The 144179-nt window shown below is 39.4% G+C and overlaps 2 protein-coding genes across 3 annotated transcripts; one reads left to right on the top strand and one right to left on the bottom strand.

Moving 5' to 3' along the window:
- The first annotated feature begins 26109 nt into the window (after positions 1 to 26109).
- lrrtm4l1 (leucine rich repeat transmembrane neuronal 4 like 1) lies at positions 26110 to 84490 on the top strand. 2 transcript variants are annotated; one of them, XR_011311179.1, is made up of 3 exons: positions 26110 to 26429; positions 46503 to 48196; positions 82814 to 84490. XR_011311179.1 is itself a non-coding variant. In XM_069705122.1 (3 exons), the coding sequence occupies exons 1-3, from the start codon at positions 26426 to 26428 to the stop codon at positions 82877 to 82879; spliced, it is 1701 nt and encodes a 566-aa protein (XP_069561223.1). In that variant the 5' UTR covers positions 26110 to 26425; the 3' UTR covers positions 82880 to 84490. The 2 variants fall into 2 exon arrangements, 1 of the variants encoding a protein (XP_069561223.1); XM_069705122.1 differs by having other exon boundaries at positions 46503 to 48133.
- Positions 84491 to 99387: 14897 nt separating this feature from the next.
- On the bottom strand, positions 99388 to 143509 carry LOC138624710 (probable flavin-containing monoamine oxidase A). The gene is made up of 12 exons (XM_069705106.1): positions 143282 to 143509; positions 143065 to 143152; positions 141383 to 141563; positions 140732 to 140846; positions 138863 to 139020; positions 137391 to 137480; positions 132159 to 132243; positions 120874 to 120974; positions 113821 to 113979; positions 112480 to 112566; positions 109903 to 110003; positions 99388 to 100823 (listed from the first exon to the last, which is right to left on the bottom strand). The coding sequence occupies exons 1-12, from the start codon at positions 143397 to 143399 to the stop codon at positions 100463 to 100465; spliced, it is 1644 nt and encodes a 547-aa protein (XP_069561207.1). The 5' UTR covers positions 143400 to 143509; the 3' UTR covers positions 99388 to 100462.
- Between the last annotated feature and the right edge of the window lie 670 nt (positions 143510 to 144179).

Below are 144179 nucleotides of genomic sequence, written 5' to 3'. Positions count from 1 at the left end.
TACATTACGTGACGGACATAACATTACTTATGTAAAATTCAACCATAACCATGGTAACAACCCTAACACAGGACTTCCATCCCTGGAACTGAATCTTGAACATTATCATAAATTTGAATAATACAAATGGGGTGCATCGAAACATAATTCACAGCAAGCAGTCATTCATGTGAGACTTGACAGTTGCCTGGTGGGAGCTCATGCACTAAATCGGTTGGGTTTATCCACACGTGGGCACACGGTTGAAAACACTGCAGCATTTATTTCCAACATCCCACTCAGAAATGGAATTCCAGAGGTAGCGGCTGTGTTCTATTTAATGACTACCTCGGATATAAATACTACATCCTATTAAGACAAAGGGAACAAAAGCAGAGAGTGGGACTGTAGCCACACTTTGAACCATGTAAACATTCAGCCTATACTTCTATTCTGCTTAACTTTGACAAAGCTGTGATGCTGACACACAGCGGGAGGCTGAGGTGTGGTGATGACGTGGGGGGAACAGTGTGGTTCCTGCTGGCAGACACCGTGGGGACTATTTTGCTTGATTGCAGGCAGGTTTAGACTGTCTTAAGTCGGCAGATTTATTAGGCACTGAAAGTAAAGGTAAGATGCTTTCAAAAAGAATGCTAAAAACAGTATTTATTCATCAATTAACCTCATTAAATGCCCTTAACAGAAAAAAAATGAAATCAACATTTTATCCTCGATATACTTGTGCCAAGTGTCACAACCTGGCTCGTAAAGCCCTGAAAAAGATAGGAGACACATTGTACAAAAACACATGGAGGGTGAAAAACTAGAAAAACAGTAGAATCAGTAGTAGGTGTGCATGATAGATAGATAGATAGATAGATAGATAGATAGATAGATAGATAGATAGATAGATAGATAGATAGATAGATAGATAGATAGATAGATAGATAGATAGATAGATAGACAGATAGACAGACAGACAGACAGACAGACAGACAGACACTTTATTAATCCCCAAGGTGAAATATTTTTTGCTACAGCAGCAGTTATAGATACAGGAAATAAATAAAATAACAGTAAAAAAAATATATAAAAATACACAGTATATACAATAACATAAAATAGAATAATTAAATTAAAACTAACTAAACAATAATGCAAAGTTTTTTTTTTTTTTAATATTTAAACAACCGAGAAAAACAGACAACGGTGTTATTGTTGTGTGATGGATTTAACCAGAGGTGAGTTATTGTACAGTCTTATTGCAGTGGGCAGGAATGATCTCTTGCATCTGTCCTTGTGACAGCGGAGCTGGAGGAATCTTTTAGAGAAAGTGCTCCACTGTCCCTGCAGCAGGTGGTGGAGAGGGTGGACAGGATTATCCAATATGGATAATAGTTTCCTCAGTGTCCTCCTCTCCACCACCTTTTCCAGGCTGTCCAGATTGCAGCCGATGATGGAGCCGGCCTTCTTAACCAGTTTGTTAAGTCTGTTGGTGTCGCCGGCCCCAATACAATGAGTGGTGATAGTGTGTGAGCATTGAGAGATGCATGAAAACAAAGTAAAGTGAAAAACCAAAAAGGAACTAAGGTGACAACACAACCACACAGACACCCAGAAGGCAACAGCCTCCTAGACGGAAGAGAGGGGGAGACCAAAGGAGCAAGAGCATCAGAGAGGAGCAAGAGAGGGAGTCTTGCAGGCAAACAGGCTTTCTTTGATTGAATGGGAGGGAAAGAGCAAGCAGGATGAACCTAGAAAGGGATCAGAAAAGAGCCTTCGTAGCAGCGAAAGCAAACAATCCCGTGCCCCAAAACAAGTAGACAGATAGTAAGGGAAGGGCAGGGGTTGTCACAACCATAGACTGTGTATAAAAATGGAAGTAGCCTTCATGTCTGAAAAGTTAAGCCAAAGTGTAATATCACTGAGGGTCAATAGGGTTTGGCTGAAAAGAACCTGTGGGTCTGATATTCTCAATTAAAAAAACATGCATTTAATTAATTAAATACAAAGTCAATAAATTATTTCACTAATCATTATGGTATATATAAATGGATGAAATCTCTGGGCCCAATTTTATTCCCAGTACAACGCAGACGCTGCGCACTTTCTGGTGCATTCCTATTTTGGTGACGGATTTTCCACACTTGCGTCCAGATGCGCGGGACAGGGGGTGTGTCACTGAAGATGCACCAGTGTATTCAAATTTTGGTTATCAATTTTTAGGTGAACTTGCATCTTATGCCTCCGCCAGCTCTGACAATGTCTAACTCAAAGGCTATTTACGTGGCTGTAGTGGGAAGAGCGCACATGAACAGACCTATCCAAAATCCCACCAGCTGGTTTGCTGGGTGTCCCACATATTAAATTATATTTATATGAGTAATTAAAACCTTATTTTTTTTCATGCAAGATTGCGATTCAGTCAATTATATGAAAAGTTAAGAGGACTTTTGTCTCTTGAATTGGATTTTATTCAGGCAATCAGCATGTGTCATTATGCAGCAGCTGATCACAGCAAAAATTTATAAAAGGCACTGCGGTTAACTACATAATAATTGTAATTAAATTACACTAAAGGGTTTAGTGAACTAGCGAGCCTGCAAGTGACTGCATCATTTACACTCTTCAGCTTGTAACACACAACCTAAAGTTGATGTTAAAAACGCACAAAGAGTTAATTTGGAACAAGGAAGACTTAACTTAAAAACTGAACACTACAGGGAATCCTGTGATTCAGCAATAGCTGTATTTAAGGAAACTTTTCATTTGGTTACATAACACCAAACATTAAAATGTTTAACTTACCCCTGAAAGAAATGCGCCCATGCAAAGCAATATATTTTACAGTTGAAATGATATTTATGTTAAGTGAACCATTCCAAAAGTAATTTTTTTATCACCCCAAAATAAACTATTATCCCATTATAAACAAAAATCTGTATTTAAGTCCCCCTTTAATCACCATAAACAGTCTTTTGTGTCCTTTAAAGTCCAAACAAACGAGGGTGGATCAGTCAGTTTCACACTGCTTTTCTGCAAACAAAATTTACGGGGCGGAGAGACGCTATACCTTTCATGAGTAGGTACTCCAAGTTCCGTCACCTGATCAAAAACAGCGCCTGAGTTACACCTGCTTTTGTGAGCGGTGGTCCGGGTGCATCTAGGATGTTTTACGCAACTGAAATCTGAGCAAGAGCAAACATCAAAGTTCGTGGCAAATAATTGGGAACAGAGAGAGGGAGTAGAGAATCAATTCTGTGCATGGGAGTGGTGGGGAGCAACAATTGTGCTGTTGCAGGCGAGAAACTTTTAAACGTGCTGTGAGCGGGCAGACTGTGATATTACTTCATGTGATTAACTTAAGTGCCATAGCAGCACAGTTCAGACCATTAGCACTGAACATAATACCCAGTACAATAGTGTAATAAGTCAGGGATTCTTAACGGTAAAGGTCAGGCAGAGAGATGCATTCTATTTTAGTGCAAATCCGGTGACACACGCCGCACAACTCCATGATCTGCTATCTATTTGGCTGTAGGACATGCCATTAACATTTCACACAAAATACATAAACAAGAGGGGGCTTACATTAACGCCCAACTCGCTCCAGACAAGTCTCCAGTTTCCTACAGTTTGGATGGCAGTGCCAGTCTGCTTCTTCATTCTTAAGGAACTGACAGTCAGCTGCGTCACAGCGGTCTTAAAGGGAATGAGAGGAGCTAAGGATTGGCTATGATTGAAGTTGGCTGTGACACACTTTCAATTTATGTATTTCGCCTCCTAGACCACTGCGTAGTGCTGTGCCAGAGTTACGCTTGTGCTTGTGTTAACCAAAATACCAAAAAAGTTGGCCACACATATCTGTGCTGGCGCAAAAGTGCGCTGCGCAGGCGAACGAAAATGGGGCCCACAGTGTCTGAAAAGTCAGGCCAAAGTGTAACACCACTGAGGGCCACCAGGGGCTGGCTGACATGAATCTGTGCCTCCAATAGACTTAATCAAAAAATGAAAAAGTCAACTTCTATCATTAAATACAAAGTCAATACCTTTTTGACACTAGTCATTATGGTATATAAAATGGACACAGTCTCATTGTCTGAAAATGGAAGCTACTGAAAAAAAGTAGTAGTGAATGTAAACTGCAATACAACTGGAGGCTGGCTTTAAATTATGGCTCAAAAAAACTCTCATTTATAAATGTCTCACAAAAGTCAATAGTTTTTTAGTTTTTCTTTCAAAAGTCATTATGGTGTCATTCGCTTGATTCCCTCTTTCTGATCAGTGTGGGATCTGGTGGTCCCACTGAAAATATTTACGTAAATAATTAGATAATAAGCCTCAAAAAGCTGATAGTTTGGGGGGGTGCTTGGTTTGACTGACATGCCTGGGTGTATTCAGGTTGCCAGTATAGGTGGTTGGGTATAGTGAGCTCAGGTTCTCAGTTGCATCCACCTAAATTTGGTCACTTCTGGCACCAAAAAACAAGATGGCAACAGCCAAAATGCCAGACTGGAGGTTTGAGAGCGGCAGTTCATAACCCGATGTATTGTTTTCCCCTGGTCAGAATGCTGTTTCATGGTATTTGTAAGGTAGGTTGTTCTTGGAGAACATGTCACAGTCCTGCTGTGGATTAATGTTGTCTCAGTTGCTTCTCGGTTTTTATCTATATGGTTCTTGTCCTTGCTGTGTGTTTTGGATTGTTGTCGTGCAGAACAAATTTAGGAATACGACCCCACCCGGATTGTACTGCATGATGAATAAGAGTTCAACTTTTGCTCAGTACTGTACATTGTGTGAACTAGTTTCCTTCATTCTATACAGTGCATCCGGAAAGTATTCGCAGCGCTTCACTTTTTACACATTTTGTTATGTTACAGCCTTATTCCAAAATGGATTGAGTTATTTTTCTTCCCTCAAAATTCTACACACAATACCCCATAATGTTAACGTGAAAAAACCTCAGAGACAGGATTGTATCGAGGCACAGATCTGGGGAAGGGTACAGACAAATTTCTGCAGCATTGAAGGTCCCAATGAGCACAGTGGCCTCCATCATCCGTAAATGGAAAAAGTTTGGAACCACCAGGACTCTTCCTAGAGTCGGCCGCCCAGCCAAACTGAGCGACCGGGGGAGAAGGGCCTTAGTCAGGGAGGTGACCAAGAACCTGATGGTCAATCTGACAGAGCTCCAGCATTGTTCTGTGAAGAGAGGACAACCTTCCTGAAGGACAACCATCTCTGCAGCACTCCACCAAGCAGCCTGTATGGTAGAGTGGCCAGATGGAAGCCACTCCTCAGTAAAAGACACATGACAGCCCGCCTGGAGTTTGACAAAAGGCACCTGAAGGACTCTCAGACCATGAGAAACTAAATTCTCTGGTCTGATGAAACAAAGATTGAACTCTTTGGCCTGAATGCCAAGCGTCATGTCTGGAGGAAACCAGACACCGCTCATCACCTGGCCAATACCATCTCTACAGTGAAGCATGGTGGTGGCAGCATCATGCTGTGGGGATGTTTTTCAGCAGCAGGAACTGGGAGACTAGTCAGGATCGAGGGAAAGATGAATGCAGCAATGTAAAGAGACATCCTTGATGAAAACCTGCTCCAGAGCGCTCTGGACCTCAGACTGGGGCGAAGGTTCATCTTCCAACAGGACAACGACCCGAAGCACACAGCCAAGATAACAAAGGAATGGCTTCGGGACAACTCTGTGAATGTCTTTGAGAGGCCCAGCCAGAACCCAGGCTTGAACCCAATTGAACATCCCTGGAGAGATCTGAAAATGGCTGTGCACCGACGCTCCCCATCCAACCTGATGGAGCTTGAGAGGTCCTGCAAAGAAGAACGGGAGTTTATAGCATCATACTCAAAAAGACTTGAGGCTGTAATTGTTGCTAAAGGTGCTTCAACAAAGTATTGACCAAAGGCTATGAATACTTATGTATGTGTTATATTTCCATTCTTTATTTTTAATAGATTTGCAAAAATTTTAAACAATCTTTTTTCACTTTGTCATTATGGGGTATTGTGAGGAAAAAAATGAATTGAATCCAATCTGGTATAAGGCTGCAACATAACAAAATGTGGAAAAAGTGAAGTGCTGTGAATACTTTCTGAATGCACTGTATCTACCTACTAAATACATTTGACAAAAAGGACCATGTAGACAACTGACCACTGTGAAGTACATTCGCTACAATAGGAGTGGGGTGATAGTGTGTGGACTCACTACTTCAGCACATTTTTGCTGCTGTTGTTTTTGTTGCCCGTTCCCCTCTATGTGTTCATGACTCTGCATCCTAGCAACCAAACCTGCAGTTTATGCCTTTACTGTACATCATGAGTTGTACACCCACTTAGAGGCAGACTAAACCGAGCAAAATGAGGACCAGACTCAAGTTAAACTCCTTTTGCATGTATGCACTATGATGTGGAACAGTCATCCTGATCCTGTATCAGTTTATTGAAATTGATTTTATGTATTTTGTATTGCTCAACTATGTTTATCAATAAACACACTTTTTAATACAAATAATACAGTGACTAGAAAGCTATTTATATTAATTTCAGACAGACAAAAATAGCCCTTTTTTTGTGTTTATTTATGGCTAAACTACACTCAGACAGTTTGCTACTCGAGAGCCATACAAATGAACATTGACAAATGTTTGTCACATTGAAGACAGGTAGTTTATTCTCTTTTTGTCTCTCCCAGTGTTTCTCTCTGTCTCAGCTCTTTCAAACACACATACACACACAGACACTGAAGATTCTATTAAGATTAACCTGTATGAAATTGTACAAATTGAAAATGTGAAATTTCATCTTCGGCTCCACATAAAGACCACTAAGCTACAGGTTCTGCCGTTATCAGTCTGCTGAAAAGAAAGTCCTTGTTGTTTTTTTTAATCCTCAACAGGAGAAAGAAAATCACAAAGCACTCTGAGGAAAGAACTTTTAACTTATAGTGTTACTATTGATTAGAACATCTAATATGACAAGGTACCAAACATTTCACAGCACATAAGAGTGACAATTACAGTATGTAAATGTGGAATTTATTTAGGTTACACTGATGTTTGACTTGGGTTGGCAAAATCTGCTAATACCACATGGAAACAAATCTGTTAGACTCCTCAGCCTTTGTTCACTGGCAAAGATTAGCAGTCAAAACATTCAGGAAAATACTTCTCATGTTGGTGTTACTTTAGTTTTCATGGTTTAATGAGAGCTGCGCAGCGACAGTAAGAGGCCAAGGTGGACAACACACAAGATGTAATCAAAAGGTTCAGAAACTGTTTATGTTGCTTCCAAACGGAGCGCAGAACAGTAATGCATATGTAGCAGGGGGAGGCAATAACCTTCCTGAGTAAGTATTCCAAGTTAATTAACATCAGCACCTGAGTGACACACGTTTTTGTGACTGGTCAGAAAGCACATATCAAATTTTGTGTCAAATGTTTGGTGAAAAGAAGCAAGTCACAGCGAGCCAAATCTAGTTACGACTTGTGGGGAGTGTTGAGTGTGTTGTTGTAGGCAAGAAACCTGTATTGCAGGTGCATTGTCATAATGTGGAACCCTTAGTGCCATTGTGCCACATATCTGGTTGCGCTGTTGACCCTTACATGCCTTCTTCAGTCTTGGACAATGACATTTTGTCCCTCTGAAATGTAAACGCCACTTAAAACACCTAGCACAGTTCATTGCCTCCTGGCCGTAGGCTTTCTGAAGCATTTCAAGGGTATGTGTTGCTGATATTCTGAGTTTGACACAAATTCGATGTACCGTCTGCTCAAGTCCATGTTGAAATAGCAAATGCACTCATACCAGTGGTCACAAAAATGTGTGTAACAGAAGTTCTGATGTTGACGTAACTTTGAATACTGACAACAAAAAATTGCTTCCAGCTGCTCTGTGGACATTACTCTGCTGCACCTCATAGTAGGTAAAGAAATGATTGGATTTCGATGAGCTTTATTTTAGCAAATAGTGATCCATTTAAACATGCTTCTCCAAAAATGTCCCCTAAAACATTTGTACTACTCCTAGAGAATACTATTAGTATTATTCCTATGGCTGCCTGCAAAAATAATTTTCTGACAAAAAGGGTCTCAGTCGCCCCTAAAATATTTAAAAAAAATAATATATTGGAATATTTTTACAGAAAAGTAAAATTGTGTCCATGTTTGAAAAGAGTTAAAAGTATTCACTATGAAAGAAAGATGAACAATAACTACTGCTCTCACTGATTTCATAAGAGCAGAAAGGTCTTATTATGTTTTGCCAGCAGTCTTTGATCTGACAAGGTTTTCCATCTCTGAGCACAAGGTCTTAACTCTTTAATTTTGTGTTTGGCTTTCATGTTGCTTCTCAGACAATGATGGATGTTTTCATTTTCAAAAATCATCGCTCCCCGACTCACAGAGGTGCTTTATGCAAAGTTCAAAGTTTTGACTGTAATAATCAGATATTTTTCACCTTACTTCACATCACACCATTTGCTGCACTGACACTTTACCATTGTAAATGTGGACAGATTAGGTTGAGTATCTGTTGTTATTCGAATTGAGAATTTTTTTTTGCAGGGGAGCGGAAACCAAGGCACATTTTTAACCAATGTCCACTTTCAGATGTGGGGGAGGGGTTCTTTTTTTTTTTTCTTTTTTTTTTTGTAAATAGCAAAAGCCTCCATCTATCTGTAAATACACATTTAATCCCTCTCATCCTCCTCTTCCCTCTAGGTCCAAACAAACTCTGAGTATGGTGGGTCTTTGGGCAGTGAAATAGATTTTTCTTTGGCTGTACTCTCAACTGTGATAATAAAACTAGTACAATAACTGTGCCTGGTGAAAAATGTGAAAATTTTTACATAAATGAAACTAAATTAATATGTTTCACCTGCTTTGATGAAGCTTTTCCATGCCAGGTAGTATTGTTAGAGTATGTATTGTGTGATGTGGCAGTCAGAGTGGGATCACTAACTAGCATTTAACAAATCTTCTATGGAAGATAACAAAAATTGACTGGCAAGGCACCCGAGGATTCATAAGTGTCCAAAAATTGTATAACCAGGCAAAAGACCATGTGAGCCATCTCGTCTCGTTCTGACTCAAGGAAGCAACCAACCAATCCAACAAACAAAGATACAAGACTATGTCGAATCCTAGTATACAGCTAGGCCAAGTATGAAATGCAAGAGGGCTTTTACTTTGATATGGATAGAGAGAAAAGCATTATTTGATGGACCAGTGGTGTAACTTTATCACTCGGTCAGTCCGTCAGACATTTGCGTTTATAGGCCTAGCCTCGCTTTTGCAAAGTATACAGTCTGAAAATAGTCTCAAATCATAGTAATCACAGTCAAGGGGAGGACACGCTATCGAGTGGATGATGGCTGGACCAAATCCTTGATGATATCAGTACAAGGAAAAGTAACCCCCTGGGGAAAATGCTATTATCCCACATATTTATATGCAAGCTTAAACCAACACTATGCTGTTTAAAAAGTGTGTCTACTAAACCCTGGCCATTCTAGATAATTTTAATGGGTGCTGTAACAACGGTTCATTAACGTATGGAGTGGATATTTTCCTACATCCTTTTGGCATCTTTGCCTGTAGAAATATGTTAACACATCTGTCGCTATCTGACCAGTGATATTTGAGATTCCCCAGGTAGTTCTGAACCATTTCATTGTTATTGCAAGCATGGTGAGCTTACGGTGTGCATTGTTTGTCTTGCCTCTTCTCAACCTGACAATGGTCATGGTGATAGTGGAGATATTGCTCTCTTGTTGATCACCTCAAACAAGCTGAGGTCGCGTACATAAATTCCGATTGCCTTCTGCTAGCTCCTGAGAGGGACATGGCTGTCTGCTGACAAAAGCTGATTCCCTCTAGAACCATCGTAGCAACCTAAGCCAGATACATGAAGCATACCAAAAAAATATTTACCTTGACATCATCTCCGTGACATTTTCTCAACCTATTGGTTGCAGCTACCTTAGCCTCATTGTAAGGCATACTTTCAGCCGACATGACATTTTATCGATTAGTCTTGAAAACGTCTAAAATATCTGAGATGTGGAGGAAACGGAATAAGATAATGATTTATTTTCAAACCTCTTATTTTGCCTGTTTAGTTCTTTAGATCTTTCCATACCAGTATGACGTCTATTCAAACAACTCAGCTCCAAACAGGAGCAAATTGATTCATCAGTTCGACTCCTGCTCTTCTAGCGACGAACAAATATAGCTGATGAATTCAAGGTTCAATCACAAGAACTGTTCCTGTTGTGCAAAAATAGAGCACAGCATACTAATGCACATGGAGCAGAAGGAAGCTATAACTTTCATGTGTATTCCAAGTGACATCAATTGATCAAAGTCACCATGTGTGTCATAAGCATTTTTGCACATGTGCAATCTTACCATGGATCTCAAACTTGAGCAGAGAGCGCACATCCAATTTTTTGTCAAATTATTGGGTAACAGTAAAGAAGTTGCAGGATGTCAGTAGGGGTGTTAAGGTGGGTCGATTGTGTTGTATTGTCCTGTTATTAGTCATTTCCAGAGAGGGGAATCTTTACTTGAGTGACATTTGGAAAATAGAAGGATTGTATACTCTTGTGTACTTTAAAAAAAAAAAAAATTGTAGGTTTTCTAAATAAATTATTATCATGATTTGTTTATTTTTTTGAAAAGTCACTGCCTACATGCTGGTCAAATCTTCCCACTCATATTACAGCTATGGTTATCCACAACACGGGTGAGACACTTTGAGACATCAAGCCATAGTTCTGGTCGTTTGGTCCAAATGTTTTTCCTAATACACCTTAAAATGTCAGCAGAATTAAGTGTTGACAGTCTGACCATGTGGGACGAATTTACAGTGTACATCCCAGACAATGCTAAAGAAAACAGACCATGTTGCGCTCCTGACCTGTCACACCTTGTTTAGTCTTGTACAGTGACGTTCTGCCCCTCTTTAAACGTAAATGACAATCAAACCCCCTTGCCTGGCTTATTTCTTCATTGCCATTGGTTTCCTGAAACATTTCAAAGGTGTTTGTTGGCAATTTACCGCATTTGGAATATAAATTTATGTACACAAGTCCATGGTCGCTTGATGTTGATCAAGTGATGTAACTTGAAATACCTAATCCTGAAAGTTATTACTTCTCCATCTACATCACTGTGCTATGCTCCGTTTGTGTCTCAGAACTTTTTGATCACAGATGGTTCCTTCATCATTAATTTTTTTTTGTATTTATCATGCCCTTCACATCCCACCTGATTCCATAATCAGGGCTCTGCAGTTTTGTTGTTGCCTCTCTCTCCCCGTCCCCAGTCTGTCCATTCCACATGTTGGCAGATGAAGGTATGTCACTTGACTGATGTTTACATAAGACATATAAACTCCTATAGGTCATGGACTTCACTGGGTTATATTGGAAACTCTTCACAGTATGATTTAAAACCTGTGCCACCCTGTCTATGTCCAGGGCCTGACGCCTCTGGACATTTATTTCTAATATCTAAGGGGTTCGGCATGGCAAGTGTTAAAACTGACTTTGACCCTGCACCACATACATCTGGCACACTTTCCAGCCTTTTTTCAGGTCATATGTTTGATAATGCAGTCAAGCAAGTCTTCAAGTACTGTATCCACATTAACCAACCAGGCAGGCAGTTTTCTGGTTTGAGCCAAGACAGCAAAGATGTTCTGTGTTGGGTATGCCTTCCAGCTTCCTTCATGGTCTGGCACCCAGCGAGGGTCTGGTGTTTTTTTTTTTTTTTTTTAACGGCATGTCATCTGCACAGGCCAATTTAGCCATCCGTCAGTGTTCAGATTCCCCTTGGAATTAACTCCTATGTGCTGATCAGCTCCTGTAAGACTTCAGGTCCAAAGTCAACTACCGTGTTTCAGTGGGGTAAAACTTTCAATAGTCAAGGACCGTATTGAATATGTAATTCGGCCTTGAGATAGAAGTTTCTTGTTCTCTATGAAGCAGCTAAATCCCTCTACAGCTTGGTTTGGTCTATTAAACCACCTTAAAAAAAACTGCTTACATACAATATGTACTTGGCTATATGTTGTATTGGATAAATCTGATTAACTTTCTCCAAGAGTTTCCATTTAACATCACTGCAGCTGTTTTACAGGATTTTGTATTTACAAACCAGGCTCATATCTGATACAATTCTAGGGAAGATAAATGTATCAGCCAATATTAATTTTTCATGCAAAATTTTTTTTTTTTTACAAAAATCACCTTAACTTATTTTTTTAAATAATTGTACAATGATATGTGTTGTGTGAGAGATTTATTCAGGAGCACTATAAAAGCTGCACAATTTCCAAAAACAACATCCAATATGTGTTTGGCATCTCTGTAAAAAAAATTGCATGTTCTTTGATACCAATACATCTGTGGTGAGTCAATTGCAGCCAATACACCTTTATATACATATATATATGTATACACATATATACATATATATATACAGTGGGTACGGCAAGTATTCAGACCCCTTTACATTTTTCACTCTTTGTTTCATTGCAGCCATTTGCTAAAATCAAAAAAGTTCATTTTATTTCTCATTAATGTACACTCAGCACCCCATCTTGACAGAAAAAAACAGAAATGTAGAAATGTGTGCAAATTTATTACAAAAGAAAAACTGAAATATCACATGGTCATAAGTATTCAGACCCTTTGCTCAGTATTGAGTAGAAGCACCCTTTTGAGCTAGTACAGCCATGAGTCTTCTTGGGAATGATGCAACAAGCTTTTCACACCTGGATTTGGGGATCCTCTGCCATTCTTCCTTGCAGATCCTCTCCAGTTCCGTCAGGTTGGATGGTGAACGTTGGTGGACAGCCATTTTCAGGTCTCTCCAGAGATGCTCAATTGGGTTTAGGTCAGGGCTCTGGCTGGGCCAGTCAAGAATGGTCACAGAGTTGTTTCGAAGCCACTCCTTTGTTGTTTTAGCTGTGTGCTTAAGGTCATTGTCTTGTTGGAAGGTGAACCTTCCAAGTCCAAAAAAACTTCCACAAGTCTGAGGTCCAGAGCACTCTGGAAGAGGTTTTCTTCCAGGATATCTATGTACTTGGCTGCATTCATCTTTCCTTCAATTGCAACCAGTCGTCCTGTCCCTGCAGCTGAAAAACACCCCCATAGCATGATGCTGCCACCACCATGTTTCACTGTTGGGATTGTATTGGGCAGGTGATGAGCAGCGCCTGGTTTTCTCCACACATACCGCTTAGAATTAACGCCAAAAAGTTCAATCTTGGTCTCATCAGACCAGAGAATCTTATTTCTCATAGTCTGGGAGTCCTTCATGTGTTTTTTGGCAAACTCTATGCGGGCTTTCATATGTCTTACACTGAGGAGAGGCTTCCGTCGGGCCACTCTGCCATAAAGCCCCGACTGGTGGAGGGCTGCAGTGATAGTTGACTTTGTGGAACTTTCTCCCATCTCCCTACTGCATCTCTGGAGCTCAGCCACAGTGATCTTTGGGTTCTTCTTTACCTCTCTCACCAAGGCTCTTCTCCCACGATTGCTCAGTTTGGCTGGACGGCCAGGTCTAGGAAGAGTTCTGGTTGTCCCAAACTTCTTCCATTTAAGGATTATGGAGGCCACTGTGCTCTTAGGAACCTTGAGTGCTGCAGAAATTATTTTGTAACCTTGGCCAGATCTGTGCCTTGCCACAATTCTGTCTCTGAGCTCCTTGGACAGTTCCTTCGACCTCATGATTCTCATTTGCTCTGACATGCACTTATGTCTTATATAGACAGGTGTGTGCCTTTCCTAATCAAGTCCAATCAGTTTAATTAAACACAGCCGGACTCCAATGAAGGAGTAGAACCATCTCAAGGAGGATCAGAAGAAATGGACAGCATGTGAGTTAAATATGAATGTCACAGCAAAGGGTCTGAATACTTATGACCATGTGATATTTCAGTTTTTCTTTTTTAATAAATTTGCACAAATTTCTACATTTCAGTTTTTTTCTGTCAAGATGGGGTGCTGAGTGTACATTAATGAGAAATAAAATGAACATTTTTGATTTTAGCAAATGGCTGCAATGAAACAAAGAGTGAAAAATGTAAAGGGGTCTGAATACTTTCCGTACCCACTGTATATATAAAAGGTATGGTCTAAATTATCCCTATTTTCATGTCCTTTTAGCCCCACTTCACAAGTAGTGTGAAGTTTAAAAAAAACTTGCCCTTGGGATTTTACTAGCCTTCCTATAAAATCATAAGATACATGAATGTTGCACTCGCTCCGCTGCAGGCAAAAAGTATGAAAGTTATTTCATGTGTACAAAACTGATTGCCTGTGTCCTTGCCTAATAAAGTAACAATCAGTGACACCCACCAGGATCCCTGATAACCCGTGGTACAGCTCTGTTAGTCAGTGCCCAGTTAGTGGAGTGTGTTCATCTGCATTACTCTTAATTTTTTAGCTCATGACATCCTCCTTTTCCCTAAGGTGGACAACATCTGCTAGACCATCTGTCACTGTAGCCTCTTGAGAGCTACGTGACTGGTCTGGATAGAGCCCAGTGGCGCAGGCTGTTAAGGGTTACTTGGGTCACGGTCTCATTTCCCTGCAGCCAAACACTGGAACATAATCAGTTTGAGTTCTGTGCAGCTTTCAACCTGATTCCCAGATTCCTAAAGAAATGTTACCTGAGTTTGGAGGTCTCCTCTGGATAAACTTGAGGAATACGTCTTCGAAAGCACGGGTGACTTAGCTGAGAGCCATTTAGATACACACTTTGTCGAGCCCCATTTTCACGTGTATCCATATATTTGTTTTGAGAAACTACACTCAAACTTGTATTTCTTTGTCTTTTGGGGCTCTCAGTATTGTGTATTGATGAAACTTCACTGGATAGAATAATTGGTGCCTTATTATGATAATGTGACCTTATCTGCTTGAATGTTGAATAATTGATATACATGTTAACAATTTATGTCAAATTTTAAAATGCTCCATTTAGTCGAGTTAAGAAACACATGAGGCCTGAAGCTTCAGCTTGTATTTGGAAACAGATTTACAGAAAAATGACAACAATCTGACTTAGCTTTCCAGCAAATTAGACAATACCTGTTTCCAAGCAACTGCATCCCAAATCTTAATTTATTTTTCATTTTTTTCAATTAAACTTTATTTTTCAAATAATTTCTAACATTTATTTTACAGTGTTTAACTCTGTCATTTTTGTTCCCATTTACATGAATCCTTGCTGTTTATTATTCCAGTATATTCAAATTATCATCAAGTATAATCGCTACTGTGTTTGCAGTCAGACAGGGTAAGTTACAGAAATATAAAAATAGTATAATACATCTACATTTGTAAACTTGTGTAAAATTGAATTGGCTGTGGCTAAGACTCATGTTTGGACAATATGAGTTCATGTAACTGTCCCTAAATCCTATCTGTAAATCCATAAAACACAGAAAGTGAAATAAGACAGCGGCCCAGCAGCCAGTACATGCTGTATAATTTTCCCTTGCAAATATCCAATAAGCTTTTACATGAGCTACCACTGGTTTTTGCTGCAGTTCGAGTTTTCTTAACAACTGGTTTCATGATTCATGACATTTTCAGCAGTCAATTGTAACTGCTGGAAGCTGCAACTAATGGCAGTTTAAAGTAATGTAATAAAATTGGTGATTCATTTTTGCCCTTCTTTGTGAATGAACAATAAATGCACTAATCCTTGAGGATTAGTTCAAATTGTTTATTTACTTATACTGTGGAAGCACAATACTATTTTACATATTTGCATTCATTTGTTCTGGTTTGTGTTGTTTAATGTGACTGATGAAAGTCAGAGAATCTATGATTGCCTATGTAGCAGACGCTGCTTACAGTGTACACGTGCACGTTGCTCTGGCAACACCGGAAGTTAACCCTTTAAGTTTCCTCACTTTTATTTTGTATTGTCGAGTATTTTTTTTTCTTTGACATGGTTAAAATACAATTTGCTTGGTGTCATTTTGGGTTAGCAAAGTAAATTCATTGTTATGTTGCCTTGTCATATTCAGGAAGTTCAAAAAGTTGTATTGTAATTCACGTAACGATATGTCCCAGCCGTTTTCTACAGTTTTCTGCACTAGAAAGTGCGAGGCGTCAGGCAAAAAAGCAGACTTTTATGATCCCGTCTGATATTCTACTGCTGGTTTACCAGGCGAACATGGTAATAATTGACAAATTTACCTTGTTAAGTACTTAGATTATCAGGACATTGTGTTCGTGTCTGTTGTTTGAGCCTTTGTGCTTAACGCTGCTCCCATTTATTTCCACGATTTCATGGTGTTCCATGTTACCTCAAATAAAACTTAAATATGGACATCAGTACGAAGCGTGGACTCTTTCATGACCAGAGTAGTAGATTGAGCTGAGAAAAATGGATGGATGAGTAGGTTGATGGATGAAAGAATGGATAGATGGATAGATGGATGGATGGATGAGTAGGTTGATGGATGAACGAATGGATGGATGGATGAGCAGGTTGATAGATGAACAAATGGATGGATGGATGGATGGCTGGATGAGTAGGTTGATGGATGGATGAGTAGGTTGATGGATGAACGAATGAATGAATGAATGGATGGATGGATGAGTAGGTTGATGGATGAACGGATTGATGGATGGATAGATGAGTAGGTTGATGGATGAACAATTGCATAGATGGATGAGTAGGTTGATGGATAAAAGAATGGATGGATGGATGAGCAGGTTGATAGATGAACAAATGGATGGATGGATGAGTCGGTTGATGGATGAATGATTGCATAGATGGATGAGTAGGTTGATGGATGAAAGAATGGATAGATGGATGAATAGTTTGATGGATGAATGAATGGATGGATGGATGGATGGATGGATGGATGGATGGATGGATGGATGGATGGATGAGTAGGTTGATGGATGAATGAATGAATGAATGAATGAATGAATGAATGAATGAATGAATGAATGAATGAATGGATGGATGGATGGATGGATGAGTGGGTTGATGGATGAACGGATGGATAGATGGATGGATGGATGAGTAGGTTGATGGATGAACGAATGAATGGATGGATGGATGAGTAGGTTGATGAACAAATGAATGGATGGATGGATGGATGAATGTATGAGTAGGTTGATGGATGAACGGATTGATGGATGGATAGATGAGTAGGTTGATGGATGAACAATTGCATAGATGGATGAGTAGGTTGATGGATAAAAGAATGGATGGATGGATAGATGAGTAGGTTGATGGATGAATGATTGCATAGATGGATGAATAGGTTGATGGATGGATGAATGAATGAATGGATGGATGGATGAGTAGGTTGATGGATGAATGATTGCATAGATGGATGAATAGGTTGATGGATGGATGAACAGATGGATGGATGGATGGATGGATGGATGAGTTGGTTGATGGATGGATGGATGGATGGATGGATGGATGGATGGATGGATGGATGGATGGATTTATATAGATATTTATATAAAGTATAATCAAACCAAAAATAGAATACAATATAATTTTATATTTAGGTCTAACTGTGCAAATTGAATGTTGCATGAGTCTCTTCTCCCAGTAGAAAGCAAAGTCATTACATATCGTTATTGCAGTGGGCTGAAATGACTTCCTGTAGCAGTCGTTATCACAGAGGAGCTGAAGGAGCCTCCGACTGAACGCACTCTGCTGTCTAACCTCATAGGTTGTGCAGGGGATGTGAAGGGTTCTTGATTATGTTGAGCAGTTTGTGCAACATCCTTCTCTCAACTACCTCGTCGTAGAGCTCCTGAGCAGTTCCCAGCACAGACGCCCTTCAAGGTTGTTCTGTTTCTTAGCATCACTAGCTCTAATTCCCAAATGGGAATTTTCCCAATTTCCAGCCTGAATGCACCAAAACCTCTTTTCATAGACATCATTGCCTGCACTGAACTTCAGACAGAACAACAATGTTGTCCATTTGGACAATTTTTTTACCATCATGCTGCCACCATAAAAGAGAAGAGACATCAGGAGCCTTTCACCACCCACAGAGTCCGTTATTGACAGTAAACTAACTAGCCAGATTTGCAATAAAAACCTATCTAATTCACATCATTAGCATTTCCACTGTGGAGCATAATATCAACTGACACTAGTTCACCATGAACAGATTGTTAGCAGTAGAACATTTTAAATTGGTGAATAAATCTAATCTCAGTCAATAAAAATTTCAACATGAACAAATTATTTTGAATGCACATAAGAGTCACTGGCCAACAATGTTGATCAGGTTGATGATTACCTTATAATTGCAAATTATGTTTGAAAACATGCTATTAGAACTGGCAACCCACAATACCGAATGGCTTAACATTACAAAGAGGCTGACTACGGAAACTGTAATTCATTGAGGATATCTGGTATCGAGCATATAGAAAAGTCAGTGAGGGGCAACGACAGGTTAAAAAGGCTCTTACAAAGAGAATCATTTTGGATTTACACATTAAAAGCAAAGCAATACCCCAGATTGAATGGAGAACTTGATTTGTCTCCATTTTTGTAACTGTGCCTTTGTATGTTGCGCTTTTTTTTTTTTTTTCTTTCTTATCTCTTTTGGAAAACTGCCACTTAATGTTTAAATGTATGTTAAACTAGTAAGATTTTAAGATGTTGATTAATATCTGCATTTGGTTTCTAGTCCGGACATTGTGTTTCCTACCATGTGTCTTTACCTGCTCCGATGTACTGGGTGACAGTTCATTGGTCCGTACTGGTCATGTGACCACTGACCAACACATACAAGGAACAGCCCAAAGGCATATTATTTGTACCTGCCCTGATGAAGACCTTAGAGGCTGAAATGCTTTGGCATGAGTTTTTACGACAATTGAATAGCAATGACTGATTAAAGGCTTTTTAATTAATCACCCTCTTGAGTGCCTCAGATTTCTTCAAGTTTTCAACTCAAACTGTTTGACCCCCAAACTGAAGAGCACCAGACGGACAACAATTCACAGCAGCCCTCCACGCTGACAGTTTTTTGACAGAATTACAAATTATAGTTTTAGAATTAGTTAAAATTATAGAAAACTATCAACACTAAAGCTACCCTTAGGATTTTCAGCAAATTTAACCTTTAAAAGTCAAAATATTTGGTCATGAGTTTATTTTGAAAAACATCTTATATCAGAACAAGGCTGTTTCATAAGATCCGATTCACTCCATATTTAAAATTGCCCTGAAAAATAAATGGGACCCTCAGTTTAACCTTGTGTTTGTGGGTATCTCATTCATTAAGGCATCATTTTACTAAACATCTAAATCAGGAAGCTGTAAAGCAGGTTGAAGGAGAAGCAGCTGGACGTTCAGGGCTTCAGGTGAGGTTTTAAAACGTCACTGCAATTGAGCAGTTATGGATTACCTTCAAATTAGCAATTTCCGTTCTACCACTAAAGGTGGAGGGTGGGTTATTGTGTCTCTATTAATGTTGATACCAGATGTATGGTCTTGCATTAATGTCTAAGGTTGCTAAGCAACCGTTTAAGGCTCCAGCAAAAAAATAACCTGAAGAACAAATTTGTGTCTGTTGTCTGGATAATCCACAGAGGTCTCTGATAACAAGTTTCTAATAGAAGCTGCTGGTGAGTGCTAAGTATGTCACATCATGTCACAGCTAAAGACATTGCTGTGCACAAAGGCTTTTTGGTAACCTGTCTGCATTGGTCTGCATCTTTGAACATTGGCTACCTCATTATGTTTGTGCATAATGTGTTTTTATGTTTTTAAATGTCGTTCACTATATCTTTCTAACTTTATTTTCATGTTCCTTTTTACTTTGTAAAGCATTCCGTGTCTTTGTCTATGAAAAGCGCTAAATGAATCCAATTTATTTACTTACTTTCATATTGTGTAGTTCTGAAGCACTTAAATAATCAATTAATTGATCTACTGACAAAACAATTATATTTGTCTTTTAATCTATCAATCATATGCAAAATTGCCAAATGTTTGAAACTAAGGATTTTTTTATGATTTTTGTTGGTCATCATAAAAAAAATTAAAATTAAAATAAAAAAAAAACTCGGCGCTTGAACACTTCACCTTGGCTAAGTGGCAGTTATTTTTTTCTCATTTTATTGACTAACCTAATTAATGTATATCAAGTGCAATTTTTAACTTGTTTAACAAATCCCGCTGATCATCATTTTAAAAGGGCTGAAAATCAAACCATAATTATGTAAATTACTTAACTATGAAGGCTAAAAGAGAACTGTATTCATTACAGTACAACAAAAAAAACCAAAAACATCCATTGCTGAAGCTGAATGACCTAAAATGTAATTCATTGAATAATTAATTCAACCTAGTGAATGCCATGTTTTGATCTACTTTTTATTTTTTTACTTCAGGCTTTACTTCACTGTCTCACTACTATTTCAGTTATTGATTTCCTATGTGTGTGTGTCAGAAACTAATATGAACTCGCTGTGTTCAATCAAAAGGTGGGAAAGGGGGAATACTTATACACCCAGTAGCAAGTCAACTGGTTGATGAACGCGGGGGCATGTCAGTGATCACGGTGTCTCTGATGGCTGCACAATATCATGAGCTCCTGACTCTCTTATCTCTCCCTCTTGAACAAAAACTCTCTCCCTGTTGTATGTTGGTGGAAGATTGTGAGCCTCAGAACAAGCCTTTGCTTTTTGATTGTGGGGGAACTGACACCAAAAGCTTGTGTGTGATATTTCAGAAAGCTGAAAATTATATGTTATCAAACTCTGCTGTAGCGGAGACAAAAATATATTCAGGTTATGTCACTTAATCCACATTGCTTGCGTTATTTTGTATCCCAATTGATTTTGAATTCAACAAATGAAATTGTGTCTGGACTCTGCATTAAAAATTAAAGTGACACTCATGCTTCAGTTCTTCAGAGTGGCAACTCTCCTGATAATTTTCAGACAGTAATGGCTTACAACAGCCAGAGTGATGTGATAAAGAAAGATGGCTGCCTAGTTGAGACATATAACATTTGTTATTCACAGTACAATATTTTGTTGTCCTAGATATGACAAAAAGTTTTCACCACTGACTTTAACTTTCAACTGGTTCAACAACGGAAACACGGACAGATCCTTATCCTAATCACATCAAAAAACTCAGAGCACCAAATAAATTGCAGAAATCGAATGCCAATTTTAATCCGCAAAGTAAAAAAAACCAAACATACCATGAGAGAAAGCCCTTCTTCTTGCCTTTTTATTTACAACCACTAAGATTTTGTTGAACATTTAAAACGACATGAGGTATTTTATAAGGTACAATATTATACATTATGGGTTGCAACTTCCAAAATTCACAAACATTACCTCACAAAGGGAACGTGTGAGTGCAGCCAATGCCACACAGAGCAATAGAGCATATCCTGTAGCAATATGTAATAATACAATTACACCGGGGGGCACCATTAAAATTTACAAAAATATTCTTCGGCATGTATAAATACATGTCAAGTCATAGAGAAAGTTAAGCTTTGTCAGTTGCACAACAAGAATAAACTGCAATAAGCCATTTTCAAATCCCTCATCATTACAATACTGTTTGATATCACTATTATGAATATACTATTAGGATATGCAAAGACACGAGTCATTTGTTTTTCCTACAAAAATACTCAAGTATGGAGGGAAACACAACAAGATGATATTTCTACTTTAATTTGTGTAAAATGTTCAGATGTGACTAAATACTGGAGATAAAAGCAAACGTCTGTTCAAGGAAATGGATCTTAAGCATAGCAGTCAGTTGCTCAGCCATTATTTTAAATAATGGCTGCAACATTGACATCATATCCATCTCCAAGATGTTTGCTAAATGGAGATGAATGGAAATGTGTGTGACCCTCATTCCTGTGAGCGCCACACACAGTCTCCCTGTTATCAATGTGACAAGTAGCAGAAAAAAGAGAATTCCATTCATCTCCTTTGACTTGGGCATGAAATCCATAGACAGATATGAACATCCATAATACATGAAACCAAAACTATAAGCGTGGCTCAACAAGTCCTCCAAATTAAATATATATTAAATAGCTCATTTGCAACTGCCCTGCATAATGTGTGTGTTTGATTTAGTGCCCCTATTCAGACTTTCTCCCCATGAAAAGCAAGATTACCAATGTTTTAACAAGAAAATGGACAGCAACACGTGTTTGTACTCAAGCAAAAATGTCTTCCAGTTGGCAAGGAAGTAATGACTTTTGTCCATCTGGAGCAGTCGAGCAAATAAAGTAATGCAGTTACACCATATAATACAGAAGACCACTGCAGGAGCAGAAACAAACTGACTTATCAACTTCAAAGCTGAAATGATGAACTTGTTAACAGTTGTCCATTTAAACATTCAACAATAACAGCAGCATCATCATTTGTTTAGAGCCTTTTTACTGCGTTCTGGTGAATGAGGCTGGGTTCAAATATTCACTTACGTGTTCACAAAATCACCAGCAGAACAGGGCATCTGCTATAGATCTTTGTGATTTACAAATTTAAATACATGCCATTTTTGGTCATGAATTTTTTTTTTTAAATATTATAAATAGATAATATAATACAAAATAGAATATACTATAAATATATACAATATTATTCTCTTTTTTTAAACAAAAGTGGTCACGGCCCCTGTCTCCAAAAAGTGAAACCAAAACAGAAGTGCCTTAGCGTGCAATACCACTGAGGGCCACAAGGGGCTGGCACCAAAAAAAATGTACTTGACTGACATGCCTGGGGTACAGTCAGGTTTTCAGTATAGATGAGTGGGCATGGTGTGTTTGGATTTTCAGCAAGCTTCTCCCTATAGGTGTTTTTATGTCTTTATTATGCAAGCAAAAAAAAAAAAAAAGAGTTTTGAGAGCAAATGTCTTGCACTGCAATCAAAAATCAAATAAATATATATGATCTAAGAATACAATTATTGGGATTGCAAATCAATTCTCTCAGTTTCGTGGGTTTTGGGTACAACTCAAGACTTCAAAAATGATAAACAGTTGATAAACCAATGGGCGACGGCAGATGTTTCTAACACTTAGCCACGTACAGCACAAACTAGTGCTCTCCCTTTTCATCCTTCACCCTCCAGCTTACCTTGCTCACCTTACAGTCCTTTCTTCCCTCCTCACTCCCAGCATCAAGGTCTTTTCTGCATTCAAGGAGAAGAAGGAGGGTTCTCCAAAGACCTCCTGATTTATAGCCCCACCTCCTCGTGACTGTGGATCCTCCGAGCAGGCTGCCTCCCTGTGCTTGTTAAATGCATTTTTTGGCTCTTGTCTTCTAGTTTTAACGGACCGAGCTACACAAAATGCCATCGCCAGATTCCATTTTCAGAATAATGTGGAAAAACTCTGTGGAACATGCAGCACAAGCTGAATGTTTTGTAAGCTGTATATGGCATGTGAAGAGCAGAAAGGATGCACCTGGGGGGGATTTGGAGCAGACATGGTTAGCTTGTTAAGGGCATCCAAAAATGAAGAGATGCTGTTGTTAGTATGACTGGTCGAAAGCAAATGACAAGATCTGGCATTCAAAGGAGCTCTGACCCATAAAAGATTACTGTGCTACTGTCAATTTGACCACACAAAGGCTGATATTGCAGCTGTTTTGCCCACAGCGAGAACAAACAGCTAGTTAGTTTGGAAAACACGCTGCTTTGTATCTTGGCTGCTCAGCTTATACCGATCATTTCAGTTCCTCTTGTTCCATATGCATACTGCTTTTAATAATATAATGAAATAAACAGTCAGCTCTCATTAAAGGGCATCAAATACGTTGTCATAGCCGTTGGCGTCAAGAGACATACGCACAAGGTGCCCTTTGGCATCTAAAGCGGGGCTCAGACTACACAATATATTTGTCCTTCATGATGGTAACTGTCAGATAAGGCCATCAAAGTACCCTAAATTATTGCTGTGTCTTTGTTGGGAGACTGGCAACACTACAAGTATGCCCCCGACCAATCATCGTTCACGTCCGTGCGTGAGTTGTTGGGAGGAGGGTCAATAAGTTGTCAATCATGCCTATTACTCACCAGGATGCCGAATTGCTTCGGCTATTTCTAGCCAACATAATCTTTTTGTTTAACTTTATCACGGTACTCTGTTGAGGAAATGTCACAAAGGCAGGGCTCTAGTTACCACAGCTCAACGAACTGTTCATCTGATCGCTGTTCCACCTGACAGCAACACCTGCAGCGTCCCACTTTCTCTTCGCCATGTTTACAATTACACACCAGCGAGCACTCCTATTCATCCTATTGATCGACGTAAAGGAACACATCGTAGGATATGTCTAACCGGGCAGGTAGAACAAAACAAAAAATCGGACATGCTGGACTTTTTGTCGAGGTGTCACGCGTTGTCCCAGATGCTGCATCGCGGTTCTTCAATTATGTAACACTAAGGCCTGTTTGTTGTTCTTAAAATTTGTTGGCAATGACTCATAATTGGGCTAAATTCATGTCTGAGCCAGATTTAAGACATCCGCACAAGGCACATTATGTGTTGTGTACCATGACCAAGCGGGTCCAAAAAGGTCATGTGACAAAACTCCAAAGGAGGTAAGGTCCAAGGAGCGAGGAGGTCGCGGGTGGTTGGGTAGGACAAATCCAGGACTGTCACCCAGGATTGTGGTGTTAAGATACACTAAAGGGCCAAAAGTGAGTGTATGATCTAATTTCAAAACAATAGGTGTTGAGATAATGCAATTATGAGAGTCCCAGTTTTAGATTTCACGATCAATGCAAAGCCTTACTGAAGGCTACGTTTATATTCAGTACTTTCTCACTTTGAACCACATACTTTCAATGTCACACTGTTACAAAACTTTCAGTAAGTCACTAAATATAGTGTGGCAAGCCCAAACGTCAAGTCAAGTCCAGCTGGAGCTATTTCTTATAATGGGCACATTTTTATAATTTATCATCTTTTTTTCCCTCTATCTCTTGTGTCTGAACCATCTATAATACAGTGAGAACCAATTGAAAGACGAAACACCGTCCCAGGAATTAATCACAATATAAAGTGATTCACGAAAGAGGGACTAAATCAAATATTTGAACGTGTTATGGACTGGTGCTTCAACTGAGTATTTTAAATTAGAGAGGAATGACACAGGGCTTTTGTTAGTGCCAAAAGGCGTAATTTGCAATTTCAATAATCATGAAAAAAATCAAAACCGAATTTGGACTTGAAACAAGCCTTTTCTCTCTGGTTGTTGGATATTTTCACGCTCCCTAACAAGACGCAGTTTGAAATGTCCTACTGCCATATTGGTTGTTGTTTTTTTTGTGTGTGTTTTTTTTTAAATTAGCTGGGGAAGCCTTTCCAACAATATCCCTGCTCTAACAAACCCGCTTGCATTGAGCCTTCCCATCTGCAATAATTATGCAACACGAGGTGGGATCAGGCAGGCTACCCACTCATGCTATAATGATGACCACATATATCCCTCAGCATATCCTCCACAACACCTGCATAATAGACTTCTATAGGAAAAGCATGGTAAAACGGGGAGCCAGCTCCTGCCCTGGTGTGTTTATGTTATGGTGATGAAGATGGAGGAAGCAGATCAACAATAAAAACAAAAGCAAAATCTCATATTTGACCAAATCTGCCTGCAACTGTTAAACGCTGCATCAAATGCTTTCTCTCTCTCTCTCTCTCTCTCTCTCTCTCTCTCTTTCTCTCCCTCTTTCTCTCTCTCTCTCTCTCTTTATCCTTTTATTTCTCCCACATGCGCGAGGCAGCACACGCGCGCACACGGTCCTCCCCGCGCAGCCGGGGCGCGCACACGACAACCTGCTTGCCAGTGCGGCGCATACAGGAGCCCCCGACATTCCGAGCAGTGCCCGCGTCCGCCTGTGATCCCTACCTCTCGCCTCTCCCGCTCCGCTGGATGTTTGCGCAGAGGACACCTGCCTCCGCCGGTGACTGTCACCGATCCCCGCGGCGCTCTCCACGGCTTCTTTTCACCCCTTAACTTTTGCTGCTTTGTGACCGTTTTTTGTTTTTCTCTCTCTCTCTTTTTTTTTTTTTTTTTGGCTGAGGGCACCTGTTCCGAGACTGTTGAGGGTGAAAGACCGCTGTAGAGCGAGGCGTTTTTGACTTCCAACTTGGAGCTTGACGACACGGTTATTTCTGACAGCTCAGGAAAGTTGCTCTGCGTCAAGGAGCATGGGCGTAAACTTTCAAATCTTTTTGTAATCGAGAGACAGTTTTTTTTTCCTCTTCTTTAGAATGAAGGCAGGTGAGTCACCCGTGGCGTGAGACGCGCGAAGAGCTCCACGGCTCTCCAGAAAAGGCGACACGGAGGAAGTCGTGATCTGTACGGCGGATTACGGACGGAACGGACCGATGAGACAACATGGGTAAGTAAGTGGAGGGGCTATCTCATTTTTTTTTTTAAAAACCGCCATCTATGAGTGCGTGGAGGTTCAGAAATCTCCCTCAAATGTTTTGCGGCTTATTCGTGCGCAGTAAGGCTGACATCTCCATCACTTTTGTCAGATATTATTCGAAATCTGTATTTAAGGGTTTCCTTCGTGAAGTGGCTTGAAGGCGCTGCGGCCAGAAGTGTTGATGCCTCTGAATATCACGGAGAGGGGGAGACAGTAATTCTCTCACCTTTCTGATGTGGAAGTGATGGAGAGCAAAAATCTAAATCTGTCGCTGTGTCAGTGCGGAACGAGTTGAAGCTCTCAATAGGGGCCCATTATCTGTCCTCGATATTCAAGCTTCAATGACAAGGTTATCCACTCAATCCATACCTGACCTTTAACGACCGAAAATCTCCTCAGATGTGACTGTTTTCTCACGCCCCCCCCCCCCCTCCTACACTCCCCCACCCGACACACACACACACACACACACACACACACACACACACACACACACACACACTCTTCCTTCAAAGCTCTGACATTTTTTGACTTCATCCAATGTCCCCCCCACCCCCCACCCCCTTCTCCTGAAAGCTCTGGGCACCTACAATCTCATCCCACACTGCCTATCACCTCCTCCATTTTAGTGACTGTGGGTGCTCAAAAAAAATTAAAAAAAAAAGCTAAATGTGCCGCTCAGCCTCACAAACCCACACTTCCCTTCACCGTTTCAGGGGCTCTGCGTTTATTTTATTTTTTTATGTTTGGGGTGCTCAGACTGCTCACTGAATATGCGGCGCAACGACGCTGTCACTTTCAAGCTGTGCGGAGCTGCTTCTAATAGAAACCTGCAGGATGTCTCACGTCCTTTTAGTGCAACTTTTGCTGTTGAAAATCTCAGAGACGGACTATTATGCATACCTAGGCGCGCACACGGCACGCACACATGCGCGCCCGGAGTGTATGTGGCGCAGAGAGAGCCGTTTGATTTGTGTCTAATCTCCATCCATGCGATTCAATTTGTTTGTCTTGTTTTCTTACTTGTTGGATTTATTTTGTTTATATTGGTTTGTATTCCCAAATCTGGCGAGAGGCTAACACAGGCTTGGAGGGAGGCGCATCCCACACATCTGTGCAGGATTGTGGCATTTCCCCAAGTAATGAGCAGCTTAGTGCAGCTAATGAGCACATACTATTACAGTTTTAATTATGTCATAGCAATTACTCTAACCCAAAATAAGTGGTTGTATTTGTGAGGATATTCACACTTCTCCCTGAAGCTCCCTCGCATTATGCATTCCATCATCATCCATGCATCTTGTCTCCCGGACTTCAATAATAAAACTTGGTATCAACATGAATAATCATCAACAGCATTAACTATCAACTGATCAGCATAGCATCTCCAGAATAATGTTGAATTGTATTTCTGACTAACCACCAAATAGCTCAGTCTAAGTGTAAATAATGGCCATCACAATTTACTTCAAATGCTTGTTTTGCCCAACTGAGATATTCACAGCATCAAAGTATTTAATTGAAACAGAACACATCTGTAAATTGTCACATTAGAGAAGCTGGAATCACAGAATTGCCTGGCACTTTTGCTTTATTGATGACTTAAATGATGATCAAAATTGCAGGCAACATTTGCTATTGGATGACTAATGTGCTTTCAAAAACAAGCAATGGAGTGAGATTTTTTTAATTGATATGCTCAGTATGTATAAAGTTACTAACAGTAATGGATTTGAATCACCTGTTTGCAGCCTAAGCTGTGGAATTTATATTCATGGCATCTTCCGACAACAACAAAAAACATACAAAAAAGGCCATACATTCGGCTGGACACAAGTAGGGAAAAGTAATGGAGGAGTCACTGTGGACAACAAAGTGGCCTAATGGTCCCCGATCTGACTGAACACGCTGGTCTGCTGTACTTGAACTGCTTAGGCAGGAGCAGCAGGGCCGTTTGGCTCCAATAACACTCCATTTATTCAATAATCCATAATTTTCCTACAGCACAGAGACTAATTAGTAAGATACATTTTTTCTTGAAAAAAATTAAAAGAAGTCACCTGTGGACACCGTTATTCCATCCCACATTTTTTAGATTATAATAGTGCAGATAATTAGAAGATCCAGTGTTGTTTATAGGTCGCCACTGGCACAAAACCGCCAACGTTTCCTGCAGCTCCAACACCATTAATGGAGGCGAGATCTCCTTTCTCAGCTTTGTAAATTCATTATCATAGTAATTCTGCCAAGTTTTAATTAGATCAAATACAGTAAATACCTTTAAGTGAAAGCCGAGATCTCTCAGTCCTACAGATTGAAGCAACATGTTGCTGTAAACTGGTTGGTTTCACTGTGACCGTGCCAAGATAAAAAAGAGAAACTAAATAACCTTGAATAGCTGCAGCTGTAGCTGCTTTTCAAATAGCTGAAGCCATCAATAAGGATTATTCTGTCAGTGTGAGGAATGTTTTCTCATTCTGAGCATGACTGAAAGACCCCGTCAGCCATTTTTTTTCTTTCTTTTTTTCTTCTGCTGAAGTTTAGTAATATTCACTTCACCACTCAGACTATCGAACCGTCATAACACCGCATATCAAATCAGATTCCTTCACTGTAGCTCCCGGTCATCGATTTGAATTTTTTTTTTTGGTCCCTGTTGAGTGTTAGACCGAGTTGAGTGTCTTCAACAACACCTCTTCCAATTCTCTCTTTCTGTTCTATTTCAGTTTGCATTTTTCTTGAAATTCTTGTTTGGCTTCAACTGTGAATGACTTCCCCAAAACAATGTGTCCTGCACATTGAACTCATCTGCTGAAATATGGGCAGACATAAAACTGAGAACAAAGTCTGGCATCAGGTTCTGGAAGCTGAGCTTGCACAAAGAAAAAAAAAAAGCCTCTGCAAGAAGAAACACACCGAAATATATTGTTTTATGTCACCAATGCGCTCTATATCCAGCATTTGGTTGTCATGGTTTTATACAATTGATTATGCTTGCTTTTTAATATTTTTTGGCTGTATGAACTTTATTTGCAAGTCCAACAGCCTGAAGAACAAACAAGATAATGTATTCGTGCCTTCCAAAATGCTAATGACAGAATGTTTTCCGATCTGCTTCTAATTTACATCTTAAATGACTTGTTTAGGATTAGGGATTGATCTCTGACATCGTTGTAACCTTACTTCTTAATACTCCTCAGTAGCAACATTCATTATTTATGATTGTCAGAAAAAAAAATAAAGGGGTTGTGATGTGTTTAAAGCTCATCAAAAACTCTGTTTCAAATTTGGAGCATTTCTTTGTAACTTGAAATATTAATGACTAAATGGGACAATAAAGATTAAAGTTCAGACAAAAATAATTCAAAATTATTATTTATTTAGAGTGTTTGTAAAAACTGCAATGTGCTTTTCATACTGCACTAACCTCGGGTTATGCGGGGACGCTTTCAACCCTTGCACATTCCAGGCTTCAGCCAAGGGCTTGCTGGTTCTGCTCCGGAGCCGTGTTAGTCCCGGGTTTGTGGGGTTGTCTCCTGAAAATCAAATAAACAAAGGTTTAAAACGTTTCCAAGGTGATGCCTTATTCTAGAATTCAACCATTAGTTCCAGACATTTAACCCAGGTCAAGAAGAAGGGTAGTCTCATGTAGCCCTGGGCTCAAGTTACACTGGGTTAAAAATGTGTGACAAGGAGCTAATTGGCCCAGGGCTATTTTTAGCCCGAGGCTAACAGTGTGAAAAGCCCATACATTTCAATAGGATATACACTTGGAGAGAAATGTAACTGGGATTGGATTAAGTTTCTATCAATTTAACACCCCGGTATCATACCAAAGCATGCAATACACTGATCAGTCCACCACAGCATACTGTGTGTGTCACGTTTTGCTACTTGGTTAGGATTAGGGGGGAAAAATGCGCATGCTTAGGTTCAAGAAAACAAAACAAACTTGAACCCTGCTCTCCTGGGTTAAATTCCTGGTTTGATCAATCTAACCCAAACCAGTGTCACGACGAAGCATGTAATACACCCACCAGTCCACTTGAGGGCAGCGTGTCAGTGTCACGCCTTTGCCTAACAAGGTATCAAAAAACATGTGCTCTCGGTAAATGAAAACATGTGGGAAACTATGTGGTTAGGGTAAAAGAAAAAAACACGGCATTTCGGTTAGGGACAAAAAAAAAAAAAATCACCTGGTTGTGGTTAAAAAAAGCAACACGCAACCCAAGCGGTAACCAGCAGTGATGTCACCCATTGGTTTGTGAACGGCCATTGTGAAGCCTCGATTTTGGAATTTGGCCAGCGCCACCTTCCTCGCCCCGAGAGGTTTGGAGCCAGTGGTGACCATATTTGGGCGAGCTGGGTGGGAGCGAGCGGAGGATCTGACTCTAACTGACTGGAAACCCGGCGACACTACGCCTCGCCCAGCGATAGACCTAACCTGACTGCGCCACAGGCCTGTCAATCAAACAGACACGCCCCCCCACCACCCAAAAAAAAAAACACCTGTGTTTTTGAAGTTTATTTTATAATTAATGATGGGATTATTTTCAGATGGATGGCTAGAAAATTGATCTGGAAGACTGAATTTAGCAAATAACACAAAAAAAAACGCATGGAGAAATTTTATGAGTGAAGTTGAATGGCAGTCTATGGAACCGGAGGCTTTTTGGAGCCAACCTCTCGCGGCACCCGCTGGTATTACAGTTTAAGGCACTTCCGCATTGGCCTCATTTTTTCAAAGCCGGAAGCTAAGTCCATATATATTTATATAAAGTCTATAATGTAACCACATAAACCAAACAAGACAAAACAAAAAGGCGTCACATAGACACACTGCCTTCTTGTAAACTGGAGGGTGTACTACATGCTTTGTTACGAAACTGGGTTGTCCAAAGACCCCCAACCTTCTTCCCTCGTGCTTTTATACTTCGTCAAATGTCATCTGTTCCATGACCTTCGTCACATGACTTAGTTCTTCAATCCTGGTCTTACCTGCAAGGTGCCACACCAAGGCGAGGCAAAACATGACACTGACACTGACACTGTACCCTCTAGTGCAGGGGTCTTCAAAGTTTTTCAGGCCAAGGACCCCCAAACTGATAGAGAGATGGAGCAGGGACCCCCTTCTATATATATTGTATACAATTGTGTTTTATATTAAACTGGAGGAGTGCAGGAGGCTTGGAGGGAAAGGTCCAGGCTAGTCTCGCGCTGTGAGTGAACCGATGCCCAGTTTGAGAGAGCTCGTGTGTCGCTGAACGTGTCCATTTCTGATTGAAAGATAACATCTTCTGCCTCCATTTATTCATTCGCTACAATATGTTGGATTCATGTTCATGTGTATTTAAAGACATTTAAATTTGTGGAAAAAAAATAATAGAAATATTGTCTAATCAGCCAAACATTTGACGGACCCCCTGCAGTACCTCCGCAGACTCTCTAGGGGTCGCGGACCCCCTGTTGAAGACCTCTGCTCTAGTGGATGGACAGATGTATTACATGCTTTCTTTCCACCAGAACCTCTGATTTTACCTTACAATATCCACTTGTAGTGACTAGTATATTGCATTAAAACAGAACTTGTGTTAAGTTATGATGAGTTCAGACACAACATGTTTATTTGCTTTAAACTAAAAGCTGAATCTTTCCTTAAATTTAAGCAAGTGGTTATGCTGCCTGCACCACAGACGGCAGTCTGGATTTAACTCCGGTCTCTGGTGTGAAAATTATGCGTCATCACCACCCAAACCATCTGCAATCAGGATGCAGATCATAAATGTGGCCTTTGATTCATTCAAACATAAATGCAGACAGCGATCAACTTGCACCTACACATAACTTGAGAAACAGTTTAGTTGTGCAGAAACATGAATGCTAAAATGCACGGTTGGATTGACAGTAGCCTGGCATGCATAAGCAAACAACACCACACCAACAACTGTGAGCATATTAAGATTTGAATATTGTTGCAGTATATTGGTGCATGAAAGTAGGTGACGTCGCCTTTTTTCATGCAGAGCCTCAGCTACTTAAACACCGGTAAGAGAGCTTAGATAAAAACACATATAGGCCTGCAGAAATCTCCTATATGAAAGAACCTGGGCTATTCTAACTTTGGCTGAGATTAGGACGTTAATCCACGGAGGAGCCCATCACTCAGAGTAAGAAGAAATTAGATTTTCAGGTCCTTTAAACAAATGACCAGTGCCGTCATTTTTTTTCTTGCGAGCGCGACGTCTTTGTATAAAGTATGTAGCCCACTGAAGGGGCATGGAGAAAAGAAAGAAGGTGGATGGGCTTTTATTCTGAAGAAATTGAACCAGAATTTTTTATTTTTTTTCTGTAAGTCAAAAGAAATGGGTTTAAAAAAAAAAAATACATCAAAGAGGTCTTTCATTTTCTGTATGTATAATAAAGAATATTCCTCCACATCATCAGTGCAAAGGGCATGAGATTGAACATGTACAGTTCAGACACTTTAGTTGTTTCTCAAGGTAAAATGAGTAAGTTAAAGCTTATGCAGCATAAATTGCTGAAATGATTCTTATTCACATTGGGACTCACTAATCACTGGCACAAAGTACAGAATTCTGATTCAAAATTAATGTTGATTTTCACAATCTTGGGCTGAAATTACCTTCGGTGCCTCTGATCTTTACTGATTACTAACATACCCGACACACATCAACACACATACACACATTTTAAAACAAAACATAAAACGACTTCTTAAATGTCATCGCATTAAATAGTTCCAGTTGTGCTTTAATCACTTTTAGAGGAAGAAAGCTTTAAGCATTGTATATCTTTATAGCCAATGAATTAAGCTTCTACCAATCTCTGGGGAAGATAAGCAGTACATTAGCTGGATAAAACAGATATTAGATATCAAGCCTAAATATAATCTGTATGCTGTTTCATGACTTTAATTATCTATTTCCTCAGTTTCCAGTCTTTCACAGTGCTTCTTGAGACACAATATCAAGTCAGATCAAAACATAGCCGCTAACAGATAATTCAAGTTTTAATGGGGATACAAAACAAGACCCTAACATCTAAGAACCATATATTCCCAGCTAGTATTTGACATTTTCACACAGTGTGTTTCTCATTTTGGTGATTGTCTACTCTAAAAAAAAAGTGTTGGTGGGCCACACAGACTTGAATATACAGATGTATGTTTATGGATATTCATGAGGTTCAAAGTCTCTCCAATATCAGGCCAACAGCTTGGCTTAGAGCAAACTGCAGGCACCAGACCAGAGTGGGCTGGCTGGAGTTCTTCTCTCAAAAGTCACGTTTCCGAGTGGACTTCCATCCAACATGTCTCATTAGGGCTGCCTTTCCCCACAGCGGGATGCTTTCATGGCCACACAAAACCTGCCGGTGTAAAAATGTTGACATTCAAAATAACCAATTAGCCTTTACAAAGGTCTCCCTCTTTGCAAATATTTTACACTCTTGACAACTAGAATCTGTGGTTACTACAAACAGGCTGTGCTCGGGGGCAACTTTCAAGGAAACAGATTGAGTTCTATCACTTGTTATTTGTCGGGTAGCTTCATTCAAATGCTTCTGAGACATCAGTTAGAGTACGGGTCTAAGTGATTAAATAAGTACCACAGAAATGTTATTTGCTTTTTTTAACTGTTGGTTGGAGAAAACAAAATCATTTTAACACGATACTTTCAGCTCTTGAAAATATGTATTAATAAGATTATAGAGAGTAAACAACTGATTTATTTCTTAAATAAATAGATTAACCAATTGATTATGAAAATAACAAAAAGAAATGCAGCAAGTTGTTTACCTTGACTTAAAATCAAAGGGATGCTTCACTGAGGAAATTACTGACTGAATGAAGGATAATGTCTGTGGATGGATGATTATGAATGTCAGGGGAATCCATGTTTTGTATGGTTAATGTAGTTGACCAGCTATATCTGTGAACATCCTCCATACAGTGTTCTGACTTGACATGAGTGTGCAGCGCCATCACTGGGTTGTATTGATATTATGACCCTATTTCATTTGTGCCCTAACAGGGCATGCACCTACTCATAGAACTGAAGTTATGTCCTTGATTTAGTATATAGTGTTTAGCCTAGTCTAATGTTTGCCCACCACATTCAAAAACAAATTTCTGCTTGACAATTTGGAAGATACTTGTACATGATGTAAAACATAATGCGGCGAATATAAATACAATTTTAGTTATCAGCTAATAATTCATATTTATGTTTAAGCTAGGGGTGTGGCATGTCATATCGTTCACGATAATACGAGTATCATTTTTCAGACAATATAAAAAATGTATATCGTGACCGGGGGCAACTTTCCGACCTCCTGACCTAATGACGTCATACTTTTACGCAGTGGAACTGTATGACATACGTTTGCAGCTTATGGAGCGACAAGCACGGCTAAAAGTCGCTATATTCCAAAACATTTTTGCTGAGTGTAAGTTTAATTGACAGACGCGCTGATTCTCGTCTGTTCGTCTGAGGTGAACAACTAATCTCGTTACGAAATACAAGTGCAAATACAAGCGCAACAAAAGCCCAAAACTACGTTTTTAATGGGCACAACTAAACTAGAAGTAGAATCAGGCCAAAACAGTGGTTTCATTTTGTTTAGATTCAAATTAATATTTGAAAGGATACTGTTATGTTTGTGCTGACAGAAATCTATTAACACTTTTGTTGAAATTGTGTGTATTTAAAATTAATAATTACATATTTTTCTGTATTTTGTCATATCGTCAAGAACATCGTTATTGCAAAAAAAAAAACCCAAGATATAACAATATATTTGTAGCCCTTAACCCCTAATTTAAGCAACCCACACCCTCGATTTAGTCATGATGAAGCCTTCAAACTGAATTTGACAGACTAATTAATGATTTCTTGACATGTGATTATCAGATTATAATAGTCATTCACAATAGCTAAAAAAAAATAACAGTATACACTATGTTATTTATTATATACACTATAGTGTTGTTGTTGTTTTTTTTTATCTTCGTATCAACGTGTGTACCCTGAACTCCCCATATGATCTGTAGCCTTTTTTTGTGTGTTACTCCAAGCTTTTCACAAAACCTGGCCACATTTTTGGAAATCTGAAGAAAATGTCACTGATTACTTTTAAAGTCTTGGCAAACTCAGATTACAAAAGCACAAAATTGGGTGAAAATACTGCTCCAATTAGTAAAACTGCACTCCAGCTGAGATAATGAAACGCTCTGACACATTCATAGCCCCCCCCCACCCACCCGCCTCTGTCGGTCACACAGCAATGTTAGGTTCGTTGCCTCTCTCTCTCTCTCTCTCTCTCTCTCTCTCTCTGTCTCGTTATTTCCCTGTCACACTCTACTGGTAACTTCTTTCAATTTCTTTATTTTTCACTTAAATTGACTTTCCGCTTTCCGTTGCAGCAATCCCTCAGAACCACAGGCTAAGCCTCACCGTTGCTATCTTTGCCTACAGTTTAATCCTAGTGCATTTTTTTCTAGACTGCCAAACAAACATGTGCGTCATTAGGTGTCCAATTATACTGTCCGGTGACTAAAAGGTAATCTACACCTGCCAGCCAATCAGAATTCTCAGTGGCTGTGGTGTTAATGAGAAAAAATAGACACTCATGTCAATAGACATTGCAACCAGGTCCGGCGCGCTGCACTTCCAGTGAGAAGTTGATGCTCGTTACTGGCAGTTGCTCATGGGGATAAATAAGAACTATGGGACATGCTGGTAATTCCATTGATCTAAAGTGTTAATGCTTAGATTTAGTGAATCAATACTCCTAATAATGGCATTAGCTCTTTAAGTAGTACTATTTTACAGCTGTATGCAAAAGTTTGAGCACCCCTGAGTTTAAAAAGCAATATTTAAAAGGAGCCCCAGCAGCAAACGGACACGGGGAAATGAGCCTTTCTTTAAACATTAATGCCCCGGCACTGTGTATTTCATGACCTTTATTAACTCATTAGGACTTAATTGACTCATTAGGACTTGTCAGGCAGGGCACGAATTTTCATTAGTAATTGCCAGCAAACAGATGATACATTTTCTGAATGCACAAACCTTGTAACTCTCAACAACCGGAGGCCGCCATAACTTACCGAGGACCCAAATATGAAGGTAAATGAGGAAAACAAAGCGAGGAAAGGCTACAAAAAAAATATCAAAGGCTCCAGCTCACAATTCCCATTGTGTGAAATGTTAAGGAATGGCAGTTACGGTCAAGACAAGATCTGAGATACAAAATATGCCCTTTCATATAAAACTACATGTCTTCTGGGCAGAAAGGAATAGCAGATCTGCCACCTGATTGCAGAGGAACTGCGGGGAGGCTCAGGAGTTTGAGAAGGGTTGTGCACCATTCAGCTGCACAGCATTGGTACACAAACAGGGTCCTTATCGAAGAGTCACCAGTTTTCATCATCTTTCACTTCCTGTCATACAAGTGCTGTTGAAAAACAGGCTAGTTTTTTCCCTGTGTTTTTTGCTGTGGGAGTTATTCTCTCTCCTTTTCATTTCACCTAAAATCTTACACGCAGTTGTTGCCTTTTTTTTCCTTTCTTTTTTTTAACAAAGGCTCTAGCAGGAGCTGCTCTGCCTGTCTTCATTCCTCTCTTTTACCGTTATGCTTGAGGAGGTCACGGACTCACTAGACCTCAGTTAATACCCCTCCCCCCGCCACACACACACACACACACACACACACACACACACACACACACACACACACACACACACACACACACACACACACACACACACACACACACACACACACACACACACACACACACACAAATCCAGACAGAATAAGTGAGCTAACAAATCTGACTGCTAAATGCATTTAAATTTTAAATGGATACTGCCGGTTAGGCAGTATTTTGCCATTACCGCTGTGATATTAACCAGCGAAGCTCCACTCTGCAGTATATCTCCATCCTGCTGTACAGTACAGTGTGTATTTGCTCCTCCTATCTCTGCATGTTGCTCCATAGCAGTAAAATAAGCTTTTATCATAAATCAGCTGTTTTATACCGTTTCCTGCTTTTGCTGTAAGTCAAAATTACAGCTGACTCCAATTTTCAAATTAATGGGCGTAAAATAATGGGTTTTAAGTGTGTAAAAGGTACTTCATTTCAATATTGTAAAGCCCAGTGTGTCCAATGAATCACCGTTGCATGATGGGCCCCGTGACTGGAAATATGTCACGTACTTCCCACGTGCCCTGAAAGTATTTTTAATTTTATGTGCCTTAAATCTGAGTGAACACACTCAATAATGTAATATATCACGCATGCTGTAGCACCCCAGAGTTTTGCTTGCCTAAGCTCGATCACACATCACACACTTTTAAACCCTTGGCTCCCGTGTCAGAGAGGACGGCAGGTGGGGGGAGGCGGGGGAAGGGGGGAGTGGAGGAAATGAGTCTGGATCTGAAGCTCTAATTTATACATCATATTGTATATAATACTGATTTATCTCCAGACTAAAGGTATAATCTGCTGTGATCAGTCCTGCCCTTGGTCAGACCTCATCTCTTGTCAGCTGTTAATTTTAAGCTTCTCGGATCATCAGAATGCACCATGTATGCAGTTTTAAGGAGGAGGGGAGGGAGAGAGACATATATGCAATCAAACATGGAGTGAATCAAGTCTCATGTCCTCCAAAAGAAAGCACAGATACAATAAATCTTAGAATCTAAAAAGTTGATGTCACTTTTCTGCCAGTCAATAACCTTTAAAAGCTGCCACAGCGAACCCTCCCTTGTAATATGTATAACCTGTGGTACAGTGGGCCATTTAATAAGAAATAGTAGATATATTTTGTTTTCTTGCACACTTTTCATTTCTTTGAAGTGCCCCAGCGCGCGGCCTGAGCGCTGTTGGCCAACCCACTTGGGCACTCTGGGTAATAGCCTTTGCATCAGTGCTCAGAGCACCGTGCATTCAAATGAAATATCAACTTGTCGCACGGCCAAGGAAGACGACAGCTGACTCTGCTGGGCCTGCCAGAACCCACTCTGTCCCGGGGGTGGGGGGAGGGGCAGTCTGCTTTTATGGGACTTCAGAAAGGTTGCCATTGGAACCTGACCTTAGGTGAGGTAATTGGGGAGATGATATATTTTAGGGCATTATGTAATAACTTTGGCTGTTTTGTGCATTTGCGACCCCATTTCAGTTGACGTTTAGTGTCTGCATTCGAGTCTAACTTCTGCAAACTACTTCTAGTCGGGGAGTAAGAGGAGCCCCGGGGAAACTGGAGCACAGAACCTGTTCTCTAATTGATATTTATTGTCTGCAATTGCATTTTTTATCACAAGGAAATTGTGTGGTCGTTGCAAATTAGTTGTGGCACACAATAAAAGAAACCGCAATCTGCTCCAGTTTACTTCAAGTTACAATTATACATCTTGCACTTCACTAAGAGCAACATTCGACTGGCTGCAGAGCAGTGCAATACACAGTTATACCAACAATAATTACAAATAGGGCTATCACCATCATTATTTTTTTGTTGATGATACAAATAATGAATGGTTTAATTGTCTTATTATGCCTCTATTATACGCCTCTATCATAGTCGAAGTCTTAAACACAGCAGAAGGGGCACAATGTGGAACAAGAACATATTGTAATGTAAATATGACGTTTCTGCTATTTTTATTCAAATGAAGGGAAATGATTCCATCAATTTAGCAAAATGAGGGCAATCAGGCCTAATTACAACATAAATCAGTTTTGAAAATCAAGGTTTAGGTGTGGCAAAAAACACTCTATAAACCTAAACCAAATAAAAGCAGGGTTAATTGCGGGACAGGATTTTGATTTTGTTTGTTTTCTGATAAAAATGTACGGCATATTTTTGTTAGTTTTAATCACCAAAAACTAGAAAGACATTGCTAGTCTAGTTTTAATCATCGAAACATTTGAACAACTTCATGAACTGTTTGTTTCTCTGCCCTCTGAGCAGTATGAGGCTCGAGCTTTCATCATCTTCATCCAGTTCATTTCTTACAGTTACTGTAAGTGTCATTGTCATTTAACACAAGGTCAGTAGTAGAGGCGCTGTTTACTTGTCACACACAGTGTTCATGTCACTCTGCCCTGCGTACAAAAGACTGACTCTCTTCACTAAAGCTACCAGCTCTCTGCACTGCGGATCAGCAAATCAGCAAATCTAGAGGAAGGTGTAGGTGGCTGACTGCAGACAATAATCCAGGAACTAACTCATTCCTTCTGAATGCAACACAAAAAGTGGTCAATTTACAGTAATGTTACAACCCCAGCACTATAAATAGGACCTATTGTGCTTTTCCATATTTTCCTTCATATATATAATGTATAAAAAATAAAAAATAAAAAAATGATTACAAGTGGCCAAAAGTTCAAGACATGAAGTAAATGTATGTAAAAGTAATTCCTTCGAGAAAAAAAGCTCAGCTTTTTGACTGCTCTGAACACTCGGTTAGCGATGAGCTGACATCACAGATTCCTTTACCGAATGGCACAAGGTACAGGGCCTCGCCCATCCACCCCATCAGTCTGTCTCTGATGTTGTTCGAGGGCTCTGCTCAGCGCTAACAAGTATTGGGTGCTCGGCAGGCTTATGTAAAACAGCCTAATCAGAACAAAGGTGGGTTTTTAGGAAGGGGGGTATTAAAGAGACAGGAGTTAAAATGGCTGGCTTCGGACAGAGAATAAACTGAGGAGCTGCATTAAGGGCCAGTATATGATAAATGAGTCTTTTAAACTGATTCATCTACCCTTGCTACTGTAGTGGGGTCCAAGAAAATAATAAGTCTCTCTTTAGTTACATTAGCTTACCTTATAATAATACTTACCTTACCTGTAAATGTCAGTGCTATCTACATGTTTTTTGTTGTGCAGAGGGCGGGCAGGATGCTGCTTATTAATAATACTGGAGCAGATCATACAGCTAAAGTGGGTTGGAGCCGCACGATGCATTTTCACCAGCCATCAGTGGCATCATCAATTGGCAAATGCACATAGGTCCTTAAATAAAACAGTAGTTAATTCATTTTTTTTTTCACGTTAATTATGTTGTTTTTAGTTTTTTGACAGAAACGGCAATGTATTTTGTTCGTGCTCATTTTCTAACATAATCGTAACGTCAAGATTTCCGTCATGGAATAAAGGCCATCAATGCATATTTTCTGTCAAGGTTTTTATTAACAAAACATTGCATAAAATACATTCCCTTACTGCTCCTCATACTGACAGTGAAAATAGGTGGTGGGAACATACTTAAATCTTGAATAGATTTACTTTTGTGATAATGTCTCCTTTGGTGTTGCTCTACGGTGCTGTAGTTGTTCAAACCTCTAAGATTTAACTTTCGCAAGATCTGGAATCTCCAAAGCCCCCGTGGCTTAAATCGGTCACGCTCTACTAAGAAAAACGGAGCCAGGTAAACAGATGTGTATAGCTTACCATATTAGATCATATCTACTCTGAGGGGGAGCAGATTGAAGAGCAACGTCTGCCTGTATTTCTGTGTTTTTTTTTTTTATAGTTAAGGTTCTAACTTCAGTTTTTTTCTTCTTCTTTCTATGAATTTTGGCCTTATCCTAAATTAACCTTTTGTTCCATTAATGATGATATCAATAGATAGATCTTTTAAATTCCAATAAACTCCAACTTTCTGGTATTAACTGCGATAGAAGATATTTTTACCTTTGTGTTCAATATCTAATGCATGAGTGGAAAACCTGAATAATGACTCCACACAACACCACATGTACTGATTGGTTAATCAATCTGTACTGAGTAAACGTCTTCTGTAAAGCATCTCATGGAACCCAGTGTACACATGTTCAGTGGGTTTTTATTGCTGTTCTGCCTGCGCTGAAATCCATGCTGAACCAGTGTGTGCTAATTAAAGATGCCGTCATGTGAGGCGTTAAGTGAGTGAGTGGCTGAATATTGTGGCCGTGTCTACACTGCCTGAAGTTTTCTACTTTCTAAAATGTATCTAAATAACTCCCATCTGTTTTTTTTTTTTTATAAGGGGCGTATGCACACAAAATACCAAATGTAATTTTAGTGATATGACATAGTGAGGTTTCCCTGAGGGTTCACAACAGAACTTTTAATTGCTCCGATGGGATTATCAGTTAGGGGAAACTGATGGCTGAGTGTAGTGCTATGGAGGCTTGGTGAGTTCACGGAGTGGTTTTAGGAGTTGATGGAAGTGGCGGTGCATCTATTGCTTGGAGGACTCGAGGGATTTATTTATAGCACACGTTCTCACATTGCGTGTATATTCCCTCATTCTCATCCACTTATGTACATAGACCTCATTTCCCCCCTTCTTCTGCTTCTCTGGTTTGCAGTCACATTCTGGCCTACAGTATTCATGAAAACTTTAAACGTTAATAATAATAACTTCAGACCTTTTAAATGCTTTAGTGGGATTATCAGTTAGGGAAAACGGATGGCTGGGTGTATTACTAAGCAGTGCTTCCCATAGGTTGAGAATTTATTTGTTGTGGCGGGTGACCAATTTCACAGTGGGAGATATATTTCCGGTATCTACAATTACACAGACATTCCCCTAATGCCTGCTGAAGTGCAATAAACTGTGTGTGGCTGAAACAGTTTGAAGTGTCAAATACAGCATTCTAATATAAAATTTCCCTGAATTGAAATCATGTTTCCCCTTCGATTGGGATCCCCTGCCCTTCTTGAAAGAAACACGTCTCGATCAAAACTTAAAATATGGCTGAATTCTGTGTCAACCTTAGGGGCTTTTAATTTGAAATGGAAGTTGCGGCATGCATTTCACCATCTTGCGATGTAACTTTTAACTGTCACTCACTCAGTGACAGACATTTGCCTTATAGTTCTGGCTCCGTGGTTGCAATCCAACCAAAAACATTGTATTTATGCTATATCTAATATATGAGCACCCATTTCTTTTCAGCGTATCTGCCGTGTTTTGAAAGCGTTGGCGTTCTCGCTACTTTCTGTCCTCTGATCTCTGTGTTTCATGAAGGGTGACGCTTAACCTCCGATGCCCTCAAATGGTGGGGAGCAGACATGTGAAGGAGAGCGAGGGGGAATTGACCACATTTGTCCACAAGATTGCATCAATAGGGTCAGATAAAAAAAAAAAAATCAAAAAAAAAAATCAAAAATAAATAAAAGAAAATGCTGAAATATGTCAGCAAATATAATTCAATATACCTGGGCTGGGCGCCTAAGTAAAGCATATGTGTGGGAAACACATTGACATCTTTTAATATTATTAGTCTGGGGTAAAGATGGGCTCGATATTGACACCACATGGATTACTTGTCCCGTGATTGTCTCTCATCTATCCAGATGCAGAATAATCATTTCTTGACATTTTATGATTCAACATAACTCACTTACAGGATTGTGCTGCCTTGACAGAGGTATGTGCTCCTCGAGTGCTTTCTAGTAGTCATGGGGAAAGTGTAATCGGAACAGAGCCGTTAAGATTGTGCAAAGGTATGCTTTAGCGCACACATCCTAGTTCATGTTGCACAGGAACTAGTGCAGTAATTTTCAACCAGATTACCCCACGCAACTTCCATTCATGTAACTGCAATAAATGTAGTGGAGTAAACCAAGAGGGAATTCGGCATTCTGTTCTACTATCTTGTCATTCCTGTAAGAACGTCAGTGGGAAGTACTGCTAAACACTGTGTGCAAATGTCAGAACAAAACATTAATTCTAAAATTGTAAAACAGGAAATTCAATCGCTAGTAAAATGTAGTTTTGATCAGGTGAAATTCAAGAATGACCTACCGGCACTGAGGTGCAGCATGGTGGGATCCTAGTTTGTGATTGCAGATCATGTGCGGCAGTGAATGTTTGCTTCACATTTTAGCATGAAATTGTCACTATGATGTGTTGACAACCCCCAAGTTGGGTTATAATGATGCATGATAATGTTTCCCGCACACCATATGCCACACAATGGAAGGATATTCTACTGCTTGGTTTTTTTCTTCTTAGTCTGCAGCTTAGAACACCAGGTTAGCACACAGACATGACACATGATTTACTGTACACAAGATGCATCTGTCCTGGAGCTTTGCTGTGTATTAAAGCTACATGCGGAGTGATGAACACTAACAACTGTCATTACACGACACTTAAATGTTAATTTAGAGCTTTTTGAGAATTTGTCAATGTTAATATGAAGGTGATTACAATGTAAAGGATATGCATTTGTCAAATTTGCATCATCACGTCTTTGGATTTTCCATCATTATAGTCTCTCTGTCTGTTTATCTTTAACAATGTCCATATGTCTGTCGACAATGTTCTGGAAGGCAATAATTTTATACAGAGTTGCACATCATACCAATAATACGATGCAGTTCTGTTTTGGTATTCATGTCATTCACTTGCTGTCACTTTATAAACCTCGTGCAAAGTCAAACAGTAACTTCCTATGCATATATAGAACCAATCAGAACAGATGTGTGTGCTTTTCTGTTTCTGATCTTGTGTGGACAGAATTTAACTTTCGATTTTGAGAGCCAGGACAGTTTTGGAAAGTAAGTACATGTCGGTCCATGCTGACTTTTTCAAAGGGAGGTAATATTACACTGGTGCTTCAACCCTTTAGAACTTTCTATATTTCAACATAAATTAATAAATGAATCAGATGTTCACACAAACAAATGAATGAATTAAAAGTACTATAATTGATCATTTCTTTAGTAAGAAAAACAATCCCATAAAAACCTTTGATGTTTTAAGCAAACATATAGAAATGAAAAGCTTCTTGAACAACTTCCCAGCACCACTGTATTTTGAAAGCAATTTTTTTTGTGAGATTTGAATGTCCTTAGTCTTAGGACAAAGCCCTGGGTCAGGGACTTGTTCCTTATAGTGCAATCACAATGTGTTAGGATAGTGACATATCTTTTAACATGTTGGCTTTGTACTGCAGCATGTGAAATCTAAAATCATAAAAGCCTGTAAGGTTAAAGGCCTGGCTGTCAACTTTAATTTGAAGGTGTTTACATCAGAAGAACATCTCACACTTTAGTCATGAAAACCCCTGCTTGCCTTGCCTGGGTAGTTTTTTTTTTTTTTTTTTTACAACCTAGAAAATTGTGAGACTATGTATACAAAGGGACAAAGCCCAAGAGCAACTTAAAAAAACGTGTCAATAATTGCATTTTCACAGAGGTTGAGGTTGCCATTGATCCAGAAAAAGATATTTAAAATCATGAGCTCCTGCATTAGCGGGTCCATTTAAGACTGACAGTAAAATTTAGATGAAGATCATCTGTTGTTTGTGTCTTAAAAATCCTGCAATTAAAATGACTCAGCAGAAAGCTGCAGTTGTACAAGAGTCACATTGATAGGCCGGGTATAACAATATAGGACTCTGTCATCAGCATAGAGGGGGGTGTTACCAGTGCGTGAATGTAACACATTGGCTGCTTTTGTACGACGGGAATCTTTTCGTAGTTCAGAAAATGGTTTGAGGAAGTATCTTTATTTATGTGTTAGCACTGCAGAACTGAGGACCATCGCAGTGCCTTCAATGCCGTTTTAAGACACTTTTAAAGTTCCTACTTCACAGCAGAAACTTTAGCAACAAGAGAAACTGTGGAGGCACGTGAACCCCCATGTTGAAGTTGTATGTCACACAATAGTAATACTGTCTATACCAACTGCTGGCCAATTTACACCACTTCAGTGTTCCTATTTGTGGTGCCAATGCAAACAGAAAAAAAGCTGTTAAAGGTATGTAGTTCTCAGGGAAGCTCCCTAGTAGGTAGTTTCTGTGAGGGAGTCCCCAGAAATGTTTGGTCTGAAAGCGTCCTAAAAATGAACAAGACAGAATCCTGAATAGATCCTTGCGTGCTACTTTGATCAAGTAAAAAGTTCAGTTATACCATGTATAAGTTTATAGTGTAAATAATAAATGAGACCAAGTTATTTTCGACGGAACATATCTGAAGTGACAAGGCATAAAAACTTTGAAAGATTTTGGAGGAAGGTACTTTATATTTCTCAAAATTAAGCTAAAGAAACAAAAACAAAAATCTTTGAGGCTTTGGCACTACAGTTACTCCTGTTCTCTTCATGTATGGAATATTGTATGGAAACAGAAACAGATGGAGTCTTGTGTATCTAAGAAAAATATTTCACAGAACTCATCTGACTTCAAAGTTGATTTTCCTTTTGAAATCAACTTAGCTAGCATTGGTGTCTCGCAAATGGTGGCAAATCTTCAGTTCTGTTTCAGACTGTTCTAATCTTGAGAAAACAGTATTTTCACATCATCCTCTGAAAACATAGCTGCTTTACAATTAAGCAGATACTCTCCTGATACCTTAACCCTAACAGATGTATTTATCCAGATGTTTATCATCGTCGAGAAATCTATGTACAGAATGTGAATATGTTTGCGAGGGTTACATCTCAACAAGTACACTTAAGCAGAAACCAGCATTGTGACCTGTGAGATTGGAAGATTAAAATAGATACAAAGGTAGTAGGTTCAGGTTCTTGCAATAGCTGCTTTACCGATGAGTAAAAGCATTGAAAGAATCAGAAAACAATTATTAGGCTCCACCCCTTATGTCCACTTTGCATCATTTCAGAAATAATTTTCAAAAAAGTCTGTTCTACAACATAATTTTTTCCCATATTTCAACAGTGACTATATGTTCCTCACCATTGTTAGTGATGAGATGAAGAAAAGACAGACTGTTCCCAGTGATATGATGCTGATATGTAATAATTCCTTGAGCACAGAAAATAACTTTTAAAATGAGGTCTGTATCTTTTCAAAACACGGATTTCACATTTAAGTCTGTTTCAGCTTTTCTGAAACTAATTACTGCAGTGTATATCTGTTGGAAACATTTTGTTGGACACCATACTGAATTTTTGTTTTGTCCATGGCTTTTTTTGAAAGTCTTAAAATGTGTCTTGAGCCTCGGTCAGTTCCTTAATTTCTTCTATCTTTTTTTCTGTATCTTATATTCTCTTTTAGGTCCATTGCTGTGTGATGGACGAGTGACACACCTCCTCTTTCCTCTGCTCCTACTCTTGCGAGTTCCCCTGTTATTCAGCTTTGGTGAGCGCACCTGCCCCAATAGCTGCCGATGTGAGGGAAAAACCATCCATTGTGATTCATCTGGATTTTTAGATGTCCCGGAAAACATCTCGGTAGGCTGCCAGGGCCTCTCCTTGCGCTACAATGAACTGCACACCCTGCTACCGTATCAGTTTGCTCACCTCAGCCAGCTTCTCTGGATATACTTAGACCACAATCAAGTTTCAGCTGTTGACAGTCGGGCATTCCAGGGTGTCCGCAGGCTTAAAGAGCTAATACTGAGCTCCAACAGGATCACATCCCTACACAATTCAACATTCCATGGAATTCCTAACCTTCGCAGTCTGGACTTGTCCTACAATAAATTGGAAATCCTGCAGCCAGGTCAATTCCATGGCTTACGAAAACTTCAAAACCTTCACCTAAGGTCAAATGGTCTCTCCAACATCCCAATTCGAGCCTTCCTGGAGTGCCGAAGTTTAGAGTTTCTGGATTTGGGCTACAATCGAATCAAGGCTCTTACGCGCACCACATTTTTGGGGCTGCAGAAGCTGATGGAGTTGCATCTGGAGCACAACCAGTTCTCACGGATCAACTTTTTTCTGTTCCCACGCTTAGCCAATCTGAGATCTCTCTATCTGCAGTGGAATCGCATTAGGGTGGTCAACCAGGGCCTTCCATGGACTTGGTACACACTGCAGAAACTTGACCTGTCTGGAAATGAAATACAGACGCTGGACCCAGCTGTGTTTCACTGCTTGCCCAACCTTCAGGTCCTAAATCTGGAATCCAACAAACTGTCCAATGTGTCTCAGGAGGCAGTGTCCGCATGGATATCACTGACATCCATAAGCCTTGCTGGCAACATGTGGGATTGTGGAACTGGCATTTGCCCACTTGTTGCCTGGTTAAGGAATTTCCGGGGCAGTAAAGACACCACTATGATATGCAGCAGCCCAAAGTATCTCCAGGGAGAAAAAATCATGGAGGCTACAAGGAACCATGGTATTTGCGAGGAAACTGATTACATACTGACGGAAACACCCTCACCAATGTCAGAGTTAATTTCAGAAGCCACTGCTGAACCAACCTTTGCCCCCACTAGTGGCTCTCCACCAATGCCACCAACCAACAGCTTTGGTCCTCTCCCGCCATACAGGCCTCGACCTATTCCTCATCCTACCTTTCCAGGACATATGAGCAAAGACCCTAGAGAATCAGTGGATCACACTCAACCCACATACATGCCACCCCCAGAGATGGCGCAAATGACTCTGCACAAAGTGGTGGTGGGCAGCGTGGCAATCTTCTTCACCATGTCCCTAATCTTGACAATTATCTATGTGTTGTGGCGGCGCTACCCAGGTGCAACTAGGTTGCTGCAGCAGCGGTCCGTGGTGGGACGGAAGCGTCGCAAAAAGAGTCCAGAGCCAGAGCAGAACCTCAGCTCCCAGCTCCAAGAGTATTACATGAGCTACAACCCTGCTGCCACACCAGAAGCATTGGAGGTGCTAGGCAATGGCACTGGTTCCTGCACTTGCACAATATCTGGCTCCAGGGAGTGTGAGGTATGACCCATCGCATCAGCCTAAAAATAAAAACTAAATCAAAATACAAGGCTCGACAGAGAGGTAAATCCTTTATCAAGTCTGCCCTATAAAAACACATTTTTGAATCACAGCTAAGCACTCTTGACTCCTCATTCATAACACGCTTGACTTCAAATGTTAGATGTCTCCAATTATTCCAATATTCACTTTTAAAGTGAACCCTAATGTGAAAAATAGAAAACAGCTAATCTGATACAGAAGAAGAAATCTAAAACATGTGTTCAGAGGGCTGCATTATAACAATAATGCAATACAGCATTTTATATTCTCTGAAGTTAATTGAGTGTGGCTTTAATTACTTCCGCATGTTATTTATCTCTGTATTATTCATTATCTACATTTTATTTTCAAAGCTGTACTTGTGAAATTGTTATGTTGACTCTAAGGGACCAAGAATAATTGGATACGGTCTAACTAATTTGTACACACCACTCCACATGAGCATGGCATGGCTCACATGTATTGAGGAATTTCTTTGACTTTTGTGTTGTGTGTGTGTGTGTGTGTGTGTGTGTGTGTGTGTGTGTGTGTGTGTGTGTGTGTGTGTGTGTGTGTGTGTGTGTGTGTGTGTGTGTGTGTGTGTGTGTGTGTGTGAGCTGGTACATGAATTTGTGCCTACTGAATTTATTTCTCTGGGAGTATTTTATATTACTAATCCAAAACTGCCAAATTAACATTCCATTCAGCTTGTTGTTATAACTAACATTTTCTAATTCAAAACTGTGAACAATGAAGTACATTGGTATTGACCAGTCAAATGACAAAATGGGTGGAACTGCTTGGGTGCCCTTTAGCAGATTTAAAAGTGGAATTTATTAACTTGCTCATCACAGGTTAAACATGCATTATAGATGTCTAAGATTTGTGATCTGCACTGTGCTTTGTGTCTGTTCACTGTAACTGCCATTCAATGTCAAACAGAGTTTGTCTGGTGCAGAGCACACTTCTTCACTTGGGGAGATTTATGGTAATCTGCACAGCGGGGGGGGGGGCAGTATGGAAATCCCAAAGTTTATGATATGGTTTAAACCTGAATCCCTCTGCTGTGATAAGGACTATGTTTATTAAACCAGGATAATTTCATGCAACCGCATGAAACATTTTTTTCGTCTTGATGTGAAGTCAGCCTTCCGAAACAGTGGGTGCACACCAATGACATATTCACCAATGAGTCCAGAGTTTAAAAATTAAAAAAAGCAAAAACCTGACTTCACAGTATATAATATACCAAGCCAAATTGTAAGTTCTCTCCGAGTTACTAAATATATAGTCTGATTTATATTCTGACTTAACAGAGACTTGGTGGGCAAAATGGATTATGATTCTGTATTCTTAACTAGAATATATTATTTTTATTCTTAAATTTGGCAAAATGCATTATCTCAGGATTGTGAAGTCCCATTATATTAATCAAATGGCAGTACAATAACGATTTGCAATTCAAAACCCTGTTTCCCAAAAAGTTGGGATGCTGTATAAAATGTCAATAAAACCAAAATGCAATGATTTGCAAATCTCATAAACCCATATTTAATTGCAAAAAGACCAAAGACAACATATCAAGTGTTGAAACAGAGACGCTTTTATTGTTTTATTAAAATATAAGCTCTTTTTGAATTTGATGCCAGCAACACGTCTCAAAAAAGTTAGGACAGGGGAAACAAAAGACTGGAAAACCTGTGTAATGCTTAAAAAAACAACAACACCTGGTTCAACATCTCACAGCTAGTTAGGTTAATTGGCAACAGATCAGTAACATTATTGGATATAAAAAGAGCATTTCAGAGGCACAGTCTCAGCAGTGAACATTATGAGAGATTCATCATTCTGTGAAAGACTGTGTCGGAAAATAGTGCATAATGTTTCTCAATGTAAAATTGCAAAGAGATTTGGGATTTCATTATCTACGGTTCATAAAATCATTAAAAGATTCAGAGAATCTGGAGAAATCGCTGTACACAAAGGACAAGGCTGACAACCAATATTGGATGGCCGTGATCTTCGGGCCCTTCGACAGCCCTGCATTAAAAACAGACACAAATCTGTGACGGAAATCATTGTCTGGTTTAAGAAAAACTTCTAGAAAACATTGTCTGTGAACGCAGTTCATCGCTTCATCCACAAATGCTAAAAACTGCGCCTTCTCTGAGCTCGATCTCATTTAAGATGGACTGAGGCAAAGTGCAAAACTGTCCTGTGGTCTGACAAATACAAATTTGTAATTATTTTTGAGAATTATAGATGTTGCGTCCCCTAGGCTAAAGAGGAGAGGGACCAACCAGCTCGTTATCAGCGCTCAGTTAAAAAGACAACATCTGAGATGGTACAGAGATGCATTAGTATACATGACATGGGTTGCTTGCACATCTGGGAGGAACCATTAATGCTGAACGATATATACAGGTTTTGGAGCAACATATGCTGCCACCCAGACAACGTCTCTTTCAGGGAAGGTCTTGCTTATTTCAGCAAAACGATGGCAAACTGCATTCTGCACATAATTCAACTGCATTGCTCTCTACTATAAGAGTCCGGGTGCTAAATTGTTCTGCCTGCAGTCCAGACCAGTCTCCCAATTTAAAAAAAATTGGCGCGTTATTGAATTGAAAAATATGAGAGGAGACCCTGAACTTTTGAGCAGCTAAAATTATATCATATACAATAATGGGGCAACTTTTTACTTCCAAAACTCCAGCAACTGGTCTTCTCAGTTCCCAGACATGTACAGAGGGTTGTAAAAGAAGTGATGCAAAACAGTGGTAAACATGCCCCTGTCCCAACTTTTTTGAGACGTGTTGCTGGCATCGAATTCAAAATGAGTATATATATATATATTTTTATAAAACAATACAATTTCTCAGTTTCAACACTTGATATGTTGTCTTTGGTCTGTTTGCAATTAGATATGGGTTTATGAGATTTGCAAACCATTGCATTTGTTTTTATTTACATTTTAGGTAGGTAGGTAGGTATATACTTTATTAATCCCTGAGGGGAAATTTTTTACATTTTAAATTTTTAAATTTTACACAGCTTCCCAACTTTTTCGTAAACAGGGTTATACAAACAGAGACATTTTAACTGCAAGGCAAAGCTTTCTTGTCATATTCTGCATTTCATTAACAATCTCTGTTGTTTTGTGTAGTAAAATAGTCCAACCTCACTAAATTTTACATATTGTACCAATAAATTCTTATTATAAATATACCTCATTGTAGTTTTTCATTTACCATCGTAAAAAAAGCGAAATTATTCTGCAGGGATAATTCATTATGTACAGCACAACATATATATTCTGTCTGTGGGAGAAGTCAGCATTACTGCAATGGGAAGCAGAAGTGAATAGAGAGCAAATCAACCAACTCAGTTAGTTCTGTGAAAGTCATAACTCTTGAAATTGATAATAGAGCATTTCAAGCTTTTGCCTTTTTACATCAACTGTAAAATTGCTCTCCAGCTCCAACTTGCACTTACGGCAGTTTGTTTGATACAACTTTCCTCATGCCTTGTATTCAGAAAAAAAGGTTGACAGATACAATACAGCAAGATTACTTTTACGATAAGCCTTAACATTTGAAGCTATAATGGAATTGTTGTGATCGCAGTGGATTACGATTTTACAGATAATGTATGAAGGCAATTCTAAAAGGCCATTATAAAGCAAGTATTGAGACCAAATTGATTTCTGCAGCTTGCGCAGCAGAAGATGTCTGTTCAATCCTCCATCACTGTCAGATTTCTAGACATGAATCTGCAATTTTTGTTCACAATCTGTATGCCCAGGATTTCATTAACTAGAATCTAATCAAGCAATCAGTGACTGGTACTGTTTCGTTGGTGCTCTCCGAGTGAAGGACCACTTGAAAGGTTTAGTCCTGTGGTGGTTAAAGGGCGAAACCAATGTTAAATCTAAAGCCAATTAGGATGTTATTCATCCAGTAGATCTGGACTCTTTTCAGGAAGGCAGCAATTCCACTTTGGTATTTATTCAGTTTCAATTGCAACACATGTCTCCGAGGTAGGGCGGAGAAGTTGTGATTTAATTTTCCAAAAGCTTGTTATGGTTGCTGATGAAAAGCCAATGTTGTGTGATGACATGGGCCGCAGCCAGATTGAGTGTATGTCATAGAATCTCTGTGTTATCCAGAAACTACTGATCACACACGTAAGCAAATCACACTTTTGTATTTGTAAATAGAGAGCTGGACTCCTGTGCATGCACAACTATTACTAAGCTGCTCTCCAGAGAACAAAAACACAGTTAAGAGTTTGCTCAGTATAAACAAACCTGTGGTTGCTTAAAATATCAGTTAATTATAAGTTGGCAACCCGGGCCTAGTGTTTCTAGACCCAAAGCTAATGTGTGAATATGTTAAAGGTCTGGTCCGCCTTTATAGGGAATTGTTTACAGTTGTTGCATCTTACTGACTGTAGACCTCGGGTTAATTTTGAAACCATTGGAGCAACCTTTAACCAATCAGCATGGACCATTATGTGGCAGAGCCAGGGTATGCAAACATTGCTTTAACACCAAAGATTTAAATTTGTGCTGAGGAAGGCCATCCTACTAGCTTTTGTTCAATGACGTTTAATTCTGATCCATAATACGGTGACCTCCATGGTGTAAAACCAATGGCTTTGAGAGGAGGGAGAAGGTATGATGGTGTTAATGTCACTGTACAGAGGAATGGAGGAGAAGTGCCTCACTGACTTCAGTGTTATCCATTTTTATTCCCTAAACCAGCTGGGACTTGGATAAAAACCTCAAGCTTGTGAGGAAATTGAAATATTGCAAAATAGTCCAAAGCATAAGGTGGTTGCTTTGTGAGGGGAAAAAAAATATAAGGATTAGTTTGACGTCTATTTAAAGGAAAAATGAATGTGTTAAAGCTGTCATTTATCTACATTATAAACAGTTGAAAAAGATAAAGAGACCTAGGTGTAGGCAGTGGTCTGTATAGCCTCTCGGCTTACTGTGTTAATCATCAGTTTGCAGCTTAACTGCAGTTTGCCACAAAGCAAAAGAGCTGTTCTCATTCTCTCTTCTAAGCCTGCAAAATTGCTGCAGCAATCAGCGTCAGTGTATGGTTTCACTCTACATACCCATAATCCATATCTCATCATCTCAAAAACAATCTCTCCTTTTAAACATTGCCGACGGCTGTTACTGTAGTTTGTTTGGGGGTGTTCTACACTGTTTCTTAATTCAGGTGGTTAATAATTGAGAAGCTGGAGTCAGCCTGGTTAGTTTGATGAAAGTGCCATCTAGCTGGTCGGCACAGCTGGCTGTGCCTTTCATTAGGATTCTGTGCAGTGCCATCAGTCCCATGTGGATGGCAATGTGGAGGAACAAAAGACAATACAACGCATATAGTCTACTGTGGCTGGAATTCAATGATTGTTTAGATTGACACAGAATGGTATTAGAGCCCAGCTGGCTCTTTCACTTTGGTCCGAAAGTGTCTGAGTCATGAAACTGCTAAATTAAAAGCTTTTGCAAATCCAGACGTTTATTAGCATTCAGCCAGGCTGATGAGGCTGCTGCTGAGGTTGAGAGTTTGCTGAGATCACCAAAAAACATTAACTACTGCAACATTCATATCGTGTAGTATATAATGCAAATGTGAGCAGGTGTCTTGTGTACTGTAGGAGTTGTGATAAGTTTCTAACGGCTACAATATTTCTTGGAAAATGGATCCCACTAATGACTGCAAAACCATTACCTCAGGTAAATCCGATATTAATACCAATACAATCACCCAATTAAAAAGGAGACAAATATGTATACGCTCATATTGTATGTGGTAGGGATAATGATTCAATGCTATTATATTGAAACTGTCATCTCAGTGAAATTTCAAAATTGTAAGAGCCACAATTTCAATTATAATTTACATAATTAACATTGTCCTAATAGCCTGCAGCAGGGTGCAGTGAAAACCATAGGCCGCAATGTCAACCTTTGCAGCAAATGTTATATTGTTATGTATGTTATATTGTTGGTCATATATTTTCTGCACATATGTCTGCTGTACTTGTGCTCGACACAAAGATGTTTCATTGCAGAAGAATCAACGCCAAAAAATATAGAGTGGGTCATCACCCTCTGACCAGAAGTCTGACCAGGGGTTTTCTACATAAAAGATTCATAGATACATACTGTGTATCTCTGCCACCATCATATTGTAGCCTGGTTCTAGCCAGTTGAAACACATCAGAATGTGATTTTTTAACACGGCACAACACTGTTAAAAACACTATATATATTTTTGTTGTAAATAATTTGGGAATGGAGATGTGTGAACGATTTCCTCAAAATGTAATTATGAACAGAATAGTGAATATGGACAAAACTGTGTAATCTTTGTTATAATTATTATTTGCCATTGATTAAATCTATTTGCGGATAAACTTCCTGTCTGGATAGGCATTTTGAGACGTAGCTTCCTTTCTTCAATATGGTGGCGGCTTTCATGCATTGCTGCAATGAATAGCCAATGCTGTACGTATGTATTTAAAAATATCTATATGACACCAAGTTGGTACCTCTGTAGTTGTACAGTGTACATAACAAAAAGCTGGTGAACATAGTTTTGGGATCTCCCACTTTAACATTTAAGCATGTTTTACTCTTTCAGCAGCCCTAAATCTGATTGAAGCTGCTCATCCTGTCAGTCTGTGAAGCTAAAATGAACGTTAGCTCAAGCAGTGACACTGCAGAGCTGTCACCAGTATCACAAGGTCGTCAGTCTGATATGAAAACATTGAAACTGTGGGAAACTTTGACAAAGCCTTATGTAGCTGATACTTCAAGCACCATTGTCAAGCACCATGATGCCATTATACTTGAGAATGTTTGAGTGATGTTAAATATATCTATAATTAGATGACTATAGTTTATTTGGAAGAGACTTTTCCCTGATTTTCACAACAAGCAGCCACACCTAATTCTATACATACAAAAATAAAAAAACAAATACAGGACTGTAGTTTCTGCAGACAATAATCGCTTTTTAAATCAGAGTCACAACTAAAGTCAGTAAAATCACTATTCCAAATGAAAACTTCCATCCCTGATATTTTTCTTTAACTTGTTACAACAGTTGAAAATATTTTATACACAAATATCATATACTGCTGTTGTGGTGAGAATGCAACATAATATCTAAAGGTGTAAGTTGTCCCACCTTTTCCTGACTCAGAAAAATGTCGATCATGCATTATCTGCAGACACGTTCATTAGAATGCTAAATAAGTGAACACAGCCGTTAGGGTGAACCACGTTCATCTTTAAAATATACTAAATGCACAATCAGTGCTAGCGTTGGATGCAAAGTAAGTACATCAGGTCGCACTAGTCAACTCCCTATGGCTATAATGTATCAGTGATGGTATTAAAATGAGGACAAATTATTTTCCCTGTTTCTTTTCTAACAATGTGATTCACATACGCCGTCTCCCATAAAACTGGGTCGAGTTTTATGAACTGATAAACTAGGTTAGAAGTTTCATTAATTTCAGAAAAAAATGTCTTTAGAACACAATTCATGGTATTGTGTTCTTGACATATTGAGTTCTTTGGCAATATCTCACTGTATTTCAACCACAACACTCTTATGTCAAAGATATTGATGTTCAGCGGCGAAATGGTTCCACTTTCTGCCACACTGACAGATTAAGGAATACCACAAATGGTTTGACAGGTCATTACATCACTAAAAATGACACATCTTAATGTCACAAGAACAATGTCAGCATTAAAAAAATAGACTGAATCATAATAATGGAGTACGGTACTTTTCTGACAAGGCTAATGGGCCAAACTAAAATAGCAGGTGCAAAAGGTGCCGTACCAAAGGGCTGAAATTTGATCCAACCAAAACAGGTGGTTTCGGTCCGGATCAAGCTGAACAGTGGTTAGGTTTGTTTGTAGTGTTGAAACTCTTTTTGGATGGTTCAGGCTATAATCACACATTAAACAATCAAAGAAAAACAAAAAGAAGAGAAGTACAAATGAGCCACAGTAGCACATGTGAAGCTGGGGACACAAGTATTTAGTTATAATTTTGTGCAAAAAAAAAAATCTAAATTCGATATAAAAATGCCCAAAATTGTACTTATTTTCAGAGACGAAAATAAGCGCTGGTGGCAACAAAACTAATCTGCTCTTTCATTTTTCTCCATTCAAGCAGAAAAAGCTCCCGACCGAAATGACAACAAGCCGGTGTCAAATGTACCTCTAAAAAAACAATCTGTGTGTATGGGGAGGTGAAAACGACAGGACGTAGGTACAGTATGTTAGGCAGAGTTCTGCAGTGCAATGTGAACCCAAATTACCAGATCACATGTATATAATGCAACCAAAACACGAACCTTGTTCCGGACTTTCAGGTGATAACAGTTGAGATTATGCCTTGTATTAGAAAAAAAAAAAAAAAAAAAAAAAGGATTGTTGTTTGTTGTTTAATGTGTTTAAAGCTTAAAAAAAAAAAAATACAATGTCCATCATTAATTAGTACCGTACAGAATAAGGAAATAAATCATACCATGTGTAGCTTTGACAGGGCTGGTAAAAGGATAGAAATGCTTGTCTGGGGTAAACAGTCTAAAAAAAAAAAAAGCAGCATTAGGTAACTGAGGTTGAGATTGTCTCTCCTGTGAGAGAGAAATAAATTGATTTGCCAGTTCATCGTTTCTCTTTGGTCTTTCCTCAGGCGCTCCCTGCATCTGGGAGATACTGTGCCCCCCACCCCCCACCCACCTCCAGCCCTCTTTGCCCCCACAGACAGCTTTGAAGAGAGAAGAATGTCACACAGCCAGCCACAGCGCTCACTTTGCATGTCCCCTGGCTAATTTCCCCTCCAGCCACGTTCCACTTGACAGGCGTTCCTCCAAAAACCATTTAGAAGAACACTTTCATTTTCCGCTCCCTCTCCCCTTTACCTCATCAGTTTTAAGGAACCATTAAGAGCTTAAGTGCAAGCAGGCGTACACTACTGAGAAAGATCTCAATGAAAATACAGTAAGTCTCACACTCCAGTCGTTTGCTCTCACTTTTTACCCCCTCTCCCCAAACTTCTCCCTTGTAGGCACTTCAAACCGCTTTTAATATGTGCATCGTGAAATCCTCTCTAGTCGTAAATTATTAAATTCCTAATTTCTGTGATTGAGCAAGAAAGAGTTTTAAAATATTGAATTATTAAGAGGCTTTTATGGTCAATAGACAGCTTTCTGTGTCTGTTCGATGCGGTTTTTAAACTCGCAGTGTCTAGCGCTCGAGAGAAAGCAAGTTCATGCTGCTTCTGCCAGCCAATAACTGAACTGTCCTTAGGAGCAACGGGGGGCTAATGAGGGTAAGATATATGTTGCGCTGCTCAGCCCAAGTGTCTTTCTGGTTGATAAAGCAGAGACAAACTGAGAAACGTCTTCATTTATCGTCATTTAAAAGTGCAGACGGTTAGAATGGCTGCCCGTACGACAATGTCAGCAAAGCCCCTTAGTGTGGAGTGTTTCCACTCCTTCGGTGCAACAACCTCTTAACCATCTCAGAGGGGCAATTTCATGCCCTCTTTCCTCGATTGCTGGGTCATCCTCAAAAGAACTCAATGCGAGCTTATATAGGATGTACGGCGATGTTGTGAATGTGGCTCTTTACCCAAAGGTCTCCTCTGCTACCACACGCAGAAATACAGTCAAACACCCTCGGCACAAACCTCAATGAATGGTGTATTCTGAGCAGCATCTGGAGCCTGGTGTGGCCCTGCAGCTAAGACAAATAGGGATCTTCTGTTTTACTGGATATCACAACAGAAACACAGAAAGAGCAGATTTTTGAAAGTGTGTGTGTGTGTGTGTTTGTGTCTTCGACTAAAAAGGGGGGAAAAAAACATCTCAGTGGCACCTTATATAAAAGATCCACCCCCTCTTTTGCCCTAAATTGAATTTTATAATCTGCTACCTGCCCCCCTCACACACACACACACACACACACACACACACACACACAACACACACTCGTTTTCCCTTTGCCGCCGGGCTTTGGCAGCCGCTGTACACTTCATCCTCAGATAACAGTAGCATCAACCCACCCACCTTCACTTGTTCTGTCAAAAACACACAAACATATCATTCTACCACAGTCTTAATAACTGCAGAGATGACACACACACACATACAAGTGCTAAAATGTGCAGATACAAAACGGGAATGAGTGTAACTCCCTGTATCACAGCATTACAACGCTGCACAGAGACAGTCTGCCTGCACACGATCACACAGGCAACTCGATGCATAGAATGTAGTAAATATGTAACATGGCGCGGAAGACATTCCTTAATTCATTATCATTGTGACGGAAATGTATTTAAAATAATATTTGCTCTTTTCAGCTTCTCAAATGTGCCACTTAGGAGTGGAAAAACATCAGCGATGATGGTGAATGATTTCCATTAAAGGATCCCTAGTCTCAAACTCTAGTAGTTCCTGTCGCATGCATGCTCAGCATATTAAACCTCTCGGTCACCAAGAAAAACAGAATAAAATCACTTAGAATCTGGACAAAATCAACTTTATGTTACATCTGATCTGTTAAAATTCATAAACGTCGACTTGTGAGCTCTCGTCACATGTTGCATAGATACATGAATTGGTTGCAGTTCCACCAAAGAGTCATTTTCTGACTTTTTTAAATTTTTTAATAATTTTACCGGCAGGGCTAAAACCGGTTTAAAAATAGATTAAAGGACAGTTGCATATACGTCTACGTACTTACATATACGTGTTATCTAAATACGATACTGAGATGCCAAACGTGTGATCATTTGGCAAATTAGGTTGCAATCAGTCCTGTCAACAGCTGACTCAGTCAAAGGATTTAAACTCGAGAGGCAACTGTTTTGATAATTGGTAAAACTCAACATAACCCTTTTTACATGAGTAGGATTGTTTCATAAAGGACTTTTCATTGTAATGGAGTATGTTTACATTGCAGATTGATACTTTTATTTAAGTAAATTATCTGAATACTTCTTCCACCGCTGCATCTAACACAAGTAAAGGGGTGCAAAAATGGATGCTGAGGACAAAGCCCAAAAACCAATAAAACGATGCGATACATGTGTGATTGGCTCAGGAGCCAATCAAGGGCCCACACATGGGGCTGTCCCTGTTCGTACATATTGCTGTCTCGATTGCTGTTGCTCATCATCAGAGAAGCAGAGACTTTCAGCCGCTCTACTCCTCTTTTTGAAGAAATTGTGGTGCAGTTATATATAAAAAAAGAGACAGTTTCAGATTAAGTAGCAAAGCTGAGTTGTGAGATGGACTGTGTTGGCTTTTCTGATTCAATAGCTGAGGAAATGTAAAAGTCTTCTCTTGTAGGAGTTAAAGCTCAGTGCAGCAAGCTAGACAATGGCATTACTGTTGTGTAAGCTGTATTGTGCCTGCAGATACACCCAATACTGTGAATGATCCCCAGACAGCACTGGTCTGACATGACAATAAATAGTAAATAGAGAGAAAGTCTTCTGGGTTTATTATATACTGTATCGGGTCTGTCTGTGTGACAAAACAAATCAATATGAGGATGACACCTTGGCTTTGGGAGAGTGTAACTGTATATTTATCCACCTGATCTTCTGACATTTTATTGAGCAAGCAATTAACTAAGAAAAAAAAGAAGCATTAGTTGCAGACCCACTCTTGTCAATACAGGCCTACTGTATATACAGCAGACAAACGCCACAATCTACATTCCAACTTAAATTCAACCAAGGCAAGTTTGTCAGATCAATTTGTTATTTTTCAATGTTACACTCTTAAAATCCTTTCCTTGGTTTCCCTCGCAGCAATAACAAACCACTTGAATATGAGGACAAAGATATCCCCCTAATTTGACTACGTGAGACTGCTGAAGCTTCATGTTAGGTTCAGCTGAACTTCAGAATACATATATTTTTGGAACGAGGGCTGTGGAGTGCAGGCACCACAAGGTATTGCCTCACAGAAAGTATGGAGAGGGCTGATAAGACTGATTACAGAACTCCATGCCTCTCTCAGCGCAGACAAATGCGATATGTGGTCGCTTCATATAGGACACATCCAGACATGTGAATCTTTTTGGAAACGAGACTAAATACTCCTTCTTACACTCGTTGCGAAGTAGGGGGAAGGGACATGCGGTTTGTATTTCCCTGTGTGGCATCCAGGTTGCTTAAATAGCAAATGTACTCATGACCATCTGACTATCCATGGTTGTGTTGGTCTTAAAACTAGGTGTGGGCAAGTGCATTGTTGGTACATTACTATCTTGAGGCCATATAAATAAATTGTGCAACTGACCAACAAAAACCTGGTCTCACGTCCGTGGTGCAGCTTTTTACTATTATGTTAAGGGCACATCAATGTGTGCCTACGTAGGCGGGTGTACAATTATGGGGCCGGAACAGTGATGGTATAGTTTGTTGTAAAAATGTGTAATTTGGCATAAAAAACAACCCCAAAAAAACCAATCTTGAAACAAAAAAAGGAATAATTGGCATTGAAACATTTCCATCAAAATGTTTTTATTGGCACTGAAACAAGTATTGGCATTGAACAAATAATTCTCTGTAAAATAAAATACAATCATTCAAAAATCATAATCTTAAAATCTCACTAGCTTATTTTATTTTGGTACTTTTTGCATGATGATGTGTTTTTCTGGACGTTCTGCTGGTTGGCAGAGGTTCGCTGTAACCTTTTTATATATACAGTCTATGCCTGGAACAAGTACGAATTTAGCTAATATATGTTATCTTGCTGATACACGTCAGCAAGCTAACCTGACGTACATCAGCGCTCGTTCCAGCGGACCGCTGACAAACCAGCATTACATCAATTAAAAGTTAACTTTAGCCCGGCTTGGGGAACTCTATATGAACAAATAACAGCATAGAAAAAGAGACAATTGTGGGTTTGGGAGTTGCAGTGATACTAAAATGCCATGTCAAAATGCTGCAGAGACACGCAAACGTGCAAAAGAAACCTACAGTGAGTCAAACTATTATTGGGCACATCAATCTGCATACACCAGATCTGTTTACTCTGCAGAGAAGCATTCGTTCCTACTACTTGGCGAAAGTGCCATTTTAATAGCAATGCACATAGCAAATAGTAAGGTGAAGTGGTTCTGGCTATTAAATAGAATTGATAATGACTCTCTGGTTGGTTTATTTCGTTTTAGACCCAAAATCCAACCCACTAAAATAGCAAAAGTAGATTTGGACACACCTTAAATGCACTTCCACCATGTGCTTTAGCGTTTAGATACTTAAAAAAAAAGAGCCCTTAGAATCAACAGCGCTGCCAGCAGCTCTGTGAGTCTGTGTTCATAGCACTGCAATGCTCACAATGACAATGCTAACATGCAAATGTTTAATCTTTAGCAGGTATAAAGTTAACAAACGGGCAAATTGAAATTTTGACCTGATGAGACATTAAGGGACCACCACAATTATTGATCCTGGGGGGAACATGAATGTTCAGTTGTCATGGAAATTCACCGAGGTATTGCAGCGACAATTTTTTAACCAAAGGTTTCAAGCTGGTGCTTCTAGAGGAAAAGCAAAACCAGTAGTCTTGGGACAATTAGGGTCTATAAAGCATTTATACCAATCCATTAAATATTTGGTGAAGTATTTTAGTGTGAATCAAAGTGGTGGACCGATAAATATATAATACATAACGTAAGGATGTTCTTTTCTCATTATGATGCCATTGATTATGTTGCACTGAACTTTTGAAAAAGTTCTGAAATCCTAAGTTGGTACTATGACTTTTCATGATTAATCATTTGAAATTATAATAATTTGTACACAAAATGCTCATTAGTTGGAGTCCACTGGTGTAACATTCTATTCCTACAGGGAATGAGCATCAGCACCCTTCAAATCATTTGTCCTGTTAAAACTTCCCTTGTAACACCTGTGATACCTCGTTTTATTTCTGACTGTGAGCAAACTGAGTTTAGACAATGTGGGAACATAAAAAGCCGCAGGAAGTCAGCTGGAATGAAAACGGGGACCGAGTGTTATTTACATCAAGAAGAGCTTGGTGACTAATGTGCAATCAGGAAAAACGTGGCATGAAATCACCTTTATGCGAAGAGAGCAGGGCTTCCAGCTATGACCAGTTTACCCTAAATCTGAAGGATTGCAGCAGAGTTGTGTCTGCCAGCCATACTGTACTTCATGATCCTTGAAACTGTGTGCTACACATACAAGCTCTTAAACGCTTCATTCAGCTCGTCAAAAGAGTGGAGGTATTCAAAAATATTTGGCAATGGTCATCCTTTTGTACCTTTTTGCTGTAAATTGTTGAATTATTTTTTTTTTTCCCTAAAAATACTGTTTGCAGTATGTTTTTTCTCACTCTTGTCACATATATTTTGATTTCATAAGGCTCTTTTTCTTCAAATGTTTGAATTATTAAAGTGTGGTTTTCATAGGGGAGCAGAGACACATTTGTGGAGATCACATATTTTTTAATGGTTCCCTATAGGCATAATAATAATTTGCCAGAATTGGGCAGAATCCCCTGCCACTCATAGAAGCTAGTGCCTGTTATCCAACATACCGATGCTGCCTAAACCCGCTTTTGCACTTCAAGTCACCCTTGTTAGTTTAAAAAATTCACACTCGACAATACATGCCATTTTATCAGAGATAAAAAATATAGTTGAAAAGTTGTGTTTTGCCTCATAAAGTTCTATCAGCTAAATTTTGTTTATTTGTATTTTGTAGCATTGTACTACGAATATTTCCTTAATCAACATACAGTAAACTCCAAGTTACAGAAGCAGTGTGTGATTTAGTGGCATCTAGTGGTGAGGTTGTAGATTGCACCCAAGTAAACACCCCTTGCCTCACCTTCCTCTTCCAAGCGCTTAGAAGAATCTACAAAGACCACATGAATCACAAAGAAACATGAAAGGCCTTTTCTAGAGCCATTGTTTGGTTTGTCCCTTGTGGGCTACTGTAGAAACACTAAAATGCAACATTGTGGGCTCTGTGGACAAAGACCTTCTGCCTATGTGGATATAAAGGGCTCATTCTGCTGAAAATGCAATGATTCTTATTTTAGGTAATTACACTCTAAAGCAGACATAATCCTGAATTTTATATTGCATTTCTCCCAATAAAATACCCCCAAAATAAAGAAACTTCTGTATTGTCGGAAAATTATATGCACATGGATACACAGTATTTTCTATAATCCCTTGATAATGATTGGGTAGGCCAAGATAAAAACTTCTACCAAACAGAAAAAAATAGCACAATGTCAGACTGAAAAATTAAGTAACGCAAAATTGCAGTTCTGTCTGATTCAAAAGTTAATATCAAATGGGCATCAATGGGGTATGAATATCATTTGTTAAAATTACAATACTTGTTGACTATTATTTCTCAGTCTAAAATGTCAAAATTGTATTAGTTAAATGGATATTTATCACATCATACTGTATATGACATTTCCCTCTTATCACACTTTATTTTATATATTCATATAATTTGTTTACTAATACTAAAATGACACAGAATACTTTATTTGCTGCTAATAAACAATACATGACTTACAACCAATCATAACACACTCTAGTGATTTGTAAGCAGATACCAGGAAATACCCTAGAGAGCACACTACAATTTTACACAATATTAAACAAAAACTGTCAATAAATAAGCCAATAAATATTTAATTACACACATCAGATATTTACATAATGCTCATAAAGGATGTATCAACTGCTTGCACATATGCAAAGCCAGGCATAAATATGAATGAGTTAACAATCATGCATCAACTATTTATACCCAGTTATAACTGTTTAAAAAAAAAAAATCCAAAACCTCATAGTGTGTTATTAGTATGATGTAATATCTTATAATGTGTTATTAACCACATGAATTGTTTATGTGCTGCTTATAAATACATAGTACACAGTAAGTACTAACACAGCAAAATGCAGTCTAGCATCTAACCACAACAGTAGAAAGGGCTGCTCTGATATGTCAGCATGTGACTATAATATCACAGAATAAAACTCAATAGAATGTAAAACAAAACATTCAGGATTTGTTAAGTGTATACTGTAGTGGTGAACCTAATGTGCTAGTTGGCTAAACTTCAGATTACTTTTACAAAACTGTGACCAAAAACTAACGTTCAGATTCCCCATGATAGTTTGTAATTGTCGTTACCATATAGTGTCGTCTCACCCTGAATATTTTGCCAGTTCCATCATCTTTGTTGAATGTGTTTGTGATCAAAAATATATTTTCTTCTTTTACATAATTGTGCCAAATTGACTCTCTCCTTTAATCAGTTCTTGTAAAAAGTAATGAGCTGAAAAATCCATTGAGAGGTTGACCATTGTGAAAGTTATAGCCTGTAAGCTGTAAAGGCTAAAACAGCCTTTACAGGCACAATACAGGACAATGGAATGCTTGGATTTGTGTGTAATAATCATCCAATCACTAAAAACAAAATTAACCTGTTCTCACATAAGGTTTGTTTATGGACCCAGGTATTTTTTTTTTAAACATCTTAAATAGTGTTAGTGTATTGTTATTGTATTTTCATATATAAACCATTGTTCTTTTTTTTTTTTTACTGGTTGGCATTTCTACTCATCAGATATAAGAGTTTCTCTTGTGATACATTGGAATATATGACATTATTTTTTTATAGTAGGGCATTTGGAAAAGTCCAAGGTATCACATTCTGGATCATGGTACCATTTGCATTTAAATTTCTGTTAAATGTCACATTGCGGTTGTCATTTGTTAACCGTTGAATGTGACACTGTCACTAGTAGTTGCAGTAGGAGTGCTAATTGCACTATTGCACCCTCTGGAAAGTGTCAACAGCTACTGTGGTGGAAAAGATAGGGAAAAGAAAACGATATTTCCCGCAGCTCTTTGGCAGTTCTTCGGTATCAAGTCCTATTATGTCAGACAGCCACAGCTGATTTGGGGCATGTGAACAGGATGTGGATGGAGGCTTGTAAAACACCAATCACGTTCTTGTAGTTTCCCATCGTGTCTAAAGACATTAAACATTGAAAAACACACTTTGTTTGCTTCGGCATGGCTGAGTGGTGTTAGGAATTAAGCTGATGAATCAATTTATCAAAATTTAACTTAATTAAAAATGCTTGGCCTTTTGGCCAGAAAAGCAGAAACTAGAGGCCCAGTAGGCAAAAGACAAAACTCCATTTGTGTGTATATGTCGGATTAATAAGAGTTCTCTGCCAGAGTATTGGTATATTTGCATACATTTGAATTCCCATAGCATGAAACCACTGACATCCTCTTTTGTATTATGCAAATTCTACAATGTTGTGTTTTATGTTCTTTTTCAGGCCAGGAAACTAATGAGAGATCATGATGTTTGGTTCTGACATTTACACAAAATATCAAAAGTGACACGTCTGTTTTTGCAATATCAAAGTCAAAATGTTTTATAAATCATCAAATTAATACACACTATCTTAACCCTCGTGTTGTCCTCGGGTCAAAATGACTGTGTTCAACCAAGTTCCATTTTATTTCTATATTTTTTATATTTTTTGGGATCATTGGTCATCATTCTTTAAAGAAACCCTCACAGCCTCCTTGTCACCAATGATCCCAAAAAATATGAAAATAAAAATAGAACTTGGTTGAACACAGCTGCAGGACAACACGAGGGTTTTGAAACAGCTGTAAAATGAATGATACATTCCAACCGTGATTCATATCACACCAACAGAAAGCTTATGACTAACAGGCTTTTGGCCAGGGCTGTTTCAATAAGTCTAGAAAATACTACTGACTGAGGCCCTATTTTCTCTGAACCGGTGATTTTATATAATCTGCGCCATTGTCTTCAAATGCAAATATCTTACACACAATATGAGAGAAAATTGTTTGATTACGTGACTGACATGTGTACTTACAGTTTCTTGTCTGAAATAGCAGCCCATTCCCAGGGCGTCAAATACTGCAGTTTTGTCAAAGCTGTTGGCATCAGAGAGATACGCACAAGGTGGCCTTTGAAGTCAGCCCCGTGACAACGCGGGTTGAAAAGGAGGTCATGTTTTTTCTGTTGACTTCACTATGCAGAGTCCACTTGAGTAAAAGACAAAACAACCACCTGTCCATATGAAGTTGTTTCTGCCGTTTCTAAGGACTGTCAGATACTCGCTGCTTGAAGATCTGTATGCGTTTAAAACAGCTGGGGATTCCACCTTTCCCTGGCTAAACACTGTTCTCACTACCATATGGAGGAAGCTGCTCACCGTCCAGTCACCAGCATCATGTTCAAACCACTGTCCAACTGCAATAGAGGTGGGGGTCAGAGGTAGAAGGAAGGCACAACAACACATGGCAATAAATCAAACACCACCCCATCTAAATCACATGAATGTTCATTTACTATTTCTCCTAGTCAAGGGTACAGACTGATGTACTCACCAAGGATCAGACAAATGTTCAGTGCACCTTCAGTGCAATGAGAATGTATTGAAATTGCTGGAGCCTTTTTTCTTTTGCTTGAATGACACGAATTTGTTTGTATTCTCGTTGCAGACTGTTTACTTTAGCTCGCCTCCTGTAGTTCGATACTTGAAAGGACTGAAGCTCACACGTGTATTGGAGAAGGCTTGCATGGATGGATTTATTCAAACCTTTTTAACATATGGCTAGAATGATTCTCAGACCACCACCAAACGAGTTCAAAGTCAAATGCTGAATAAAATTAGCCAACGTTTGGTTTCCTGAGTTACAATAACTGATCTTTTGGCCAGTGGAAACAAACTTGACTTAATCACCTTTAAGTTGATAACCCAAACTTGGCACACAGTTGCCAACGCATCTAAAAGTCACAAAGCAACTTTATAACCCATTCAATCCTTTAAAGTCTGCTGAAGAGCTCTGTCAAGCTGCTAAATACAAGTCCATGGGTGGAGAAAAAAACAAAAAGGAACAGCTCATGGCCCAAAGCATGCTATACCACCTCATCTGTCAAACATGGTGATAGTTCTGTTATGACTTGGACATGTACGGCTGCTAATGGAACTGGCACATTGGCATTTGTTGATGATTTGACTGCTGAAAGCAGCAATAGGATGAATACAGAACATAGTGCTCAGATTCAGCCGAGAGCATCAAAACTCACTGGACAGCATTACATCATTCAGCTGCCCAACAACCCCACAGGGAAAAAAACATGCAACCACAGCCACCAAAAGTTGAATACCGAGCCAAAATAAATCACCTATCTCAATCTGATTTAGCTGTATTCCACTTGCTGAATCCGAGGCCAAAAGCAGATCAACTTTATATGTTTATTTCACCTTTATTTGACCAGGAAAGGTCCTGTTTAGATTAAAAATATTCTTTTCAAAAGATTCCTGGCCAAAACAGGCAGCAATCGAGACAAATATAATTAAATATATACCATCCCAAGAAATAAAATTGCAATACAAACCATGCAGCCAACAACATAGTCAAAGCATTGACACAACAATAATTCAATTTCCCAGTCAGAGCATTCAATGAAATCAAATCACAGAGTTTTAAAATGTTTAGTAATAGATTCCAGTCTGAAGGTGCAAAATATCTAAACAACCTTCTCCAAATCTCTGTATAAACATTAGGTACAGACATATAAAAGTCAATTGACCGCATAGAGTACAGTCCATCACACACTGTGTGATATAAGTAAATAAATAAGACAGAAGGACCCCAATAATTGATTTATATGAAGCTTATATGAAGCTGACAGTGGTGCGTCAAGGCTTTACAGTTTGTGATTCGTAAGGGAAGCATGGTAAGGTGAATCAATCATGCCTGAGCAGAGGTATGCATATATAAAAGATCCCTTTTATCCAGCACAGGTAACAACATGGCCGTTTCTTTCATGTTAAACACAAAACGAAACAACAACCACAAAACCTTGTTTCTAAAAAAAACTTTCAGTCATTGGCTGCAAAGGATTTTCCACAAAATATTCTATAATATGATTTTATTTGTCTTCGTATGTATCTGTCCTACTACTTTTGAACGCCTAAACTTTGGGAACTCTGTGTTAAGCGAACTATATCTTCCAAACAGTTCTACTCCAATAAAGGCAGAGACTTTTCTCTCTAATGAAAGACCTAAATGTCATATATTTCAAACAGTACTCACTAAAGCAGAAAGTCTGAAGAACAAAAAGTGTGTTGTCTGGACTGTACTGCGGCTTTGGCTAAATGCTACACCAGACTCCCCGAGCATGGTCAAATTCAATTACCAAATATACTGCATATACAATATATAAACCACAGCAGTATGGCATTATGGATAAACAATGGCCTGTTTGACAGGCTTAATTTCAGATGACTTATTTCTGTTTTACCTCTGGTAAAAATGATACTGTCCCAATATCTGTCCAAACAGAGTGTAATTAATCATCTAAAAAGGTTTTTATCATGATCATTACATTATGAAAGAGTCCATTTTAATTTACATCTTTCTCTCTTACTGATGCCAAAACCTCCCTTGTGTAACCAGTGGCCAAAAGACTGTCCAGATGAAATAATTGAATAATAAAAGTGTTTACAACATGTCTATCACACTTCATCATAAAATGCATTGTATTGCTTCGAGACAGGCCTGTATTGAATTGCATCAAGTCAGCGATATAATATAAAGATATTTAATGAGTCAGTGTGTCTGAAGGAAACACAAAAAATAAGTGACAATTTCTCACACCACTGGCATCAGACACATTTTGTAACGCTGAACATTTTCTGACTGACTTTGTGCTGCAGAGTTTTGCACCATGTTCAATGAAATCGCAGAACAGACTGTTCGTTCCCTTGTGTGACTTCGGTAATGAGTTATTCATGATTATAAAATCTGTATTAATTGAGCTTTCTCTGACCACAGAAAGAAAACACATAAACTCTAATTTAGGGTGGCTGTTCTGTCTCTCAATAAGTTATTATTTCATTTCATAATTATATTTCATAAAGTAAGTCATTACATCAAACATGTAAATGTATACTTCCGGTTAGGCGGTTAAAAATAAAAGCCCTTAATATAAAATTTGAATAAGGACTCCAGTTTTGTTTCACGTTTGTAGCAATCAGTAATGCCAATTTATTGATCCTTTTTACCTGTTGCTCTACTGTAATATGACTCAGCCAAATACAACCTCATTTTTATTCAATTAAATGTAGAAACCCTGTTACAGAAGCTGTGTGTTAGTTGCAGAGTGGAGGGAATGTTCTGAGCTGAGATGGGGAGATCTGCAGGGAGCCGACATGACCAAAGCAGAACCCCTGTGTTGCTCAGTTTCCCACAGGAACCCACGAGACATGTGGGATTTGATTTGAACATAGACGCGGCGATAGTATTCGTTTATTGCACAGCAAGGCTGGGCGATGTCACACTATTTATTCTACGAGAAAAATGTGTCAACTGTCAGCTTGAAACTTTTCTAGAGCATTTTTTACTTGTATTTTCCTTCCATGCCTGGTCGCATTAACCCATTGTGGGCATTGCCAAGGGTGGAGGAATACAATATATGAATATTCAGTATATTCACAGTACTATGCAAAAGTTGTAGGCATTTGAGACGTGTATATTCTATCCATTATGCAGTAACATCATGGAGTTGCTGAGTTGCCCTAAATTCTTTCCGCAATACAGCTATATGTATGTTTGAGGTTTGCATCATAAGAACTGTTCAGCACCACGAAGAACAAGGAATCCTGCAGCAGATGTTTTGGCCCCCACAGAGATCTGATCTCAACATTATGAGTCAGTCTGGGATTTTATCAAGAAACAGAAGACACTGAGACCGAGAAAATCCACAGAGGAACTGTGGAAAGTTCTCCAAGATCCTCTGAACAATCTAGCTGTACTTTCAACTAACCATGGAAACCCGAGAGCAGGTGTACTGATGGAAGCTGTTCTTTAAAGGCAAAGGGTGCTCACCCTAAATAATGATTAGATTTACAGTACTCTGTGTGAAGTTGACTCGAATAAGAAGTATTAATTTAATTATTTTTTTAAGGCATTGTCTCTGGAGTTTATGAGGTACACATGAGATGTTGTTTTTGTGCAAGAATCGTAAAGTAATGAGTTTAAAATGCTCATTATCCGGAAGATGATACCTGCCTCCAATGCAGCATTGACTATTAGCTAGAGCAATCTGTCTGGAGCACTAAAGCTGCTGGGATAAAGGCCTGTGTGTGAGGCGAGACAGCTCTCACTGTTACTGTGTGTTTGTGGCTGTTTAATGAATGTGTGTGTTTGACATGTTTCAGTGCGGGAAATCACTGACAGCTGATAGAGGAGCATGCTGGTGGCTTTGGATGAAAAATGTATCGCATTGTTAGGCGAGAATGAAGTCTTTCTTTCTGATGTTTTTTGAGATCTCAGGCAGCTTTTTGAGAAATGGTTATTGAGTGCTGTTATTTACACGTTTGTCAGGATTTGCAGCTCTACCTGTTTGCACAACAATCATTTCTGATAAGGGTTTTTACATTGTACCAGGACATCTGGTGTATATCCAGCATCTAGTGCATTTTGAGGGAAGAGTACAGTCATCTGCAAGAAGCAGAGTCAGCGTGGCAGGGATCTTAATCTGTGTAGCAGGCAAACAGCATACCGAGGTGTTTTATGTTGACATTAGAGGGCTTCTATGCTTTCAATCCATCTTGTCAGTTGATGGTGCTGGACTCAATTGTAGAGATGACTTTGTGTGGGCCGTGCGTCATGTATCATGTTTGCTTTCCATGATAGAGACGACAGATAAGCTTGTATTTGCATATTTACTACAAGAACGTTTGGCGTCACTGCTTTATTTCCAGCTGATGGTCTGCTGAGGATCTTTGTAGTTACATTACATTGTAGTTACATTGGATAGGACTGAGATGAGTTCATTTTTATTTTTTTTTTTTTTATCACTAATCTGGATCCTGTTGCATTTTTCATATTTGGTTTCCAGACGTGTTCTTTTTTTTTTTTTTTTTTTTTGTCTCATTAGTTGAATTGTTAAAGGGAACTCCCTGTGTACAGTTTGTTTTATGCCTGGAGCATAGTCAGTCAGAGATCAGTGTTTAATTAGATTTTAATAACATAATTAACCTACAGCATGAACAATTTAGGGGGGCAAGAACAGCCTTTTTCAACGTCTCAGTCAAAATTACACCTTTGGATTTTGCTAAAGTAAAAACAAATTCTATAAACGCCACAGATTTAAGGGACATTTACCTTTTTTTGGCATAAAAATCAAGAACCTTTCCTCAGGTGGAAATTTCCTCTTAATTCCCTGCTTCTCATGCCTTTATTCTTGTGCTTTAAGGATATTTGTAGCAGATAATCACTTGCATTTAAAAAATTGTCAAAACCTGTAATCTCACACCCACACCTTATCCTTACCTTGTTTTGTCAGGTGCACAATTCACTGGAAACAGTTTCTAAACTAAATTACCAGGAATCTTACAATATAACTGTACCACAACTGACTTTAGAAATGATTCACTCCTCTTCACCTTTTACATACTTTATAATAATGTAAATAGAATTTTACTTTGACAAAATAAAAATAAAATTCCCCATCAATCTACACTCAATCCAATGTAACAAAAAGTGAAAAATTAATTTTGTTAAAAAATCTGAAACTGAAATCTCACTTGTGTTGTGCATGCGCTTTGTCCACTGTTGTGTTGAAAGGTGAACTATCACTCCAGCCTCAGATCATTCACTGTGGTTTTCTTGAAGCACTTCTCTATATTCGGCTTTATTCAACTTCCCTTCAATTATGACCAGTCTCCCTGTTCCTGCTGCTGCGAAGCATTGCCACATCACGATGCTGCCACCACCATGGTTCACCACAGGGATGGTATCAGTCAGGTGATGAGCAGTGCCTGGAGTTTGCCAATGTTTGACTTTTCATTTGAAAAATCCATTGAATGCCTTTTGGCAAACCCAAGGAGGCTATCATGCATTTTACTCCGAGTGGCTTCCGACCAAGGCTTTTCATCTTTAGTTATTCAGATTGGCTGGACAGCCAGCTCGAAGAGGAGTCCTGGTGGTTTATAAAGTCTTTAATTTTACAATTGAGGCCACTGTGATCCTGGGAAACATAGAAATATTTGATTACCCCTTATTCCCTGATCTATGCCCCACTACAATTTTAGCATGGCAATATAAATTACATTGTAAATTTGACCATTTGAAGCAACAGGAAAGGGCCTGAATATTTTTTTAACTGAGAGATTTCACGTCATGATTATTAATATATTTAGTAAGCAACATAGTGCCAAAGGAGTGAAGGGCTTTTAATAGTTTATGAAGCGACTGTGTATATATATATATTTATATATAATTAACCTTCGAAGTAAAGAATAAAAATGTCTTCATCACGTTCACAAACATAATGTGTTGTGGAATGCATTGTGGCTTGCTCTTAAAGCTAAAAACACTAATGTGAAAATAATTACTGAACAAGTTAAAAAATATAGATACAAATCATAAACATTATAATTAAAAAGTTAAATCTACAAAAGTCACAAACTATGCAAAGATGTTTGTACAGACGTGAGTGGAAATACATAAATATGCAAGGAAATGCAGTGTATTCACAGAAGACAATGTACACGACACAAAGGTAAAGTTTGCCATTCTGATGGAGTGAAGAAAGAAGCAATTTGTTTTGCTCGGGGTTTTGCGCTGACGCCACTGCTGAGGTGTAGAGGATTCTTCATTATCCTTCTAGGTCTTGTTCCGCACTTTGTGATGTATAAGCACCGCATATCTCGTGGTAACTCTGTGCACTAAAATGCTCTCCACAAAGAGCTGCTTGGTTTTGCTGACGTTCAGGTTGTTAACTTGGCACCACAGTCCCTCGCCTCTCCCAGGTGGGCCTCCTTCCATTGTTGCTGATCTGGCTTATCACTATGGTGTCATCAGCAAACACGGTGATGGAGTTCAAGCTGTTATTGACCACAAATCAGCCAAGTCAGACAGAAACTGAGTGGATTCCTTTTTTATATATTTATATAAAAAAAAAATTAAAAAAAAAAAAAGGTAAATACATTTTTCATTTATCTGACAAAAAATAAATAAATAAAAGATATCTATTTTTTTTTTTTTTGGAGTAAAATTTGAAAAGCAATTAAGGGGTTGTTGTTGATCTCAACCCAGTAACATTTGCATTGGTTTCCTGCAGGTTTTAAGAACAGCTGTAGGGGAAACACAAAGGGAAATATGGCCAAAACTGCTGAGGCTAACATGTCTTTACTTACAAATATAATTAAGAGATGGCAAGAGTTCACAAGTTCAAGTGTGAGGGAGAATGACGGAGAGAGCTAAAGTGTGTGTTCTCGTGTTTGTGATAATGGAAAAGAGTTAGAGGAAGGAGTGAGTGAGGTGAGGCTGTGCATACAAAAGAGAGGAAGTTAGGTGATGCATATCTCGGGTGGATAGATCCTCTTTATGTCCTGCCATTCATGACGCAACACCGGCCTTTATTCTTGTGCTTTAAGTGTATTCATGATTTCTAAGGAGATAATCTCTGAACCTTTGTGTGATGAAACCCCTTTCAAAACTAGTCAAGACCTGTGATCCAAGACCTGTCACAGCTGTCATCAGCTCTTTGATGTTTAGCTGGGCTACATGTTGCCTAGTAATGCAAGATGCACAGGAACTATTAATTTGATCATACTTTTAGCAAATGAGCATTATTAAATATATAGTTATATGATTTTTAATTGAATGGCATGGAGGTTTGATGACTAAATTGTATGGTCTGATATAACGTGATAATACATTTTTTTGGATGACACCGCGGACGCGTCCTCCATTACACAAGCAGAGTGCTCCTTTATGGGTATAATTCTTTAGAGATACATGTAGAATAATAAATGATTGCTTACCTTGTTTGTGTACGTATTTTTTTTACAACAGACTTTACTGCGGACCACATGATATATACAGAGGGACTTAGAGGGAAAAACCTGCTGCACCTAATGTGGTCATCCATCATCTGCATAAATCATTACCATCATAAATCATAACGCTCAAATCACAGATAAACATGCATGCGAATGCACTTACATATATGCGCGCATTCTGACTCACTGAAACAGATACCGTCGGGGAGATCTCTGAGCTCTACCTGCATATCATGCTGTGCATCTCTTGCTTAATGCATAAACACAGAAAAAAACAAACTCAGTTTAGCTTCAAATGAAGTGATCGCATCCTACTCTCACTGGCCCACTTAGATGTGGGTCAATGCATTCTTGCGTCTAATGAAACACATTTTGTGTTGTTAGAGACAGCGAGAGAAGAGAGGCTAAACCCACTTAATCTCATTTAAACTTACCCAGCAAATTGACTCCTCCATATGTTTTATATAATAGTGATTACAATGACGCCTTCAACATTTCAAATGCAAATCTGAAGAGATGAGTGAATAAGTTGCCATTTTACTGACTGGAGTTCAGCTTGCTTCACACCCAGCCATTACATGCAAATTGTATCCACACAGTTTGTCCGCCATCTGTTTTTTTCCTTATTGATATCCTGCAAATTTCTGAAAGCTGTCATTGTAAAGTTTGTATTTTAACTCAAGCCCTAAAGGATGGCTGGAGGCTAAATACTGCACGTGCTGTCTGAATTTATAAATCCACATATTCATGCTCTCAGCATGAATATTCATCTGGTTACATAAAAAGAATGGGAAATCCACAGACTACGAAAAATATTTGGTGCATTATATTGCAGGGATTTCCCTGTTATTATAACACTTAGGCGATGCGCAAAAAAGTGTTTTTTTTTTTTTAACAGCCCCAAATAAACAGACAAAGCTATGCTTAGTGCGTAGGTTGTGCTTAGCTGAGAGAGTGAGAGAGCACAAATGTGAGATGGTGAGGATAAAAAAAGTTAGCAGTATAGCTGTGTGGACGTAGCAGTGCAGTGTGTGGATAGTTTTGGCTGTTTGTCAGTAAGCACACGTGTCTAGTTCACCACTTTCTGAATAATGTGAAGTGAGTTAGCCTCGGACTAAGAGACAATTAGCCTAACACGACCAGGCTCACTTAAGGTGGACGGACCTTTAAGGGGGACCAGCTTGTCTCATTTAAGTTATCATTTAAAATATAAATCTATTCTAATCCTGTTCTGAATTTTTTTTTTTTTTTTTAGAAACAATTTCATTAAAATTCAAACTCAAAAAAACCAAAACAACAACAACCGATACAATAAGAAATAAGAAAATAAGATAATTTGATAAAGGTTTGGAAAAGATAAGAATACAATTTTAACCACTTCATCTCTGCAGCTGGCTGCTGGATAACCATGTTAACCCAATGTTTGGTGATTATTTTTATGGCACACAGAAACATTGTGTGTTATTCTTCACCTTATCCTCCCACATGTTTGTGGAAATAAATAGTGGGAGCCACAAAGCACATTTAAAACACACAAAACAATATAGATAATTAAGATAATAGAATTGTATCATGACACATGTATCTTGTCATTGTTATGTTATGCTAATAGCCACAGCATCGCTGCTGTGACCTTGCCCCGAACAAAGTTAGAAGCCTTTAATGAATGGATTTTGTCTGACCATTAACACCTTACATTTCCACTGAACTCAGTCATGTTGTCACAGAGAGGATCCCAATTACACCATAACAACATCTACAGACGGTCACATCTTTTGTTCACAGCTGTGCTCCAACAAATGTGAATCTATACAATAATGAAGAAATACCACTTGGATTTAGATAATGAGAGGATTGAGTGCCATTTGTGTCAGAGTTAGAGCAAAAGAGAAATGCTAAGTATCGGTGTTGTGTAGATCAAGAGGTTATACAAGCACCAGCTCGCCAGAAATACTTTCTTTGTTTAATTGTTGTTTTCACTATGAGCACAAATATGCACAGTTACGGTGCTTTAATTTGCCTTCCTTTGTCTGTATTATATGCGGAGGATAGAGTTATTCCACTCACATACATGAGCACAAAAGTGCAGCTATGTTCAGACATAGACCTTGTTTGGTAAATAATGTCGGTTCAAACTGCTTGTCACTTCCCTCAATAACTTTTTTTTTTCACAAAGGATTGACACATTCAGTCGCGTTCGTATTCTCTGGCTCTCATTTCATGGTCTTTAGGGAAAGAAGGGAACATAGAACTTCACACGAACAGGGAGGGGAAATAGAGCAGGGTAATTGGAGCGCTGAGTAGGAGGCTTGTGATCCCTTTGAGAGTGGCAGACATATGTCTGTGGTACATCCAGCTGTCCAGACAGAGAGGGAGCTAATTACATCATGTTTGCACCATGCTAATGAGTATTCTAATTAAACACACATAAAGGCGTTAGAGGGGGCGGATGAAAGCAGGGACCGCTCTGGACATGTAACCTATGCTCTTGAAAGGACCACAACTTAGTCCTAAAAGTGCTTCTTTCTCCTTTGGAATGCCTGCATAGCAGCAGAGCTATTAGGATTATTTGTGAGGTGTTGCGTGTGCAATTATACCAAAGTAGGAGAGGTATTTACTAAGCTGCGCAATCGTGTCACACTGTTTTCAGTTTTCAGAGATATTCACCAAAAATACTGTACTTTTTTTAAAAGAAGCAGATAGATTCAAGCTAAGTGGCAACCCACCCATTGGTTTGTCATTTGCCATTTTGAATCCTTGAGTTTGTCATTTTGGACATCGCAATCTTGGTTTAATGGAGCCAGAAGTGACCATATTTGGATGAGTTGTGGGGGAGCGACAATGTGGATCTGACTGAGAACCTGAAGACAAACTGCCCGCCTACCTATACCAGAAACCTGACTGCACCCCAGGCCTGCCAATAAAACCAGGCATGCCCCCAAATGCCCCCCCTCCCCCCTTTGAGGCCTAATACCTAATTAATTAAATCATTTATTTCAGAAGGACCACCAGAACACTGATCAGATGGAATGAATTTAGGGAATGACACTACAAAGATGTGTGGCTAAAATGCAATCCTCGACTGTTTAGGATATGAGGATGTAAATGGGGCTTCTATTTGGAATGCATAAATCTTGCATAAAGTCTTTTAAGAGTATAATTTTGAGCGTCATACTTTGTCTTTTCAAAATACACATCACTACAGGGGACAGTTCAACATTCACAGGCCAGTCCTTTTCACTTCACTCTTTGAGAGGCTGTCCCAGGTTGGACACTGCACACGACATGCCTGTCCCCTGTGACTATGAGTTTGGGGCCTGAAAAGGGCAGTCGTACATCAGCCAAGTCATCTCTGAGATTTAAGGAGGAAGTTTGAAACTTCCAGGATCAACGCCAGCTTTTCATGTCTTCTTTGTTCCAACAGCCAGCAGCAGTTTGCAAACATGACTTTAGAGAGGTTAGATTGTTACGGGTTGGCAGAGATCGACAAAGGGCAGCAGGCATGTGTCCTTAAGTCTTCTTTCGTATGCCACGAGTCCAAATCAGTCTGAAATATTCAGGATATATCTTTGCCACCTATTGGCTTGTCTCTGGACATTAACATTGAATGCCGGAAAAAGTGCTGTGAGGCAGAGATGATTCCTTGCAGCGCAGCGACACAGTTTCCCTGTGATCTTAAACAGTAAATAGCCAACAGCTACACTGCTTCTACATATTTTCATTCAACACTGGTGGGAGTGAAGGACCCCTGACCATAAAGTTTGCCAAGTTTATTGGAGGCCTTTGCCAGCTTAATGTAAGTCCCACATTGGCTTAAACTGCAGAACCTTTTAGAAACAAAGACTTCACCTCTGTCTGTGTTGCTTTCATGGACGTAGCAGCAGTACTGATAGAGACTGTCGCAGGCAGGTGGAGGAAGACAATCCTTTGGAGAAATTACATAGGTTGCTCTCTTGTAAAAGGTCACCAGTTTCGTCCAGCTGTCCTGGTAAACAATGCTGTAGAACCGGCAGCAGAGGATGTTACTTTTCTTTCTACAACTGGAAAGTTCCACTTCTAAACTGAAGGAGTCTTCTTGATGACAAAACCTCCTCTTAGCTGTGTACCAGCACATCCTCCTTGTCACTACCGAGGAAAATAAATGGTCAATTACTTCTTCAAACAGAAGAAATGATTGGAACTGGTGGAGACTGGGGAGTAAAAAAACATCCGTAGCCATCCACTGCGTAAGGATGTAAAGATAGTCTCCAACTTACAGCAAGGCTCAACGCCATCAAACAACTGATGGCTGTTTGCAATGCAAGTGTTGAAGAAGGTGTGAGCAGAGAGTGTTTATTACAATACTCGTCTTTCCCCCCAGCACTTGAAGAAAATCATGTTGAAGGAGCATAATAAGCTTTGCAAATAACAACTCAGATGTCATCGTAAATAAAGCAGAACTGTGAGCTGTGCTGAAATAACTACGAGGCATTATGATGAGAGTATGACTACAGAAAAACACAAAAGGGGTCAATAAGGTAAATTAATAATATTTTCATGTGAAGGCCTTTCCCGTCAAATGAAGCACCATGAGCCACATTAGAGTTAGTCCTGTGACCGCTATCTTACAAGCAATGTACTCCTGCCATCACTCAGCAAAATATGTGAGGAAAAGTTATTGAATATAGATGAAGGAGATGTGTATGGAATCAGTTTGAAATTGCAGCTGGACAGTGTCAACATTTTTGAACTTTACAATAAGCACAATGCAGACTATACTGTATATTGTACAACATATATACAGTTGGACATGCACCAGCTATTTAATTAGGTATACCTTGCTGGAACTGGGTTAGACCACCTTTTTACCTTGAGAACTGCCTTAATTCTCCATGGTATTGATTGACCAAGGTGATGGAAGCCTTCCTGTCACATTTTGATCCATATTTACATGATAGCATCACCTTCATAATATGAATCTCCCATTCCACCACATCCCAATTGTGCTCTATTGGATCTGGTGACTGTGGAGGCCATGTTCAAGAACCCAGTGTAATATGATAGGAGCTTTGTGACACTATCCTGCTGGAGTTAACCGTTCGAAGATGCATACATTGGGTTTACAAAGGGATGGTCATGCTCTGCAACAACACTCGGTAGGCTATGGTGTTTAAAGGACGTTCAGTTGGTACGAAATTGACCCAAGTGTGCCTGGAAAACATCATAGACACCATTACACCGCCACCACCAGCCTGAGTTGTTGCTATAAGGCAGGATTAATTGATTCATGGTGGTTATGACAAATTTTCACCCTGTCATATGAATATTGCAGCTGAAATCAAGACTCATCAGACCAAGCAACATTTTTATAATCTTCTACTGTCAAATTTAGCTGAGGTTGGGCCTACTGCAGCCTCAGTTTCCTGTTCTTAGCAGACAGGAGTGGCACTCGATGTAGTCTTCTGCTGTTCAATGTGCTGTTAAGTCAGAGACGCTCTTCTGTAAACCTTTGAGTTACTATCACCTCTATCAGCCTGAACTGGTCTCGCCATTTTTGTCTGACAAGGCATTTTTGCAGAGAGAACCGCCACTTACTGGATGTTTTGTATATATACCGGATTGTTCTTTGTAAACCCTAGTGATGGTTGTGTGCAAGAATCCCTTTCGATCAGCAGTTGCTGAAATTCTAAAATCCGGACGGTGTGGTAACAATAACTATGCCACGTTCAAAGTTTCTTAAATCACCTGTCTTACCCATTATAAAGCTTGGTTTGAACAGATCCTATTCACCATATCTACATACCAAAATATACTGGAGTTTCTGATATATGATTTGCTAACTTGCTTTATAAAGTAGTTAAACAAGTGTAACTGATGAAGTGAGTGTATATATATATATATATATAGTACTTTGCACAACATGCCATGTTTTGCTTATATAATCATGGGTTTCTCTTATTTGCATAGTTATACAAGATACACAAGACTGTCAATACCAGTGGATGCTCCATTACCAATTACAATGCAATATGTGTTTATAATATTGATTATACAGTATTGTACAATCATACAATATTACTGAGTTGTTTTCAACAGCTGAAAGGATGATCTCCTTCTGTTTGAGTGTGTTTGACTGCTTGTGCAGAGAGATGTGCACTTCGGTTTTGTTTCTCTAGTTGTGTTGCTGAGTGAGTGTTCACAGCAAAGCCTGAGCTTTTGCTGCGAGATGTTTCTGTTTTTGTGCTCTGTTGAAATTGTCGAAGGTATGACAATTTGTGCAGCTGTCTTCTCTCCACTCACATCCACCTGAGAGGTAGATAAAGAGTTGTGTGAAGTGTTGTCAGCCTGTTTGATAACGTTTAAATCAAAGTTCTGCTCAGGGCATACTTGTCTGAGCCCTATGTTACACAGATCTGCTTCACACTGACAACAATCTCAGCTTGAGCAGCAAAAAGTTGAGCTGTGATAATTTTGAGCAGATTCTAAAAGCTTTCGAAATTGCTTCACCAGGCAAAACCCAGAGCGTTTGTGTCATGAAGACAATGTGGATTTACCTGTGGCCAAGTCGCAAATAGGCTGCTTGAGAGGTTAAGTTGTGAAGTATGGGCTTTTGAAAACACAAATGCTCAGAGGCAAAAATTGGATAAGAGAGCTAAGTGTTCCTCTGCCTTTTTCAGTGTGGAGAACAGTTCAAAGCTTGTGGCTCTTGAATGAGAGCAAAATGTCAAAATCTCGTACTAATTTGCAACAACATCTCAACGAGCTTGATTTGACCTGTGGGAAAGTGCTGACATTTAAAGGTTCCAAATTATTCACTTGCCACTATCTAATTTACTTTTTCCAGTGAATCAAATATGATATGTGATAGGACGGAGTCTCTTCAGGTCAAATCAATGCCGTTTATACTTCGTATGAACTTGTAACCGTACATGAAACTGGGACTAAATTAAACATGTCAAAAACCGGTTTACTCTCTTTTTACATTATTGAAAATATATGGTGACACCAAAATAGCTTTATGTTTTCATTATCATTTTATACAGTGTGTATTGTATACAGTATGTGAATAAAGAAAATGATCTTTCCATTAAAGCTGGTTAATTTGAATTGACCTTCAAATATCCAATAAATAATACAGATTTTCATCTCAATGTGAGTTCAATTGATGGTCACGTTAATTTTCCCCCGTTCGTCCGCTGTACTGCGTGTGCTTCACACCGGGCGGCTCCGCCCCCACTCCACACACACAAAGCAAAGCAGAAGCTCAGGTGAACGACTTGACAACTAAAGCCCAAAACAAATGTATTAATGGACAAACGTTGACTCTAAACTTCAGAAAATCGGGCCTAAACATCATTGAATCTGCCAACAGTGGTAAGGAAGTAATTGGAAGCTCTGCTGCTGATAATGGTAGCTGCCCTGGCAGAGCAGCAGCTCTCCTCACTGCACTCCCGAATCCTCCCCTCAGTGCTGTAGAATTTGGATCCTATAAAAAAAATTTTAAAAACCAGATACTTTTTGTTTAGTTATTTTATAATATTTGAATGCAAAACTGTTACATTTATGCTGACATATTAGTCTATGTGTCAAAATTGTTGCTTTTGCAAAAATATCCCAGTATATTGTAATATTATTTTAGGGCCATATCCCCACCACTCGCTCTTCATTCTTTCTAATCTTCACTCAGTATTTTGATGTCAGGAATCAATCAATCAATCTTTGCTGTTGTAAAGTTAAGTTTTGCTGCTGTTGAAACACCAATCTAATCCTGCTCTCAATTTATTAGTTTCTTTAAATGATAACAAAAAAAAAAACATCAATCCTTTAGCAATGAAAAATAACCGATACGAGTATTGATAAAGAACTGGACAGATAAGAGTATAGATAAGAGCAAATAAAATGTCATCCATACCCATCCCTTCAGCCTGCCTGACTATGGAAAGATAAGAAAATCACTTTTCAAATCCATTCACTATAAACTGTGTTTTACCAGGCTGTTGTGATTATTATTTTCATGGCACAAAGACATTTTTTTATATAAATATTGACATGATAATAGTCTAAAATGATGTTAAAATTAATAGTTTTTAGTCAAATAATTACTCACTCTCCCCCGACTGCTGCCACAGCTCCTATGCCCTCCGGAAAAAAGAGAAAAGCTTTTAGGATACATTAAATCTGAAAACCTTAAAAAGGAAAAAGAGATGCACTGTTGGACTTATCATGTTAAACCGACATGGTTACAGTTTGTTTTCCAGCTATGGTTTAGATGCTTGAGTATGAGGTAATTGAAATTTCAATTGCAGCAAACAAGACATGAGTATTGTGACAAAAAAAAATGTAGGTAGAAAGGTTCAATTGAATATTATTATTTGATTATTTAAGCTTTAATTAACATTTCCAAAATGGATAATTGGAAGAGTTCTGTGTGCTGGGCTTTCTGTTAATCTCTGGGAGACATTAGGGAAGTCGCTGCACCTCAGCTCTCTAAGCTATCTGAGCACATGGGATTTCATCATTTGCTTAATTGCTAACCCTAATTTCCTTTGCTGGCACTGTCACAGCCCCATTGTATTGTTATCAAATCACCAGGCACTGTAATTAACTTTACAATGTAACCACCACCTCTAAAACAGGCGCAGACCAGCTGTTAAATGTCTCTAACATCATTGTCCTTTCTCTTCTTGCAGAATGAGTATACATGTCCACGCCCCCTACCTGGTGCCTGGCTAGGAGATGTGCCTACCATCCATTAACCCTCAAAAAGGGTCTGCTTCGGATGGTGCAGCAAACCACAATGAGACGAGGAGAGAGACATATGCAGAGAACCCATCGCACTCCCATAATTCACATCTAAGGATACATTTAAAATGGTACTCCACGGTAACGAAGGCAACCACGGACTACGACACTGAGGAGATAATTTTGTTTTTCTTAAGATTTTATAATGTCTTTCTTTTTTTCGTGGCCTGTGGTCTTTGGTCATCGGCTTTGCTGCATCCCATCATGCTTCATCACCACGTGAATACTGACACTGATGGTTGCGGACATGCAGTCTAACTGTATGGCGAACAGCAGAGCCTTGAGAGAAGGATGGTTCTAACCAACATGGGAGCTTATTGTATAGACAATAATAGCGCATTGTCTCCATGAGGACGACGGGGCATTGTACAAATTCAAGAGGCTTTAAAAAAAAAAAAAAGTGTAAACTGAGCAATGATAATGAAAATGCACTGAACAAGTAGCTCTGACCGCTCTGCTAACACAGCTGTGTATAATTTAAAGTGGGTTTATTTTGATTGCATTTGAAGCATCATTCTATCATCTTTCAGTACTGTTTTTTTTTTTTTTTTTTTTTTTTTTAAGAGAGGCTGATCAAAGGCTATGATGGTGTAAATGTGCTTCACTGGAGCAGAACAACTAAGAAATGAGTTTGTGTGCACCTGTCAGTCAGGAGGAATCTGCTTCATCCGGTGGAAATCAAGTCAGCAGCTGGAATATTGTTTAAAGCTTGCGGAAAAAATTGACAGAAGAGAGCAGACTCCCCTCCCCTGCCAATGACTTTTGGTGAAGCTTTTGTTTGTTTGCTTTTTTTCAAAGAAAGTTTTTATCTAAGTTGTTTCTAATTGCAATCAAACCTCGACTTATCTAGTTTGATTTGGAGGACAGGAACGGCAATCAGAAGCAAAACGATGGAAAAAAGTTTAAAAAAAAATTAAAAAAAGCTCCTATCACAATGGTAAAATGTAATTTTCTGAAATTATAATGTTGTTAATGTTGTACTTTATAAATATGTGTTTCTGCCATTTTCAACACCAAATACCAAACAGCCAAACGGATGGATCTTTCTTGGCCTTTGGCTCTCCCTCTTAAATTCTCTCCAAAATCAAAAGAAGCCTCAACTCCCCTCACGTCTAGCAGTGCTACGTTACTGAACCAGCTTTTTTTTCATGTGTGTAAATGTGTGCGTCTTTGTGAACAAATGATCTTGCGACGACAGTCGAGATAACTTCGAGCACTGCTTTATATTGTTTGACTTCACTTTCCTTAAAATGGTCAACCCCTGCCTCCCCTCAGAGACTGCAGATGTTGCTGTGTGCTGTGTGCTAGTGTTTCATTCGTTTTGAGTTCTTAATTATATCTGAGACACACTGAGTCGTGGGTTGTTTGTTTGAACCTTTAAGCGTTTCTACACTGGAAATTGATAATTTTCTATTGTACATTTCTGCTTTCCCCCCTTGGATTTGTTGATATTTAGTAAGCAGCTGTATTCTTTGTTCACTTTCAACAGTATGTTTTATAATGAAAATAATGACTTTATTGGTGAGCAATATGAATTGGTCAAATTAAAATATCCATTAATCATTGTCTGTGTGTGTATGGAGCGTTTCCTTCGCTGTCCACTGTAATTTAATGAGGTCCTACTCTGTTGCACGTCTCCATTCACACCCGCTGAAACCTGTCCTGTTCCCCACAGGTCTGCAGTGACGAGGCTGTCACATCAACGTTAGCCTCATTAATTTAGAGAGCAGAACATTGATCTCTGTTCGACCGTTCTGTTCACGGTGACGCTCGCTGCGGGCCCCACCAGCCCTCTAATTACGCTTCCTGTGTAATGTGTTGCATATCTCGAGAGGGGGGCCCCTGCTTAGTGAATTTGTTCCACGTTTGCTGCACTCGGAACATGTCAAGCTGTCAGCTCAGAGGTCCAGATGGCCAATCTGCCCGGCGCTCCCTGTGGTATTTTCACACAGAGTCCTCTCTACCTATCTCCCCCATGCTACTGCATCCCTCCCTCGTTCGTTCTGTCGTCCTCTCCGCCGGGTGCCCACATCTCACTCACTTTCACTCGGCTTCTTCCCCCTTATTATGACATTTTCAGTCCTCTGTGTGTTCGCCTCACTCTAATTCCCCTCTTCCTCCCCATCTGTTTTAAAGGGTCAGTTCACTCAGCTCACCAAAACAGATTCTCTCTCTTATCCCTGAACTAACCACACGGAGAGTAGAGATTTTACACTCCCGCTGTCAAATGGGCGGACAAAAACAGTAGACAGTTACAACAAAAACTCAACATTGTACCCTTCATGAAGGTAGGTTTGATTGCAGTGTTGTTGCATATAGTTTGAGTTAGAAGTGAGTCAAGGTTGAGAGAATTCTGTTTTCTCCCCGATATGATGCAGTTGAATGGTGTTTTGGTTGTGGTGCTAAATGCACTGAAAAACAACATTTACTTTTAAGAAAAATGCTGTCAGTGAAGTCTGTGGACTATTCAGAGTAAATGACAATGTTTCTGTAAAAATACGTTGTTGTAGAATTTATTAAATGTGATATTTAAATAGTAGTAGAGTAGCAAAAAAACAAAAAAAACAACCTCACTTCAAATCTAATGGAGTTCTCCAAACCTGGGCACATAAAAGTGAAAGTATCAAGCCAGTATTGAAATGGGTAGTTCATTAATCAGTAAGGCTTTATTGACAGCACACTGTCGAGACAGACAGGAAACATGCAAAGAGGATAGGGTAGTCGGCTTGCAACCAACAGCCAATTTTGCAATCGATCAAACCAGCAGTTGTTTAATAGATTAATCAATCAATTGTCTGGTCTTAAAAAAGGCAACTTAAACTTACTAATAGCCCAAAACCCAAACATATTCTATTGGCAAAGATATAAAACTGTAAAAATGTGTCAATCTTCCTATTTTGCGAGTCTGAAAACAGCATGTTTTTCTTAGATGCCCAGATCAAACTAAAATAAATAGACAACAATTGCTTAACTGTTCCAGACATTTATCCAGCCAGAACGGTACACATTTTTAGGTTCCAATTTCTAAGTGTCTAAGAGAAGGATTAAATCAATAATTTACATATTATTTAATAATGAAAATAACTCCAGCAGTGGTATATGAAAACTAGTTTTAAGAATTTGGTGAAACTAGCCTTTAAATATCTTGTCTTCTTCCCCCTGTCATACATTGTGTACATCTCTCAGTGCTTGGTATTATCTTCTGTACTGCTCTCTCTCCTTCCCTCTCCCTTCCTGTGTATCTGTCTCATCCGCCGCTGTTTTCTATGATCTCCGTAACTCTGCCTGCGTCTCCGCCGCTGCATGTGCAGTGGCAGCACAGACAGGGCTGTATGCCTGAGAGCAGACAGCATGCATAATTCATAAGGCCTGGGCTCCCTGTTGACCCGAGTCCAAACAGTTGGCAGTCTATAACACTTGCACCGAAAGGCCCCAGGAAGAAGATGTTAGAGTATAAGGAAAATACTGATGTAAGATTTATGAAGGCCCTCCCATGACATTGTCAACGACGCAACTTTCAGACATCATCTCCATCTCCCATAAAGATTGGATGATAAAAGAATAGTTTAAAGTGGGTGTAAATTTCCAAAGCAAATGCATGCACATACAGACCAAGTAGGGCAATAGATTACAAATGAGAAAATCTGCAATACAGACAAAGATTTGATTAAAAAAACAAGACACTATCTCAAGTATTTATGATATTGTAAGAGGTCAGATTTCATGGTACTTTAAAATTAAGATCCCAATAAATAAGATGGGAAAACACAGACAGAATATAAAGGGCCAGCTGTCAGAAAAAAAGAATATCCAGACAGACAGTGTTGGTGCAAGAAAAAAATAACAGCAACTATCAGCAGGCCTGTTGAGCCTTGATGTATATTGTTTCATTCCTTGGAAGATTTTCTGATTGGCAAAGGCGTGCAAGAAAACAGCAAAACAGCCCTTTTGATTCTCATGTTCCTCCTCCTCCTGGTCTTCACTTCAAACAAATGTGCCACTAATAACTTTGCCTAACCTCGCTCCAGCTGACTCACAGGCGAATCATTCTTTTTGTGTCAGCCATGTTAATTTGATTTGACACTTCTGTGAAGTTTCATTCAAGAGGCGTTTTTTTCAGCAGCAATGTGTCTGCCTCTCTAGGAATGACTCCTAATCACTCATAACTTCACATAATCTCCAACTTTGGAGAGCAGCTCGCTGGGTGGCTTTCACTTTAATTACGACTGTTGAAGCAATTAGTCAGTGCCTGCTCGGGAGAAATGAGTTCAAAGCTAAAATACCAAACTCTGTCAGCGAATGAATGGCGACTTTTTATGTAAGCATCACGGCTTTCTCAACCCACACCGGGAGTGGCATTCAACAGATCATCTGCCTCAGCCATCTGCTGCTTACACGGGGACGGCAGGGATCTGGTTGAGATCATCTCCGATACCATCATCGCCAACTGCTGGTCTGATGCTTTCTCCTGTTTCCACCTCCTTTTTTTTTTTTTTCTTTTTTTTTTTATAAATCTTTAATCAGGATGATAAAACAGTGTCATAGAAACTAAGGATGTGTTTGCTTTCTGTTCATGTACCACTGAACTTGTAAATCCAGTCCATAAAGTAAGAGACCTCAGCATTTATTAAAGTTAACCAGTGGCGGCGCCAGAGATTTTCCTTTGCTGGGGTTGAGAGTTTGCTCTGACATTTAGGGTTTCCCTTTAATGTGCAGGTTGCCACAGTTTAAACCCTTAGAGCCCAACATCACAGCAAATTCATATCCCTTCTTCTCGGTTGATTTGCTCAGAATGTATTCTTTGCACCGAGGTGCAGCATGTATTAAATGAAACTTGACCTTTCTAACACTGCTAGGTGCTTGTCCTTGTAACAAAGTTTTGGCAAAATGTTACATTAAATCTAATTACAGTTACAATCTGCATACAGCCATGCATCCATCTAGCCTGGCGCACCCAGACCCAAATTCACTGCATGAATATATGGGTCTCGGTATGCTTCATAGGGAATTGTTTGCAGTCTTTCCATCCTACTGGGCGCAGACCTCATTTTAACCAATCAGTGTGCACCAAAACCAGCCAACACTGCCACAAGCTGTGACCACCTAAGGCCTGTGTCCACCAAAGTGTTCTTTCCTGAGCATAGCATTTAAAAAAAAAAATGTTTTAATTGGAGTGCCGCATTTTCTAAATGCCAGCAGCGTGATTATTCCCTGAGCGTTTATTCAGCGATGAGCACTGAATGTTCTGGGGTTTTACTCTTCACCAAAAGTTTAAAAGTGTTGAACTTTGGGTAAACAGCTGCGCTAGTCACTGTCACTTTTTACCCGGCCGTCCAATTACATTGAAGGAGGGGATGGGACAAACACACTTAACCAACAACACTGGTCCCTGATTGGTGCGCCTTTCAGAGTGTCTAAGTGAACGCTACCAGCATACATATGGGTGACAGTTGTGCAAAGTCAGGCGAGCATCCATCTCCATACCCTCAACTCTTGTTTGAATTATGATTAACTTTTAATTGCATATTTATATCACATATTGAGTGGATGTAGCCTCCAAGTATGACAATTGTAGCTAATACAGAAACACCTTAAAGTGCAATACTACTGGGGGCCATTAGGGGTGAGCTACAAAAAACCTCTGGCTCCATAAAGTCCCATTTAAAAAGCAACAACTTCTCTGATGAAATACAAACTTGCTTTTATTATTTCGTCATTTGCTAAATTCACTACTTCTAATCAGTACTGTGGCAGTCTTTCTGAAAATAATTCCATAATTAATCAGATATTAGGCCTCAAAGAGATGTATGTTTTAGGTGTGTCTGGGGTGTATTTAGGGTTGCTAGTATGTGGGTGGGCACAGCATCCTCAGGTTCTCTATCAGATACCAATTTTTAAACTCATGCTTCATGGTTAAATAAATTACGAAGTCCCGGTCCTTCACAACGTACTGCTCATCAATATAAACGGCAGAATTTAAGCTTTCTGATAACTATACTTTACTCTTCTGTGCCGCAAAGTGTTTTAGACTCATCCATTTTTAAAAATCATCACAATTTCTGACTTTAAACAATAAATAATGTATTTGTAGGTCGACTTCATACACAAGTTATGAGCACGCATATCACATGGGCACATGTCACAGTGAGCTCCCGGTTTGATCCCAGCTGGAACTTTGCATGACATTCCTCCCATTTCCTGCAATTACTGTCAAATAAATGCAGAACATGCCCATTAAAATATCCTTTAAAAAAAAAAAAGTTTGCTTTCCCTAGCAATGATTTAAAAGCTGGAGTCAAAATACATACGAGTGAATAAAACTGATATTTTTTGTTCTAAGTATAAAGTCAGAGTATTTCACCGTCATGGTTATGATATCAACAGATTATATACAATAAGACTATATGAAAACATATTTCTACTGCCAGCCTCTTATGGAGAGATACATCTCAAAACATAACAATTTCAAGAGGTACATTAGTGTTTCCTTGATATATATATATATATAAGATCTATGTATTTTCATATCAAAAGATTGAAGATCTGGAAAGCTTCAACTGTTCTAAAAAAAAAACAAGACATAGCACAAAGGACTTGCCCCTAGAAGAGCTTGAAATTGATGGCAGTGAAATTAGCCTGAAAATAGTCGACACACGTACACACGCACACGAGCACACATGCAGCGCTGGTTCAACAACAGCGACTGTCACTCTGTGTTAAACACAAGGCGAGTTCCAGGGCTATATATGTAAGCACAAGCCTGCCTATACGGAAGCAACACACCTCTGAATATGACATGTCACATCATGATGCCACAGACATAGCTTGACACAAGCAGCACGCAACAGGCACAAGTCCACATTTCAGTCTCAGAGTCTGACATCAAAAACTCCAATGAGCAACACCTGCATCAACAGTATCCTGTTCCCTAAAGCTAATGTTAAGTGAATGAGCAAAAGATAGGCCTCAGAATTTGTGCCTCAACCAACAAATGGATTAAATTTAAAACAAGCACGGGTGGGCCGGATAAATTACAAACTTACCATTAAATACCTTCATAACTCCTTCTGTGGTTAAGTCATCCTTTTCATGCTTTTCTTGGTCCTGGCCAGTAACTCCTTCTTCATGAGACCTATAAACGTCACCTGTATCGACCCTATTGAATTCACAGTCACACTCGTATCCTGCTTTTGACTCAATCTCCACACACCAACTGTTCTAATACACCCACTTCTGCTGCTAAGGTGTGCTCTGGCTAACAGGAAGCGGACGTCAGGTTAAAAGTTTCATACTGTCCCCAATTGGCTGAATCAGGTTACCTGTGTTGGTGATGTGTGTTTTTTAGTCCAAAAATATATTGATTTTTAATATTTAAAATGTTGATTAATGTAGGCTATTTATTCCTTTTTTTCAAACTATAAATTCTACAATTCAAAAAGTAAAAGTGATGATAAATAATATTTCTTAGGGTTGCAAGGGTGGTGCTTTGGCTGTGATAGAGGTAGCTCCCCCTTATGTTCTGAGCTATGATGATACAACAAATACCTCTTTCTACCTTGTATTTTTAGAGCAATTCCACAAATAACTTATAAGCAACTGTCAAGAGATTAGAAAGGAAATGATTTGTTTAAGTTAATGAAGAATATGTACAGACTTTATGTTTGGTTACTATGAGCATGCCACACACCTACAGAATATAAACCTATATTATATGGACTACTATCAGTGGGCCAGCACCAAGTGGCCACACCTTGACAAATCATCTCCACCAACTGCAGGGAAAAACGCTATCTACAGCATCATGAACTGGAATAGATGAATCTATCCCGAATAATCCACTTGATATGCAGCAGCAGGCTAAGACATGCCAGAAGCTGATAATTATCATCTTACGGATATTAAAATCTGCAATTCATGCCTTGGAGCAGAAAGTCTCTTTTTATGAAATGCCATTTAGCATCGACAAGCAGCAGACGACCATCGGGTACCTGGTTTGAGCTTATGGTTTGCGCTGAGTGCAGCTGGTTGGAGCAGCAAATTAAAAGTGTTGAGCAAGAGCTCAGCAGTGTAGATGGATTTATGATATGATGACAAAGTAAAGCATATTCTCTCATGAGCATATTACTTTGAGCTGAAGCATTCTTTGTAATGTTCAGCTGAATATGAAGCGTGAAGAAAATGTGAATGTGACTACCTCTCCTTCTCAAACCACATTGATTTTACAATGAAGCCAATTATGCAGGGGGCTAATTGTGTGTGAGAGAGCTGTCAATTGTACATGCTGCCAGCATACAAGCTTGCAAAGAACCTATAGGAAAGGACGACCAGCGAAAACTATAGCCCATGCCACTCAAGCATGAGTAGGTACATAGCATGAAAGCATCATTACAGATCTACCAGATGTACAAAAAAGAGAAAAAGGTAGCTCAGCCACAACAAGTACCTCATTATAAGCATGATATTTGTGCTGACGTTAATACCCGGCATAGAAGACATCGAAGAAGCAAGGCTACTTTTCATCTAATAATGTTAGAGTGAAGCAGTGACCTCCGACATCTTAGCTGATTATTTGGAAAATCTCAGCTGTTGACCATAGCAGGGATTGAAAAACGGAACCTGTTTTCTTCTCCAAAAAGCTATTTTGAAGCATAATTAGATTATTAGCAGGTTCGGCACCTTAACCGTGAATTTAAGAGTAGTTATTCTTACTTTGGACATGTGTGGTTGAAATTAGCATGCATAATGGACGCATATTTTGCAAAGCGGTGCCTCTGGAAAGTTTGTGTGTGCTGAAGTGTGTGTGTGTGTGTGTGTGTGTGTGTGTGTGTGTGTGTGTGTGTGTGTGTGTGTGTGTGTGTGTGTGTGTGTGTGTGTGTGTGCGAGAGAGAGAGAGAGAGAGAGAGAGAGAGAGAGAGAGAGAGAGAGAGAGAGAGAGAGAGTACTGGATGTGTCCTGTGACATTCTTGCTGCTCTCCAGAGTAATGACTGTCTGGAGTATTTCTCCATAACAAAGTGGTTTAAATGTTGACTCAATTAACTTCAGGACTGGGTTTCTTTAGGGAGATGGGATGTTTGAAATGAGACTAGAATTATCAAGATATGCATGAAAAACACATGGATGATACACTGCATATAATTTGTTGCACAAAGTTAAAAGTAAAACATAAATGCAAATAAAGTTAGGTTTATAAATGAGTCAGAGTTAAAAAAATAAAAAAAATAAAAAATTTAAAACACAGGCAATGGAAATTATGTCAGACAATAAAATTAAATACAATGGACACTCCAGTGTTACAAAACAACGTATCATTCATGCACAACACAAACATTAATACATGGTCAGTGATGCGGTGTGGTAAGTCCGGGAGAGATCCTCGGTGATGTGCACACACAGAAATTTGGTGCTGCTCACCCGCTCCAAAGCAGAACCGTTGATGGTCAGAGGGGGGTGTTGGGTGAGGGTTCTCCTGAAGTCTATCACATAAAAGTTACAGACTTTTTCGTCTATAATATATAGTTATATATATTATAACAGTATAGTAGTATAGTATAACTATAACTATAACTATATATATATATACAGTTGTAGTCTATAACCTCCTTTGTAAAACAAAGTTTTACTATTGCATTGTCACATCATAAAAAAGTTAGTTGTTTATTTTTCAGCAGTGCTTCTTTTTTAGTTTGTCTGTGGCATAACTGGCAGTCTCCCATATGAGTTGTACCAAAAGGCAAGAGTAAGTCTGAGCACTTGTTTTCATCGAGAGGTTTTAGAAAGAATAAATAAACTTGGAGGATACATCTGACAGAAAAAGTTGGATTATTGCTCCTTTGTTGATGTTTCCATCACACTTAAAGGCCCAATTAAACATAAAATTAACAAATTGAAATTAAAAAACAATGATGACATCTGATCCTCCTTGACATCAGCCATTGGTTTGTGAACTGCCGCCAGTCTGGCCGTCATCATCTTGTTTTTCTTAAGCCAGAAGCGGCCATATGTGTACGAGCTGGAGAGGCGCGAGCGATGGATCTAAGTTACTTATACCGGTAACCTGACTGACTGCAAGCCAGACATGGAAAAGAACTGCTCGACTTTTGAGTTTACAAGAGACGTTTAAACTTTTTAAATGGGAGTCTGTTAGAACCAGTTGTTTTGGGGGTTTCTTTTGGAGTCAGCCCCCAGTGGCCCTCAGTGGAATTACACTTCAGGGCACTTTGGCTTCACTTTTCAGATCTGGAGACTGCGTCTAATTTTACATAGTCTATGCATCTGACACATTGTTGCCTGTAGTACAGTGAAAATATATTTCATCTGACCCTCACTACATAATATTGTGTTGCTCCACTGTAGAGGATTTAGAGAATTGATTGATTATCTGCTAAAATATGAAGTGTTTAAGAGGGCTGGGTATTTTCCACATCACAATGATATTACCAAACATACAGAAATCAATGAGTTGTGTCTCCTGGGGGAGGCATATTGATTGACGAATGAACCACCAGAAAAGTCATGAACGTAGAGATGTTCCTAGATCTGATATTAAGCTAATGAGTACAACAGAAATGTTGTCAAAGATTATTTGAATTCAGCTGAAGACTGGATGAACTCTGTATGTAATAAACGGTATAACAACCTGGCTCCACCTCCAGCAGCTACAACACTAACATGCTGCTTACTGACTGACGCTTCACTAAAAATAATCGAATGATGTCATATAATGATGTCAATATAATGTATCATACAATATGAATCACAGACACAGAATGCATATATTTACTTCAATACTTTTTTTTTTACTGCTAATACTTTTATGAAAGTAGGATTAAAATAGTATTTTTAGATTGCTGTATTGGTATTTCAATTTAAGTGCAGGATCTACATATTTGTTCCACCACTGTTTATGATACTAGAGATTAAACATGAAACTGGCTCTTTGTGTCTCGAGGTGCTGTTGTTAAGCATACTTTTTTTCTTCACTCCCTCACTCTAGCTGTCTCTCTCTGCTTTAAAAAAAAAAATCCAATCTTGTTCCAAATAATCACGATAAATGGAACTGATTTGAAATGTTCAAAACAGCCAAATTCAGAAATGGGCAAGAAAGATGTTTTGAAGATAAATTTAATAGCTTGGTTATTATAATGATTCTTGTTGTTCTAGGTTTTGTACCCTCATGGTTGAAATGCAGTTATTGTTAGTCACTTTGGATAAAAGCGTCAGCTAAATGAAATGTAATGTAATGTAATAATGCATAATGTTATTCGGGGTTAATTTATAGTTTTTTTGGTCATAAAAAAAGGGCATATAATTTCTGAGTGTTCCTGAAGATCATGGTTGTATTATTTAATATGAAACTAAATAAACCATCCATCCATCCGTTTATAGACAGAACACAAACCTGTGTGGCAAAAAGATGCAAAGCAATAGAATGAATGTTATAGTCAATACAAGCTTTTTAACAAAAATATTATATTGTAATTAAATTACATAACTTGATACATGTTACTCCTTAACACTGCATATACAAAGGATAAAAGAAGCCCATATACACATATACACATCCAGTACATATTTCTTCTAACCTTTTTTCGGCTTCATTTGTCGTTCTAACCCTTCCTTGTTAACATCCTATTTCCGTGTCACCCATGAAGAAAAGGGATTACGTTTAATATGATTCAGTCTGATGCAAGAGCCAAGTAAATAAATAAATAAAAATAGAACCTGTTCAAAGTCGATTGTGTTTTTTTAGAGACTGCCTCACAGGTTTTGGAAATTTTATATTTGAGGCCTCGAGTAGTGTTTTTTTGGTTTCACTTGTCATTCGGGTGACACGTATTTGACAATATTGTCCCTTTACATCTAATTCTTTAAACTCGATATTAATTCATTTTAATAATGCATTTTAATTGTGTGTTTTATTGTGTTCATTGTTTTTGAATGTCAAATCAAATCTTCATGTTATTCTGCGTTATCGCTTTTTGTTTTTGACAGTTCGAACACTTTTGAATTAAAGATGCTGTAAAGTAGAAATACAAATGAGTTTTAAATTAATCACACCACAGAAGTGGGCGGCACAGTGGTGCAGTGGTTAGCATGGTCGCCTCACAGCAAAAAGGTTCAGGGTTCGAATCCGGGCCTGGGCCTTTCTGTGCGGAGCTTTCATGTAGTTTCTCTCCCAGTTTCCAGGCTTTTATAAGCGTTTCACCGTGTGAGAGGAGGAGCCACGCAGAAGGTCATATAAACCGGCTGTGCGGTAGCTCGGTGACGTACTGAAGCTAGCCTTCAGCCCCGCCTCAAAAAACCTGAGCTGAAGACGGATGAGAAACTGTTCAACGGGTCTAACTCCACATTTCAGTGCGACGTTTTCAAACTTTGCACATGCTTTCAGCAGCTCATTGCACAAGTATATCATGTATTGAGAAGCAAATCTTGGAATTTGCTTTACAGCATCTTTAATACTTGTCTTACCAATTTAGTGTGGTAATGTTTGTTTGGAATGTGTGCTTAATGTGTTTGGACCCTTTCATTTCTATCACTATCAACAGTCATGTTTGAAGCATCAGCTCTTGTTGAACGCTTTCCGTTGTCTTTTCTTACAATGTTACTCATGTAAATAATTATCAGACCGCTATTAAAGCTGACAGGGTGATAATTGACATTAAACTTAAGGTGCCTTTTGAACGTGTTTTGATGTATTTACAAGCGGCAGACAAAAATAGGTTCAAATGAAGTTGGTTGAGATAATCAGAGCCACAAAACAACCATTCTTTTTGTGACTTGCTATCTTTAACGATCAAATTAGTGAATAATCGCCACCTGAGCTTTATATAAGACTTAGAAGCAACTGGTTAATCGCCTACACATTGTAGGTCCATAGATGTTCAATAATTATCTCTTGTTTGTGCAGGTGGGCGGGGGCGGAAGTATGGGAACATTAGATATATGCTGCGTTCAAATGGAACTTGTGAGCTCATGGTTACAGCATGGGAAGTTGTGTGCACCCTGGCGTTCAAGTGGCTTAGTTGTAAAAACATCATTTCTAGGCAATGGCAACATGAAGCCACTGAGGCTAACAATTTAGCAAGCTAACAGGGAGATAACGTTAAGCAGGAAATGCAAAGGCACACAGAGAAAGGATGAAACTGTTGGAAATATCAACATTTTCATGGATAAAATTACAATATATTAGTTTAACATCCAATGAAAAATGAATTGTCACGGCTTCAGCCATCTCCATAATTCTCAGCAAACACGTCACAACCTGTGAAGTTAGAAAATTTGAAGTTCCGACGTTGTGAATACCACGAGAGGGCCGTTCATATTGACTCTTCTTGTGTACATGGTAAAAGCAGCGCCAATTGAATGCAGCATTTGTCCACACAGGTGATAATTAAAGTAACAGGAAGTTGGTCAGGTGACTAATATTGAATTTGCTATTCGTTGCTAGTACAGGCAATGGACTTTGTAAAATTATATTTTTTTTTTGTATTTTTTTTTTTTGTGGCACTTGGAGAAAGTTTGTGCAAAGAAGGGAAGAATTTTTTTTTTTTTTTTTTTTAACGATAACTTCTACACATTAGCTGCAGCAGAGCCAGCAGCTAAGCGGTTCGTTAACTCTCCCCTGTCACTCCCTCCTGCTGCTTCTATCTCGATGGATGTCAGCGCCCCACTGAGGTTCAGCAAATCAAAAGTTAAAATAAAGCAAAGTATCATCTAATAATTGACTAATTTATACGACTATGGGGAAGGTAAGTTTGAGATTGGCTGGAATTTATAATGAAGACTGATGAGCGCACACAATGTTCTCCCAGCAGTTACTGTGGCGTTCAAACATGCCTTTTCTCGACTTCCACGTGGGAAAAAAATAGCTTATTTTCAGTCTTTTAGAAAATTATGAAGCCATGTTTCTCTCACGGAAAGGCTACTTTCTGCAGCAGGCCTTCGAGAGAGAATGTACAGCAAGTGCTCTAATGAGTGGAAAGATGCTATCTTCACACTGCTCAACTTCAGCCTTCAGCTATTTTAAGGGTGTATTAAGCTCATTTTTAATAGTTGGCATTCTGTTCTGCTGTAGCTTCATTTGTACATTGCTCACATTCACTCCTTTCTTTCTTTTGTTTTTGATCCACTCTGTCGCTGTCCTTGGTGCTGTGGAGGGAATAATGGACCTAGTGGTATGCGCTATAATGCACAATGTGTGTTTTGTTTGTTATTTTTCCTCTTGTATTCATAAATGACCGTTTGGTCAGAAAGTCATGCAGTTGCATTAGTTGTGTCCCCTAATCAAAAAAAATATGCCTGCCAGATTTGCACAGTACAGTCAAAAGAGATGTCGGGTTGTTGGCTTCGATTGGCAAGGAAGTCACAAATGATCTTTTGCAAGCTGGTGATAACAAAGACAAATATCAAACTATGGCAGCAGACTGCTGTTTAGTGGTCAGTGGGTGTTGGAGATACACGTCAGGGTAGAAATTGGGACTGACAAAAATCCTCTCAATCAACTGTGCAATCAAGTGATAACAATTAAATCGCTTTCTCTTGGATGTTGTCATTGCATGACTGATATGCAGTTGTATCCAAAAAAATGACCCTGGGTAAAACAAAACCAAGCAATGTCCTGACAATAACATTGCAACGAGACAAGTATTTTAATGATGGTTAAGTTTAGACTAGTGGAAGTATTTTAGTTATCAAGGAAATACAGTGGTCATATCTGAATGGAACCAGCATTGAAGGGGAAATCCACAGATTTTATACATCAGTCGGTTTACAGGCTGTACTGTTTGCAGTTCATGTGAACAAACTGTATTAAGCCATTAGTAGCTCTAGATGTAGGAGGCTAAAAACTTGAAACGTGAAAAAACTCTGGGCTGTGCTGATGGTAGGTGGTACCAGAGCTCTATAGCCCACCCCTCTTCTTTGACTGAGGCTCCATTAGCTGCTATTAGAAAAATGCAAAAATATCTCTGACCAAACTGCCCTTGGTTGAGTTGGATTGTGAGTACTCTGTATTTAAGAGCACTCACAACACAATGTCTGTGGTTCTGCAGCATTTTCATCCTTTCGCTTTTTTGAAATTGCCACTATGAGTCAAATATTGTTAGAGAAGTGAAATGCCAAATTCGCAGAGTATGCTTTTGGTTCTATGTGCCCATCAGCCCTCTGTTTTCAACACTGTTACTTTTTGCCTCTCGATAAAGAACACAGTTGGATGTGGATACTGGACACAGATTGGTGATGCAGTATCATGTAGTATGGACTTAGTTTCAAAGAAAACTGCCCTTTAACTTTGAAGTAACTAAATTGCATGCTGCAAAAGGCAGCTGTACAAATGGCTTAAGTTTTACAGGTCTTAGGAATTGCGATTCATTTTAAATACAGGAAGTCTGAAGCCTGCTTTGGCAAACAGGAGCAGAGGCTTTTGCCAACATGAAGGAAATGGCTCTTGATGGAATATTTTCATAGGAATATCAGGACATGGGATCTAAACACAATTGGCAGAGTTGAATCAACCTTTTTTTTTTTTTTTTTTAACATAATTCAAAATAATTTAACATAATTTACACAAAGGCAGTATTTCTTCCAGTGAAGCAAGATTGCATTAATGTTACTCTAATATGCAGCTATAACTTAGAAGAACAAGTACGATAGTGAAGGCATCTCCTTGAAGAAATAGGTTCTCGTTTAGTTGTGTGAAAAGAGTTGTTTATGGTCACAAACATTGATTACACTGCAATGTAAGGTATGAATTTTTAAAGTTGGTGCCAACACCTGAAGGCAAACACTAAGGCAAGTGCTTCGACGGGTGCTTACAGAGGCTACAGTAATTACAGCAACATTACTTCAGAGCCTTTACTGGAAATCTTTTATTCGATATGTTTAAAAAAAAACAGAAAAAAAGAAAATTGTCACAAAGTCCTCTCAAAAACACTGTCCAATGTGCAGCGTTGAGCACAATAGGAAAACATGCTGATGTGTGTCTGCTTTTGATCTGTGTAAAATATTTTGGGGCTTTTAAACTTCAATGGGCAAAAAAAAGAAAAATCATTATTGAATTTCATCAAATCAACAAACCACCTTTCGCACCTTTGTCCTGGTTTGTCATGAAACATGTATCTCTTTCTTTCTGTTGATACTTAAGTATAATAAGCCGCAGCATTATGATTAGACGGACAAAGCTTGTCAAATAAAAAAATGCCGCAGTGTGGTCTTGATTGAACTTGATTGGTGTCTTGTTTAAATGCGATTACATGATAAAAGTTAACCGAAACTGATCAACTGAAAGTAGTCATAACTTTGGTGTTCTGTCAGAATCAATGCAATATTTTGTTTGACTATCTTGAGGTCATGACTGGCTATAGGTATGCTTACATTCATGGAAAAATTAACAAACATCTGAATATTGTCTAAATAGTTCATGTTTGGAAGCATTTAGAATTAATCGAGGTAATTGCACTTCTTTAATAAAGAAGAAGCATGTTTTTGATTTGTCATAATTCTCAAAACTTCAAAGTGGTAGGTTTTTTTTCTCCTTTACTGTTGCACAGTTTCTCCTTTTATGTTTATGGCCTTCAAAACCTGATTTGTAAAGCTCCGGTCATGCCGGTGCTATAATTCGTGCACACCATAGTTCAGTCTACTTGGTATAATAAAGGCTCACCGTTCCACATTGGTCATGTATTCATCATTCAACTAAAGAACTGGATTGCACTGAATGATGAAAAAATAGCAACTGACACGGCAAGCTGCCAGTATCCCAGATGGTACATTACCATATGTGTGCCTTGAGCTGGTGACATACAATACCATTAGAAGGAACCTCTGAGAGGCACCGTGGAGTCTCTAAAATAGTACAACAATCCAATATACCCTTCCTTTTAGAAGGGTCAAGCCATGGAAAAGGGAAAAAACCTCTACCATGTTAAGAGATGTTAGCTGTTGGCCTTGCTGCAGCCTGGACCGGCTTGAATGAAAGCAGGGAGAACAAGCCGTTGATTCAGTGCAAGCTAGTGATAACAAAGACAAATAGCAAGCCATGGCACCAATGGAGTCACAGACTACCATCCAATGATTAGTGCGCATTTGAGATACTCTCCAGAGGAGACATTGGGGGCAGACAAAAATCCTTTCAATCAACTGTGCAATCAAGTGATAGCGATTAAATCATTTTCTCTGGGACGTTATCATTGTGTGACCGCTTCATCCATCTTACGCTCATTCGTCGTCTGTTGGTGGTTTTGTAGGCGTGCTCGTGGCTCTGCTCCAAGCCTTTCAAGCAAGTTTTATGGCGTTCTGGGAAACAACGCAAGGCATGTATGAAAGCCCTATTTCGACACTGCAGACTGGTTTAAACCCACCGGGATCCCTCTGAAGTCCTGAGCTTACAAACACAACCTGAATATTATGGACAGAATTATAAATGTTTAAAAGGCAAGTAAGGTGGTGCTATTGAAAAAGATTGCAAATGATTCCAGCAAAACCTGTACCTGTTCATACTCTGGTAATCACATCCAGTTAGTCGAAATGTACACCTTTGTTACAGGTTTTTGTTACAGTTGAAATGTATGTGCTTGCTTGTTGAAAAGGCTTCTGTCAAGTAAGTTTTGATCTTTAGCAGTGCATTTTGACGCTGAGCCAAAAGAAGGACAGCACTTATTGTCAGGGTTGCCAAAAGCAGATATTTGCCTGCAGTTGGGGACATGAATTTGGATGATGGTGTTTGCTTAGCAGGACCGTTGACAGTTTGACTGGAGTGCAGCACTTCCTGCTCTTCCTTGGTCAGGGTCACGTGGCAGACTTCAGCCAGGACTTCCAGAGCTGCTCGCTGACCAGCTTGCACCGCACCGCTCATGTATCCACACCACTGGGTGGCTGTCTCTGTGCCTGCCCAGTAGATCCTGTAAATCAAGAAAATCACTCAGCCAAATCCTCTGCTACACACAACATTTAATGCGTCCTTTGTCTTTAATTATCAGCACATTTAAATATGATATCCCAAGCTGCACATTAATTTGCATTGAGAGCTTCACACTGTACACATATGATGGTGATGAGTGATAACATGCCCTCTATGACAAACTGATACAGTTTAAGCTTTGCCCTTTAACAAGTCACTGTTGGCTTGGCCGGTCCAATTATCCAATTATGGATGCTCCAGTTGATTGGCAACCATTAATGACCGGCCAGTATTAGTTCTTAAAAGTTTGATTGGGGGTCTATAAAAGGGCTGATCAGAGGAGTCGATCACATGTCAAACGCTGCACTCAATTAAATGGCTTTACCGGTCTGGCAGTACATCCAGGTGTCTGATATATATACTGTATATATTTGTTTTCTTTCTTAATAATACAAAAAAAGGATGAAAGGAGACATTTCCCCGACGCACTCAGGCGCCACATATGTGGCCTGCTTTCTGACACCCTATAGCAGCTGGACCGCAGCAGCAGAATGGTGACGTAAGTTAAGGAGCTGCTCTGAGCCACAGAGAATGTACCACGAGCTGCTCCTTGCATGCTCTCTATGCTGAATTGTTGGATAAAGATGGGGAACATATTGGCAGCAACATCAACGGCAGATGAACCTCTACCTATCAGAGCCAGAAGTCACATGAAGCAGACAGCTGTGTTTTTTAGCAGGACAAAAAAGCTGTTTTTCCAGCCACGTGCAAGCAACATGAGCCTGCGTGCGCACTTGTAGATAGCGAGCGACTTTTCAGAAGAGCAGGGAATATCGTCGAAGACAAGAGGAACAAACTGTCTGCTAAAAATGCAGATATACTTACATCAATAAAGAAAAAAATCCATCAGTGCTAAAGGAATATGCTTTGAGTGGTATGAATGATATGAAATATATTTGTGGTACTGATTTCTATCCACGCCCTTTTATTATCTCTGAATAACCTGTTCCCATCAAGTGGGGGCCGCTATGGTTTAAGTTTAAGAGAGAGAGCAAAATATGCTGCATGTATGTTGCAGTCAAAGTAAACATGAGCTGAATTGTACAGAATTAAGGGCTCAGTCATTGCTGAGATCAAAACCTTGTGGGTTGGATTGTATAACATACTTCATGAAAAAAGTTCTGTCTTGTTGTAGATCTCGCAATCCAGTCTTTTGTAAGAAATCGGAACAACAAGTAATGGGGTCAACACTCCATGTAGACTGGCAATGTACAGTATGTTGGTGCTGACCCCTAAGAGGTAGGAGATAGTGTCATTGTAGAACTGAAAATGGTGCATCATTGTCCTTTCTCACCAGTGGCATGGTGAAAACATACCACTACACAACCTCAGATATTGGGTCTTCACACTGATTCCCCTACGTTTCTTCTCTCTCCTCTCTATGTGCTTCACAAAGGGTGGCTCCCCCCCCCCCCTCTCCACACACACAGAGCAAAAGATAGGCTCAGGTGAAAGATTTGACTCGTTATGTTACTGTAAGTGAACAAAAAGGTGTAGCAGGAGCCCAAAATGTATTTATTAATGTATAAACATCGACCTCAAACTTCAGAAAATCAGGCCAAAACTTTGTTGAATCTGACGACAGAATTAGAAGCTCTGCTGCTGATCACTGGCGATACAGCTGCACACCTAGCACTGTATACAGAATCTAAATCTCACCAAGTCACTTTACAAACTAAAGAACGAAGGGATCAGTTTTGTTTTTTCTGAATATTTGAAGACAAACTGACATATTTAACTAACTTGAACTTAACTTGAAATTGTATGTTGTCAAAAGTACTTATTAAATATCTCCTAGTATTTTGTCATATTGTCAAGACTTCCCACTGGATAAGGCGTCACCCCCACTTTAGCCACAAAGCCACCATTCTAAAAGGAAATGCCTGACCGGTGAGAAATGTTCCTTTAGAAAGTTAATTATAACATCTCTGACAAGGTGCAGTTTAAGGTTGTTTTTTTTTTTTTTCACGTGACTAAATGATTACTGAAAACTTGGTTGACTATACCTTATAACTATAGCTATAAACAATTTATGGTGCATTTAAATTATGTGTTTTCCCCACCTTCTCTGCTTGTTTCTATCTTTCCCTGTGTTGGTTTGTGTGTGTGTTAAGGGTGTGTTGTCTCAGCTACTGTTCTGTAACCATTTTACAAAAAAACATCATTACAACTGTTTAACAAACCTGTTTACCTTTTACCGACAGTCCATGTGGGTCCAAATTCTGCACTGCACTTAACAGGTAGGTAGTAAAACCAACGTAAAAAGTTTGTTTGGAGCCCTGTGTCGGTGAATTTCACTAATGGACTATTCAGCAAAGGTGCTAACAAGAATTGAATGTCTACAACGGCAGAGTAATCAGCTGAGGGTCAGTGTGTGCCAAAGCCACAGTAAGAATGTTTAGATGCATTTTAAATTGTTTCGTACAGCCTAATAAGAGCCTTCATTAACCGAATCTCCGGACCTTAAGATCTCAGACTGAGATGTCAACAAGCTTGGTGTTGGTAATGTACTTTAGATGCTGAGAAGTGGACTGCATTTTAAAGTCTTACAAATCAGTTTATCAGAAGGTCTGTTGGGCTTGCCTGATGTCACTCAGTGAATTGGATCACTTACTGCAGCACATGATTATACACTTGCTTAAGTTCGCTCTGTAATGGATTTATACAGCTTATTAGATCACTAAGATATAATGTCCACATGATGATTCAAAAAGAAAGCAGTGCATTCTACAAGTACGGTGCTAAAACAAGTATAACAGGCAGGAGAAGTGGGGGGAGAAATCAATCAACACAGCGGCATACATAGCAGGTGGCTGTAAACAGTATAATGAGCCGCAGCATTATGATGAGAGGGATGAAAGCTTGTCGAATTAAAAAATGCCGCTTTGTGGCCTTGATTGAACTTGATTGGTGTCTTGTTTAAATATGTGATTAGATGATAAAGGTTAACCAAAACTGATTGACTGAAATCAGTCATAACTTCGGTACTCTGTCAAAATCAAAGCAATATTTTGTTTCAGTAAACTGCTGAGAAAGGTGTGTGACATGTGATTATGGTGGCATGTCATTGAAAGTCTGTAAGATGGGCGATTCACAGGAATGTGATGAACCCAATCTGTTGAACCTCTGCTGTATACAAATTGGTCGTGTTCACTTTAATCCCGTTTCTCATTCGGCTGAGTCAAATCACACAATAGCAGGTGGATGTAATGGATTTAGACATAAACTGCTCTATATTGTTACATACAGCACAAATACAGTCTCCAGGAGGAATATATTTGTCTTTTTATAATGTAATTTCTCTTTCTCCAGAATTTGATGATACAGACTAAAGAATTCTCAGGAATAAACTGGGGTTACTCATTCTAAAATGTAATGAAATCTATAGGAATGTGAAGTGCTGCATAAACAGCCTGACTGAGTGAATTGTCCTGAATACTTGAGAAAAACAAGTTTGCATTTGATCCTTCTCCCTTCTGTTTTGTATGCATAGTAATGAAGTGGATGTGACAATGAAAGGCTAAAACATACCACTGTGTATATCTGTCTTCATGATGACTCAAGTGACTACAACGGTGGACACTAATTATAATTTCTTTTTTTTGCCACCAGGAAGCACCTCTGTGCTTGATTATGTGGCGTTTCCACACAAATCTAACATGTTCAGAAGTTTTCTGCTGTTCAAAGTGTGGGTGTTTTGCAGTTGGTTCCTCATCGCCCCTACTGTGCATTTTTTTTTTTTTTCCAGTACGCCCAGAGAGACATATGACTGAATCCTCTCATCTGCCTGAAGTATATTTCCCAAAACTGTTCTCACAAAGTGCCTTGAAGTGTCAGTGGCATGGGTAGCGTTGCCAACATTTGGTGTAAGGATCATATGTGGCTCTTTGGAGATATTACATTTGACAGAATCAATTATTTTGGCACTTCGTAACACGAGAAGCTTTGTGTATTTTAGGAGGCTGTGTAATTCCCTGGGATATGGGATGTGGTACGGTATGTTATGTTTTCCCTGTAATTGAAAGAAATTGGTAAATCTTTGTATCTGTGAGTACTGGTGGGATCTTGCATATTTCACTTTGATAGCGTTCATCATGGCTTCATCTTTGCCTTTGTACTGGCAGGATGGTAGCACTATCTCATGGAATTCAGCAAGACTGAGTGAAGACCCTTTTTCCCACTGCCGGTACCGGCTCTACTGGACTCTTCTTGCTGTTGGCACCAGGTACTTTTCTGGATTTTGTTTTTCACTACAGATTGTACCCCTTCAATGGGGTGTGGTAACGCCACATGAAACTTCAGTGACACCAGCTTGAATGTGTTGGATTCTTTCCTTGTCAACCAAAGCTCATCTGCACCTCTTCAATTGACCGTGTCATGGTTTGGATGTTTTTCATTAATCGGGTAGTACAGTGACTTAAAAATAATTGCGGTTGCTATAGTAGCTTGGGTAGTTAACAATGTGGGTTTGTGCACGACGCCCTGTGTTGTGCACACTGTGATGGACTGACGTGTTTTCACCTCACCTTTTAGTATCAGCTCAGCTCGCGTGGAACCTTGACAGCGGTGATGGCAAACATAGCATGAGGTACCATGCACTGTACTATCCACAACTTTTACCATATGGTAAACAAAAAAAGTGACTAGAGTCAAGCCAAGCCGCTAACTACAGTGGAAAAGTGATTGTACAGCAGAAGAGTGAGATATTGTTGTTTTTACCGACTAGCCCATCGGTGCTGGAAGCGGTTTGCTTCTTGCCCACTTTTTCATTACTTTGTCTCTATGACACTCTTGGTTCTGGGAAGCAGGACGACACATTTATTTTATTTTATTGTCTTTCAATAAGCAGATGTTTTGCGCTGAGCTTTGTGTTTGCGCATCAAAATCCTACTGTATGTGTTGGAAGTAAGGATCTCTCCCCAGGGCGTTTCATGCAAATTCTAGAAGCACAGTCGTTTTCAGTGGAGGATGTGTGGAAGAGATCTGTGCATCAGTTTGCTTTGTAGCTCATTCCTGTTGTTCACCCATTTTGACCTACTGAATATGTTTAGGTGTTCCTGTATAAGTCTGTTCTCACAAGACTGGCATAAGTCCAGTGAGTATAAGGCTACCAGAAACAATCACCAGCAGAACTGCCCACCAGTGCTGCACTACAAGTTCAACTTTTATACCCAACCTTTTAAAGTTAATGTAAACATGGATAAAGAAGCTGAAGTTAAAAGTTAAGCTAAATTATTTTTCATCTAAATTGAACAAACATGTGCGCCGCACATCGTGTGTAGACCACACTTGTGACTTTGCATGAGCCTTTTATATTAGTGATGAACTGTAAAGACCTGCATGTATTTTGTGGCCTCATGCTTAGCAGGAAGGTGTGTGTGCTGATCATGACTCATTAGTCTACAGTTAAGCTTTTCTTTAGCTGTATAAACATTCGATGTTGCTCTATACAAGGGAGAAGCCTCTGTAAGAATATACTAACCCACCGTTACTCTACTTCTTTGACACAAATTAAGGCTTGCAAAGAATCATTCTGGTGTTTCAGTCGTGGTGCTGTTGCCCTTCAAAAGAGAGAATGGTGTAGAACTCGCAGGCTAATCCTGAAAAGGTTGAATGAATACTAAGCCTACAGAGCTGTGATGGAGAGCAGCACCTCCAACTATTAGAGTTAGGTGAATATAATTATCACTTGCACGCAGCCTCAATGTCTGAAATTATACAACATACTAAAGACCACTGAATTTAAACTAATACTTCCACAAAAACATTAAGTTAACTCTGTTGTACTCTGTGTATCATAGGTTGAATACGTTAATCCTCGTTGCGAGAAATATTTCAAACAATGTGAAATGCGAAGTAACTGTTGTCACTGCAGGGTCCATTCTGCATATATTTTAGAGCTGTTAATTCAGTAAATTTGAAACACACTGGGGACAATTTATTCATATTCTTGGCTGTTTTTATCTCTTAAACATTATCTTCTGTACTCTCTATAAACATGTCAGATGCTGACCAACCAAGAGCGTGATACACCTAGGATAATTATTCTGATTATAAAAGCCACAATATGGCCAGTATTGAAATACAGACTGTCTAAAATAAAACCCCATCCTTGACAAGACACTAATGCAATTTGTTGTGCTGTGAAATTTGTTCACCAGCAGCAGTTTTGTCAACCAAGCAGGGGCTTGCCTTCATTACATGTGCTGGATTTGTGTCAAGGTCACCGAACGTCCTTGAGGATCCATTTCTTATATGGGGTAGGAATGTGGATGAGGGCTACCGTCCCCTCACTGCTGTTCAAGTCACGTTATGTAATGAGCTTCCTTTACTCCCCATGGACTTGATGTCATTATGAAAATGCATTACCCGGATCCCCCTCCCCACCTCCCACTCTCATTCGTTCAGCTTTGTGCATCTCTGAACAGGCCATTAGAAATGGATTATAGGACATTTTCCTATGACAACACCCCTCCTGATGACCTTTTGCCATTTCTTTAGAATTGGACTACTATGTATCATTGAAGGCATAATCACTCCCACGCCTCATGTCAATGATCTGTATGCTGGTGAGTAATACCTACCTGGCAGTGTGAAGCACAGACATTGTCTCTGTGGGAATAAAAATAGTATGAACATCTAGCAAATACACTCAGTATGGCTCATACTGTCTTCTAGTGTACAGTGATACAATGTACTGAACTAAAAATGCCTAAATGTATTATTATGAAAGATTTAGAACTGTTACACTCCTTTATTGTCACGACTAGGGCTGCCCACAACTAAAGAATATCCTAGTCCACTAACAGTGCTACATTAAAGGCAAATACAAAACTGGAATAACAAGGTTTTAAAATCAAACTTTTACAAGGTCACGCATGAAGTGGGCCACCTTTTAACAGCAGCACTTACAGCAAAAGCAGTTACGATTCTGAATCCGCTAGAACACAATGTAAGTATCTTAGTCGGATTGTGTTTGGGTCAAAGCCACTAAGAGATTATTGATTGTCAGGGCATAACAGGGCCTGCACTGTTTGTGTGTGTTTCTTTACGGTCTGGACCAGTTCTGCAGTGATGAGGAGGCACAGACACCATCAGAACTTTGGTTGAACCAGGCCTTTGTTCTTTTTTTCTGGGGCAGCCAACACGATGCACAACATTTGGATATCTGTTATATTGAGACATTGAGCATATCCAGACACTTTGATAACAGAAATGTAATCCCTGCTTGATATGCACTTCCTATTGACTGTGGCTGTGTGCTGCTAGCAATACTTCTCACATGTCAGAGTTAGTCGCTTACCACAACAAGGTCCGATATCACCTCACACGATTACCCACAAATCTACCTCCCTACAGGGGAAGGCTGACACCCCAACAAATGTTTAAATTCTATGCAATCTTAATTAGTACTGCGCCAAATCACAACACAAGTTATTTCTGGTAACTTAACATTGTAAAGTTTTTTAAAAGAGGACCTTCCAACATTATAGAGAAACCCAGCACCACATGAGAAAAAAACCTCTCATTTGAGGAAGAAATCTCCATAAGAAGCAGGCTAAGAGGTGGGCGGCCATCTGCCTCGACCAGTTGGGGTGAGGGGAGAGGAAGAGAGACAAGAACAGCATAGAGATCCATGACAATGAACTGTTGGTGAGGCTAGTGATTGCAGACCGGAGACATTCAGCTTCAGGACCAGGGACACCTGTTTCGTGGGTTATCTATAACATCTTTGATAAGGCACAGTTAAAGTTTCTTACTACAACCAAATGACTAATGAAAACATGGTCAATTCAATATTTCCTCATTAATTCACGCTTAGTCAGCCCTACTTACAATAACAAAAATGTAGCAGTCTGCACCAATTCACCTGAAATTCTACAATCCAATACAATACCATTTTCAATACTGCTGCAAGCAACAATCCAATGAAAATAACTAAATTCTTTTACTTGAATATAACTTCATTCCAGCAACAAGAGTGGGGTGTAGCCTTGAAGTAGTAAAACATACATTATTGTTTTATAATATGGGTGGCAGAGAATTGCTTCTGCAGTGCCTTGCTGCTTGGAATATAAATACAAAAATATTGCAAATAATACAAAGTTGAGGTTTAATAAAAAGCAGGGGAAAATATTAACATCACAGAAGCAGTGACGTGTAGCCTTATTTAAAACAACATACACTCTGTTGTATAAAAACTCTCACTCAGTTTCTTTGCTTTTTAGTTTTCGAGCGTCTGAAAAGCTCCAGATATGGTTGGCTTTGCGTGTTTGTGCCTGTCTCTCCTGCTCAACATCCTCCTCATGCTGATAGTGTTAAAAGACTGAGAGCAACAGAGGCTGCTGCGCACAAAGCATGCTAACACAGACGTGCACCGTTATATGATGACAGGCCGAATGGAAGTGTCTGCAGCTGCTAATGTTAAGAGCAGCACCCAGCTCACGTTATGAGCTATTGTTAGCTTTTGTGAAGTTTGTGTGTGGAGCATCACTCCTACAGATGCAGGTGTCTTGGTTCACAAACAATAACGGTAAAGTTTCAGGATGTAGACATTGTGACTGATGTTGTTAATATAAAGTTATTAACTGAAACTCTCCTGCCTTGAAGGTTATTTACATATCCGGATATCTGTCTTTGAGCTGCACAGATAAGTCTGAGGTGTCTCCACTGTCGTGACACTGTTTCCATTTTGGCATTTCATAATCTATAACTTGTCTCTGATCATTGACTCAAACACTAAATGTCTCCATGCATGAGTCGGTGTTCTTGTTCCACATGTTGCAGCTGTTATTTTACTGTCCTTTAGTAACACAGAAAACAAGAACCATTACATTTTCACAATTTTGGTATCAACTTGGTACAAAGTGTCGTTCCCCGTGACACCCCCGTACTGTACTACATCCTTTTACATTACCATTTCTTTGGTGAGAACTCAGAGAGAAATGTGACTCTTTTGAACATTAAGGAGAAGAATAGGTGTGATGGTGTGCGGTATTTTTCATCAGTGAGGTGATTACCTGCCACAGGGCTTCCTCAGGCTCGGGTGGTAATATGTTAGCAGACCTGGTGCCATGACATTAACAGGACAGCCACCACTATACTCCTCCTTAGCCCAGTCCTGGAAAACAAAATGGTTTATTGATATGTTACAATGTTAATTCGAAGCCCAGTATAAAAGTATGGCCTTGTTTCAGTAATATGACAGTTGATGCAGTCTAATCTTAAGAGTACAGCTCATGCAGACACGGGCCATGGACCAGGTGATTTAAAAGTCTCATCAGCCTCAGACAAAACTGACAACTGTGCTCCCAAACATCCTTGCCTAGTATGCTGGATCAGCCATTACCAGTTCCTGCTCGTAAGTTACCCATGTAAGCACAGAAACCTGTACTGGATTAGTGAAGAACACTTCCTCAGGCAAGTTGTGTTGTTATATCTGTTGGTTTAGAGCTGCTACAGCTCATTGGAACAATGCTCCGCCACTTTTTCTTTCTCCAAGTGAGAAAGTACCATGTTTAGAGTTCTCATGATCTTCTTGAAAATTAATTTACATCTTTTCAATGCATCTCCCCGCCCATTTGTGTATATATAGTGTATATATACCTGTGTCTTTCACCTTTGTCTTTGCCAGTTCGTCGTAGTTTCCGTGCTCTTTGTTCGAGTGTTTTTCCTTTTGAGTTTCCTTGTGCATGACCTGTGCTTTTCTCATTTGGATTTTGCCTTTTGCCTGCCCTTTTTGTACCTCAGCCTTTTTAGACTCCTAACTCGGGCTTTTGATTATCTGGACTGTGTTTTTGACTCTGCCTCTGGAACTCATTTCTGTATCTTTGCCTTGAACTCTTCTGTAAAGCCTGCTTTAACTGATCTGCTGTGCTTGAGTTGTGCTTTTGAGTCCATGCCTGTCAGCCCCCTTGTTAAAGGCTTTTATTATGAAACATTTGCTGCGTGTATGTGTAGCGAATGAAATCAGACAATCACACTTTGGATGAATACTCCAGAACAGCCAATGAAAATATAATTTTATAGTTGACTAGAATAAAGCAGTCTTATATACAACTTCAGAAGAACATTGCTGGTTATAAGGATCATTTTACAATGATTACAAAGCAGATTTATGAAAATGTATTTGTGATGGACATTGGAGAATTTTGAAGCAAGAATTGTGGCAGTAGGGCACGAATGCTTTCAAATTATCTAAACTTCCTCCATTGAGTGTGTGTGTGTCTCAGCCACAGCTGTAGCTGCTCGCAATATTTGTAATTAAACCAAATCAAGTGGTTAATGTACAATAACTAAATTCAATCTGTGACCCACAACCTACCTAATCATAGTAACAACATTCATTTATTGTAGAATTTGAGTCATGTCTTAATTCAAATAATGTACTTTCCTAACATTGAATAAGTCAATGTTAACTCTCCAACATCAAGCATGCAGTACTTCTCTTATTTCTTAAAATAAGTATCTATCTGTGTCTTTCCTGTTAAAATAAATATGAACAAAAATAATTATTATATATTCACTAAGCTCTTAGTTGCTGTTGCACTTTGAAATGATGTCCCCCTTTAGTCTCCAGAACAAAGTCAAATCTTGATGTCTCCCTTAATGTCAATGCTTCAAGTTTCCTCAGGGCAATCTTCCATTACAACGTGCCTTTCAACAGAACAGACTATAAAAAGCGGTTGAGAGACTAAAACCATATATCTGCATGACCAATGTACTTTTCCCACAGCCTACCAGTGAATGCTATACATCATGTAATGGAGCTAAGTAGCTATTGTGCTTGTGGGTAGCACATTGTGATAAGGGCAAGTGGGGTATTTGCTCTGTGTAAAATGTTTTTTTAAACCCCACTAGTGTTATAAAAGTGTCTCGTGTGAGCATACTGGGCAGCAGTGGTCTCTTTACCTTACCTATTCTCCATGGATTTTATTACAACATATTGAATGTGTTTGTCTGTTTCGACAGAGACAGTTTAAAAAAATTACATGCAGCCTAATCAAATTAACATGAGCCATCACGAGACATTTTTTTCTGGTGTATCTCTATTAATTGCCTATTCTGCCATCCTAGTCAATAAATGATCTTCTATCCATAAGTAAAGGTACAAGTCACAAATGCACTTTGTGATCTCACGTTGACTTCCTCTTTCGTCAGGATAACAATGCACTATTAGAATAATAGGTTATTGCAGCCGATTACATGGCTGCAATAAAAAAAAATAAAAAAAATAAAGGAAAAAACAATCCCGTAATAAAAATGTGAATTTCATAGGTATTGGTAGGACTCATGACAAGCCCCCTCTTTGAATTGTTTTGTGTGGTAATGTTAGCTTGATGATAGTTATCATATTCCCAGTCTAAATGTGGTCTTTTGGTAAGCACTTTTTAAGCAGCTTGTTTGCTCGCACTGAAATAAAGTATACTAATTTGTTTTAGCTTGCAAACTGAAATTCGGACTTTTGTTGCACATGATTTCCCCATGTGGAATGCAGAATGAAATAATTAGACCTATACATTTAGGTACTACAAAATTCTGCCTCAAACTAAGAACAGTGTTTTATGACACCAGATATCTGCCACTAAAATACTTACTTTCTCTTCATAGTGGATGAAAGCAGCGGCCTCAGGACCCAGGTATTTGACCAGACTGGAAAGCACAGATTTTCTTCTTTCTCCTGCCTGCAAACAGAAAGAAAAAATGACTGTCCCAACGTGGTACTTACATTACTCTCCCTAATCAATCAGCACTATAGTAGCATGCTGCTGAAATATGAATTTATGTTCTCGAAACTGTTCCAGCCTTAGCGCACATGTGAGTTATGGACAGAGCAGCTGAGGCCTGAGGACCAAAAGTACAGATCACCATAAAACATGATGACAGATGCTGCAAAATTATCAAAGATTCTTTATCAACACGTCACTTTGACTTTGCTTTTAGCGCAGCCTTCGTAGCTGGACTTAAAGCCACTTAATGCACTGCTGAGAGAGGAGCAAAGGGGGAAGAGAAGCATAGCTCCAAATTGCTGTTGATAAGGAATGTGTAAAACAGACAACGAAAAACACTCTTAATTTGCCACAGGATTGCTAGTGGTCTTAACTGCAATGCCTATAAATTTCAGTTCACTTCAACATTTATATGCAAGTCTGACTCTGCCTGCGTGAAACAATTAAACTAAACTCCAAAAATGGGAATCCAAAAACATTAGGACAAAAATAAATACAAAAATAAATAAAATATGAACACTTAAATCTTACTTAAACAGCACAAACTGCATCATTGTAACCTTGATGTCCACTGTCCTCACATATACCAACACATTTCCCTTCTGTTTAGCAGTGGAGTAGCGAGTGGAGGTTAATTATTTAGCACCCTGTGCAGCACGCCCCAGCGGGGTGACGGCAACTCCAGAGCTTTTGTTGCAAGTCAGGATAATGACTGAAATGCCAAAACAACACTGGAGACAAGGCTGTATTCATTCATATTTTTATGACAATGGACACTATGTAGCTTCTGTCACTGCACATAATGTGAATTAGGCTTAACTTGAAACATGCATGGGAAACAGCTGAAGCATTTTGTAATGCTTAAAATCCAGCTGCACAATACCCAGATTTAGTTTTTTCATGTTAAATAGGAAACTATAGTAATTATGAAGACATCGTTTACTGTGTGCCAATGCTAAAGTTTAAATACATACATTTATGAGGACACTAAAAACTTAGTTAAGCCATGATAGTGGATTATTCCATGTCTGCCCACAATTTGAGTCTCTCCATTTCGAATCACAGTTCATATCAGCATATCAACATTTCTGTGCATTATGAGTTGGGATCATAATTAAGTGCAGGTTGAGAACACTAATGTTTAAATTCTTCATAAATGCAGATTAATACTAATGCAGTTGCAGCACTCTCCACACTGATTGCCGTTACCTCCTTAGAACTCCAATAAGAAGCCTGCTGGCCGGATATGAAGCCCACCAGAGCAGCATTACCAGCTGGGCTGGTGGCATCAAATGTAACGCAGAAGGGACAGTCAGTGGAGGATCCCGCCACCACTTCCCCAGAGAAGCCCTTCTCCTTCCAAAAAGCCTGCAGAGAAACAAAGAAATTCCCAGCTTCATCAATAACAGCAGCACCTCACTAAACCCCATTATAAATCACTTGTGAAACCGGAGTGGGCTGTTGTATACTGGTCTTTAACCAAGAAATCCAGCAACACAATTTCCTTCCCTGCTTCATTGTTAAACTCCTAATGTTAGTATGGAACTATTCACTTGTTTCCAACCAAATTAAACACTAGAATTTCTTACTTCTTGGGTCAGATAGTTTCTGCCTCAGTAATTGCTCCTTTAGAAAAGCATTCTTCCAAAAGAGAATGAACTGCACTTCAGAGCTAAATTGGACCTTTTTATCACACAAGTGCCACATGCAGCGGTGGCAACACAACATCTTTCAGTCAAGTGTTTATTTTGATTGTATGAATTAGAGCCTGACTGATAGCAGATTTATGGGGCCGATACTGATACCACTATTAGACAAAGGAAACATTTAAAAAATGGGATATCGATGTATTGGCAAATATTCTTTATTTGCGTGTACTGTATATGCACTATATATCAACCAAAATAATGTTTCAATGATCCCTCAAAGGTGGGCATCAAACACATGTGACAAAGATATCTAATGGAGGCTGGATATTTTACAGGTCATAGTCCACACTGACATCAGTGCACTGAACCTTCACGAGGAGTTCAATGTTTATGATTATGTATGGGAAACAAACATAAATAGAACAATATGTATTTTTTCCCAAGCATCTTTTTTCTGCCGTATGTTCCATTGAAAAATAGTTTTCTCATTGGTCAACAGTATGAAGTATCTACAGTATAGCAGTCTGGATGCAGTGCAGCATAAGACCAATGCAGGGCCCTGCTGTGCCCTTCCAATGATCCAGAGAGGAAAATAAATTGACATTATGCAAAAATTAAATATAGCTTTATATTGCCTTTTCACATTGGCACTTATTAAGATATTGTTTTCAAAATATGTTTGTTTGATTTCTGTGAGAATACAGCTGCTTCCTGTATGACAGGCTATGGCCTAGAGAACGTGGTTTTACACGTGGAAACATTTTTGAGATGTCACAGGGAAAAATTATTCAGACATATCGTTCGTCCAGCGATGACATTCCTGAGTTATTGAATAAACTGAAAGATCATTGACAGCCAATAATGTGGAGGAGCCACGAAATACCAACAATTAAAAAACTTCTTACGACTCAGCATTTTCCTGCCTCCGGGTCTTTCCAGCATATCCCTGCTTGGATATCCCACCCAGTCCCGTTATGCATGTGTGCTTTCCCAGGTACTGAATGTGTCCCGCAGAATTCACAGGTAGCTTCATAAGGTTCACGAGCACTCGCGAGGCACTGAATGAAAAGTCACCTGCTCATCACCTAAAGATCTGGACCTGCTGATCGGTGTTCGCTAGACCGTCCCTCCTGTTTTATTTCCTCATATTTTATCATGAAGCCTTTTTTTCCACCTTTTTGTTCTTGTTATATTTATATTTCTTAATTTCGATGGGATCAGATTTCCTTTTCCTTTTCGTCGCTCTGTTTTCCATTGCTGGAATCACTTTAACACACACAAACCCCTCATTTAAACACAGCGATTTGCACCTGATTTCAATGACGCAATTACTCTCAGTAAGTCACCCGCAAAACGGGTGCAAATTTGTTTTACAATTTTTGGAAGGAACACGCAATTTGGTACACGCTATTTGAGATCTGAGTAAATCAGGCCCTCAGTGTGCATGTACATATTTTAACCTTTGCCACTGAGGCTCCTCTAACTGGCTGCTCCTGATTTCCCAGAGAGCTGCACCCTGTACACTGTAATTACATTGGTAATGAATTCTTTTTTTTTATTATTTAATGTGATTGGACAGTTCTTTGTCTCTCTCTTTCACACCCACCATTAAATCATCCCGACTCTTCTTGACACTCAGCAGCTCATTAGTCCAACAGCACGGCGCGAGAGTGGAACTAAAAAGTTTCAGGTTGGTGCTTAAATTTAAGAAAATGCTTCCATGAAATGACAGGACCGTTCTGTCGTACTTCTTTCGGAAGCATGAGACCTACAAATGTAATACAGATGTCTCATAAAATAATCAGCATTTGGCTCTCCTGCTATGTGTAGCCTGCTGGCACCCTTTCTGGCACAGGTAAAAATAAATGACTTTATTTTGCCTTCATCAAAGGGAGCCCAGGCTGTTTAGAATCAGCATGAAATGACACATCATTTTGACTCCTATTATTTAAAAACGTAATCATACTGTGACACGCAGGATTAAACAATCTTTGTAGTACGACTAACGGGTAACTATGTACGTGCATAAACTTTAGCATTTACACTTTTACGTATCTAAATGGGCAAGTGGGATCAGTTGTCCACTGTTCACTGTTCCACTTTGTGCAGAAAATGACGCAGTGTCTTTCTAGTGCTGTACGGTTGAACTTACTGCTAAGTTTGTAAATAGACTGGTTCGGGGAAGTTTTGGAAGGGAATATTTTCTGAAAGTCAGGAAGGTCTGGCTGGCTTATGTCGACCTTAATGTGTTGATGGTAATGTGGCGTAACCACTTATTTCTGGGAAACTTTCGGAGAGAGAGTGCTATCTTCCTATTTGGCGGGACAAGAAGATTGTTTTTATTCTTTGATAAAGGGTGGTTTCTACTGCATAAACAAGAAAGTGGTCTATAATGGGATTTTACAGGACTACAGTTACAAGAGGATTTTAATTATTAAAAACATGTAGGACTCCTGGCTGTGCTGCACCATCCGATTGTTCCTTTGAAATTGTTTGTTCAGGGCCAGAAACATCCTTTTTCTGCACAGGGCATTTCAACTCTGCTGCCAAAGAGTAATGTCAGGGTGGCTAATTCGAGTGATCAACAAGCGTGAAGTATGTTGGCATACCTTCACTTTACCTTCTCTACACGCTCTGAGGAAAAGAGACAGTTCCTGGCAACATAGAAGCATGGCATGCTGGACAAGGTTGTAGTGCTAGAAATAAACACCATCATCAAGGATCCTGCTGTCGTCTCAGCTTCCTCGACTACTATTCAAGTCGTAATTGTGCCACTGTTGGACCTTGTGGGGTAGTTATACATGGATCTTTTAATCCACCAGCATCCACATGTGGGATGTGAGATTGGATGGCCTTGTCTGCACACAGGCTGCTTCAAGCCTCACACTTTTCTGATGTCCGTTCTTTTAAGTCCATATTTAAATTCCATGTGATGTAGAGAGTATTCAGTTGCTATAGGCATCGTCACCAGTGTGCGAGGAGACAGATGTAATACCCAGCCTCGGGCTCCCTACAAGGACCCAGATCGTGAGTGGGGCAAGCTGGTGCTTCAAACATTGCCCCCCCCCCCCCCAATGTAGATATAGTCCAAGGCAAAAATACAGACTCAATTATTTAAACTGAAAATGCAAAATCCTTGCGTTTGCACAAATGATGTGACAAAAGCATTCCAGTGAAATGCTCAGTCAGCTCGGCGTTCTCCTCGAGAGCAGTCTGCTGGCATCTGTTATCATAGTGTGTCAGTGATTTCCTCCGGTCATGGGTGTTAGCGCGAGTTTGGTCTTTCAGCACACTGGAACGTTTTTGACTGGGAGTCAGGGAGTAAGATGGCAGTGTCCAGCGTTAAAATGTACTCCTCTACTCCCTTCAGTAGGGAATGGTGGTGGTTCTTGACGTCTTTTTTTTTTTTTTTTTTTTAAAGAGCTGCTAGTATGCTCAAACTGTTTTCAGTCAGAACAGCAGTGCCGCTTGCAAATACCTCTTGGATGAGTAAGTGTATGTGACAAAATATTGTGACAGACTGCAGATCTCGGCGTCCACTACGGATGTTGTTCTTACGAAATGTCGAAAATTCTACAGTGTTCATGTAGAAAACAAGGACTCTATAGGATCTTGCAGCACTGGATTAACACGTAATGTTTGCTCTCATATCACCTTCCTACAAATGTGAAAATATGTATTTTTGGTCACGTTAGATCATAAACTTCATGACTAAACTAAAGAGATGAGTTAAACAGGATGGGACATTGTTCAGATTCTGAGTAATCGTTCTCGGCCTTGAAGGTATCTCATCTTAAAGCATTCAGACAACTTTAGAAAATCCTGATTTGGGTTTTTCAGAGTCATTGAGGATTATCTAGGGATAAGAGATCCTGAGCGAATAAAAATGTATTTTTAATAAATTCCTTTTGTAGTTTTTCTATGAAACAAATAGTTTCATTTAAACTACTGTCTTTAATTAAAAGATAGTAATTATAGGAGGTTTCCAGTAGAACGTGGTCACTCTCAGCATATTGCTAAGTTATTTGTCCCTCTCTTTAATGCAGAACTGCTGCTACTCAATGGTCATCTGTGTGTTTTCAAGGATGAGTGACTTTTCATAGGTCCAGAGAGGACATCTCAAGGGACCTCGGCCTTGGTGAGATGCTTCCAATCTCTGCTCTGCTCAATAACATGTTTACATTTTGATTATGATCATGGCCATCATGCGCTACATTGGCAATGGCCAAGGTGTGTAAGGCATGCATTGAAGAATACTTGGCTGAATCCAGATCTGATCACTATATAGTATATTCAAAAAGATACAGTTGCTCTAATTAGCTCAGTAAATGTAAGGGGAATTGAGTTGCTTTTTCACACTATAGAATTGATTGATTAAATATTTTGTTCAACAAAAAAATAGGACGACCTACGACAACGAAAAAGTGATGAAACCTCAGTTAATAAGACATTTGCTCAAATAAAATACAGAAACTGGTTTCACAGCTTCAGATGTTGACTTTGAATTGAGATAGGTCTATAATGGGTAAGATATTCTTTGTGACTCTCTTTTGAGCTTTTCCACTTCCACATTAGTGCAGCACAAAACATACTGTGCAAAGATTTTCAGTGTAAAATCACATAACAGCAGTGTTGAGGCTCCTGATGAGGCAGTGCATGTGCAGTTGAAAGATGGATCCACAAAGGGAATCTGAACTTTAAAAAAAAAAAATAATAATATATATATATATATATATATGTTCTTTTTTAGGCATTTACCTTTATTTGCAGGCAGTAGATAGTGACAGGCAACATAGAGAAAGAGAGAGAGGTACGACAAACAACAAACACCTCCCAGCTGTGTAATGAACCGTGCATGCCACGCTCATGTGGTATGTGCCCCAGCCAGTAGTGTGCTTTGTCTACTCCTGTTTGATTAAGGTCTTTGTTGTCAGTTTTGATTTCATTTTGCCTGAGTAGTTATCAGTGCTCTGTAGTATCATGGGGTTTCACACCCTCAGCTGCTGTAAAGTCATCTCCATGCGTAATCTCTACATTTCACTGAAGACTTCACAGATGTTACACTTGCCCCCCACCTCCCCACCCCACCCCACCCCACCCCCCCCCACACACACACTCTTATTTACAGCGTGTATATTCCGGTCAAGTGAGCAAGGCATATGCTGTTTTGCTAGAGAACGAAGGATCCTGTGTCAATTAATCTACTAACGATAACAAGATTTTGGTTAATTAACTGCATGTTTGTAAAGTACAAAAAAGTATAATTTTATTGAAGCTCTTTTGTACATAGTGTGGATCTATAAACTTGTGTCAAGCTAGTGACAGCCACAGTGATGTTACCCATTGGTTTGTGAACTGCCGTTGTGAAGCCTCTAGTTCGGATTTTGTCTGTCCCCATCAGACAGAAGTGACCATATTTGGCCAAGCGAGTGGGGATCTGACTCGATCTGATTAGAAACCTGACTGCACCACAGGTCTGTCAATCAAACAGACCCAACAATTTCACTTTTTGAGTCCTAATATCTAATTAGTGATGGGATTATTTTCAGATTGACTGCCTGAAAAATAATAAAAGGAGGGACTTTAGCGAATGACACCAGATAAAGACTTGTTGAAAAATGTATTGACTTCGTATTTAATGAGTGAAGTTAGGTAGATAGATAGATAGATAGATATACCGAATTGATCCCGCAAGGGGGAACTTATTTGCTACAGCTGCATGCAAAGATACACTTTAAAAGCAATAAAAATGACAGAATAAAAATAGAGGTAGTAAAACTATAAAACATGTAAAAATGCACAGTATATACAAATTAAATATAATTAAATTAAATTAAATTAAATTAAATTAAATTAAATTAAATTAAATTAAATTAAATTAAATTAAATTAAATTAAATTAAATTAAACAACAGTGCAACGGTGTTAATGAGAAGTTGAATGAGAGTCTATGGAACCAGAGCCTTTTTAGAGCCAGCCCCTGAAGGACTGCATGTGTTGGTGTTGAAGCATCTCCACATTGGCCTCATTTTTCACATCCGGATACTACATTCACTTTAATATACAGTCTATGGTGTCAATCCCGTTATTTCCTGTCTGATCCAGGGAGCTGCTTAGCAAATACATTTATGAAAACAATTTTCCTACACGATACCTTGTAAATAGGTGAAAACTACATTTCTTTGTTGTTTTTGTAAAACCTGCACCTGTAATGCAACGATAAAATTGAAACCGCTTGCGCAATGGGTCAGTAGGTCAGAGTTCAACTGGCCCCATTCTGCCTCAGGAGCCCAAAAATGTAAACATGGCATTTGTCACAATGTTGTTGATCCGTTATAAACAGCCCTGATGTGGTGAATATCTTAAATGTTTACAAACTGTTTTGAGTTTGAAATTCAATACAAATTATATGTACATGAAACAAAAATCCCATTATACCCTCCTTTATTTATGACCAATTTAATAATCTACCACCGTCAAACTTTTGCATGGTTAAATTAAGAGCTTTTATAAAACACGGAGGTATTGTTTTAAAAAAAAAAAAAAATCCACTTTTGTTTCACCTTACAGACATAATTGTCTGTTCAGTTGTCGAGTTTTATTTTGTTACTCACCGTCTGGTAGGTGATGATGAATTTTATCATGTGGCCCACAGGCATGTTCTGGGTAAGGAATTCTCTCTGGCTGGGCAGCGCTGGCTGGTAGTGGATCTTTGCTGGTGGGAAAACAACATCACAACATGAGTCTCAGAAGCTGCATTCTCTTTTTAGTATCAGTAAGCTGCCTTTCCTGGTCTCAGCAGGTGTATTGTGTACAATAACATATAGCACAAATCTATACTTTACTTGAGAGAGAGCACACTTGAGGTAATCCCTCTATTGATCAGGATGGTTTTATCTTAAATCACTAACTAGCATTAATGGCCTTGTAAATAAATCCCCATGACTTAATACTAGTCTGCCGGCTGCCTGGCTTCACAGTACTGATCACAGCACTTACATCTCACTGCGAGAGCAGTCAAGTATCTTCATCAGTACCATTAGAGGATGTGCATGTCACGCATGAAAAGAAGTTAGATCGTTTCCGTGCTTGCTCTGGCAAGTGAAGCAACATCTGGCCAAAAGCCAGGCTTTTAACAAATGAACCACTGCAAGATGTGAAGCATCATTTTGAAACTGTCGGAGGTCTGTCAGCGGTGTCAAAATAATGCCCGTAATGCAAAACAAAATTGATGAGCCTAAAGCGGTAAAATTGAAAAACAGTGACATGATAAGTGGCTCCAAACTAATTTGACATGGTCACCTAGATATTCAAACGACAGTACTGTACATATGACATAAGACTTGTCGAGTTATGTTATATTCATAGCACGGCTTGTTTTGACAGCAATGCAAGCTAGGTTTATAACAAGAAATGCCTTCTACCTCATTATTTATCAGGGATCTGTTGAATTGCATATGACCAAATAAGACATATTCTGGTACTTCATCACTGCACTCTGCTGTTTATAAGAATAACAATATAATCTGCTGATACGTGCACAAATCTGCTGTGACACATCTGTGGAACTTCACGTCACAAAAAAACATCACAGTTAAATCAGGATGACATGAATAAACAGGTTTAATAACAGTTCGTGTAAATATGATTAAATACACAATTCCACAGATATCCACACTTGTCCCTTTGAAGATGCCTCACGTTTGGCACTTTTGGAAAAGGTGGTCTAAATTACAGACCTTATGGACCATAAGTGTCTGTACCTCCGCAGGATAAATACTGACAATCTTCCCCGTCTAACTGGGAATCACTTGAAAAATGATTAAATATCCACATCAACAGTTGAGTATTCACTGCTGGGTTGGCAGACTTTTAAACTTACTTATATGGCAACTCAGTAAAACATTTCTTTAAAATTTGAACTTAACCCAGCAATGATAATGCCAGTGCATGGGAATGTTAAAATGTTTAGGAGATGATTGGAGGTGATTATTCATGCTTTCATATCATCCTAGCTGGACTACTGTAATTCCCTCTCCACCTGCCTCAGCAAGTCAACTCTGGACCATCTACATTGGTCCAAAACTCAGCGGCTCTTGAACAGGTCCAGGAGGATGACTCGCGTCATACCTATAGGTACCTGAATCTGATAGGCAACCGGTGAAGTGAAGTTTATCTTCACTTCATCGGTTGCCTATCAGTTCCAGGGTCCATTATACCTATACTTTTATAGAGCCCTCCAAGGTCGGGAGAGCGACTAGGTCACTCTGGTCTTTGGCTTATTGGTGGTCCCTCGCACTTGTCTAAAGACTGAGAAAGATCGTGCCTTTGAAGTGATGGCTCCAACTTTGTGCACTCTTCTTTGTGCACGCTCTTCCTCTTGACATACGTTCTGCCCTCTCTGTCGACGCCTTCAAAAGGCCAGATCTGGTGCTTGTATTTGAATGGCTTTTTATTGTTTGTTTTGGTTGTGGTTTTCATTTTAATATTTTTCAACATTTCTGTTTTTGTGGAGCACGTTGTTACTTTGATCTGTGAAAAGTACTATAATAAATAACTTGCAATAACAACACACTTAAGCTTGTGGCATTAATCATAAAAACACATTACATAGAATATGCAAAAAGGATGTGTACGCATTAGGCAAACGAGGTGTGTTGTTTCATGCCTATCTTGCTTATACTACAAGCATTGCTGGAGTTAAGACTTCATCCCACTACTTTTTCTCTCTATGCACCTTGATTGAAGATATTGTGTTCTGCTTTTAAAGTACTGCAGAAATTGGTGACATTTTATTAAGTCTTCAGTTATTTAATTCATATAGTATGTTAACATGCAGAGCTACATCAAAGTTGACTTGATTATAATTTATTAAATAATTTATATATTGTTACATTGTTAAAAGTAATCAGTTCTACTTAGAATTACAAAAGGAATTTCTATTACATCAATTAGTATCCTAAACCAAGAGCTTTGGCTCTGTAGTTGGCAAGAGAGGGTTGGAGGTGGCGGTCAAAAGACATGGATGAAAAAAAGGAAGTTGCCTCTCCAGGAAGCTGACACGTCTACCGTTGTCTGAAGCACTCTCATTTGACAGCTCATCTGACTTTTTTGCATCACTGTGTCATCTTTTCAAAACAGCTGCAAGTTCCAGAGTGCCTCGTAGCCCCAAAGCAATCCATACAAATGCTGGTTCCTGACCACTAACACTCTCACTTCTGAGGACGCTACTTCCCCGAGAGCGTTTCACTTTACTCTTCTCACCGTCTCTGTCTAAGTTTCTTCTTTTAGAATACTTTAGCATCTGTCGAACTGGATTTCTGTGAATTCACCACACGACAACATTGACCTCACTTTCTCAATTTCCTCTGTCACTGACAGTTGCATCTGGGATAGCTTCACCAACAGGGTTCAAAATTCCCATTACTTTTTCACTCTGAACTTTTGACATAGTGCACAGGCACTTTCAGTGTCTTTGACTGTCAGAGGGATAAGGAAAGTGAAACATGAAAAGCCACTCAAATCAAGACATAACATCAAAGCATGATGATTCAGAGATGCAGCTTCGGAATGGCAATTTATAAAGAGTGGTGCCAAGAAACTCTAAAAAGTATGAAAATAGCTAGTACTCGCTATAACTTAAGTTTAGTTCATGGTGGTGCTTGTGTACGCTGTGGAATTAGATCCTCTCTTTCATCCTGAAAAACCAGCAGAGCAATGTACAGCATATAACTTAACCTGTTGTGGAGAAGAGGAATAATTAATGGCAAGCACAACCTCCTGGTTGGTGTGAGAAAAGAGAAAAAAAAAAAAAAATTAGCAGGCTTAATGTTCCATAACTTCAGCGTGTCAGCTTTTCGATCAAACCAAATAAATGTGAATTTTTACAACCATAATGCTCGGCAGGTATCCATACCTAGGGCCAGTTTAGTAGAAAAAAAGGCAATAGTGACAAATGGATGAAAAAAAATAGCGGTCTTGAATGTCAAAAATCTGAAAGACAATCACAAATAGGCAACTCTCTTCACCAACCACTTAATCCAAATGTTACAGATGTAAGTCTGTTTCTATGGGCACCTCACATTACAGAACTCTTATTGAATTATCTGTGCAGCCCCTTGACATTTATTGAAATTGAAGGCTGTGTAGTAAAAGCAATCTCTCTATACACAAACTATCCGTGCAACATTGTCTAATAATTTTGTCTGTCGATCTCAACGAAACAAGGTTGAAAGAGGATGAATGTTTTTGCTAAGATTGTCTTCACTTGTTTAGAAATTATTTTCAAAGTAAAAAAGATATTAATTTTTGATACCGAATGCACAGAGCACATCGGGTATTTTGTAAATGAAGCATATTTTACAGGACAAGGACAGACTTCAACAAACCTGACAGTTAGTGGGTTGTTTTATTATGCTGAACTTTGTAGCTTTCAGAACGCACACTGTGAGGTGTCCTTCATATTGTACACATTGTATCCTTTATCTTACGTTTTATTGTCCAAACCTTTATCACCATACATACAGTGGGTACGGAAAGTATTCAGACCCCTTTAAATGTTTCACTCTTTGTTTCATTGCAGCCATTTGCTAAAATCAAAAAAGTTCATTTTATTTCTCATTAATGTACACTCAGCACCCCATCTTGACAGAAAAAAACAGAAATGTAGAAATTTGTGCACATTTATTAAAAAAAAAAAACTGAAATATCACATGGTCATAAGTATTCAGACCCTTTGCTCAGTATTGAGTAGAAGCACCCTTTTGAGCTAGTACAGCCATGAGTCTTCTTGGGAATGATGCAACAAGCTTTTCACACCTGGATTTGGGGATCCTCTGCCATTCTTCCTTGCAGATCCTCTCCAGTTCCATCAGGTTGGATGGTGAACGTTGGTGGACAGCCATTTTCAGGTCTCTCTAGAGATGCTCAATTGGGTTTAGGTCAGGGCTCTGGCTGGGACAGTCAAGAATGGTCACAGAGTTGTTCCGAAGCCACTCCTTTGTTATTTTAGCTGTGTGCTTAAGGTCATTGTCTTGTTGGAAGGTGAACCTTCGGCCCAGTCTGAGGTCCAGAGCACTCTGGAAGAGGTTTTCTTCCAGGATATCTCTGTACTTGGCTGCATTCATCTTTCCTTCAATTGCAACCAGTCGTCCTGTCCCTGCAGCTGAAAAACACCCCCATAGCATGATGCTGCCACCACCATGTTTCACTGTTGGGATTGTATTGGGCAGGTGATGAGCAGTGCCTGGTTTTCTCCACACATACCCCTTAGAATTAACGCCAAAAAGTTCAATCTTGGTCTCATCAGACCAGAGAATCTTATTTCTCATAGTCTGGGAGTCCTTCATGTGTTTTTTGGCAAACTCTATGCGGGCTTTCATATGTCTTGCACTGAGGAGAGGCTTCCGTCGGGCCACTCTGCCATAAAGCCCCGACTGGTGGAGGGCTGCAGTGATAGTTGACTTTGTGGAACTTTCTCCCATCTCCCTACTGCATCTCTGGAGCTCAGCCACAGTGATCTTTGGGTTCTTCTTTACCTCTCTCACCAAGGCTCTTCTCCCACGATTGCTCAGTTTGGCTGGACGGCCAGGTCTAGGAAGAGTTCTGGTCGTCCCAAACTTCTTCCATTTAAGGATTATGGAGGCCACTGTGCTCTTAGGAACCTTGAGTGCTGCAGAAATAATTTTGTAACCGTGGCCAGATCTGTGCCTTGCCACAATTCTGTCTCTGAGTTCCTTGGACAGTTCCTTCGACCTCATGATTCTCATTTGCTCTGACATGCACTGTGAGCTGTAAGGTCTTATATAGACAGGTGTGTGCCTTTCCTAATCAAGTCCAATCAGTTTAATTAAACACAGCTGGACTCCAATGAAGGAGTAGAACCATCTCAAGGAGGATCACAAGAAATGGACAGCATGTGAGTTAAATATGAGTGTCACAGCAAAGGGTCTGAATACTTATGACCATGTGATATTTCAGTTTTTCTTTTTTTAATAAATTTGCACAAATTTCTACATTTCTGTTTTTTTCTGTCAAGATGGGGTGCTGAGTGTACATTAATGAGAAATAAAATGAACGTTTTTGATTTTAGCAAATGGCTGCAATGAAACAAAGAGTGAAACATTTAAAGGGGTCTGAATACTTTCCATACCCACTGTAAAAGGATGGCCAACTGTCCATCTTTGGTACATGAAGCATGTTACCTTGATGACGAGTTACGCGGTGTGTTTAATTTGACTTAGTTGCAAATGTAGCCACGCAAAATGTTGTGAGTTGCAACGAGTGATGGGTTTTTTTAAAACCCTCATTGACCCAACATGTTATGAGAGCATACCTGACTCGCCCGACCCAAAAAGATATGCGTTAATCAAACAACAAAGTCCGACCCAGCCTGCAAACCGCCAACTTTTGCCTGAATTTTATGCTGTGTATAGCGATGGTATCCATAGCCCAATCACTAAGTAAGAATTTTATTTTTTAGTACTTGTTTCAAAAAGGACTGACACTAATTTGGATGACACATTTTTGCATGAGCCACTGCAGCCTACAGCAAAGTAAGCAGTGTTTTACTATTTTGTTTTTGGACTGTTTGCCTAAACGTTAGCATAAGAAATAGATTACAGAACATATACTATAGTATCTGTCTGAGCCTAAAAGCATCTGGGTCTAGACTGTTTCAAAAAGTTGTATTTATTGTTGAACGGCAGCCAGTAAAACAAGTAGTCCCTCTTTGAAGCCATGACATTTTTCTCACTCGCACGCACACACATGCACACTTTAACAGTGAACTTGTAAATAGTAGTCTACATGTGTGGGTCTGTACTGTCTGCTTTAGTCTTGTGTTTGGCTGCACTGTGTAAAAAAAAAAAAGGATGAATTTCACAGTTTTGGGATCTAACCTGTTTTGAAGCGCTTCGAGCACACGACCGGCTGACCTGAAAGCGCTCTCACTGGACGCACTTGTTGCTGGAGTGCACGGCATGGCTCTAGCAAGCGAGGAGAGCAGAAGGTATGTGTAACTGTGATCCCTCCAAAAGAAAAGGACAACCTACTGGAGGCTGTTATTTTTAAGTAGGAACACTGCTTTCTTACTCTTTGGCTCGAACAACCTGAACCTGCGATATTCTCTGAAATTCTAACCTGAATAAACACAAAAAAAACACAACAACTAGTATATCAGTAGTGTAAAATTACACACTCTGTACTTATCTTGGTTCTTGTCTTTTATACTTCACAAAAATGTTATTGTCGGGTGTTGATGTTAGAATATCATTGTCAGACAACATATTCTTAAAATTGTGTTCATGTTTAAATATTAATATCACTATTAATCTCAAAATTTCAGGATTGTTCAAGCTTTAATCACAAAGGTTAGATTAAGTGTGGTCTATCATTGTGGTGGTTTAACATTTTCACCAAAATTTGATGAAGCTTTGCAAAACTACATTTACTATATTTGTCTGCTTCTCACCACTTGCTAAATTGCTCATTAGAAGAGATGCAAAATGCACAAAGATTGCTCAATTCATTTCCATAGAGTTTAAAGTCGGTGAGATAAAAATAACATTTCATTAATTATGTTCACTTTGGCTCGCGCTCCATATTGAATTCCCACATTAGGCTCTATTAGTTTCATTCACAGCAGAGCAGATACCTAGAATTCTGGCTGCCAGTGTCAGTTGGCAAATCGATGCTAGTGCACTACTTTCCTGTCTCGTACATATGTAAACAAGGCTCTGGACTAAACTGTGACTGCCAGATGTAATAGTTTCCTTACCGCTGCCCAAGCCTGCTGTCATTAGAGCGGCTCCTCTTCCCTGAGTGAAGAGATGTCAGAAAGATGTCGCTTGGCTGACTGTCAAGTTCAGTTGCAATCAGATGAAAAACCCCTTTAGTCAGGTATAGTGACTTTTGTAAAGGTCGTCAAGAACTTCAGCTTCACCCACTCAAACACAACAACAAAAATACGAGAATATGCACATGTACACGCTCAGGGCAGTATACAAGTTACAAGGGACTTCCTACAAGATAAAGAGAGACAGAAAAACTCTTTGAAACAAAATGCTAATTTAGCCTCCACAGAGCTGTCTCTGCAACTACTGTTGAATATTAGGCAATGTGCCTAATTGCATTATACTCTGAATGCATGCTGTGAAAGACTATTCGGGATTTTTTTTTTTTTTATGATATGCAGTCTCAGAATAAATAGAGGATTTGCTGATCCTGACACAATGTATATAGAAATGGTACATGGAGTGTTTTGAATATTCATTTAAATAATTAACAATGTGTGCTTTTTTGCCGTTATGTCAATTTAATTAAAATTTCAATACATGTATTTTTTAATACTGACTGGAGTTTACGGGTTTAAGGAGGGAAACATGAAAAACTGGGTGGATCCTCATAGAGCTAGGGAGCTTGAGTTTGACAACCACGGGGTTGATTATGTCCACCACGGGAAATGGACCGATGTAGCATGGCGAAAGCTTCTTGGATTCAGTACGGAGGGGAATGTCTTTGGTGGAAAGCCAAACCAGCTGGCCGGGGCGGTAGGCAGGGGCGGGCAGGGGCAGATGCGGCGACGATCTGCCAGACGTTTATTCTGTTCAGAGGAGCAAAGCAGGGCGGACCGAGTGTCTCTCCAAACCTTTCTACAGCAACGGAGATTGTGTTGCACCGAGGGAACCGCGACTTCGGCCTCCTGGCTGGGCAATAGAGGAGGTTGGTAGCCTAAGGAGGCCTCAAAAGGTGGTAGTCCAGTGGCCGATGAGGTGTGACTGTTGTGGGCATATTCTACCCACGGAAGGAGGCGGTTCCATGAGGACGGATTGGTTGCCGTCACACTTTGGAGGATGGCCTCCAACTCCTGGTTCAACCTCTTCGTCTGTCCAGTAGTCTGTGGATGGAAACCTGAGAAGAGGCTAGAAGTGGCTCGAGGGTGAGGCGAAACGCTTTCCAGACCTGGGACGTAAGCTGGGGACCTCGGTCGTACACGATGTCTGACGGAATGCCATGGAGCCTAAATACATGGTGAACCAGCAGATCAGCAGTCTCACGGGCTGACGGAAGCTTGGGTAAGGGAATGAAGTGTGCGACCTTGGAGAAACGGTCCATGACGTGTTGTTGTCTGAGGGAGAAAATCCAGTTCTGAAATCCAGTGCGATGTGTGAACTTGGACGTTGGGGAATCGGTAACGGTTGCAGTAGTCCAGCGGGGGCCCTGTGAGAGGCCTTTCTCCGAGCACAGGTAGTGCAGGCGAAAACATAGGTATCATTCTCCAGGGATGGCCATCAAAAGGTACGACGGAGCCAGTTGATGGTGCGTCGTATGCCTCGGTGGCAGGAGAGTCAGGAGTCATGGGCCCACTGAAGAACCAGGGAGGGGGGAATGAAAAGGTGATCGGGAGGTCCACCTCCGGGGTCCTGCTGGGTGAGGAGGGCGTACCAAACAGCGGTCCCCACCTCCCAGGTAAGTGCCCTCAGTACACAGGAGGGTGGAACTATGGTGTCGGGCACCGAGTCCCCGTCGTCTGGAGCAAACTGACGGGAGAGTGTGTCGAGCTTAGCTACAGGTGAACTCCGTGGAACGACACTGGACGGCTTCTTCACACAGGTGATACCCGAGGATCGACACTGGACGGCAGGTATGTAGGAGACAGACAGGGAGTCAGAACCGGAACTTTCACTGAACAAGTAAACGGATTTACAGCAACTAGGAACCAGGTAGGTAGACGGACAGACTGACAGCGGTGGAGAGAACAGTCGGGGTAGATATAGCAGCGGGTGGTGATCACTGAAATGCGGATCAGCTGCGCCTACAGAGAGGGGCGTGGCAGTGAGAGGTGATCGGAGGCATGTACTGAAAATACACAGGGCACAACAATAACAAACAGGGGAACGACAAAAATACATGAGGAGAGGAGATCGGGGGAGAAACAAAGGTAAAACACACTAGGGTCAGACAGAAATCCTAACAATCTGTCTGCTTTCCGCCATGCTTGTTGTTGCTTTTGCTGCATAACTGCGTCTTTACATCAATTAGTCTGAATATTGCTATTATCACGACATTAATTTTTTAAATAATTTAAAAATGTACACCTATATCATAAATTATACAATTTGGCGCAGCCCTATTGCCAGTTATTGGTTACTACAATATTTTGTGTTTAAGTAGAATCAACTCATCCTTTTTAACAGTATAAACAGCGTAACCTATTTCCCAACTAAAAAATATCCACTTTCTTGAGCAATATTTTCAAAAGTCAACACTTGGCAGAAATCCCCCATTTCCACGCTCATCCTTTGTATGCATGTCAACCTCGTATGAGACGAAGCAATTCATAAATCATTGAGGTGAGTGAGAGAAGTGGTAACAAAAACAGGCAAAAAAAGGAAACCTGACGGAACTCATTATAAAAGATGGATGGATGAATGGGAAGATAAATCCAGGAGCCAAGAACAGGACAACCATGATAGATTGGGGAACACACAGCTCATAACCAGCCTTTGCATTGCTGTCTATTAATACAGTGGCGCACGTCTTTGGATGCCAGGCACCTTCTGGACCTGGACAGTATTCTTTTTTTTTTGTATTATTATTATTCAGCTGTCCTGTTAATTGATTCAAAAGCAAGTGGCCTGGCAGTTGATTCGAAGCAAACATCTGTAAAAGAAAAGCCAAACATGAGAGGCTATTGATAAAGATAACACCACTTTAGACTGCTGTCCAAGAGAGGCTAGGAAACATCCCAAATCCTTCAGTCCCCCACTAACAATAAAGCTTCTCTGATTTACCCAATTCCAGAAAATTAAAAGCTTTACGCCGCATCCTACTCTTTAATTTATCCCGACTTATTTTGGGAGAGGAGACGTCTCAATCACTGGCCTGACTTTGGCGTTGGAGAGTCCCTGTGAACCTCCACAAACTGATTTAAGGCCAAAGTGTGGGACTGTGGCATACGAGCCAGAGCAATCCATGCTGCATAATTCAACACTGCTCTCAAACCTGTCTCATTAAGGAACCTGGCCATGGTCCATGCATCTGAGTACGAGGCTTTGAGTGACAGATCTGTTGCCAGCTTAGTGCAAACAGGCACAGACCCAGTGTAAGCCCGAGCTTCAGATTCAGCTTCAGCTCTGTCCAAACCTGGCAAGACCAGCCCTGACTCTGGTCTAAGCTTCAACCTGCATCGACTCCAGTTTTAGTGTGTGTCCTACACATAACAAGCACCAACTGAAAGGCAAAAATCAAATCCTAAATCAACTTTATTTTAGGCTGCAGTTGATTAGAAGCTGGAATGCCAGATTTACATTTTCATGAGCCAAAATATAATCAAAAGTAGATTCTGGTGAGGGTTTGAATGTTCTCTCAAACCTCACTGCAAAGCAAGATGTCAATACACATAGCTGATCACAGGGGAAAGTAAACAAACTCTATTTGTAGTGATGTATTCCGCTAATGTTTCATTTTCAACATTGCATGGCTTTACATGTAATTTAGTTCAGTTAAAACTTTTAGGATCTCATCACAAGCCAAACAGACACTACTTGCCACGGTCCATATTTGTCCATCCTTGGTAGTTTGGTCATTGATGTTTCACTTTCAGCTTCCCACAGTGAAAGTCACATTAGCTCATAGTTAAAAGTTTTGGCCATAACTTTTGCTGTGGTTCAAAATCCAACCCAGGCAATTCCTGAGCTCAAGGTCTCAACCCCAGACATCAGCCAAAGTGACTGCCACACCCCAGAACCAAAAGACATTTAGGAAACTCATAGATTTCTCTGCGCGGATGCAAGGTTTGTCACATTTGACAAACATGATTAGAGAAGCGGATATTTGCCTTCTGCATCAGTGAGAATTTAATTTAGCGAGTCAACAGGGGTGGGAGACGCACACTGACCTGCCAAATGAGGGGGGCAGGTGACAATCACGGCTCTGCACAAGAAGGTGTCGGTGGCAGTCGTCACTCTGGCCCACTCTGCATTCTGTTCAAACATATTAACACAAATACAGTCTTATTTACTAAGCAAGTTGCAGAGGTTAGTATCAAATACCTATGTGTATTTGTAATAATATCTGCTGAAGTATTGCATTTATTTTTTTGCCAAATTAACATTAATGCTCTGCAGACATGTTCTATATACATAAAGTGAAGCTTAGTGATTGGAAATTCTTCTTGATGAGCATTATATAACAAACATCATCTCATTCTAGAGATATTTTCATATGAAGCATAATTTTGTAAATCAAATATCTGTCTATTCTATTGTATTATATTTAATTGAATGTAACTTCTGACTCTGCTGAGAGGAATTCTCCCTCATTCTCACATGTAACTTAAGAAGGAACAATCATGCAGGTTTCCAGGTCTCTAGTTTGATTCTGAAGTCTCAGTGTGTGATTTACTGTTAAAAAAAAACCCTCTTGGTTTTACTGAGGCTTGAGACTACACAATATTTTCGTCCCAAGAAGGCCACTGTGTCAGATGATAGAGTTATAAATTCTTGCTGGGACTTGGCTGAGCCACATGACAGACTACAGGTTGGTCCCTGTCCAAAAATCGCTTGCCATCTTTCATGACCTGCAAGATGTCTGGAAGTGCCACCGACAGAAACAAACAATGTAAGCAAACACAACGTCGTCCAAAGCAGTGTTTTGGACACTGACTTTTTTTTTGTGGTTGTGGGGTGTACCAAGAGGACAGTTTGAGTTGCGTATCGTTTAACCTATATTTCACTTAACCGTGATTCTGGAAGTTGTCACATGATGCAAGAAAAAGGAAAAAAATACGTGACATGTCTAGTCTTTTTGATGGGATGTGACACGTCCACGTCATGGGATCAGTTGTCATCAACTATACAGGATGAAATGAGTTGTCATGCTTGGAGCCTATATTCAGTCCTGACACCCTACATCTTCTGGGTTAGGCTATTTTAATGCTGATATTGTGTGTAGTCTGAACCTAGCCTTATAATGTCCTTTGATGCAGCCCCAAGGTTCAGCCTCTGTCCGAGACGAGTGTATTATAGAGAACTGAAGACTGCATTCATTTGAGTGAAAACTTGTCAGTGGTGCACCCGTTCAAATATATTTCAAAAATCTTCTAATAGGTACGCGGATGTTTCATCCACTCCAACACTTTGGGGCCCACAAAATGTGTGCATTAGCGTCCAGTTTTTTCATTTGAGTTGGTAGATACACAACGAAGGGCCTGCTTTACTAAAGGTTTGCGTGTGTAAAATCACGTGCAAACTCCACACCACCTGCAAAAAATATCCAAGCTGATCTACTGGCGATGTGCAGTGAGGATTGTGTCTTTCAAATGTGCAATTTAACACGCAGTGTCCATTTTGCATGTTTGCCTGCATGCATATGCAATATTGGGCATTTCTACTTGAACGTGAAAAATACTGGGAGGGAAAATGCAAATACATAATTTTAGCACCCGCAATGATATTTACTAAACCTGAAAGTAGAAATATGAGAAATTATTTATTGTGTATTTTAGTATGAATGAAAGGAATGTATTGATCAGATGTGCACAATATGAGAGATGGCTGCTCTTATTGTGGTGAGAAGGAGATGCAGGGAAATGTAGAGACCGTAGTTTTACACCAGTGAAAACATTTTTGAGATGTCAAAGGCATAAATTATTCAGACACATCGTTTGTCCAGCGATGACATTTCTGAGTTATTGAATGAACTGATTAATGATTGACAAACAACAACAAGGGGAGCCACACAATATCAGCAATTAAAAAAAACTGGTCATTCCAGTGTATCGCTGCGGTGATATCCCACCCAGTCCCGTTATTCAGATTTGCTGTCCCAGGTTCTGAATGCTCTGTCCCGCAGAATTCACAGGTAGTTTCATAAGGTTCCCGAGGACTCGCGAGGCACTGACTGAAAAATCACTGCTCATCACAGTGAGAGCTGGAGCTGCTGATCGGTGTTTGTTGGAGGAACTCATCCACCGTCCCTTCTCTTTTATTTGCCAACGTTTTATTATAAGCCGTTTTTATTTTTAGCCTAGTATCTTGCCATCTTCTCATAATTTTGAGAAGGCATTGGCTTCCTCGCTGATAACCTCCTATAGCGTTTTGTTCTTTTTATATTCATATTTAGTCATTTCAATGGAATTAGATTTCTTTTGCTTTTGTGGTCTTTCTGTTAGAAAGGCTGGAATCACTTTAACACGTGCAAATAACTCATTTAAATACAGCGATTTGCACCTGATATCAGTGACGCAATTACTCTTAGTAAATCACCCGCAAAACGGGTGCAAAATAAATGTGCAACTTTTGGAATGAACACGCAATTTAGTACCCTTTATTTGAGATCTTAGTGAATCAAACCCCACAACTTTCTGTTTCCTCCCCGCACACGTGACTGGGATAAGATAAAAAATAATGTTTACAGCTCTTCTACACTTTTCAAATGTTACTGGATGGAACGGTTCAAATTGTAGTCACTACACTGGGTTTCTAATGTACTTTTAATTGATTCACTGCTTTTTTATAGGTGTTCCTTTTTCAATGGTTGTGTATGGGAAAATGCTTTTTGCACCAGTTTGCAACCTGAATATTGTAGTAGAACAGTTTGACATAATTACACAACACTAAAATTGCACAAAATTTCCCTGTGGTTCCCTGTGAAGAGGCCTTTCCAAGGCTATGAAAACAAACCATGGGAGTTAGGTTTCACTTCTTTTTCTCATTCTCTACTCAAGATGTCAATTTCTCAAATACATTTGTATGTCGAAGCCCAAAATCAATGTAAAAATGCAAGTGGACAATGCCAGCAAGCTACCTTAGCACCATTAAAGCAAATAAAGGCAACTGTCCAGATGCCTGTTTGTGAACATACAGGACATCAGTTTGATGGGGAAGTAGAGGTAAACAAACAAATTAACCTGCGTTATTGAATAGGAGAGAGCTTCTTTTTTTTTTTTTAATATACTGTCATCTCAAGTTTTAGAGCTTTGACCATAACTTCTGAAATCAGGTCAGTATGTAAATAAAACTTTTTTTTTTTTTTAAACTAGCATGGTATGGTCCCTTTAAGCCAGTACAGCCCCTTACTTAGGAGTTCATATTTCCCTGTAACGACCCTGAGCTTTTCAGAGCAGACTTTGGACATAATTCCTCCAAAATACCAAATAATTTTTAAGCTTCCTCACATGGATGTACTTTCACTTATATCCTCATAAAACAGGGATGCTCTATTGTATATTGGTTTGCATGTGCATGGCAGGTTTGCCTCTCAGCGAGAAGGTCCTGGGTGTGAACCCATCCTTGCCGACTGGGACATCTCTGCGTGAAGTTGGATTTCTCCCTTCCTGCCTGTGTGGGTTTCCTCTCTGTGCTCCGCCTCAGTTTAGTTGAAGTGAAAACTCTAAATTGCCTGTAGCTGGGGATGTCAGTGTGAATGTGTTGGTCTGTCAATATGTGTTAACATTTGATAGACGAGCAAAATGTCAAGGCTGTTGTCCTGTCTCACACCCAGTGCATGCTAGGATAGGCTATATCTTCCCAGGACCCGTACATGACAAGTGGGTGTAGTAAGCGCATCCTTCTTTTTTTTTCTCCCCATTTTTGATTTTTATACGAGGGTACTAGGGTGGAGGAGCAGAATTGGTGATCGTATTTTCAATATTGAGCAATTTTTGTATTGTCTCATTTCTTTCTTAATTTAGTGTAGAAAGTGTGTGACAGCAATTAACCATCTTCATCAACCATTACCATGATGACTAATCGATTAGTCATACTAGACAAACAGAGTAGAAGTGGTCATCACGATTTCTCTAAACCCTAGGTGATCTCTTGAAAAATGTTTTTGTCTGAAATCCCAAAGATATTAACTTTATTATCACAAAAGAAAACCAGAAAGTATTCACATTTGAAATGCCAAAGCCAATTATTTTTGGGACATTTTTGCTCAATGACTTAAGATTAGCAAGGTACCAAAGTTGAAGATCCATTTTCTTTCATAAAGTGGGGATATGAAGTTTTCAGGTAAAGGCCAAAAACACAGCCCTCCTCCTGCAGCTTTCACCCCTCCCATTTCTATCCTAAGCCCCTCCCACTAGACAGACACAGGCATATGCATCCTGGACAAGTCGCCAAGCTTGGAATCCAACTTGAAGCCAATGCAATTGCAAATGCCTTGCAAATATTAACAATTTTTTTTGTTGCATTTATTGTCCGAGTTTTTAGATTCTCTTTTATGGTAGGTCAGTCTTTCTTTTTTGGGGTTGCTTTGCAGTATAGGCAGTTGTTGCCAAGTTTTCCTCCAGGATTTCCTGCCAATGAATCAGCCTTACTAGTAGTAGTACCAAAGAGGCGTATACACAAATCTGCATTTGTAGCACGGACCATTTGAATGTCCATACAAATACAAATGACTTGTGATTGACCTAAAATCTCCATCACGGGCTGGAGCCTGAATACTGATCCAAGAAGAGGAGCACAAGTCTAGTTTTCTCTCAGACCACTTGAAAGGATATCTAATTTTTGTCCAATCACACCAAGAAAATCCTTCCTTCCAAAGCTTCAATCGACTGTTGTGAATAAATCTACAAATTTTCTCAGCTGTGAGGAAGTGTCCCTCATAATTCCCCAAAGCACCAGGTGACGTCTTTAAATTGTTTGGGATCAGTCAAAAGTGCAAAATCCAACGATATCTACATTTAAGAGTTTGCAGCGAAGTTGCTCTTTTGCTTAAAAAAATGAGATAAATGAAAAATGTTCAAAGTGGTTGTGTAACTGTTTACTTTACTTGTCTGTTCAAATGACCATCTCCTTAGTGATGGAATTCTGTATTTTATTTTGTTTTCTATAGTGTTTGATCCAACACCTTTAGTACTCCATTAACCAGAACTCAAATGTTATATCCTCAGGCAGACAATAAATACATGTAAAAGAAATAAACTTTATAAAGATGAGGAATATTGGGCAAAGTGCTGCACTTTAGGCTTCTTGGAGCACTCTTGGTCTCTCAGCTGTGGATAAGAGAGACATTCAGGTGGAACAGACAGTGCCTTCACGGGAGACAGCCTGTTTCCCCACTGAGGAAACTGTTATCTCTGTGTCGCGCCTCATCAATCCTTGAGTGAGCCGTTACTGTACTTTACCTGCCATATGGCCGTCACAGCAGAACCCAGTCGGACATTATTCCACCCAACACGTTCTGTCAGACACTCTGAAAGCTGTTGGGTGCCTCCCTGTGGAGAGACAGATATTACATTACAAGGTGGGCTTAAAACCCACTGATGCCCGCTTGACTTGGATGAGCAGAGCTCTTGAAGTTAACCCTCCCTTATGTGACTGAGACTCTTGCCAATTTCCCAAATGCCATTAAAATATATATTGTTTGTGATTCTAATGCAATTAGAAATCACATTTGAATAACTTATCAGCATTTATTTTTTCTTGGACTGTCCTGTCTGTTCTTCATAAGCCACACAAGTGACTCTGAATAGTTTTCAGTGGGAACTAGTTTCTTGAAACTGTAGTCAATACTAGCAATTGCTCACATTCTATTTTAACCCTATGAACCAAGGCTGTGCAGGGTAATTTAATTACCTTCACTTTAAATCTCATTTCTTGGTCATTGTTGGGGCTAACCATTTATGCTGAATCTTGTTTTGTTTTTTTAGGACAGTCTAGGCTATCCAAATCTCTATTCATTTAATGAGATAATATTTAGAGATTTTTAAATTAGCATTCATATCAAGGACAAAAAAATATGTCTTTTGAAATTGTTGTTCTCGCCAGAAAATATTGTCAGGAGAGATATATTTTTGTAGTTGTGAAGAGATTGTGTAGAGTCTGGTAATATCTGAACCATGTTTGTGGATCACTGTATGCAATTTGAAAAAATATGTCTTTAGTGCCTGACGGAAAATAAATGTCATAAATTACTCTGGGTGGCGTCCGGTGGCATCTCTCTCCGTGAGGAATATCCACTGCGCTATTTAACTGAGAAAAAGAGGAGTGAATTTGAATTTGAGTTTGCGTTCATTAGGTTCTAAGGGTTGATAAGAGAAAACAAGTAGAAATTGTATGTATCTGAAAAAAGGACAACATAAAAGTTACGAGTATATCATGCTAAAGATAGATATACATAACTAAACGAGTGCTGACTTGAAAATCCAATTTTTGAAGGGCATATACTAAGAAAAAATGTGAAACAGCACGTGTTAGCAGTGCTTGTTAGCCTCGGCTCTTTTATGGTAGCTTATACAACAGACAAGAGCAGGCCTGTTCCAAAACACATTTAATGGTGCCACCCTTCAAGTGCTACTCAAAGAAAATCCTTCAGGAAATGGCTGGAATGCCTTTATAAGTAAGTTGCTGTTGGTGGAAAAACCAAAGGACATGTGCTAATACGTCAGTTTGAAAACCAAAGGCCTTATTTGTCCCATTAGTTTCGCTTGCCTTTTTTTTTTTTTTTTTAACCAGAGTGAGGGGAAAGAAGGTTCAGAAGCAGGCCGGATGCGAAGTTTAATTGAAGTGAAGAAGAAATCCATTTTGGTCTCCTGTTTTGAAAAAAAAGCTCTTGAGTCAACAGTGTGCATTCAGTGGAATGATAGGAGCCTTGTACCTTTATCTTGAACTCCTGTGCGGAACCTGGAGTGCTCTCCAGAAGCGGCAGTAGTCCTCCAGCTGCTGCAGCATAGACGAGGAAGAAAAGGAAGGACATCTGGGATGGCTCTACGCCAAAGACAGACCTGCTACACAGTCCCATTTCCTCTTTGAGTTCTGCCATGGAGGGAAGAAACACCTGCTGTAGTTTACACATGCAGTAATGATACACATTTTCCTACAATGACAGTGTTCTGCAAAGTTGTACTACCAAACTGTACATTATTAAAAAAAAAAAAAAAAAAAAAACTGCAATTTTCTCTGGCACATACAGAGGCAGCACTCCAAAGAGCTGAGAGGGTGATGATTATCCTTCCTGTAATCATCATGTCAAAAGTGCATGCCTTGATTCCAGAGGTCTACATTAACAATAACATCTCAACTAATCTTTCTCTTGACTGTCAGGAAATATTATGCAGACACTGAAAAATTCCCAGAGGATGATTTGTAATGAATGTTGAGCCCCTGGCTTTTCTTCAAATGACACCATCAGAGCAGTTTCTCATTTTATACAAGACTTTAATTTATGACCAAAAACCTGCACAATTACTGACATCACCCCTGGACCTCAGCTATACTTTCTATTGATTGTAACTTAAGATGGTAAACATTAGTATGTTAGCATTTTCTTTGTAAGCATTTTAGCATTACATCCTTACTCATAGTTTTTTTTTTTTTAAATAACTATGGCAAAACATTATGTAAAATTGCATATATCTAATTGAAAAATTGACCTAAGCCTCCTACCAAATACATGCACCCAAGTGTTCCACAAACTTAAGGAAAACCCTGTATATTTCAACTGTCTAAGTCCATTGTCAGAACTGAATGGCGCAAGTGCATTTATGGTGTGACCAAATCCAGATATGCAAGTTGAACAGCAGATTATCTGTGCTTCATGGTTCAGAGGTCGTGCTTTGTCTCTTAATTGATCAAAGTTGGGTTAAACATTAAATATACCAATCAGAGTTTCACATCTAATTCCACTCATGAGCCAGGTGTGCACACCTTAGTGGACTGCAATTAAGACATTTGCCAAGCTGTAAGAAAGAACGCCTCTGCAGAGGAAACAGATCTGCTTGTAAGCATACTGATGTTCACAATAATATTTTTGAACATCGTAATCTAATCTGCTGCAACTCCCTGTAAGTATAACAAACAGTGTTTGCGTGTTGTGCATCTAGGTGCATATTACTCTCTTAATAATACTCCCCTAAAATGATAGAAAAGTACTGCGCTATTGACTTAAGACCTGTTTTTGGTTTGTCAATCACACAATTTCTTTCAGCTGTGTGAAGCCATACACCAACGATGTTCACAACCCCACTTCATTTTAAGACCAACATGCCCATTGGCCCTCAGATGGGCACAAGTACTTTTGCTAACTGTGTCGGTGTGAAACTAGCGAAGACAGTTGCGTTATTCTTGGCACTACTTTGCGATGTGTATAAAATAGAGTCCTTCTTCATCTTTGAAATTCAGTCACCGATGTAATTTAACTTTGCTCAAGATGACTCTCTCTCTCTCTCTCTCTCTTTCTCTCTATTGGCAGTCCTTCCTTCATTATGGTCTCAACTGCTCTATAGTTTACTTAGTTTTGTACCTTTTATAAAACCCTCTTTCATTCTCTTACACTCTTACTGAATTAGCATTGACACCCATTGAGTGTTTGTACCTCTTTTGTTACAAGTCTGAGCCATATCTGTATCAGGAACCCCGGCTTGACTCTTTTGAGACTCTATGACCAACACGAAGTAGCAATAAATCAACATGTCCACCGAGTGAGGATGGAGGAGGTGACGAGGTTACCTTTGCTCTTTAAACTCACCTGCAGTCCAAGCGCGTTGCTCAATGTACGAGTGCAGGGTCATGCTGTCCAATTCCACAGCATTCGGGGTTTTCGAAGGATCTTGGACACATACTGTTGCGCACAATCTGTCAATCTGAGTGCAGAGTACAATCACCACATCACACCCACACGTGATGATTTACCACTGTGAACCAAAAGCATCCCATTGATATAGATAAAAACAAAAGAATAGCTGGGGGCTGACAAACATGATTTTGCCAGCGCAATTTCCCCCACAATCTCTACTTCCCACTGCTACTCTAACCACTCATCCTGGACTGGAATTGTTTTGCTATTTCTTTGTGTGATTAATGTACTCTTGTCCAAAAGCACCTCACAAAATATCACCACCAACTCCATTTGGGATTTTATAGACATTTCCAGCATAGTAAGAATATTGAACAGTAAAGCAGAATATAAAAACACGTGTTTGGAAAAGCTGTTGTTCGTCTTATTCTCAGCACACATGCAAAAGTCAACACAAATTAATTGAACCACTCCTCACATTTGTATTCATCCTTTGAGAATTGCAGTTATTTAGCTGACCAGACATTTCTCAACATTAGAAGGCAGCTCTGACTGAACGTAGCCCTCAAGACAGGATATTGCTGTGTAAATCTGTTGTCTCACCTTCCACATGAGCTGGGTGAAGTCCATCAGCACCACTGGGGATAGAGCAGGGATGCTGGTCCCGTAGGTGAGAACTTTGGAGGCTGGCCCACCCATGTGGTGCACCTTCCTGCCAGTATTGTACTGCGGGAAGACCTCAAAGCCCAGCTCTTTAATGAGCTCAAAGATGTGTGTTTGGGTGCTGAAAGAGAAAGAAGTCTTTTTAACGCTTTGTTGGGCTGATGTTTGCAGTTTTTCAGGATATATTTCTGGACTTATTTCACTTTTCAGCTGTTTTAGAATCGTAATTGCATTGAGTGTAAGTGGGTTCGAGATTCCAGCATTGCTTCAGTGAGTCCTAAAAGCCAGGAAAATTCTGGAAAGCTGTAAAAATGTCGAAATGAAGCACCTGAGAGATGCCCTCTCTCCTCTTTAAATCAAACTGTCATTAAAGTGCTGTTTAATAATGAATTTCACAAGTTCTCCTTTTGACCTGCTCTGCTGTCATCAGTCAACTGGACGTTGTAGCCTACAGTACTCACGAGACAGCTCCTGGGTGTAAATATGTAGCAGTTTGTTGCTTTGTACAGAGCGGTCTGTCCTGTGAATTATTCTAAATCCTGACTGACGGTTTCTCCTAAACATCATCGCTCAAACAGGACTTTAGCTGAGTCCCTCATCAATTATTCTGCCAAAACGTAAGAGTGTAGGCAATTTTGAGAAAGACTGGCAGTTGGATCCAAGAAAAGAAAACAGGTTGACTAACACATAGGTGTCTGTGATTCCTGAACAGTTTAAAATAGTCACAATATAAGGATTGACTTCTTAAAAATAATAAACCTTGAAAAAGAATTGACTTTGAACACTTGCGAAGCTCTGAAAACATGCAAAATCCCGTGTTTTTCTACATAACTGACCCCCTACTGTTTATGTTTTATGTACACGATGCATATCCCTGCTGCTATCATCATTTTAACAGCTTCTTCTTCTGGATTCTAAAGGAAAAATACTATTTTTATGTCATTATGTAAATCAAACATATTACATACATATGCACATCCATAATTACACGAGTAAGTACAAATACTGCAGCCCACACATTGCAAAGAAAATTGTCTCTGCCAGCTTACAAGTGCAACATAGAACAATACATAATAGTATTCTAAGTAAGTAACCTTATTTACATTAAGTCATTTGTTTTTTTTATAAATGTGTGTTCATGGGTATTTTATTTGTTTGTGTGATTCTTACTCCGCAGTCTGTGTTTGCACAATGGTGTAAGTGATCCATCCATTATCTACATCACCTATCCATCGCATGGTGTCAGGCAGGTGGAGCTCACAGTTGGCCAGCAGGTGTCAGAGATAACCGCCACTGCAGGTGACCAGGCCTCCTCACAATAAGTGAGTTTGTTGCAATATTCGTGGCTGAAGCTCAGCCTTCTAACAGAGCTCTTCATTTTACACCTGCTCTCACATTACAAGCATTTCCTTTCCTTAAAGATATTTTGCGTCTTCCAGAATCACTGATTTCATATTCAGCTCATGTTCAGTGTGACGGCTGTATTTAAATTGCTACTAAATGCTTTTTACTAACACAAACAAAGCCTTTCATGAGAAAAAGTTGTATTTTCCAGTAAGCTGGAAAGTGCCTGTAAGACATCATCACCCAACAGAATAAATTTAAATATAGCCCTACGTTACCTTCCGACCCATTGCCCCCCAAAGTCCCAGCGATCGACGCCATTGGCTGCTGGTATTTCAGTGGACAGTGTGCGACCTCCCACCCGATCTGCATGGCACACCAGACACGATGTGAGTCAAATTAATGCAGTAATCCTTTTCAACTGTGGCTTCATCAAAGGAATTCAGGTAGAAAACAACACATTTTAAGTTACCAATTAGGTTCAATCATTCATACCTTTTCCTTCCAGAATCACTATTTTCAACTTGGCATCCCTTTTTTTGAGCAAATGAGTTGCACTCAGTCCAGATAGTCCCGCGCCAACAATAATAACGTCCCAAATATCTGCAGTCATATTCAAGTGACTCTCTTTTTTTCTTTTTCTGCCAACTCCTGCTACACCGCGCGGAGTCAGAAACACAAATCCAGCTAGTATTCCCTTTTCTTTTCCGTACCAATAGGTTATCTTGCCAAGCCTGGCCAGCTTTCGTAATAGTGCACTTTGAAACTGCAAACAACTGAGCTTGTGACCTACTTGGCAGAGAAAGGGCCGTGTAAACTCGAGCACATACAGGAAGGGCAGTGGCTTTAGATTGTTGAAAAGTTGAGACATTGTCACATGTAAAGTCGTGTGCACTCATAATACTGTGTTTAAGAAAAATTGAATGGATCCATTAAATAATAATTTAAGTTTAGTTTAAGTTTAAGTTTTGTTGATTTATTAGTTAGTTGTAAATAAGCCATATGTCTGAAATGCCCGTGTTTATGTTTATAGAAGAACATGTGTGAACTTCAAATTTATTAATCTTGTCTAAGTCAGATTTGTTTTCAGTATTTACAAGTAAGACATTTTTTATGTATTGTAAAGTTCCAAGTGGAACACACTTAACAAAACTACCACTCATTGAAAAATCTAAATAGTTTCAGAAAATGCAGTAATTTACGGTAAATCAGAGGCAAGATTATATCAAGCTTCTGCCAGTAAGGCACAAGAGAGCATTATGCAAATAAAAAATAATGGGAAGTAAGCTTCGAGAACATGCTGTGACTGAATAATATGTCATTACCAATGCAAATACCAAGGAATACCACTGGAAAATTACCAATATAAATATTTTAAGACTAATCTCAAAGG

The sequence above is a fragment of the Brachyistius frenatus genome, unplaced genomic scaffold (assembly GCF_029030835.1).
Source record: "Brachyistius frenatus isolate BFR_SWC_R1_liver_20210118 unplaced genomic scaffold, ASM2903083v1 Contig_3, whole genome shotgun sequence".
Classification (NCBI taxonomy): Eukaryota; Metazoa; Chordata; class Actinopteri; family Embiotocidae; genus Brachyistius; species Brachyistius frenatus.
Note: the sequence above shows the minus strand (reverse complement) of the source record. Positions and strands in the feature narration are given on the sequence as shown.

Bases quoted from the DNA above. Each gene is read 5' to 3' on its own strand.
- lrrtm4l1 (XM_069705122.1), top strand. The intron at 48,134-82,813 runs GTATGACCCATC...CTCTTCTTGCAG, and splicing joins CTGGCTCCAGGGAGTGTGAG to AATGAGTATACATGTCCACG.
- LOC138624710 (XM_069705106.1), bottom strand. From the start codon at position 143,399: ATGACTGCAGATATTTGGGACGTTATTATTGTTGGCGCGGGACTATCT. The intron at 137,481-138,862 runs GTACAAGGCTCC...GTCTCTCCACAG, and splicing joins CACAGGAGTTCAAGATAAAG to GGAGGCACCCAACAGCTTTC. The intron at 110,004-112,479 runs GTAAGTATTTTA...TTTGTTTTCCAG, and splicing joins TCATCCACTATGAAGAGAAA to GACTGGGCTAAGGAGGAGTA.